The 132,746-nt window shown below is 45.8% G+C and overlaps 1 protein-coding gene, 1 long non-coding RNA gene, 17 other non-coding genes and 1 pseudogene across 19 annotated transcripts; 10 read left to right on the top strand and 10 right to left on the bottom strand.

Moving 5' to 3' along the window:
- Nucleotides 1–14,129: 14,129 nt before the first annotated feature.
- trnal-aag (transfer RNA leucine (anticodon AAG)) lies at nucleotides 14,130–14,211 on the bottom strand. Its single transcript has one exon. It is a non-coding gene; the product is annotated as a tRNA-Leu (tRNA).
- Nucleotides 14,212–25,445: 11,234 nt separating this feature from the next.
- trnat-agu (transfer RNA threonine (anticodon AGU)) lies at nucleotides 25,446–25,519 on the top strand. The gene has a single exon. It is a non-coding gene; the product is annotated as a tRNA-Thr (tRNA).
- A 15,744-nt stretch (nucleotides 25,520–41,263) lies between these two features.
- Nucleotides 41,264–41,335, bottom strand: trnat-cgu (transfer RNA threonine (anticodon CGU)). Its single transcript has one exon. It is a non-coding gene; the product is annotated as a tRNA-Thr (tRNA).
- A 1,724-nt stretch (nucleotides 41,336–43,059) lies between these two features.
- On the top strand, nucleotides 43,060–43,131 carry trnaa-cgc (transfer RNA alanine (anticodon CGC)). Its single transcript has one exon. It is a non-coding gene; the product is annotated as a tRNA-Ala (tRNA).
- A 2,012-nt stretch (nucleotides 43,132–45,143) lies between these two features.
- On the bottom strand, nucleotides 45,144–45,215 carry trnaa-cgc (transfer RNA alanine (anticodon CGC)). Its single transcript has one exon. It is a non-coding gene; the product is annotated as a tRNA-Ala (tRNA).
- Nucleotides 45,216–61,455: 16,240 nt separating this feature from the next.
- On the top strand, nucleotides 61,456–61,537 carry trnal-aag (transfer RNA leucine (anticodon AAG)). Its single transcript has one exon. It is a non-coding gene; the product is annotated as a tRNA-Leu (tRNA).
- Nucleotides 61,538–64,301: 2,764 nt separating this feature from the next.
- Nucleotides 64,302–64,383, top strand: trnal-aag (transfer RNA leucine (anticodon AAG)). Its single transcript has one exon. It is a non-coding gene; the product is annotated as a tRNA-Leu (tRNA).
- A 1,906-nt stretch (nucleotides 64,384–66,289) lies between these two features.
- On the top strand, nucleotides 66,290–66,371 carry trnal-aag (transfer RNA leucine (anticodon AAG)). The gene has a single exon. It is a non-coding gene; the product is annotated as a tRNA-Leu (tRNA).
- An 8,236-nt stretch (nucleotides 66,372–74,607) lies between these two features.
- On the bottom strand, nucleotides 74,608–74,679 carry trnah-gug (transfer RNA histidin (anticodon GUG)). The gene has a single exon. It is a non-coding gene; the product is annotated as a tRNA-His (tRNA).
- A 694-nt stretch (nucleotides 74,680–75,373) lies between these two features.
- On the top strand, nucleotides 75,374–75,446 carry trnav-cac (transfer RNA valine (anticodon CAC)). The gene has a single exon. It is a non-coding gene; the product is annotated as a tRNA-Val (tRNA).
- A 621-nt stretch (nucleotides 75,447–76,067) lies between these two features.
- Nucleotides 76,068–76,139, bottom strand: trnad-guc (transfer RNA aspartic acid (anticodon GUC)). The gene has a single exon. It is a non-coding gene; the product is annotated as a tRNA-Asp (tRNA).
- A 1,032-nt stretch (nucleotides 76,140–77,171) lies between these two features.
- On the top strand, nucleotides 77,172–77,244 carry trnaf-gaa (transfer RNA phenylalanine (anticodon GAA)). Its single transcript has one exon. It is a non-coding gene; the product is annotated as a tRNA-Phe (tRNA).
- Nucleotides 77,245–78,766: 1,522 nt separating this feature from the next.
- On the top strand, nucleotides 78,767–78,839 carry trnav-cac (transfer RNA valine (anticodon CAC)). The gene has a single exon. It is a non-coding gene; the product is annotated as a tRNA-Val (tRNA).
- A 621-nt stretch (nucleotides 78,840–79,460) lies between these two features.
- Nucleotides 79,461–79,532, bottom strand: trnad-guc (transfer RNA aspartic acid (anticodon GUC)). Its single transcript has one exon. It is a non-coding gene; the product is annotated as a tRNA-Asp (tRNA).
- An 876-nt stretch (nucleotides 79,533–80,408) lies between these two features.
- trnaf-gaa (transfer RNA phenylalanine (anticodon GAA)) lies at nucleotides 80,409–80,481 on the top strand. The gene has a single exon. It is a non-coding gene; the product is annotated as a tRNA-Phe (tRNA).
- A 2,831-nt stretch (nucleotides 80,482–83,312) lies between these two features.
- Nucleotides 83,313–84,069, bottom strand: LOC148665108 (uncharacterized). Its single transcript, XR_015937159.1, has 3 exons — nucleotides 83,984–84,069; nucleotides 83,830–83,903; nucleotides 83,313–83,662 (listed from the first exon to the last, which is right to left on the bottom strand). It is a non-coding gene; the product is annotated as an uncharacterized LOC148665108 (long non-coding RNA).
- A 628-nt stretch (nucleotides 84,070–84,697) lies between these two features.
- Nucleotides 84,698–85,668, bottom strand: LOC148665107 (zona pellucida sperm-binding protein 3-like). The gene is made up of 3 exons (XM_088630926.1): nucleotides 85,111–85,668; nucleotides 84,894–85,009; nucleotides 84,698–84,821 (listed from the first exon to the last, which is right to left on the bottom strand). Exons 1-3 carry the CDS (start codon nucleotides 85,666–85,668, stop codon nucleotides 84,698–84,700), a joined length of 798 nt encoding a protein of 265 aa, XP_088487052.1.
- A 5,550-nt stretch (nucleotides 85,669–91,218) lies between these two features.
- trnaw-cca (transfer RNA tryptophan (anticodon CCA)) lies at nucleotides 91,219–91,290 on the bottom strand. The gene has a single exon. It is a non-coding gene; the product is annotated as a tRNA-Trp (tRNA).
- A 14,959-nt stretch (nucleotides 91,291–106,249) lies between these two features.
- LOC148665105 (U1 spliceosomal RNA) lies at nucleotides 106,250–106,414 on the top strand. Its single transcript, XR_015938606.1, has one exon. It is a non-coding gene; the product is annotated as a U1 spliceosomal RNA (small nuclear RNA).
- Nucleotides 106,415–107,000: 586 nt separating this feature from the next.
- LOC148665104 (5S ribosomal RNA) lies at nucleotides 107,001–107,119 on the bottom strand (annotated as a pseudogene).
- Nucleotides 107,120–132,746: the final 25,627 nt, after the last annotated feature.

The following is a 132,746-nucleotide window of genomic DNA, read 5'->3' as shown; positions in this document are numbered from 1 at the left end:
TTTCTGGGCTCCTCGGACCTGATTGAGTTTGCGGAGCCTCTCTTTCAGGTCCCGTGCCCGGGCTGAATTGAAGGCTCCTCCCCCGTTAGCTGAGCTGTACTCCTCCTCTAGTTGTCTCTGGAGTCGTGCAGCTTCCTTCCTCTCCCTGGCCGCCTTCCGTCTGCAGTACGTCTGCGCCAGGGTTCAGGTCCTGTCTTTCACCGACTCCCACCATTCCACCATGGAGCTGTAGCCGTCTCTCAGATCGACCCAGCTTGCGTAGTCTTTACGGAACAGTGCCTTGAAGTCGTCTTCCTCCAGTATCTCCCGGTTCAGCTTCCAGTACCCACGACCGAATGCCGGCAGGTTGGTGTTAGCCACCACCGTCAAGCGCTCGTGGCTGGAATACCACTCCGGGGACACCGTCGCCGACTCCAGGGAGCAGGTCGTGTGCAGAAAGATGTAGTCCAGGCGGCTGCACACTCCCCGGGAGTTTTTCCATGTCGTTCCGGCGTCGTTAGGGCGGCACCGTCTGAAACCGTCTACCAGGGAGAACTGCTTGAGTAGGGACTCCAGCTCTGCCGAGCTAGCGTCGCTCCCCTTCTCCCAGTCGACGTTGAAGTCCCCGCCAAGCACCACCTGTCTGTTGGTGGTGCAGCAGCTGGCCAGGTCAGCAAACACTTCCTTCCAGATAGAGGGTTCCGTCGGAGCATAGACGTTAATTGCTCTCAACTTCTGCCCCCTCCAGTCGATGTCTGCGACCAGGATCCGGCCCTGCACCACCGAGAAGGAGGAAACCAGCGTCATCTCTGGATTTCCGAGGAGGATTCCCACTCCGGAAGAGTGGACCCCTCCTACGCTCCAGCATGATTCTCCCTTCGTCCATTCCCTGGTAAATGTCAGCTTGTCGCTTTCATCCTTCAGGTGGACCTCCTGTAAGAAACAAACTGAGAAAGACTTTGAGGCCAGATCATGAAAAACTCCCTGTCTTTTCACCGGGTCTCTTAGCCCTCTCACGTTAGTTGTTAGAAAGGTAAGTTTCACAATCATGATTAAACAAGTGAAAGTTGAACCTCTTCTCTTTGTGCTTACAGTGGAAAACTTGGGAGTCTACATCTGGGGACTGTTTAGCCTAGATGTAACTCCTCTCATTCGGGTCCTGGGGGGAATATGCTGGGCTCCCTCCAGGTCTCGCTGGGGACTGAAAGGTAAACATGCTGGATAGGTCCAGCCCTATCATCAGTCCCGGCTCCAGGGCGGCTTCAAAGTAATCCTCGTCTTCCTCGAGGATACTCTCCGCCACCGCTTCGGGAAGGCTTTTTTCTTCCCTTTCTCCAGGAGTTTCGGGGACCTCCAGTTGCTCCTGGGCCTTGGGGGAGGGGGGCTCCACTTCCTGGGCTGCCTCTTCCTGTTGTTCCTGGGCCTCGGGGGAGGGGGTTCCGACTTCCTGGGCTGCCTCAACCTGTTGTTCCTGGGCCTCGGGGGAGGGGGTTACCTCTTCCTGGGCTGCCTCCTCCGGTTGTTCCTGGGCCTCGGGGGAAGAAAGTTCCGTTTCCTCTAGGACGAGGAAACGGTTCTCCCTTACCACTCTTTTCTTTTGTCCTTCCGAAGGTGGATCCGCCCTGCATCTCTTCTCCCGCTTTCTCTTTCCCTTCTTGCTGGGAGTTATTAGGGCCCTTCCTCCGGTCAGCCATTTTGTCCGTCGTCCTGGCGGCCATCTTGTGGCACTGGTGCGGCTGGGGGTGTGGCCTCGGCAGTTTCGGTTCTCTGCTGGGGGGGTGCGGGTTCTTTGTTCTCACCCTCTCCCTTTGTCTTGAGACCGGTTTCTGCCGGCCGGCTTCCACCACCTGCGCAAACGAAGGTTTGTTTACCTTGCATTGGTGAAGGAGGTGTCCCTCGGCGCCGCATCCGTCGCACTTTTTGGCTGCCCGGCAGGTTTTTGCCAGGTGCCCCTCTTTGTTACAGTTGTGACATCTGACGATGTCACACGTGTTCTCCTTGTGGCCGGACTGTCTGCACTTCTTGCAGAAATCCGGCATCCTGGGGTAGTAAAGGTACCCCTGTCGGCTCCGATGTTGAAGCGGGCCGGGGGGTGCTGGAAACCGTCGACGCCCTCTAGGTCCTCTTTCAGGAGGACTCGGTACTGGCGTTTGCCGTACCAGACGCCGCAACTGTCTCTGATCTCAGTCGGTTTGCCCACCACAGTTACATACCTCCCTAGGTACGCTGTTATCAGTGCCATTGGTACGTAGGGGTTGTACGTGAGGATTGTGATGGTCCTCTGGTTTGACTTCCTCATAGGCTCCGGCCTGAAATCAGAGAAACGGGGGTGCTTACCTTTTTCTCTGATCATTTTCGTTGTCTTTTCATATGAGGCGTCCGTGGCTATGTAGGCCTCCATGTATCTCTCTGCCTTGTTGTCTTGCAGGCAGTAGAGATCTCCGGCCACCAACTGCAGGATCCCTCTCAGGAAGGTATTGAAAAAGGATTTCGCAGTTGGCATCGTCTCTGTTTTCTAGGTCCAGTGGAACCGGATCAGTGTCTTCTTGTCTGCCATCTGGAAAGGAGAAAAAAGAAAAAAGGAGAGAAAGAGAGAGAGCAAGGTCCTGTGGAGAGGAGGGTTTAGCTGCTAAAGGAGCAGCGAGTGAGCCCTGGACTTTGTCCTTGTGGGCAAAGCCCAGCTAGGTGCAGGCGCAGGAGGAGAGAGAGAGAAGGAGCGGATAGCGCTTCTGAGTCTCGAGGAAGAAAGCAAGCACCGCGGGCAGGACACGAGTACCTACTCCCAGCCAAGAGGCCAAGGAGGTGGAGCAAGAGAAAGAGGGAGGGGAGAGGAGAGAGCAGAGAGAGAGAACGTTGCTGCTGGATCCCACCCAGCTCAGCTGCTGCTTGGCCTTAACCCCCTAGGCTCAACCTAGGGCGATACCAGCTCAAGCACTCTTCAGGATCTTCGATCGCCTTCTAGAACTTTGGAAAGACAGGAACTACGGGCATGCCAGTTGAACTTGATCTTAGCCAAAAGGCCGATAAAATTGGATTCCAGCTCACTGGCCCTGCAAAACTTAGTTCAAGACTTTAAACTCTCAGACACATATAGATGTATATATCCCACAACAGCAGGATATACTGTACATGGTCAGAGGGGAATAGCAGCTCCAGAATTGACTATTGCTTTGTCTCAGAGAGAGTGAGAGTTGTTGGGGTCACTCTTTAGCCTGTCTTCTTCTCAGATCATCAGGCTTTAGGGTGTAGAGTGGAACTCCAGGGCGGGACTGTCTTTGGCCCAGGCCTCTGGAAACTCAACACAAAGCTGCTAGAGAACGAGGGGGTAGTTTCCCGCTACAAGGAGAAACTATCGCAGTGGCTGTCCTTGCAGTGTCTGTACGGGTCAGTAAGAGAGTGGTGGGAGGAGGTGAAGGTGAGGACAAAGGCCTTTTCATGGCTGAGGGAAGGAAGGCTGCTGCCAGACGGAGAGGAGTGCTAGCCAGGAAACAGAGGCAGCTGCAGCTTCTCTACACGATGCTGCACAGTAGCTTCGATGTGCTTGAGGATATCACCCTTTTAAAAAAGGACATCCGGAGCATAGCCGAAGAAAGCAGTCGAGGAGTGCTGTTAAGAAGCAGAGTGCAGTTCTTGGAAGAAAATGAGAAGTGTACTCGCTTCTTTTTCAGGAAAGTGGTAGGCTCCAAGTCTGTCATGGAAAGTGTAGTTGATGAGGAGGGAAGAGAGAGTACAGAGCTGAGTGCTATCCTCTCCTGCATCGAGGCCTTCTTGTCACGGACGTCCAAAGGGACTAACTGTGGGGAGCAGGAGTGCGGAAAAAGACCCATATGCGTAGCGGCGAGACGGGAAAAAGGCCCGGGCTCATTAGTGCAAAGAGTTCAGGAATGCCGTATAGAAACCTGTGCCCTCAGGGAGCGGACGTGGGGCGCCCTGGTGCTAGGAGGGTCTCAGGACATCCGAACGTCAGTGCTGAGTGAGGACAGATTGCAAGACCCGGAAATATATAGCCCAAGGGAAAGAGAGGGACAGGAAGGACAGCAGACCAGGAACTAGGGACAGGACAGAGAAGGACCGCCCTCTGGCTGCAGAGGGTGTGACACTTCTACTCAAGACTGTACAGCTCTACAGAGGTAAAGGATGAAGAAATTCATTTTTTTACCTCAAAGCTAGAAAACGTTTTGAGTGAAGAAGATAGGGAAGTTCTTGAGGGGGATTTGACAGTAAAAGAGCTGAGAGGCTATGGAGAGCTTACAGAAGGGGAAAACTCAGGGTGCTGACAGGCTCCCTAAAGGGGCGTCTGCTTTTACTACTTGCACGAATGAATGCAAAAAAAAGCCAATCCATGTGAACGAACGGCGCTTTACAGAGGAGTACTGCCTGACTGGATCGTTGATGAACGACAGAGGTCACTCCGACCTCTTCTCGGTTTTCTTCAATGACTTACTAAGGATCTTCTTCACATTCGCCCATGCAGGGGAAGCCAGTTACACCAAAGCAAACGCAGGAAAGTGCAATTCAAGCAGAGACCAGGAGAGACTTGTTTACACCGAGAGTGGGCGGAGTATGGAACAATGCGCCCAGCCCTGTTGCTGGAGCCGATTCTTGATGAGATCTTGGGCTCACTAAGAAGCCCCCGCTGGATGCTAATCTTTCTGTTGTTCTTGCAGGTCCTGCACTGCATTTGAGCCAACAGAGCTCGTCCTGGTCTGTCGGCAGAGCCCAATTGCGAATGATCTGCTCCGTGTACAGAAGGAACGTGCGTTTGGTACAAGAGTGCACGAAGGCACCGGAAATACATTGGCAACAAATGACCGGTCGCTCAAGACCTCTGTGAAGTACAGGAGCGTGCAAAACGATGCTGTTTCTGCCCAGTCTCGAACCGGGGACTTTTCAGGTGTTAGGCTGACGTGACAGCCTCTACACTACGGAAACCAGCAGGGACTGCTGCTGGTGTCTCGCTTGCATTTCAGGCTGAGAAAGGGAAGCGTCACTTTAGGAAGGGGGTGCTGCAGAGAGGAACAGAGGGCTCCGTGAAACAAAACGCTGAAACCCGGGATCGAACCAGGGACCTTTAAATCTTCAGTCTAACACTCTCCACACCCACCTGCTCCAGCCTTCCTGTGTTGCAGCATGAGCGCACCAAGAGGAGCGGGAGAGTGTTGCAGGAACGTCACTCAGAAGGAAAGCCACCCAGGTGCGCCCTCTGAGCTCTGTCCAGCGCATCTTCCTCGCATGGACTCCTGCCTGCGACGGGCAGGAAACAATTAGCAAGAACAGAACGACACCCCATGGGTGTCTCATGACCACACCTTAGGTTGTGACACGTGCAGGTGTGAGGGGTTGCCGGGCTACTTTGGAGCAGAGCTTGGGCGGAGGGGGGGCGGGAAAGCAGACAAAGAGGTGACAACTCAAGGTCTGCACGATCACAGCTCTCCGCCGACCCAGGCTTCCGCTCGATAAGCTACTAGACACACCCGCCCCTCCTCACACAGACCGTGGAAAAGCCCCCGAGTGGGAGGGCTCTCTCTTCCTCCCAGGAGCCCTTGGACACGACGCACAGAAAGGGCGGGGGGAGCTGCCGCCTGCAAACACGGCTCCAGGCAGGACTCCACTCCGCAGGAGCCGCAGAGGAGATGGGGGCAGCTTAGCTCCTGTGCAGAGACCTGAGCTGTTGTTGCTGCGGACGCTGTCTTTTCTGTTCTCGGGGTAGGACATCAGGAAGCACATTGAAGCGCTGCGACATGCACTGTACAGATCCCACCACTACTGGGCCCGATTTCCCCGGATTGAAACCGGGCTGAAACAGGTCTGTTTCGTTTGTTGCCACGCACACTGTTTGGGGATTCGCCTAGCGCTGTGATCGAAAAGACCCACTCACCTCTTAGTGTGGCGGGATCTGCACAGTGTATGTCGCAGCGCATCCTGCTTTCACTTCAATGCACGTCCTGATGTACCCCGGTCTCCCGCGTGACAGGTGGGGATACTCGCCACTATACTAACAAGGAAGACATCGCTCTCTGCTTAGTGTGCAAAACACTTACTTGCAGCATTGTGGGTGCTGTGGTTTAAATGCTATTGGTTTGTGAACAGAATACCCCTATCCCAGTGCATTGTGCCACATTAAATAAACGCACGAGAAAAAGAGATTCAGAACGCAAAGCTGTGTCAGTGTTCTGTGTAAAAAATCGGTTTGAACATCATGGGAGCTGTTTTTAATAAGCTGCTGAGTAAAGAATATTTTAATCTTCCTGCTGTCAGTAGTATTGTGCATATAGTTGACTCTTACCTGAATGAAAACAGGACGTAAAGAAAGGGTTTCAGAATTCAGACAAAGCTTTATTCGCGTGCTTACAGTCTGAGTAATTGGAGACTGTACTATTCTGTTGCCTGTAGTCATATACGGGTTTTTCGCATGAAGCCGTATTGAACAGCATTTCTCGCGTTGTGATCTTGTGTATACAGCGGTCCCCTAGGTTCCAGTTAGTGCGTAATTACGCATCGATGAAAAACCGGAGGTTTAAAAAAAGATAATTAGCTCACTGATACTTTGATGTAGAGGCTGTGGAAATATCCACATGTCGTGGTCTTTAAAATGTATTTGGTTTGAAGGCGTTCTGTGCTTCCGTTGCGAAGATATGGACAAAAGAATATTCGTGATTGGTCAAAAAAATGTCATATAAACGAAAAAGTAAAGGCTGAGAAAGCATTCACAATGTATTTTATACACAAAGCAAGTATTCTCGCGATTCTAAGAGGTTTCGTGTAAACGCTACAGGCGTGCCAAAATCGTTTTCGAACTTCAAGCTAACTTTACTCCGGTCTGGTACCGTAGGTCACGTAGGTTAAAATCCCAGTCATGTTTTTTTTCCTATCTTGTGGTACATAACGTACCATTTCAGACTATCACAAAGGGCTTGATTTCGTTGAATGCATGTATTCATTTCCTTTCTGGAAAACTTGTATTTCAAGAAATTCACACAGCTTGCGAGAAATGAAATTCAATTCTTGATTATCAGTGCAGAAGAAATATTACCAGCTGGCAAAAAAAGTTTTTTTTTAACCGGAAAGTTGTGATGCAAGACACGGACCCACCATTCCCTCTGTGTGGCGTGTTTGGTTGTTAACTGAAAGGTTGGTGGTTCCAGTCCACCCAGGGACAGGTTTCTTTTGCGATGTAAACATTGTCTTCGCAAAGGTCGATTGGATTTCTCAGCGGAACCTTTACCATTTTAATATTTGCAGGAAATGCGAGTGCTTAACACATGTCAGAATCACCGGGAAATGTCCAGTTACTGTATGCCCAACGTCGCAACTCCCCAGAAAACCATATTCACCCAAGAAAAAGTCGAGTCGTCATTTATACCCCCGTTGCATCCTCTGCTGAAATATTTTAAAAATACAATGCAGATTTGTTTAGGAACTTGCAAGCATTGTTACATTAGCACGTCCATTTGGACTTCGATATTTTGACACATTTACTTTAATTTTAAACATAAATACTGTACAATCTATTGTAATTTTGTTGTACTATTAAAATATGTTAGCTGAGGATGCAAAGGGGTGAAAGGGAAAGGTCAGAGGGTGTAGTAACACCAAGGTTGGGATTGGTGGAGGTGATAAGGGTGTTGATGGTTTTTCTCTGTAGAGGATTTTGAGTTTTTTATCCTTCTCTGAAGTGAGAAACTGGAAGACTTGGGAGTTGAAGGATCTGATGAGGTTAGTTATGAAAGGAAGTTGATGTGGAGCTGTTAGCCGTAAAAACTCCTTAATGTCTTTGATGTTGTCATCAGCGATAAACTCCACTCAGCAAAGATAAAATGAAAATTGTCTTTGCTTACTGCCCTGTCTTTCTCACACCTGAAGAAGGCTCCACAGCCGAAACATTGTGATTCTTTTCTTCTCTTTTCAGCTGGAATAGTCCTTTACTTGTTCCTTTGCAGCCTACGCATGCTGACGCAGCTACCCACCCGATATCTAACATTCTATAATCACAACTATGAATGTCCACTTTGGGTATTTTTCTGATCCAGATTTTCTATATACTTTAACATGGCATGTTCACAATGTCACAACTCATAAATGAAACAGTGAAGTGTTGTAATACAAATGTACGTAACAAACAAATGAGATGTTTTGGTAATGAGGAAGGAGGGACATGCAATGTTCATAGGGGCAAATTTATAAAACGCTACAGTAAAATTTCTTGTATTTCGGGATTATGAGAGCCTGTTACATTGTGTCTCACACCTCAGTGTCAGAATTTTGAGACATTTTTATAACCAGGGGTAGGTTCATAGCAATAAGCAGAAAGTGCGATCATCCTTTGCTCATCCTCGGTTAACCATATAATCTCATATGTCATGTTCTGAATGTCCCATTTAAAACTGTTATATTAAAATTAAGACTTTTTATGATCAGAAGGCAAGGTTGTGGTAAATATGCATAAAGTGAAAGTGAACTTGTGAGTTTTGAAAATTGGTTTTCGATTTTCTGAAATGTGTTTCACACAAAAATGCAATTTGGTTGGTCACTACTTATATATTCCCCTTAACTGAGGATATGTACAGTAATCCATCCCGATTAGTACTTTTAAAAATTACTGTAGAGAGAGCCATCAGAAAGGGAATGAAAACTTGCATTAAACAAAATCAAGCTGCATGTAATCATCCATAGTGAAACATTTTGTAAGACAAGACAGGAAGAAAGACACTGGTGGGATTTGAACGCAGAATCTCCTGTTTAATAGGAAAACACTTTAACCAAATCAGCCAAGATGCTGTCAGAGTATTAACATCAGGTCTGCGTCAGTGATTACAGCTGAGTATCGCTGGAGGACAGTTCACTGTGAACAAGTCAGCCTGCATAAAGAGGGGGAAGAGACTGACCTCTGTGATGCACTATAGAGTTACACTAACCTTCTATCCAACTGTTCTATGCTGCATTCTACCCTAGTGGTAAATATTGGTTTCCGTGCGTGTAATATTCCTTTTTTTGTCAAATATTTTCAAGCACAAATTTTGCTGTTGAAAATAAGCGTTGTGGTTTTCAATGTTGTGATCCTTTCCCCCCAGTGTCACCCAAATTGATACATTGTGCTTTTGCAATTCTTCAGGCTATATAGTTTAGAGGAGCTCAGTTGAATTAGTTTGCGTATATAAAGTATTTCTTTTCCCTTTAATCCTTTAAAACATATTACATTTTCAAAACATTGTATCTTTCTTCCTACTAATTGTAGCGGCAATGCTTGTTAATAAGACAGAATTAAGTGTTGCTGTGCTTTCCCAAATGAGGCCCTATCTCTCTCTTCATCTCTGTGGTGCAGCCACAGAGAAGCTATTCATGCAGGCTGATTTAAATATGTTTTCTTTTGATAAGGGACAGCTCCCAAATGGGGATGCATTTAGCTAAGCCTGGCTATCATGATCAATGGGCATCCATTGGCGCCTATCTGTCTAGGGAGTGCCAGATGGACATCTGGACTGCATTCCTAAGTGTCAGGAGTAAGTGACTCATATCTCACCTTGATCAACCAATCAGGGACTGGTAGGGCCCAGTAACCCACGTGGGTCTCTGATGCCCATGAAACTTTCATCCAATGAACGAGCTGAAGTTCCTCCAGGTAAAAACAGGCAACAAAGAGCTCCAAGACTATTCTAAAGGGAATTCAAAGGAGAATTCCAGGAGTGTGAGACAATTCCAGGGCAGGACGGCCCAGGAGCAGAAAGGCTCCCAAGGGCAGGACATTCTCGCAGTGCGCCTCCTGACCATCCTGAGACTCAGCCTGGACCACCACGGAACGGCCAGTGTGTCCAAGTGCCAGAACTTTCCTTTGTTCTAAGAGTCGAGAGCGGAGGTTGCCAGAGAGTAACCAGAGGATACACCCGAGGTTAGCACCAGCAGCAGGCCTCGTGAAAAGGTCAGAACTGTGGACAGCTGAATCACTATTCAGAACTAGCGCTTCATCAGGAACGAACTGGTCTTCTTCCTGACCTGCTGGGACTCACAGTCATCTTTTCTCCTGTGCACAAACTTCGCTAGTTTCAGCCAAAACTAACTAGCCAGTATTCAGAGAGCATCAGCAGCGCACCGTCACAAGCCGCACAGCACAGCCTGGCACGGAGCCAGAGAGTGCGGATTGGACAGCAACAAGCCTGCATTTGCTTGTGCCCGCAGGAGATCTGAATCCCCAGAGATCGGATGAGTATTCAACTTCACTGCATTACTGCTCCAGAATTCTATTGTTATCCCAACCAGTTGATATCAATTTAATTCCTAAGAGTTATGTACTTGTTTTGAGTATCTAATGCAGAAGTTGTAACCAAGTTAAATTACGAAACGGTCTAAATGAATGATATACCGAACGTATGTCCTCTTGATATGTGTAACTCTTTGTAACTGAATGAATATATATCTTTTGTATTCTGATAACCCTTACGATAAGATCTGTTTGGTTTACATGCATATTATATATATTAATGAATGTATCCTCGTGTATTAGTACCTGTGTGTGCGTTGTTTGAGTTATCTCGCATGGTTGGATTCTGAGACCATTAAAAGAATCAATTCTGTGATTTACTGCCACAATTAATAATTGTCCCAGTAAATGCCCAAATCCCTACAGAACTGGTGCCTCGTGAGAGCACACTACAACAGTGTGTGATCTCCTGTCCCAGCCTGAGGAGCAGACACCGAACCTGTCTCTCAATTATAATAATACAGTGCGTGATCTCCTATCCCAGCCTGAAGAACAGACAGTGACCCTGTCTCTCAATAATAATAATACAGTGTGTGATCTCCTGTCCCAGCCTGAGGAGCAGACAGTGAGCCTGTTTCTCAATAATAATAGAACAGTGTGTGATCTCCAGTCCCAGCCTGAGGAACAAACAGTGAGCCTGTCTCTCAATAATAATAATAAAGTGTGTGATCTCCTGTCCCAGCCTGGGGAACACTGAGCCTGTCTCTCAATAATAATAATAATACAGTGTGTGACCTCCTGTCCCAGCTTGGGGAACAGGGAGCCAGACTCTCAATAATAATTACAGTGATGAACTAGAGGATTCTAGTTGAAAGTTTTTGCTTAGAACTCATTAGGACCTGTGATAAGCCCTGTATTCCAAACATTGTTTAGTTAATCTGGATTGCATTCCTAAGTGTCAGGAGTAAGTGACTCATATCTCACCTTGATCAACCAATCAGGGACTGGTAGGGCCGAGTAACCCACGTGGGACTCTGATGCCCATGGAACTTTCAGCCAATCAACGAGCTGAAGTTCCTCCAGGTAAAAACAGGCAACACAGAGAGCCTTTAGTGTAGAATTCTGTGGACTTTTCTAAAGGGAATTCAAAGGAGAATTCAAGGGCAGGACGGCCCAGGAGCAGAAGGCTCCCAAGGGCAAGACATTCTTGCAGCGCGCCTCCTGACCATCCTGAGACTCAGCCCGGACAACCACGGAACGGCCAGTGTGTCCGAGTGCCAGAACTTTCCTTTGTTCTAAGAGTCTAGAGCGGAGGTTGCCAGAGAGTAACCAGAGGATCCACCTGAGGTTAGCACCAGCAGCAGGCCTCGTGAACAGGTCGGAACTGTGGACAGCTGAATCACTATTCAGAACTAGCTTTTCATCAGGAACGAACCGGTCCTCTTCCTGACTTGCTGGGACTCACAGTCATCTTTTCTCCTGTGTGCAAACTTTGCTAGTTAAAGCCAACACTAACTAGCCGGTCAGTGAGCATCAGCAGCGCACCGTCGCAAGCCGCACAGCACAGCCTGGCACCGAGCCAGAGAGTGCGGATTTGACAGCAACAGCCTGCAACTGTTTCTTTGTGCCCGCAGGAGATCTGAATCCCCAGAGATTGGATGAGTATTCAACTTCACTGCATTACTGCTCGAGAATTCAATTGTTATCCCAACCAGAGTTATGTACTTGTTTTGAGTATCTAATGTAGAAGTTATAACCAAGTTCAATTACGAAACGGTCTAAATGAATGATATACTGAATGTATGTCCTCTTGATATATGTAACTCTTTGTAACTGACTGAATATATACCTTTTGTATTCTGATAACCCTCTCGATAAAATCTGTTTATATGCATATTCTATGTATTAATAAATGTATCCTCGTGTATTAGTACCTGTGTGTGTGCGTTGTTTGAGTTATATTGCATGGTTGGATTCTAAAGCCATCAAAAGAATCAATTTTGTGATTTACTGCTACAATTAATAATTGTCCAAGTAAATGCCCAAACCCTACAGAAGCATGCAAGAAAATGTGATCATTACCTATGGAATTTCCCACCAGCGTGGAGTTTGAATTCACAACCATGAGACTCAGTGTTCAAGAGTCACAGAAGAGGTCAGCCTGGTCTTCAGTTTGCCAACGATAAGCTTTGGCAGTGCTCCTCTGTAAAGCAGATTGTTCGGATCGGTTATGTGGGACGGCACTTCGATACTAAGATCGTTTGCAGCACACGCATGGTTTCCCTCTTCACGAAAAAAACATAGACGGAGGAAACTCTCTTGTCTTGGGCTGCTGACTCCCGGATTTAAAGCGCTCTGGGTGCCAGCTATGTCTCTAACAAGCACACTATAAAGACAGGAATTACACTTTGCTCACGTCACGCATGGAATGGCGAGGCTACTTGTTCCAATATTATCTAGTCTCACCTCATATGGTGCCGATTCCTGGTTTTCATTTAAGAAAGAGCACTGCAAACACTGTAAACAGTGCAAAACGTGTGATGAAAGAAGTCTTTTCCCCCCTTTGTCTAAAGCAGAACACAGCGGAGTCATGCCGAGGGTTGTGAGATCAAGATTTCAGTGGAGCACTGTCGTCTACGTCTTTAGCTACATGAGTTGGACATCCTCTTGTACACGGAAAGCAGATTGAGATCCTCTGACATGAAAAGTGCCAGATAAAAGCCATTTCTCATCCTTTCTCTTAGTGGTGGAGCTATCGCATGTAAATGAGGCAACTTGCAAGGCGAGCAGGTTCGGTGCACACTGAACGCAGATGTCTCAGAGCAGTTGAGACGTGTCCAAGTGGCTGTCAAAGGACAGCACTTTGCCGGCGCCGTGGCTTAGTTGGCTAAAGCGCCTGTCTAGTAAACAGGAGATCCTGGGTCTGATTCCCAGCGGTGCCTTTCTTCCTGTCTTACTGTACAGAATTTATCCTTATTGGCAAATCCCATGCCTTTTAATTCAGGTGAATGCAAGTGTTCGTTTCCTTTCTGGAACAACTTGTTTTGAAAGAAATCTATACAGCTTGCGAAAGATGAAACACAAATCTTGCTTATCAGTGAAGAAGAGGTACTCCCAGCAGGCCAGCTAATACCAGCAAAGTTTTTTTTTCACCCTAACCCAGAGAATGGAGAAAAGCGAGACGCCTGTGGCTCTGCAGTGTAATCAGTTCGCGAGTTTGGCGGTTAGCTGAAAGAGTGGTAAATGGAGCTCGCCCCCGCCCGTACTTATTCTTTTAAAGAGGATAAAAAATTAACTTCGCCGCCATTACTACCAGCTTTAAAAGACTGCCATGGGCACGGAAAAAAACACACTACAGATGACTTTTCTGGAACCGAAGCAGAGATTCCTTTACGAACCAACTGATAAAGCTCAGCCAGTGAATACTGTTAACAGAACGTGAAAGCACGATCAACTTTGTAACTGCAACCACAGGAAAAACAGCAAGAAGCAGGCTCCATTCCCCATTTAAATCTGTCGTGCGAGGCATGCTTTTTGCACGCATGAAGTAAATCCCACGATCGCTTTTGAACTTGGACAATGTACTTCCAAAGGAGCGCTATGCGCAAAGATTTAACAAGCTCAACCCCCGCCGACGATTCGGTGTGAAGAAGCAGAACATTCAAGTTTCACAGACAGAAGCAGCACGCCAGCACAGCCAACATTAAAACGGAGGGCACACTACGAATTGCATTGACACAAAAGGGATCTGGGCAGACGTCGTTCCCTGCATAACGCAAAAAGTGGCAAAGCGCTTTTGGGTTGAGAGGACGCAAGAAGGTTTTTGTTTTGTGCCTTGATGTCAAGCTGAGAAAGTATCTTTAAACACTCTGCTTAGTTTCTCGAGAGACAGCCAAAAAGCAGTTCCCTCCCTTTTGACTGAAGCCAGCTGAAAGGGGGTCTTGACAGAAGCACCTGGCAGCGGTGGGATTCGAACCCACGCCCCCAAAGAGACTGGAGCCTTAATCCAGTGCCTTAGACCGCTCGGCCACATTACCCGCTGTGTGTTGTTTCTTTGTCTCATTTCTTGCCCGGAGGAAGCCGGGTGGGTTTTGCTCTTGTCGCCCGACTTAGTGGCGTTATGACCGTGGAACCGACTGCACCTGCTTTTTCTGAGATGCTTCCCCTCTCATGGCGAGATCTCGACTTCTTTAACACCTCTGGATAAAGATCTTCTGTGGAGCAGGTTTCAGACCTCTGCGTACAGCACCCTTGATGTCATTTTATTTTTACAGCAGCCGCATCCGGAAAGTTGTGTCTTTTACATTTTATTTAAACAACAAAACTACATACAATACAAACAAGAGCACATATTACGTATCAAGAAAATCGTCAGGGGCACGTGCTATAATACAATTACACTTTATGAAAAACGATTACACAAGGTAAATAAAGATAAGGTCCGCACAGCTTGTTCTTACATTTCAAAAGAGTCCGTAAATACCCCTTTACATCTATTTTGAACTGTTCAAACGTAGGACTCTTCCCAGACCATTTCACTTTATATCACATTCCTAAACGAGGATGCATCTCCTGTTTTAGAACTATTTTGGGCGGTATGGCTTATACAACACACCCACAGTATTCTAATGGTGGACTGCAGATCTGTGCTATAGTTCAGTTGAATTCAAAGGATCCAGCAATCGTACTGGATTTGACTGGGATTCTGAAATGTCTCTTGCAAAAGTATTCGGGTTTGCTTGAACCTTTGATAAAAAAAGTGATCTGATCTGAAACTACCCAGCTTAAAAACTCTGAGGTAGTTGTCACTAAACTCGGACGTGATGTGGCACACATGTGCCATGTGCCTTTACTTTTGTAAAAAACTGGTATCGGGAAAAGTTTCTTAATATTTCTTTTGATTAGCATGCAAGAAAATGTGTTCATTACCTATGGAATTTCCCGCCAGCGTGGAGTTTGAATTCACAACTTTGAGACTCAGTGTTCAAGAGTCACAGAAGAGGTCGGCCTGGTCTTCAGTTTGCCAACGATAAGCTCCGGCAGTGCTCCTCTGTAAAGCAGACTGTTCGGATCGGTTATTTGGGATGGCACTTCGATACTAAGATCATTTGCAGTACACTCAAAAAACATAGACGAAGAAGGTGTCACAGTAAGGTGAACCCTATGGGCGAGGGATGTTCCTGCCTCGTGTACGACTACACCACCTAGCAATACAAACGGGGTGCTAGGGCCCCTCTACATTACCACAGGTTCTGTTTATCTCCTAGAATCACCAATGCACACACAGACCAGCGACAAGCATTTGTATTGTATAAGTGCCCTTTTTATTTTCCAACTACATTCACATGCACTATCACCCAAAAACACAACGAAAACAGAATTCACAGCAGCAAGAGGTCCTTCCCAGGGTCAAAATGAATAGAGAGGGGCAGCAGTCTTTCCTGTAAAATACTAAAGAGAGGTCACTCGAACGTCTCTACTTAGTACCTGTAGTCTCTGATGGCCCACTTTGAGGAGAGGGGTATCGCCCAGTCCTATTTCCCCAGTCTCTGTTCAGGTAACAATAGAAATCCTCTGCGACTGTATTACATTCCTCTCACTTTGAATCGTCTAACTGTGCCAGTTTCCTTGTTCCTCACCTTCAGGTGTTAAAAGTCTCTGTACAGTACCTCTGTTTCAATGCCAATGTCTCTCATTGTCGTCAGTTACTGAACCAGTAGATCCTTGCCTCCAGGTATTAGAAGTCTCTGCAGAGTACCTCCGGGGTCTTGCACTCTGCAGCTTCCCTTGTGCTGCCTGTGTCGTCTCCAGGGTCCAGTGGGAATCGGGAGCCCCCTCTGTTCTGTCTCAGGTCTTTTTATCCCTCTCCTTAGCCAATCCCTTTCAGGGGGGTTTCCACCGTCCCTGTCAGAATCGGGTTTGCCCAGTATTTTTCTAGGAGGAAGCTTGTGTTGTTTGAGGGGTGTGGGAGTGCTGAGCTAGGTGTCATGGAACCTTATCAGTTCACCCCTTGGTCTGGCTAAAACTGGCTCAGCAACTCCTCACACCTCCAAGTCTCGATACCTAATTGCTCCCTGAACGACTTGGGTTTGACTGTTTTTACTGACTGTTCCTGTATTAATTGGGACAACTGCAGTCACCCCCTTGAGTGAGAGGCAACATTGACACCATCCTGGAAATCAACATAACCTAATCAATCACAGCCTGTTACTGCCTCAATGACCCACACCCTGTAACACAAATCAACATAACCCAATCAATCCCAGACCGTGACTGCCTCAATGACACAGATCCTGCGACACAAGCTTCACCTGGAGCACAATGGCTGTGTTTTCAGCTACGGAAACTTCCTGTTGACAAGTCGGTGTTTGTGTTGCTTTTTCTGCTCAATGGAGCTGTATTAATGCAGGCACACGTACTTCCACGGCAAGTTATTTTATTAGTGCTCACAAACCAACACACTGCAGACACCTCTGATACTGTCACTGCTTGTGGACCCCGTGTTCCTGCCGTCAGCCTACTATACCATGTTCATGCACATCTAGAAATATTACTGCTGTAGTACAGGAGCGAAAGATGAAACGAAAGCACACCCAGTTTAAAAAGGCACATTTGTCAACTGCTGAACTTCACAAGGATGGGATTCACACCCACATGTGCAGAGCACAATGGATTAGTAGTCCATCGCCTTACCACTCCACCACCTCATCCCAGAAGTTAGCTTCCTGACATGAGTTAGTGCTCAAGATGGTCGTCTTTCCTCTACTCAAGGATCATTTTCCTCTTCCACCTGCGATTTCACCATTTTCCTTGAAGATGTCAAACATAAAAAGCATATTGAGCTCCTTGGACTTGAAATTACCAGATAAAAGCCATTTCTCATCACTTGCTCAGCGAGCAGGCTCAGCGCACACAGAACACAGGTATCTCAGAGCGGTGTGTCTAAGAGGCTGTAAAAGGAGAGTGCTCCATTGGTGCTGTGGCTTAGCTGGTTAACGTGCATGTCTAGTAAATAAGCTTCTGGGTTCAAATCACCACAGTGCTTTTCTTCCTCTCTTGCCATGCAGAGTTGGTCATTGTGGACAGCAACAGGTGTCTGCCTTAACTTTAATGGAAGTGTTCATTTCTGGAACAACTTTTTTAAAAACAAATTCCACACATATTGCGATAGATAAAATACTAATCTTCCCTGTTGGTGCAGAATAATTAGTGCCAGCTGGCATGAAAACGACAACAATTTTTTTTTTGTCTTTAGCGTAAAACCTGTGAATGTAGAAGAAAAGATGACGAGTGTCAATTTTTATGGCACCGTGAGCTTGTCCTTCAGTCAAACACGTAGGTAATTCAAACACACCCAGAGATGCACTTCGAATTAGCTTTGACCTAAATACTATCTACTCCAGATGTGATTGGGCCTCTTTCCACATCCTGATATATGCAGAGAACACAAGCTTTTGGCACGAGTGAATATAAATGTAAACATAAATGCTATTCAATATATCGGAATTTTGTTGTATTTAAAAAATATTTTAGCTGGGGATCCTCAAATCAGGAGTGTAGAAAAGAGCACCGTTAAACACCATCGGGAGTGCAGAACGTGATAAAAGTGTTCTTTAAACTAATGTGAAAATAGTGAATTTGTCTTTCACTTAGATGTTCATTGAAAGCTCAGTAAACGATAAAGCAGTGGCTCGTTTTGTGAATTCTCCTCGCATCAGATTGTCTTGCTTCGACCTTTAAATTGTACACTGTGTAGACCCTTCACTCTCCCTAACTCAATTAAAGAGCCACAGGCAAAAGTACCTGTCAGTTGAGTTCAGTGGTAGAGCACTTGCATCTCGTGTATAAGGCTTTGTTTTCTACTGCCACTCTGGATTTCTTTTTAAACGCAACATCTTATCTGTGATTGTCTTTCATGTGACATCCCCCGTGTGTGAATTTCAGCATGACACATAACATCGTTTGAGATGCTATTTTTAAAACAGACCAAATGAAAGACCTAGTAGCTAAATACAAGTAGAAAACACAGGAATCTAATTGAGAAAATTTGGACCGGAGCGATGTATAGTATTGTAATGGTTGGGGATTCAGGTGGGCACCCTTGCCATTGCCACTTAAGTCAGCCCCCCACCATCGGGGACTCAAACCTGTGACTGCTACCATAGCTCAACCGCCACCATAGCTGGGTCCCTGTTGAGTGATGCCAGAGGCCTGGGTTTGAGTCCTTGACGTTGGGGGACTGACCTGATGTGGCAGTGCCGAGGATGCCCATGTGAACCCTGGAGCGTTACATTGGTGTCAGCAGTGGGATGGGATAGCCCTTTGCTGAGGTTGGTGAGTTAAGCGGGGGAGAGTGTAACGCATACGGCCACCATTGAGTGTGTAAGAGCCGGCTTACCAGAGCGGTGATGTCACTACCCTTCCCTGTAATAGCAGGGCCACAGCCGCAGGACTGAAGGGAGATTGCTCTTTAGCTCAACAGGCTAGGTCTCTGTTGAGTGATGCCAGAGGCCTGGGTTTGAGTCCTTGACGTTGGGGGACTGACCTGATGTGGCAGTGCCGAGGATGCCCATGTGAACCCTGGAGCGTTACATTGGTGTCAGCAGTGGGATGGGATAGCCCTTTGCTGAGGTTGGTGAGTTAAGCGGGGGAGAGTGTAACGCATACGGCCACCATTGAGTGTGTAAGAGCCGGCTTACCAGAGCGGTGATGTCACTACCCTTCCCTGTAATAGCAGGGCCACAGCCGCAGGACTGAAGGGAGATTGCTCTTTAGCTCAACAGGCTAGGTCTCTGTTGAGTGATGCAGGAGGCCTGGGTTTGAGTCTCTGGTGGTGGGGTGCTCTTGTGAACACCAGAGTGATACAGTATTACTAATAGCAGCACAAAACTCACAGTGGTGGCTTCAGGGTATCAGAGCCAGTAGCGCAATGGATAATGCGTTTGACTTCAGATCAGAAGATTGTAGGTTTGACTCCTCCCTGGCTCGTTAAGTTTTTAAACTACACTTCTCAGCGTACACAACCCTTCTATCGACTGGATGAGTCTCCCGTTACGTCTCCAATTCTTTCCACACATTCTGCTTGTTTCACCACCGTTACTGTTGGACCACAGCCACAGAATCGAGGAGAGATACGGTTCTGATAAACTGTCTTAAATAATCATGTTGAAAAAGGTGACAAAGTTTTTTTTTCTTCAACAGAACCTTACATTTGCCTGTTCACTTCAAGTTATTTTCTGTACCTGAAAATTCCCCAATTTTTCTGCTGTCTCCTGAGAAAGACATGTGTCAAATCACAATAAGTAATACAATCTATTCAGTTAACACCCAGATGTAACAGAACACATTTAAGACTTACACCCCCTTAAATATGTAATTCCTTCATTTCAGTTTTCTTACCTCCACAGGATACCTGAAAGTTCACTATCCCATATTAAGGACTGTACATGCATTGCCGGTAATACAGCTACTAATAAAGATATACATTAATCTTAATTATTAATAAATTACACTTTTATTAATAAAGACATGTATTGATCAAATTCATTGTGAATAGTTGCGGTGTCTAGAAAACAATTTTAGCTACAGTAAATATTTCAAGCGAGTGGTGCGTTTGTTCGTTACTTTGTGACCATATTATTTCCACTACATTCAGAACAGTTCAAATGCGATTGACTGTTCCTGTACTGAGCTACATAAACCCTGTGAAGAGGTGGTTTAAGTTAGTCTCCTACATCGGTAACATCTAATGGGCAGCATATGTTATTTTATTATTTGAGAACAGGTTTAGTATGGAGCTGCTGACAAATTTCAGCAGCCACATTCGTTGCAATGACCCATTGTAGGGTCATTGCCAATTAGCAGCAAGAAAAAAAAACATAATTTGTGCCTTTATTAAAAAAAGAAAAGAAAAACAGAGTAGTAGTTTATGTGGTAATTTCAGGTACAATGTAAGAACTTAAGTTAACTAGTCCCACAGTAATGCGTGGGGTCCTATCAATAGAAAAAAAATACTTGTAACCCAAAAACACAACAACCACGATGCGAGAAGCCTTCCGGGAACCTAGGTAAATCACTGCAGTAGTCTAACGACTACAGAAAATAAAATAAAAAAATACTTAAAGGAACAACTTCAAAACAAAAAGAACATTAAAAACAAATCTGGGAAACAACAAAAACAGAATCTAATGCGAGAGCTTTTTCAAGTCTTCGGTACCCCATCGTGCTCCCTTAGTCCCAGTAGACCTCTCGTCTAAGAAGATATCTCTCATCTATCTGTGTAGAGATCAGCTGGGGGTCCACAGCTGATGGGCATTTAAGTAGTGACCTGCGTCAGCTGCAAAGGAAAAAGTATAGGTTTATTCCATGCTGAAAGGAGAAGGAAACACAACGTGGAACCTTCTTCGGGTGTGACGTGGAATAAACCTTTACCTGTTCCTTAGATGTTAATTTAGACCAGATCTCCAGCAGATACCTAACAGGCTACAATCCCGTTAGATAAGGTGTTAAGGACGACCTATAAGTAGCAGTATCTAAAGTGGACAGTTGCTTTCAGTAGCTAAGGACAGGCCACACTGCTCCAGGTGAGGCTTGAACTCACGACCTCAGCATGACTCCGCTGTGCACTGCTGTATAAGTACCACGCGCGGAGCAATTGTGCCACTGAAGCTGCATAAAATATTTTTCCTTCACACACTGACGTTGCACAAACACAGGGTGAAAACGATTTCGGCATGTTTCCCGTCTCTCCGTGGGGGAAAGGGACAGTAAAAAGCAAGGAAACTACAAGGGAAGAAAATGAAAAAATAGTGCTCACTGCAGAAGAGGGAGGAGAGAGATTGTCAGACACGTAAATCAGCCTGGTGGATTTACACTACAAATTTGTCATTTGTAGTGACATTTATGAGTCTTCACGTGTCTGAAACTGTCCAGTTTGTATTTTCATTTAAAAAATCCAGTAAACTTGAATAAGAAAGAAGGCACACTGCACATCTGCGGAACATCACGTCCGAGTTTACAGTGACATCAGAGATTGAAAGCAAAGTCGTTTTTTATTAAAAGTTCAAGGAAACCTGAATATGTTTGCTAGAAGTATTTCAGAATCACAGTGAAATGTAGTACGATTGCTGCACAGATCTGCAGTCTGCAATTAGAATACTGTTTGTGCGCTGTATAAAATACGCCATTCAAAACTTTTCTAAAACTGCAGAGATTCATTTCAGAATGCGTCTTCCTGTAAAAATAAAATATCTGTTTTATTTAACGGGCGCTATAAGCAGAGTCTGAAGCCAGCTTCACAGAAGAGCTATATTCAGAGGGCCAAAAAAGTGAATATTTCACCAAGTGGACAATTACTGTACATCATAATCATATTTGTTTTACTCCTCCTGCCATTGCAATTTGTGCACAAAGATTTTTTTTATTTTCAAAATGTATTAGCCTTGATTGGGAAAAAAAAACCGGGGGCATGGTGGCTAAGTGGTAAGACGTTGGTCTCATAAACCGAAGAGTACGGGTTCAAACCCTATCCGTGCCTGGTTTACTTACCACAACATACCTTTATCTAAATCGTCAGTTGCCTTGCATTGTAGAAATCTCTGTAATAATAATAAAAGAACTGTCAGTAGTAGTTAATAATCCTTTGACAAAGCAACAGGCATCCTCCACTGCTTGTCAGGATGGCTGAGCAGTCTTAGGTGCCAGCCTCAAGAACTCAATTATGTGAAGTGACAGTTTTATGTTATTCACAACCCGGATTTCCCTTCATGTTCATTAAGATGTGTAATTTGTATGTTGCTTATATGAGAACAGTTTCTTCAAAAGTTCTGTCAATTAACAGTGGAGAGCTAGCCGATGTACGTCTTCATGAAAACTCTCTTTAAGGCGATTACAAGTATCTTGAGCAAATCTGCGTCATATTTAAAAAAAAAAGTTTAGCTCAAGATGCAACAGGAGTATAAATGAATTCTCCCGCCCTACATTCCAAGATATGGAATCTTATTTTTCTTGAAGTTTCTGATGTTGATATTGGAAATTGCCAATGATATCGACTCAGGTAGTCAGTTGTTACGTGCTGTAATTCGATACATGCAAAGCATTTGTATTCCCACAAAATATCAATAAGGTCAATAATGTATTAAACAGTACATGCCACTTTTTCTCTAGATGATGTTCACGATGGAACAGTGAGAAAGGCGGGCCTAGATATGCTTGAACCAGCACCTTACTATCGTTTTAGTCCCGACCTGACCGCACTGACCAATGCTACCGGGGTAAAGTTAGCTTGAAGTTCTTAAACGATTTTGGCACGCCTGTAGCGCTTTCGCGAAATCTCTTACAAAAACACATGCTTTGTGTATAAAATACATTGTGAATGCTTTCTCAGCCTTCACTTTGTCGTTTTTATGACGTTTTTTTGACCACAATTGAATATTCTTTTGTCCATATCTTCGCAATGGAAGCACAGAACGCCTTCAAACCAAATGCATTTTAAAGACGCTGGACACGCTGGACAAACGCACAGTGCTTGATCCACCCACCCACGCCCTGGTACGCCTTGCAGAATTGGTCCTCACACTGAACGCATTCTCTTTCAATAATCTTTTTTACCAACAGGTCAGTGGAGTTGCCATGGGCACCAGAATGGGACCCAGCTATGCCAACATTTTTGTCGGCTGGGTAGAAGAACGCTTCTTCGCCTCCTACACTGGCTATGTCCCTGACCTCTACAAACGATATATTGATGACTGCGTCGGTGCCGCCACATGCTCCAACGATCAGCTTGAGTTCTTCCTGCACCATTTCACCAACTTCCACCCGTCCCTCAAATATACGGTTAACATATCTTCCACCACTCTTCCGTTTCTAGACATCCACTTGTCTATCAACTACCCCCGACTGTCCACCTCAGTTTATTACAAACCCATGGATTCACACAGCTACCTCCTGTACAGCTCATTTCACCCCAACCACACTAAAAACTCTCTTCCTTTTTCACAGTTCCTTAGGTTACGACGACTATGCAGCGACGACATCGACTTCGAGAACCAAGCCCTCGAAATGTACTCATTTTTTATCAACAGAGGATATCCCAGCAGTGTGATTGACAGGGCCCTTGCCCAAGCCAAAAACACCCCCCAGACCATCAACCCGATCAGGAACTCCCGCCGTAACAACCACATTCCTTTTGTGCTTCCTTACCACCCTAACACACTTCCTATCCCCAGGACCATTAACCAGAACTTTTCCATCCTACAGGATGATCCCTCCATTGGGACCCTCTTTTCTGATCGCCCTATCATCTCATATCGCCGACCACCTAATCTGCGTCACCTCCTTGTTCACAGCTCCCTTGACCGCCCTCAACAACCATCCACACCAGGCACTTTCCCTTGCAAAAGAGCTCGCTGTATCACCTGCAAGTACACACAACCACACTCATTCAAGGCCCCTCAGGACAATTCCGGATCACCCAGACAGCATCTTGTACCTCCAGCAACCTTATTTACTGTATATCTTGCAGTAAATGTCCAGCCATCTACATTGGAGAAACAGGAAGGAGACTCGGAGACCGCTTCAGAGAACACATCAGGGCTGTGAAGATTAAAGATCTCTCCAAGCCCATTGTTTCTCATTTCACCTCTGACGGCCACGACCACTCTAATCTCTCCGTCTGTGCTCTCAAAGACGGTTTTCTGAACTCATACATCAGAAAGACCACCGAAACTAAAATTATTCTGCAGCTAGGATCACACATTCTCCCTTCCCTTAACGACAGACTACTGTTCTTTTAAATTTTCTCCATTCATTGGAAGTTTCATTTCACACCTCTCTGCACCCATTCTGACTTCACACCTCTTGATTGGCCTCTCTTTCTGTCCCCTGCTCCCGCCTCTCACTCCTCCTCCCTCCCAACCTTTGTTCTCCCGCTATTTTACCTTTGCCTACTGCCCTGTCTCTCTCACACCTGAAGAAGGCTCCACGGCCGAAACGTTGTGTTCTCTTTCTTCTTTTTTTCAGCATGAAATAAACCTATTACTTGTTCCTTTGCAGCCTACGCATGCTGACGCAGCTACCCACCTGAACTACATTTCACTTTATACCACATTCCTAAACGAGGATGCATCTCCTGTTTTAGAACTATTTTGGGCGGTATGGCTTATACAACACACCCACAGTATTCTAATGGTGGACTGCAGATCTGTGCTATAGTTCAGTCGAATTCGAAGGATCCAGCAATCGTACTGGATTTGACTGGGATTCTGAAATGTCTCTTGCAAAAGTATTCGGGTTTGCTTGAACCTTTGATAAAAAAAGTGATCTGATCTGAAACTACCCAGCTTACAATCTCTGAGGTAGTTGTCACTAAACTCGGACGTGATGTGGCACACATGTGCCGTGTGCCTTTACTATTGTAAAAAACTGGTATCGGGAAAAGTTTCTTAATATTTCTTTTGATTAGCATGCAAGAAAATGTGATCATTACCTATGGAATTTCCCGCCAGCGTGGAGCTTGAATTCACAACCTTGAGACTCAGTGTTCAAGAGTCACAGAAGAGGTCAGCCTGGTCTTCAGTTTGCCAACGATAAGCTCCGGCAGTGCTCCTCTGTAAAGCAGATTGTTCGGATCGGTTATGTGGGACGGCACTTCGATACTAAGATCGTTTGCAGCACACGCATGGTTTCCCCCTTCACGCAAAAAACATAGACGAAGGAAACTCTCTTGTCTTGGGCTGCTGACTCCCGGATTTAAAGCGCTCTGGGTGCCAGCTATGTCTCTAACAAGCACACTATAAAGACAGGAATTACACTTTGCTCACGTCACGCATGGAATGGCGAGGCTACTTGTTCCAATATTATCTAGTCTCACCTCATATGGTGCCGATTCCTGGTTTTCATTTAAGAAAGAGCACTGCAAACACCGTAAACAGTGCAAAACGTGTGATGAAAGAAGTCTTTTCCCCCCTTTGTCTAAAGCAGAACACAGCGGAGTCATGCCGAGGGTTGTGAGATCAAGATTTCAGTGGAGCACTGTCGTCTACGTCTTTAGCTACATGAGTTGGACATCCTCTTGTACAGGGAAAGCAGACTGAGATCCTCTGACATGAAAAGTTACAGATAAAAGCCATTTCTCATCCTTTCTCTTAGTGGTGGAACTATCGCATGTAAATGAGGCAACTTGCAAGGCGAGCAGGCTCGGTGCACACCGAACGCAGATGTCTCAGAGCAGTTGAGACGTGTTCAAGTGGCTGTCAAAGGACAGCACTTTGCCGGCGCCGTGGCTTAGTTGGCTAAAGCGCCTGTCTAGTAAACAGGAGATCCTGGGTCCGATTCCCAGCGGTGCCTTTCTTCCTGTCTTACTGTACAGAATTTATCCTTATGGGCAAATCCCATGCCTTTTAATTCAGGTGAATGCAAGTGTTCGTTTCCTTTCTGGAACAACTTGTTTTGAAAGAAATCTATACAGCTTGCGAAAGATGAAACACAAATCTTGTTTATCAGTGAAGAAGAGGTACTCCCAGCAGGCCAGCTAATACCAGCAAAGTTTTTTTTTCACCCTAACCCAGAGAATGGAGAAAAGCGAGGCGCCTGTGGCTCTGCAGTGTAATCAGTTCGCGAGTTCGGCGGTTAGCTGAAAGAGTGGTAAATGGAGCTCGCCCCAGCCCGTCCTTATTCTTTTAAAGAGGATAAAAAATTAACTTCGCCGCCATTACTACCAGCTTTAAAAGACTGCCATGGGCACGGAAAAAAACACACTACAGATGACTTTTCTGGAACCGAAGCAGAGATTCCTTTACGAACCAACTGATAAAGCTCAGCCAGTGAATACTGTTAACAGAATGTGAAAGCACGATCAACTTTGTAACTGCAACCACAGGAAAAACAGCAAGAAGCAGGCTCCATTCCCCATTTAAATCTGTCGTGCGAGGCATGCTTTTTGCACGCATGAAGTAAATCCCACGATTGCTTTTGAACTTGGACAAAGTACTTCCAAAGGAGCGCTATGCGCAAAGATTTAACAAGTTCAACCCCCGCCGACGATTTGGTGTGAAGAAGCAGAACATTCAAGTTTCACAGACAGAAGCAGCACGCCAGCACAGCCAAAATTAAAACGCAGGGCACACTACGATTTGCATTGACACAAAAGTGATCTGGGCAGACGTCGTTCCCTGCATAACTCAAAAAGTGGCAAAGCGCTTTTGGGTTGAGAGGACGCAAGAAGGTTTTTGTTTTGTGCCTTGATGTCAAGCTGAGAAAGTATCTTTAAACACTTTGCTTAGTTTCTCGAGAGACTGCCAAAAAGCAGTTCCCTTCGTCTGAAGCCAGCTGAAAGGGGGTCTCGACAGAAGCACCTGGCAGCGGTAGGATTTGAACCCACACCCCCGAAGAGACTGGAGTGTTAATCCAGCGCCTTAGACCGCTCGGCCACGCTACCCGCTATACACTGTCTCTTTGTCTCATTACTTGCCCGGAGGAAGCCAGGTGGGTTTTGCTCTTGTCGCCCGAATTAGTGGCGTTATGACCGTGGAACCGACTGCACCTGCTTTTTCTGAGATGCTTCCCCTCTCATGGCGAGATCTCGACTTCTTTAACACCTCTGGATAAAGATCTTCTGTGGAGCAGGTTTCAGACCTCTGCGTACAGCACCCTTGATGTCATTTTATTTTTACAGCAGCCGCATCCGGAAAGTTGTGTCTTTTACGTTTTATTTGAACAACAAAACTACATACAATACAAACAAGAGCACATATAACGTATCAAGAAAATCGTCAGGGGCACATGCTATAATACAATTACACTTTATGAAAAACGATTACACAAGGTAAATAAAGATAAGGTCCGCACAGCTCGTTCTTACATTTCGAAAGAGTCCGTAAATACCCCTTTACGTCTATTTTGAACTGTTCAAACGTAGGACTCTTCCCAGACCATTTCACTTTATACCACATTCCTAAACGAGGATGCTTCTCCTGTTTTAGAACTATTTTGGGCGGTATGGCTTATACAACACACCCACAGTATTCTAATGGTGGACTGCAGATCTGTGCTATAGTTCAGTCGAATTCAAAGGATCCAGCAATCTTACTGGATTTGACTGGGATTCTGAAATGTCTCTTGCAAAAGTATTCGGGTTTGCTTGAACCTTTGATAAAAAAAGTGATCTGATCTGAAACTACCCAGCTTACAATCTCTGAGGTAGTTGTCACTAAACTCGGACGTGATGTGCCACACATGTGCCATGTGCCTTTACTTTTGTAAAAAACTGGTATCGGGAAAATTAAAGTCGAAACCCAAAACAGTAACATATTTAAGAGTAAATGCCTCCTAATAGCTAGCAAGCGCTCCTAGTTAGTAAGGTTGTTTGTGTCCCAGCCTGTCACGCGGGAAACCGGGGTTTGATTACCGACGGGGAGACAGCTAGTTTTTTTTATGATCAGATTCCAGTCTTTAATGCTGTGTGTGAGAGTTTACGTAACTTTCCTTTTCTCACATTTTCTGACGACTATTCCGAAGGAGCGCCCTATCAACTCCTAATACTTTTTAAAAATCTGCCTGCATGTTTGATTAGTTTTGTTTTACTTAGAAAAAGTTCAATATTGATCATAACTAAAGAAAATTATGATCAGAAACAAAAACAAAATGTTGAAGATGCAACTCGATCTTGAATCAGAGCTGGGTGACATGGGCTTCTGTTCTGATATGGTTGTACGAGAAACAGGAGGAATCTCTTCTCTCCTATGGAACATGAGCTGCATCAGGTATGAGACATGTCATATATCAACGCATGACCTACATCGTAAAACTAAAATAAAAACTAACATTAAGTTATCAGAGACATCCATTTATATACAAACAAGAGACAGACAAAGCAATAATTCTACATTAACTTGTCCTGCACTGATCAGACTAATTGAAATGGTCTGATTCAGAGCCTGTGCAGCTCGTGCTAATACAACAACGACAGTATTGAACCCTCAGCACCATACTGACTACTGAGCACAAGTTCAGCTGCTCTCCAGCTTTGTTACGCACGTTTTTTTATTGCAAATGGAGCTGATCTCCAGACAGTACAGTGTTAGTCAGCAGCCTCTACTAGTAATACATCGCCCCTGTCCAAAATCTCTAGGTAAAAAAAACACATTTTATACATTTGTCTGTTTAAAGATATAATCTCTTTAAAAAAGACAAAGGGTTTGTGTGTCAATTGTTTCGAATTAATTTCGAACGCAAAGAAAAGTAGTTTTCTTCCAAGAAATCACACATTTGTCGCATCCTCCATACTATACTTCTCTCTTGTAGTAGTAAAGCATTTTGATTTAAACTGAACAATATATTAAATGTTTCATCTATACACTTACGATTAACATAGGCAGCCTTGAACGGATTGCGGAAATCAAATATACAGATGGATTCAGAGTGTGCTTTCCAACTTTTGTGTAACATTTTCCTTTGATAGGTCGGAGTTGTTTTTAAAATCTGGATTAAATAAAAAGGAGTGACGTCAGTGTAAAACAGCTTTCCTTCATGGGGAACAACGGTTGTGTTCCATATTTCTAATTATTTTGGTTTCAAGATAGCAATTTAGTATGAAACATAAAAGCCAGCTGGATAAATCTGTTACACGTCATTTACAATGGTCTTTCAACTAATAGCCCGTGCAGGGATCAAACCCCAACTGTTGGTATGAGTTGCGTAAGGCTCTGCAACGTGCAGATGAGAAACTAACCTCCGCTTCTTCATTATATACACAGTGAGCTATATATGCGGTCTTACTGCCCCCTACGGGCTCTGTATTTGATTGCGGTACAAGACCGGCCATGGAGAAATGAAGTGAAGAGGGTGTGTTCATTAAAAGGCTCATAGCGTCCCAGGGAGGTCTCAAACCACCACTCTTTTGGTTAATAACCGAACCACAAAGACTCATGTACAGCTTAACACTTCTCGGTCTCAGTGAAAGTGATACACTCCATCTTAAAGGAAAATCGCCAACAGTGGCCGATATCTATTGGAATTTTTTTCATTCTATACTGCAAAGGGATGGACATATAAGGTCAGCAGGCTTGGGGAATTGGACCTTATGGTGAAGGCTGCGGGCTCAGCATCAGCAGAACCTGATCAGTATCGGTTGACTCCGATATACTTTGACAACTTAACTTCTGGATTTAGAGACATTTACCTTAGTGTCGGTATACTAAGATGTTTTGGTAACGAGGAAGGAGGGACAAAGCAAATTCGCAGAATGTGTGCTATTTTTAGTCCTCACATGCCAGAGGGTCAATATTAAAAAAAAATGTAACAGTATAATCACTTCACAATTTAATAGTGTCTGTTACATTGTGTCTCACACCTCAGTGTCAGACCTGTGAGACGAGCTTGTAATCAGGAGGGAGGGCCATAGCAATTCAGCAGAAATTGCATTCATCTTTTCCCAATGCATTCTTACATGCCATTTTCTCACATGCCATGCTCAGAGGGTCATATTTTTAAAATGGTATCATAAAATGTCCTGAAGTTCAGGATTTTGACAGTCTGTTATATTGTGTCTCACACCTTGATGTCAGAAATATGAGACGATTTTAAAATCAGGAGGGAGGGCCCTAGAAATATAGCAAACATTGCATTTACCATTTGACAATGTATTCTCTCATGCCATGTTCAGAGGGTTGTATTTAAAAAACGGTACAGTACAATGTCCTGAAGTTCAGGATTTTGATAGTCTTTTCCATTGTCTCTCACACATCTGTGTCAGAATTTTTAGACATTTTTATAACCAGGAGGTAGGTTCGATCACCCTCTGCTCATCCTCAGTTAACCATATAGTCTCATATACCATGTTCTAAATGTCCCATTTAAAACTGCTATATTAAAATTTCTTGTAAAATGCAAGAGTTTGAGTCTTTTTATGAACAGAAGGCAAGGTCTTGGAAAATATGCAGAAAGTGCCAGTGAATTTACGTTTTGCCTTTGTCTTATTTACTCGTGGTATAACATGCCAGTTTGTTTTATTGTGAGTTGTGTTTCTGAAATGTGTTTCATACAAAAATGCAATTTGGACAGTCTCTACTTACATATTCCCCTTTACTGAGGAAATATACAGTAATACATCCGGATAAGTATTTTAAAAAATGACTGTAGAGAGCCATCTACAGGCGAAAGACGACATAACATCACAGCAGCAGCATTTAATATGAAACGAAAAACGCAAAGCAGCAGCTGGCGAATAAGAAGCCAACTTCAGCCTCGTTAATGCAATAGCATTAGGTGAGGTGGAAAAATATTTCTTGCTCTGAATCTTAACATTTTTATAGGAGGTGTTCTAGGACTTCTTGCCTCAGAAAAAAAAACTGCCAGATATTTCTACTCCATCAATAGCAGCAGTGTTATCAGTACTGAGCCCTAAATGTAGGTCCTATCATCATATAAAAAGTCGAAAGTATCGACTGCATTCAACTGATAAAATGTATCTTCTATGAGAGTTATATCTTTATCCAAAATACATCGGAAACAAATTTGCACGTTTTTTGGGGGGGATCCTGAAGACTGAGACTCAAAACTTTTTTTTCCTTCTTTCCAGGAGGAAGGATTATTCAGATGCAAACATTGTCCCAAAATCGATATACTCTTCAATGATATTCAAATCCTCCATCTGAATGTCGATATTGAAATATGATATCGTACAAATTGTGGTTTTCTTTTTAAAGCAAATTTTATGCTTTAAATTAAATAAATTGTATTTATTATGAATGTGCCGGAATTTTTTCAGTACTTTAGAGGGTTCTGCCATTTTAGATGTTATGCTGTTCCTGTCTGATTTATCAAATGTGTCATTTAAATCTCCCGTCATTTCTATATCAGCATGAAGGCCTTGAAGTAAAGATTGCAATTCATCCAAAAATGCAATTCATCCAAAAAAAGTTTCCCACTGATGATACATACAAGGAAATGAATGTACATTTTCCCCCCAAATCAACAAATTTAAAATCAAATACCTCCCTCATCTGCAGGTGGAGAGAATAATGTCAGAATAAATACAGGTTTAAAAGTCAGAAGCATTGATAGTGCTATTTTAAAATGACACTAAAATGCTCACAATATATTAAAAAGCTCTGTAAAATAATAAAAAAAATAAAACAAGGTAAAAAGAAATAATACACAGTTATAAAGCTCAGGAATTATCAATGGGAAGTTACAATGGGTTGATATGATTTAAAAAATAAAATGTTTGAAAAAATCCACTTACAATATGCTAAAAATGGCAAGAATGCTTAAAACAGGTGTGTAAAATTTTAAAAAAATAAATAAAACAAGTTAAAAATAAATACTAAATGGGTTTAAAATTCAGGAATGTGATTGGTCAGATGCTTACAATGAGTGTTGCTGGTGTTTCGTGTGATTTACCGAAATGAAAAAAATATTCAATTTAAAAACATCAAGAGCTCGTATGAAAAAAAAGTTCTTAAGTATCTTTGTTGTAACAGCTGCGCCAGAACTGGTGTATTCATATACATCAGAAAAGTAGCTGAACTTGACTGGTTTATATTCAGTTATATGCACTGGGGACGAAAAGGAGACTTACATGGATTTTATTAGGTTTGAGGAATCAGAAAATTAATTTTTACATGTTTATGCCTACGAGCAGAAATAACTTCCTGCTTTCAGCACTTTTATTGTTTTTGCTTGTAACCTCGAACAGAGAAACCCAGTACTGACTCATAGAAACGCCCCGGAGTTTCTGTGTTTCTGGGATTTAAGAGGGATGTACTGTATGAAGACAGTAAAGGGAGTTTTTTTTTTCCCGCTGTAGAGTATGAAGGCGGTTTGATGAGTCTGAAGGGAGGAGACACGCATTCCGCACGGGGAGCGCAGAACAACGAGTTTCACCTGCAGCTCGCCGAGTCCTGTCCTATATAACCCCTGAGCCTGGGACACACTGAGTCTCTAACCAGTGTTCGAGATGTAAAGGGTTGAACCCAGAAGTCGAGAGTGGAGTTTTTGTATAAGTGTAAGATTAAGGGAATAGGGTTTTGGTGGGTTTGGTGCACAGATGAGGTTTCGGTTTAGGTTTAGTTTGCTTTTGACACATTTGTAACGGCCATGGCGGCCTGTAGAGTTGGCATGTGCTGTTACTTTTGCGCACGTTTGGTGTATAAGGGTGGTGAGGTTTCGGCTCACTCGGGTGATATTTCATGGTTGGACTTTTCAAGGAAGGTGTTACAGAAAGTCAAATGATGTCAAATGCTTAATCACTTTGCTGAAGGGAATTGGTTTTGACATTAGTTTCAATCGGTGAAGTTACTGGAAGAATTCTGGATGAAAATAGAGGAGGAAAAAAAGATGTGGGCCTGATTAGAATGTTTGAATGGCAGAAGCTGATGGATCTTTCTAATGTGGTGTGAGCCTGGTCAGTACCTGGATGGGAGACCTCCTGGGAAAAACCAAGGTTGCTGCTGGAAGAGGTGTTAGTGGGGCCAGCAGGGGGTGCTCACCCTGTGGTCTGTGTGGGTCCTAATGCCCCAGTATAGTGACGGGGAAACTATACTGTAAACAGGCGCCGTCCTTCGGATGAGACTTAAAACCGAGGTCCTGACTCGCTGTGATCATTAAAAATCCCAGGGCGTTTCTCGAAAAGAGTAGGGGTGTAACCCCGGCGTCCTGGCCAAATTTCCCATTAGCCCTTACCAATCACGGCCTCCTAATAATCCACCTCTATGAATTGGCTACATTACTCTGCTCTCCTCCCCACTGAAAGCTGATGTGTGGTGAGCGTTCTGGCGCAGTATGGCTGCCATCACATCATCCAGGTGGATGCTGCACACTGGTGGTGGTGGAGGGGAGTCCCCATTACCTGTAAAGCGCTTTGAGTGGAGTGTCCAGAAAAGCGCTATATAAGTGTAAGCAATTATTATTAATTAATAGGACTGTGATTGTTCGCATGTTTAATGAGATGGTGATGAAGGAAGATGTTGTGACATGGTTGTCTAAGTATTGTTTAGTGAAAGGTGAGCTTCAGAAAGTCTTAGATGATAATGGCATCTGGAACTGTGCATGGAGAGTACCTGTTTCATTGCATGAAGACAAAAAATGGTTATGGTGGATTTAAACACATTCCTTTGATTGGATTAGGTGAAAATAGAGGCCTTGTGTTCTGCCAAGGGCAGCCAAAACCGTGCAGGAGATGTGGGGAGCTGGGTTACTTTGTGGATGCCTGTACAAAGGTGGTGTGTGGTATGTGCAAGGAAATTGGACATGCATATACTGAATATACAAGCGTGAGGAAATGTAATCTCTGTGAGTGTGAAGGTCATGTGTTTAAAGACTGTCCAAATTCCTTTGCAAATAAAACAAAACTGGGAAGACCAATGCAAAAACAGGAAGAGTTTGAAGAGGCTTTTAGGGCTGGAGCAGTGGTTATGGATCAGGAACTGGATGTGGTTGATGTTGAAGAAAGTGGTGAAAAAGAGAGCGAGGGTTCAGAATGGAGTGAAGGGGATGAGGGGGAGGTAAAAGAGAATGATGATGTTGCAAAAAGTGAGGTGGAATCTGAATTGATTGGTAGCATCTCTTCCAATAGCCTGCCACCTGTGGAGACTGAAAGTGCTCAAATGAAATGTACAGAACAGAGGGTGCAGTCTAAAAGAGACATTGGATTTAGAAAATGATTTAACTCCAAGCAGTAGAGTGAGGGAAGATCATTTTCCGAGTCCTCAGGTAGGTTCTCCCATGGGTTTAGATGTCTCCAATATATGTGATCTTACTGACCAAGCTTTAGAACCAGAGACTCAAGGAGGGCAGGTGGAGAAATATCCTATGGAGACAATTAAAGCAAAAGGAGGGGGGGGGCTTTATAGTAGGTGTCACCTACTGAATGAAAGTAGCCAGAGCTTTTAGTCTCCCCTGGTCCTACTTAAGTATGGCTCTTAATATTGTGTCACTAAATGTGAGAAGCATTCGCTCCAAGTTAAGGGCAAGGAATATCCTATCATTTGTGAGGAAGGTAAATGCTGATATTGTGTTGTTACAGGAGTGTGGGTTACCCTTTAAAAACTGCCATAAGGATATGGAAGAACTGGGGACATTGGGCCCATCAATCTGGAGTGGGTCCAAAGAAAATAAATCTGATGGTATAGCTGTTCTAATTAAAAATAAGATGGTAGAGGTACGTCAGCACCTTGTAGTGAAACCAGGGAGAGCACTGGTGGTGTATCTGGGTTTCATGAATGTCTAATTTAAACTCTTAAAGATATATTGTCTGAGTTGCTCACATGACAGATATGTCCTAATTCAGGAACTGAGTATATTTATTGGGATGGGAACCAGTGGTTTTAGCTGGGGATTTTAATTCTCTTTTAGAAAGAGAAGGCAGAATGAGGGGCAAGAGACGGGTCCAATTTGATAAATCATCAATATTATTGCAAACATTATGTAAAGATTTTAAACTGAAAGATGGCTTCAAACTTCATAGTCAGGGGAGGGCAGGTTTCACATGGGACTAGTCTAATGGGACCCAAGCCTCACGCATTTTGTTTGATACGTGATTTTACTTGCACGACCGCAGGCCTAACCCCTGTTTTTTTTTCTCTGACCATTGTCTGCTGTCATGTACAATTTCTATTCCAACAGCTGTTACTGTGGGGAAGGATGTGTGGAAGCTCGATATTTTGCTTCTGGAAGGTGAGGAAGTGACGCACAGATTCAGGGAAAGATATAAGGAATGGCGGTCTTTGTATGACCTGTTTGACACAAGAGCACAGTGGCCGACCCTGCGCTCTGACCCCCAGCTTCTCTCCATGTCTGTGTGTCTCATGGAGTTAGAAAGACTACAAGCTGTGCAAACTTCCAAATCTTTAACATCATTTCAAGGGTGTATGATAGATCATTCACAAGATCAAATGGCTGTTTATTATTGTAAGAACTGTAGTTCACTACTGTTCTTTTTACTCTTTTGCTTGCATTATACAGCCGTTAAGTGCATTTAGAACCTAAGAGATATCCAACTGATTAACCTGTCTGATGAATGTTAAATGGGTTGTGACATTTGGCAAAGTTTTTTGCAACATTATTTGTTTCATGAATACCATTCATCTATATAACAACTTTCCTGTACCCTGAACATATGTTTTAAATTGCTTGATCCCATTTGGTGCAACCTTTCCGTTGTACTCGTAATGTGTTGTTTGCATTAGGAGTGTGTTAAATAAGCAGAAAAGAAGCCCGTTTCTTCTACTGCTTCTGATCTTATACAGTGGTCAGAATCTCTCATCCAAAAGCTGATGAGTGGGAGGGGGGGAAATTAGTGCGTAAAAAAACATTAAAGAGCATAAGGGTTTTCATCACATGGACTTGTTTGACTGTTTAGGATTAATGTTTCGGTGCCAGATCAATTAAAGGACAACAACCAGAAACACTGGTTCTCAGAATGAACGCATTCTCCTTCAATAATCTTTTTTACCAACAGGTGAGTGGAGTTGCCATGGGCACCAGAATGGGACCCAGCTATGCCAATATCTTTGTTGGCTGGGTAGAAGAACGCTTCTTCGCTTCCTACACTGGCTATGTCCCTGACCTCTACAAGCGATATATTGATGACTGCGTCAGTGCCGCCACATGCTCCAACGATCAGCTTAAGTGCTTCCTGCACCATTTCACCAACTTCCACCTGTCCCTCAAATATATGGTTAACATATCTTCCACTACTCTTCCGTTTCTGGACATCAACTTCTCCATCAACTACCCCAGACTCTCCACTTCTGTTTATTACAAACCCACGGATTCACACAGCTATCTCTTGTTTTCACCCCAAACATACTAAAAATTCTCTCCCTTTTTCACAGTTCCTTCGGCTACAACAAATATGCAGCAACGACATCGACTTCCAGAATCAAACCCTCAAAATCTACTCCTTTTTCATCAACAGAGGATACCCCAGCAGTGTTATTGACAGGGCCTTTGCCCGAGCCAAAAACACCCCTCGGACCATCAACCCAATCAGGAACTCCCACCATAACAACCGCATTCCTTTGGTGCTTCCCTAACACACTTCCTATCCCCAGGACTGTTAACGACAACTTTTCCATCCTACAGGATGATTCCTCCATTGGGGCCCTCTTTTCTGACCGCCCAATCATCTCATATCGCCAATCACCTAATCTGCGCAACCTTCGTTTTCACAGCTCCCTTGACCGCTCTCAGCAACCATCCACACCAGGTACTTTCCCCTGCAACAGAGCTCGCTGTATCGCCTGCAAGTACACATCCAACACCACACTCATTCAAGGCCCCTCAGGACAATTCTGTATCACCCAGATGGCATCTTGTACCTCCAGCAACCTTATTTACTGTATCTCTTGCAGTAAATGCCCAGTTTCTCTCTATATTGGAGAAACAGGAAGGAGACTTGGAGACCGCTTCAGAGAACATGTCAGGGCTGTGAAGATTGAAGATCTCTCCAAAAACCATTGTTTCTCATTTCACCTCTGATGGCCATGACCACTCTAATCTCTCCGTCTGTGTTCTCAAAGATGGTTTTCTGAACTCATACATTAGAAAGACTACCAAAACCAAACTTATCCTGCAGCTAGGATCACACCTTCCCCCTTCTCTAAACAACAGACTACTATTCTACTAAATTTTCTCCATTCATTGGAAGTTGTATTTCACACCTCTCAACACCTATTCTGACTTCACACCTCTTGATTGCCCTCTCTTTCTGTCCCCTGCTCCCATCTCTCACTCCTCCTCCCTCCCAGCCTTTGTTCTCCCACTACATTACCTTTGCCTACTGCCTTCTCTCTCTCACAACTGAAGAAGGCTCCACAGCCGAAACATTGTTTTCTCTCTTCTTTTTTTTTCAGCATGGAATAAACCTATTACTTGTTCCTAAACAACCAGAAACAATATCTTCGGACTTTCCAGAGCTGTAAGTAGTCATTCCAAGTTTATTAACTTGTCTCTGTGCTTGTATGTACTCTTCAATAGCCACCGATGTTATTTACAGCAACTATTTTTAAAAATAAATTAGCATTTTTTTGGACTTCCTTTAAAGAATTGGCACATTTGGCAGAGCGGTGGCTCTGTGGCTAAGGATCTGCACCTGTGGCTGGAAGGTTGCTGGTTTACATCCCACAGTCGGCAGAGGAATCCTACTGTCACGGACGTCCAAAGGGACTCACCGTGGGGAGCAGGAGAGCGGAAAAAGACCCATATGCGTAGTGGCAAGACGGGAAAAAGGCCCGGGCTCATTAGTGCAAAGAGTTCAGGAATGCCGTATAGAAACCTATGCCCTCAGGGAGCGGACGTGGGGCGCCCTGGTGCTAGGCGGGTCTCAGGACATCCGAACGTCAATGCTGAGTGAGGACAGAGTGCAAGACCCAGAATATATAGCCCAAGGGAAAGAGAAAGACCAGAAGGACAGCAGACCGGAAACTAAGGACGGGACAGGGCTGACACCTACTCCATTGGGCTCCTGAACAAGGCCCTTAACCCCAACTGCTCCAGGGGTGCCGTATAAATGGCTGACCCTGTGCTCTGACCCCCAGCTTCTCTCCCTGTATGTGTGATTCAAGGAGAGCAAGCTGGGGTACGCAAAATAGGAATTCCTAATGCAAGAAATTGTATATGGTCAATACAGTGATCATATCTTATTGGCACATGGTAATCTCCAAGGAACAAGTAATAGGTTTATTCCATGCTGAAAAGAGAAGAAGAAAACACAATGTTTTGACCATGGAGCCTTCTTCAGTTATGATTTGATTTTTTACAATCATACCCACACAAACTTTGCAATTTTTAAAAATCTTGCAAACACAACCCAGATATGTTGACTTAAAAAAACAAAACAATCTGGGGGGTATTTTTTTTTAAGAAACACATACTTCTTTTCTAGTTTTTTATGTGGCTGTGACTGTCAGAAATCCTCAGTGAAAAGGTATGCAGATCCTGTGCAGATGTAAGTAGTTATTGAGACAGGCGAACAACCCAGAACGTCAGGCGAGGTCCAAGGTCGAGAGGCAAAAGAGAGTCCATAACCAGTAAGCGAGATTCAGAGTAAACGCGAGGTAGAGCTCTCAAAGAGAAGACTCAATACCGAGTAGCGGGAAGCGGGTTTGAATGGTTAAAACAGTGCTGCTTGCCGCACAGTAGAGCATGTGCTGGTGGATTAACACATGTTGATCTCCACCAGTTGGCTGGTGGTCGTGACATTGACAGAATGCTGTTTTGTGATTGATGCTATATCAAAATATAGGGTCCCTCAAAAATTAAACACAGAAATAAAAACATTGAATGGATTTGTACATCTGTTGCACTCCTACACTATTAACATCCATTGGGAGTTGAATTTCAATTATGTTTCCACTTCATTCAGATGTGTTCCCTATTTTTCAGATTGTTGGCAATGCCACATGTTAAAGGAGGACAGAGAAGTAGGAGGCCAGACCTGTGGCTGGTGGAGTAGGGAATTAGATCAAAGAATTTCTGAAGTTTTTTAAGCTAGAAAAAAAAATTAGGTGGCATGACAATATGTGGTCAACACTGTCAAACAGAGTCCTTGGAGAGGATTGCTCCAGCAACAAGAAATGGTTATCAGTGATTTGGCATGAAGATAGAAAAAAAGTAAGAACCCAAGTGCTTAGGGCGCAGAAGGAGGTGAGTATTGGTAAGGATTCAAAACCAGATGACAGTATACAATCTATAGTCCATATTTCAAGTCAAAGTGAGAGACATAGTTTGGAAGGCAACACAGAGCTCAGAAGTTCATCAGGAGATACAGAAGATGCATGGGCTGCACACGGCAGCACAGACAGTGGTGACATGTTTGAAGGAGAAAAAATCTGTGTAGAATCAGAAAAAAAGCCTGAAGAGCACAGTGAATATTCCCAGGGGGAAAGCTTACCTGGGACATCACCTCAGGATAAAAGGGGATTAAGAAAGATTATGTCTGTGCCTAAAACTTTCCAAGTATGTCTGAAGGCTGAACAATGGAGAATAATACCACCTTTAAAAGGTACATCTAAACTAAGATGATCATGGACCCATATCTTATATAGAGAGTTCAGGAAGATAAATCCTTGCTGCCCAATAGCCTTAAAATACCAATACATCAGGAAAGAGAACAGCAGAAAAAAAACTTTCTTATAATTAAAGCAGTCTGTACTTTCAGTTCCTACCTTCAGTACCTTCAGTTCAGTACTTTCAGTTCCTGTAATGTAAAATACACAATGACAACAAGACAAACCAATGGGCAATGATGACATCACAATTGATGTTGTACTAGTAGGGCAAATACAACACAGTGAAAGGGAAACACAATTTCGACAGGCACGTCAGCCTTATCGTTGAAAGATTGCCCGTGCCCTCACAAAAGGAATCAGCAATGTGTACTACAGGCAGCTGAGCAGAACTCCGCTTGCTGAAATTGCAGCAGCCAATTTATCTAGGGCTCACAAGCAAGTATTAAACTTGCTTGGCAAGTTCGGCATTTCATTTATTCTGCGGAAACATCGTATCGGAATGAACTGCCCGAGATAAAAGAGTAATTGCGGCTTCAGGTTGTTTTTACAGAGCATTGCGTTGTTCTGTTCATGCTGACTACACGCTTAAAAGTAGTCATTTACTGCAAGCGTTGCTTTTCCAGGTTTTTCTGAAATTCCTCGCATTTGAGCCAGCACTAAAATATTTCATTCCCGTCGGTGAATACATCGTGGAAACGGTATTTGCAACGGAATGCTGTCACATACAGTATGAAACCTTTTTGTTATTCGGTTCTGAAGTTTGAAAATGAAAATAAAACGGGGGTCACTTCATAGGCTTGTAAGAAGTCCAAGCAGCATAAAAAATCGCGAATTCTCACAAATTGCATTGTGCTGCACCTTTCTTTTGCTGCTTTTATAAATCTGCCTTAAACATTTGAATGCATACCTTACTGCTGCTAATCACATTCACGTGTTTACGAAGCTTTTTTTCTGTCCGTTATGTTTTTGCTAAGCAGTTTCTCCGTTTTCATCGTACTGTGATTGTCAGCGAGCACAACAAGACTGAAACAGTGTAAAGACAGGTAAAAAAGACAGGGTAAAACGGCTGATTGTCGGGAGTGGGATTTGAACCCATGCCTCTATTTGGAGAGCGAAACACAAAGCTTATAAGACACGAAGTTGTGAATTTGCTGTTTTAAACTGCTCGACTATCCTGAAAAATGTGTGCTGATTGCACCAGTCACATGCAATTTTCCACAACTTTAGGACGATTGATACGACTGGACTAACACAATTTGTGGCGTTCAGCATGACATGGAAAACGGTAGCGGAGCATTCGGGTCCGGACTACCAGACTCAGAAACAGTTTTTACCCCCGCACTATCAAACTATTAAACTCCCAGCCTCTCTCACTCTCTCCTCACCTCTCACCTATGATCTGAACCTCACAGTGCCTTCTTTCTTACCAAAAACCCAAACACACATTGAAAATCTACCTCTACCATACATGTCAAAAGCTCACTCCCCATCATTTCTATCCCTTTATTTCATTCTTTTGATGCATGTTTTTGCACATAACCTGTTACCTTTTTGTTGTTTTGCACACTGCCTGTTGTTTTTTGCACATTGGCTGTTGTCTTTCTTTTGTTATACAATTGTATTGTTGTTGTGTTTTTTTCTTTGTACTACTTATGTCCGAGAGCTAGCTAAATAGCATTTCGTTATACCATATACCTGTGTATGAGTATAATGACAATAAACTTGGACTTGAACTTGAATTTGACATAGTCTTGCAGGCAGTATATTATTTTATCGTTTACTCGTTTAAAAAAACATGGTCTTCTTGTTCCTAAGTCAGATTTTTAGTGCTTTCGAACGTTACTTCCAACCTGGACTGACAGCTCACCCGATCTGTTTGTGATCAGACCATGGAGTCGGGGGCTGTACCAAGCGCACGTTCCTTCCCAATGCTGAGGCGATCATTCGGAAGATGGGTGTGAAGAGAGACAAGTTTTGTTGACTAAAAATCAAGGCAGGATATGCACTAATCACTGGCAACAGTCATGTTTTCGTACGATTGAGACTCCCACATTGCTAGTTTTTTTGAAGACTTTGAAACAGGCACAGGTGGGGTTTGAAACCACAGCCTTCGGTTTACGAGACCGACACCTTACCACTTGGCCACGGCACCTTCAAGCAAATCTAGGAATAATGTTGTTCAAATTATTTTTTTTCTGAATCTGGTTTACATCGCCTGGAGGTAGCAACAACAATAAAAGGGATACTTAACAAGGAGATACGCTGTAGCAGTGTGACTCCAACAGATGCTCCTGAAGAGGCTCAAGGTTTAAGCCAGCTCCTTAGAGCGCTCGGCCGTGTTACTTTCAACAGCGGCTCTTCAGCTCTTGTTTGACCTAGTGGTTTTATAACGTGTGGAAACGACCGCAGCTTCGTTTTCTGAGATGCTTTCTCTCACGTGGTGAAATCTCGACCTTTTTGGCATCTCTGGCTTTTGTTCTTCTGTAGAGCAGGCTTTCACACCTCTGCTTATAGTGCCCTTGAAGTCATTTTATTTTTACAGGAAGACGCATTCCCTAACGATCTCTCCTGTTTTAGAAATGTTTCATAAGGCGTGTTTGATTCAACGGACAAACAGTATACTAATTGTACAATGCAGATCTATGCGGCATTCGTACTGTCTTTGACTGGGATTCTGAAATACTTCTTGAAAAGGTATTCAGATTTTCTTGAACCTATAATAAAAACACAGACCTGAAACTCCCTAGCTTCCAATCTCTGATGTTGCTGTCCTTAAACTCGGACGTGATGTTCTGCAGACGTGCAGTGTGCCTTTACTCTCGTTGTTTTCAAAACGACCTCCGTTGTCGGGCGCAGTTAAAGTGGAACTGGCCTGACTGCACAGGAAAGTACGGAATGATAAAATGTTTCTACGGCTCAAAATGTCCCCTTAGACCCTCGTCATGTCTCTGTGAGGAACGGGCAGGTAGAGAGGTTTAACAGATGCTCATGATGTTTCACACGGGTGTTACCTGTTGTAGTGTTTCAAAAGATGTGTTAGCGGACCACAGATTATCTTGAAAAGATTTGGGTTTGCACTGGCTGGGATTCAAACCTGACTCAATTATTTGGAAGGCGCCTGTACCACCAACGCACTTCCGAGAAGCACCTGCAAATTATCACACTCCTCTCTCTCACCTACAAAGTTATGGAGACACAGACGTCCAATGAAAGCTCAAGGCTCCACTCAAGGCTTTATTCACTCAAGGCTCCACTCTTTTGTTGTGATGTCATTTTAATTAATATTAGCTTTGATAAGGTGTCATTTTTGCCTCTTAAAGGTAAAGTCTGCTCCTTTCTTCCTGGTATAGAAAGAACGTGTTCCATCTTTGTTTAAAAACACCACTAAAAGTAAATTATTCAGCTCTACCGCCTGTGTGCATTGACAAGACACCTCAAAAGGACATATTAAATAAGAACACGATCCTTCCTGTTACCATTCCTGTGGTTGGGGCGTCGTTTCACCCTTTTACATTAAATCATCAGCACTGCTGTTTTTCTATGCATAGTTTAATCAAGAGCACTTAAAAGATGCAAAAAGCTTACAAATAAAATAGAATTGAAAGACAGTCGAGTAAGGAGGTAGAAAAAAAGCACTCCCCCGTCTGGGAATCAACCACCGTCGCCCATGTAACTGGATGCAAAAATAACAGATTAATTTGTGCACAGTCTCTTGAAGCTTCGATGCCATTATTTTTCCTTCCTTATTTTTTCATTCCTATGAATTTACTCTGTAGTAGAAGAAACGCGAAAGTGGGAAACTGCAGACATTCTTCATGAGTGGTGTGATCAGTGAGCCTTTGCACATCTCTAAGTAATTCCGTAAACTTTTTCATCGGGGATGTAGCTCAGTGGTAGCGCGCATGCTTCGCATGTATGAGGTCCCGGGTTCAATCCCTGGCATCTCCAGGTGCTTTATATTACAGTACTCACATCGCAATCTTCTGGTGAGTGAGAACTCTTTGCTTGTGTTCAGAGAGAGCCAGGTTTACACAATTAAATGCAGGCACACTCGACGTGCTGCAGAGTTGCGCTGCTGTCTTAAATGTACCTCTTTTAGTTCTGTTAAATCCTAAATTATTTGAACTAATAATTTAGTTCAAATTCAGGAAATCCTGAGATTGCTTCACACTTGTCATGGCTGTTGCAGAAAACACCTGTTGAATCTCACCCGGGATTTCCTGAGAGATCATTCAGCGAGCGAATCCTCCTTCTGAACTCCGCATTAAACTGAAAGCTTCACGAACTCCTCACTGCGTGTCCTGTACTGTTACAAGTGCTGTCGTGTAGATGTGTAGATGTGTACCAAGCGCACGTTCCTTCCCAATGCTGAGGCGATCATTCAGAAGATGGTTGTGAAGAGAGACAAGCTTTGTCGACTAAAAAACAAGGCAGGATATGCTAGAATACTAATCACTGGCGACAGTTATGCTCTCTTACTATTGAGACTCCTACATTGCGAGTTTTTTTGAAGACTTTGAAACTAAAGGAAAGTGGAGACAAATGAAACAGGCACGGGTGGGGTGAACCCACGATCTTCGGTTTACAAAACCGACGCCTTACCACTTGGCCACCGCACCTTCGAGAAAATATGGGAATAATGTTGTTCAAATTATTTTTTTCTGAATCTGGTTTACATCGCCTGGAGGCAGCAACAACAATAAAAGGGATACTTAACAAGGAGATACGCTGTAGCAGTGCGACTCCAACAGATGCTCCTGAAGAGGCTAGAGGTTTAAGCCAGCTCCTTAGAGCACTCGGCCACGTTACTCTCAACAGCGGCTCTTCAGCTCTTGTTGTTTGACCTAGTGTTTTTATAACGCGTGGAATTGACCGCAGCTTCGTTTTCTGAGATGCTTTCTCTCACGTGGTGAAATCTCGACCTCTTTGGCATCTCTGGCTGTAGTTCTTCTGTAGAGCAGGCTTTCACACCTCTGCTTTTAGTGCCCTTGAAGTCATTTTATTTTTACAGGAAGACGCATTCCCTAACGATCTCTCCTGTTTTAGAAATGCTTCATAAGAGAAAACAGCCTTGATGTTCAGCTTAGGGAGCTTGACTTTTCGAAATTCTATTTCTTAACACCTTGCACAGCCTCCCGACAGACTAACAAATATTTTTTGGAGAAATTGGCTCACACACCGGAAGACACTAACGTTTATTTACGTTAGAGTAAGTGAATAACAGTTTAACCGAAAAAGTTTGTAATTGTGATTTTGTTAAAATTCAATAAATCGTCTATCAACAGTTAGAATTTATTAAGAAATTGTTTTATTTCATAAACTATAAGACAATTCAGAGAGTTTATAGGTCATATCCGTCGCTTATGTTCTTTTAACTCAAGCGTTCAGGATCCAAACCCAGGTGCGGACGGTTGTGTTTCTTGAATCTCTTGTAATGATCAAAAGTCGATGTGTAGTCCTTCAGTACTTTCTCCAGTTGTGCCATGGATATTTTATACGTTCAATACTTGTCATGCTCTTTTGCATTTTCCTTAATAAACGGAAAAAGTTCAAAGTGTGTTTATGGCTGTGCTTCACATCTACACGACAGCACTTGTAACAGTACAGGACACGCAGTGAGGAGTTCGTGAAGCTTTCAGTTTAATGCGGAGTTCAGAAGGAGGATTCGCTCGCTGAATGATCTCTCAGGAAATCCCGGGTGAGATTCAACAGGTGTTTTCTGCAACAGCCATGACAAGTGTGAAGCAATCTCAGGATTTCCTGAATTTGAACTAAATTATTAGTTCAAATAATTTAGGATTTAACAGAACTAAAAGAGGTACATTTAAGACAGCAGCGCAACTCTGCAGCACGTCGAGTGTGCCTGCATTTAATTGTGTAAACCTGGCTCTCTCTGAACACAAGCAAAGAGTTCTCACTCACCAGAAGATTGCGATGTGAGTACTGTAATATAAAGCACCTGGAGATGCCAGGGATTGAACCCGGGACCTCATACATGCGAAGCATGCGCGCTACCACTGAGCTACATCCCCGATGAAAAAGTTTACGGAATTACTTAGAGATGTGCAAAGGCTCACTGATCACACCACTCATGAAGAATGTCTGCAGTTTCCCACTTTCGCGTTTCTTCTACTACAGAGTAAATTCATAGGAATGAAAAAATAAGGAAGGAAAAATAATGGCATCGAAGCTTCAAGAGACTGTGCACAAATTAATCTGTTATTTTTGCATCCAGTTACATGGGCGACGGTGGTTGATTCCCAGACGGGGGTGTGCTTTTTTTCTACCTCCTTACTCGACTGTCTTTCAATTCTATTTTATTTGTAAGCTTTTTGCATCTTTTAAGTGCTCTTGATTAAACTATGCATAGAAAAACAGCAGTGCTGATGATTTAATGTAAAAGGGTGAAACGACGCCCCAACCACAGGAATGGTAACAGGAAGGATCGTGTTCTTATTTAATATGTCCTTTTGAGGTGTCTTGTCAATGCACACAGGCGGTAGAGCTGAATAATTTACTTTTAGTGGTGTTTTTAAACAAAGATGGAACACGTTCTTTCTATACCAGGAAGAAAGGAGCAGACTTTACCTTTAAGAGGCAAAAATGACACCTTATCAAAGCTAATATTAATTAAAATGACATCACAACAAAAGAGTGGAGCCTTGAGTGAATAAAGCCTTGAGTGGAGCCTTGAGCTTTCATTGGACGTCTGTGTCTCCATAACTTTGTAGGTGAGAGAGAGGAGTGTGATAATTTGCAGGTGCTTCTCGGAAGTGCGTTGGTGGTACAGGCGCCTTCCAAATAATTGAGTCAGGTTTGAATCCCAGCCAGTGCAAACCCAAATCTTTTCAAGATAATCTGTGGTCCGCTAACACATCTTTTGAAACACTACAACAGGTAACACCCGTGTGAAACATCATGAGCATCTGTTAAACCTCTCTACCTGCCCGTTCCTCACAGAGACATGACGAGGGTCTAAGGGGACATTTTGAGCCGTAGAAACATTTTATCATTCCGTACTTTCCTGTGCAGTCAGGCCAGTTCCACTTTAACTGCGCCCGACAACGGAGGTCGTTTTGAAAACAACGAGAGTAAAGGCACACTGCACGTCTGCAGAACATCACGTCCGAGTTTAAGGACAGCAACATCAGAGATTGGAAGCTAGGGAGTTTCAGGTCTGTGTTTTTATTATAGGTTCAAGAAAATCTGAATACCTTTTCAAGAAGTATTTCAGAATCCCAGTCAAAGACAGTACGAATGCCGCATAGATCTGCATTGTACAATTAGTATACTGTTTGTCCGTTGAATCAAACACGCCTTATGAAACATTTCTAAAACAGGAGAGATCGTTAGGGAATGCGTCTTCCTGTAAAAATAAAATGACTTCAAGGGCACTATAAGCAGAGGTGTGAAAGCCTGCTCTACAGAAGAACAAAAGCCAGAGATGCCAAAAAGGTCGAGATTTCACCACGTGAGAGAAAGCATCTCAGAAAACGAAGCTGCGGTCGTTTCCACACGTTATAAAACCACTAGGTCAAACAAGAGCTGAAGAGCCGCTGTTGAAAGTAACACGGCCGAGCGCTCTAAGGAGCTGGCTTAAACCTTGAGCCTCTTCAGGAGCATCTGTTGGAGTCACACTGCTACAGCGTATCTCCTTGTTAAGTATCCCTTTTATTGTTGTTGCTACCTCCAGGCGATGTAAACCAGATTCAGAAAAAAAATAATTTGAACAACATTATTCCTAGATTTGCTTGAAGGTGCCGTGGCCAAGTGGTAAGGTGTCAGTCTCGTAAACCGAAGGCTGTGGTTTCAAACCCCACCTGTGCCTGTTTCAAAGTCTTCAAAAAAACTAGCAATGTGGGAGTCTCAATCGTACGAAAACATGACTGTTGCCAGTGATTAGTGCATATCCTGCCTTGATTTTTAGTCAACAAAACTTGTCTCTCTTCACACCCATCTTCCGAATGATCGCCTCAGCATTGGGAAGGAACGTGCGCTTGGTACAGCCCCCGACTCCATGGTCTGATCACAAACAGATCGGGTGAGCTGTCAGTCCAGGTTGGAAGTAACGTTCGAAAGCACTAAAAATCTGACTTAGGAACAAGAAGACCATGTTTTTTTAAACGAGTAAACGATAAAATAATATACTGCCTGCAAGACTATGTCAAATTCAAGTTCAAGTCCAAGTTTATTGTCATTATACTCATACACAGGTATATGGTATAACGAAATGCTATTTAGCTAGCTCTCGGACATAAGTAGTACAAAGAAAAAAACACAACAACACAACAACAATACAATTGTATAACAAAAGAAAGACAACAGCCAATGTGCAAAAAACAACAGGCAGTGTGCAAAACAACAAAAAGGTAACAGGTTATGTGCAAAAACATGCATCAAAAGAATGAAATAAAGGGATAGAAATGATGGGGAGTGAGCTTTTGACATGTATGGTAGAGGTAGATTTTCAATGTGTGTTTGGGTTTTTGGTAAGAAAGAAGGCACTGTGAGGTTCAGATCATAGGTGAGAGGTGAGGAGAGAGTGAGAGAGGCTGGGAGTTTAATAGTTTGATAGTGCGGGGGTAAAAACTGTTTCTGAGTCTGGTAGTCCGGACCCGAATGCTCCGCTACCGTTTTCCATGTCATGCTGAACGCCACAAATTGTGTTAGTCCAGTCGTATCAATCGTCCTAAAGTTGTGGAAAATTGCATGTGACTGGTGCAATCAGCACACATTTTTCAGGATAGTCGAGCAGTTTAAAACAGCAAATTCACAACTTCGTGTCTTATAAGCTTTGTGTTTCGCTCTCCAAATAGAGGCATGGGTTCAAATCCCACTCCCGACAATCAGCCGTTTTACCCTGTCTTTTTTACCTGCCTTTACACTGTTTCAGTCTTGTTGTGCTCGCTGACAATCACAGTACGATGAAAACGGAGAAACTGCTTAGCAAAAACATAACGGACAGAAAAAAAGCTTCGTAAACACGTGAATGTGATTAGCAGCAGTAAGGTATGCATTCAAATGTTTAAGGCAGATTTATAAAAGCAGCAAAAGAAAGGTGCAGCACAATGCAATTTGTGAGAATTCGCGATTTTTTATGCTGCTTGGACTTCTTACAAGCCTATGAAGTGACCCCCGTTTTATTTTCATTTTCAAACTTCAGAACCGAATAACAAAAAGGTTTCATACTGTATGTGACAGCATTCCGTTGCAAATACCGTTTCCACGATGTATTCACCGACGGGAATGAAATATTTTAGTGCTGGCTCAAATGCGAGGAATTTCAGAAAAACCTGGAAAAGCAACGCTTGCAGTAAATGACTACTTTTAAGCGTGTAGTCAGCATGAACAGAACAACGCAATGCTCTGTAAAAACAACCTGAAGCCGCAATTACTCTTTTATCTCGGGCAGTTCATTCCGATACGATGTTTCCGCAGAATAAATGAAATGCCGAACTTGCCAAGCAAGTTTAATACTTGCTTGTGAGCCCTAGATAAATTGGCTGCTGCAATTTCAGCAAGCGGAGTTCTGCTCAGCTGCCTGTAGTACACATTGCTGATTCCTTTTGTGAGGGCACGGGCAATCTTTCAACGATAAGGCTGACGTGCCTGTCGAAATTGTGTTTCCCTTTCACTGTGTTGTATTTGCCCTACTAGTACAACATCAATTGTGATGTCATCATTGCCCATTGGTTTGTCTTGTTGTCATTGTGTATTTTACATTACAGGAACTGAAAGTACTGAACTGAAGGTACTGAAGGTAGGAACTGAAAGTACAGACTGCTTTAATTATAAGAAAGTTTTTTTTCTGCTGTTCTCTTTCCTGATGTATTGGTATTTTAAGGCTATTGGGCAGCAAGGATTTATCTTCCTGAACTCTCTATATAAGATATGGGTCCATGATCATCTTAGTTTAGATGTACCTTTTAAAGGTGGTATTATTCTCCATTGTTCAGCCTTCAGACATACTTGGAAAGTTTTAGGCACAGACATAATCTTTCTTAATCCCCTTTTATCCTGAGGTGATGTCCCAGGTAAGCTTTCCCCCTGGGAATATTCACTGTGCTCTTCAGGCTTTTTTTCTGATTCTACACAGATTTTTTCTCCTTCAAACATGTCACCACTGTCTGTGCTGCCGTGTGCAGCCCATGCATCTTCTGTATCTCCTGATGAACTTCTGAGCTCTGTGTTGCCTTCCAAACTATGTCTCTCACTTTGACTTGAAATATGGACTATAGATTGTATACTGTCATCTGGTTTTGAATCCTTACCAATACTCACCTCCTTCTGCGCCCTAAGCACTTGGGTTCTTACTTTTTTTCTATCTTCATGCCAAATCACTGATAACCATTTCTTGTTGCTGGAGCAATCCTCTCCAAGGACTCTGTTTGACAGTGTTGACCACATATTGTCATGCCACCTAATTTTTTTTTCTAGCTTAAAAAACTTCAGAAATTCTTTGATCTAATTCCCTACTCCACCAGCCACAGGTCTGGCCTCCTACTTCTCTGTCCTCCTTTAACATGTGGCATTGCCAACAATCTGAAAAATAGGGAACACATCTGAATGAAGTGGAAACATAATTGAAATTCAACTCCCAATGGATGTTAATAGTGTAGGAGTGCAACAGATGTACAAATCCATTCAATGTTTTTATTTCTGTGTTTAATTTTTGAGGGACCCTATATTTTGATATAGCATCAATCACAAAACAGCATTCTGTCAATGTCACGACCACCAGCCAACTGGTGGAGATCAACATGTGTTAATCCACCAGCACATGCTCTACTGTGCGGCAAGCAGCACTGTTTTAACCATTCAAACCCGCTTCCCGCTACTCGGTATTGAGTCTTCTCTTTGAGAGCTCTACCTCGCGTTTACTCTGAATCTCGCTTACTGGTTATGGACTCTCTTTTGCCTCTCGACCTTGGACCTCGCCTGACGTTCTGGGTTGTTCGCCTGTCTCAATAACTACTTACATCTGCACAGGATCTGCATACCTTTTCACTGAGGATTTCTGACAGTCACAGCCACATAAAAAACTAGAAAAGAAGTATGTGTTTCTTAAAAAAAAATACCCCCCAGATTGTTTTGTTTTTTTAAGTCAACATATCTGGGTTGTGTTTGCAAGATTTTTAAAAATTGCAAAGTTTGTGTGGGTATGATTGTAAAAAATCAAATCATAACTGAAGAAGGCTCCATGGTCAAAACATTGTGTTTTCTTCTTCTCTTTTCAGCATGGAATAAACCTATTACTTGTTCCTTGGAGATTACCATGTGCCAATAAGATATGATCACTGTATTGACCATATACAATTTCTTGCATTAGGAATTCCTATTTTGCGTACCCCAGCTTGCTCTCCTTGAATCACACATACAGGGAGAGAAGCTGGGGGTCAGAGCACAGGGTCAGCCATTTATACGGCACCCCTGGAGCAGTTGGGGTTAAGGGCCTTGTTCAGGAGCCCAATGGAGTAGGTGTCACGCCCTCCTAGGAACTAGGGCGCTCCTTCTCTGTCCCGTCCCTAGTTTCCGGTCTGCTGTCCTTCCGGTCTTTCTCTTTCCCTTGGGCTATATATTTCCGGGTCTTGCACTCTGTCCTCGCTCAGCATTGACGTTCGGATGTCCTGAGACCCGCCTAGCACCAGGGCGCCCCACGTCCGCTCCCTGAGGGCATAGGTTTCTATACGGCATTCCTGAACTCTTTGCACTAATGAGCCCGGGCCTTTTTCCCGTCTTGCCGCTACGCATATGGGTCTTTTTCCGCTCTCCTGCTCCCCACAGTGAGTCCCTTTGGACGTCCGTGACAGTAGGATTCCTCTGCCGACCGTGAGATGTAAACCAGCAACCTTCCAGCCACAGGTGCAGCCAACAGCCACAGACCCACCGCTCTGCCAAATGTGCCAATTCTTTAAAGGAAGTCCAAAAAAATGCTAATTTATTTTTAAAAATAGTTGCTGTAAATAACATCAGTGGCTATTGAAGAGTACATACAAGCACAGAGACAAGTTAATAAACTTGGAATGACTACTTACAGCTCTGGAAAGACCGATATTGTTTCCGGTTGTTAAGGAACAAGTAATAGGTTTATTCCATGCTGAAAAAAAAAGAAGAGAGAAAACAATGTTTCTGCTGTGGAGCCTTATTCAGGTGTGAGAAAGAAAAGGCAGTAGGCAAAGGTAATGTAGTGGGAGAACAAAGGCTGGGAGGGAGGAGGAGTGAGAGATGGGAGCAGGGGACAGAAAGAGAGGGCAATCAAGAGGTGTGAAGTCAGAATAGGTGTTGAGAGGTGTGAAATACAACTTCCAATGAATGGAGAAAATTTAGTAGAATAGTAGTCTGTTGTTTAGAGAAGGGGGAAGGTGTGATCCTAGCTGCAGGATAAGTTTGGTTTCGGTAGTCTTTCTAATGTATGAGTTCAGAAAACCATCTTTGAGAACACAGACGGAGAGATTAGAGTGGTCATGGCCATCAGAGGTGAAATGAGAAACAATGGTTTTTGGAGAGATCTTCAATCTTCACAGCCCTGACATGTTCTCTGAAGTGGTCTCCAAGTCTCCTTCCTGTTTCTCCAATATAGAGAGAAACTGGGCATTAACTGCAAGAGATACAGTAAATAAGGTTGCTGGAGGTACAAGATGCCATCTGGGTGATCCTGAATTGTCCTGAGGGGCCTAGAATGAGTGTGGTGTTGGATGTGTACTTGCAGGCGATACAGCGAGCTCTGTTGCAGGGGAAAGTACCTGGTGTGGATGGTTGCTGAGAGCGGTCAAGGGAGCTGTGAACACGAAGGTTGCGCAGATTAGGTGATTGGCGATATGAGATGATGGGGCGGTCAGAAAAGAGGGCCCCAATGGAGGGATCATCCTGTAGGATGGAAAAGTTGTCATTAACAGTCCTGGGGATAGGAAGTGTGTTAGGGAAGCACCAAAGGAATGCGGTTGTTATGGTGGGAGTTCCTGATTGGGTTGATGGTCCGAGGGGTTTTTTTGGCTCGGGCAAGGGCCCTGTCAATAACACTGCTGGGGTATCCTCTGTTGATGAAAAAGGAGTAGATTTTGAGGGTTTGATTCTGGAAGTCGATGTCGTTGCTGCATATTTGTTGTAGCCGAAGGAACTGTGAAAAAGGGAGAGAATTTTTAGTATGTTTGGGGTGAAAACAAGAGATAGCTGTGTGAATCCGTGGGTTTGTAATAAACAGAAGTGGAGAGTCTGGGGTAGTTGATGGAGAAGTTGATGTCCAGAAACGGAAGAGTAGTGGAAGATATGTTAACCATATATTTGAGGGACAGGTGGAAGTTGGTGAAATGGTGCAGGAAGCACTTAAGCTGATCGTTGGAGCATGTGGCGGCACTGACGCAGTCATCAATATATCGCTTGTAGAGGTCAGGGACATAGCCAGTGTAGGAAGCGAAGAAGCGTTCTTCTACCCAGCCAACAAAGATATTGGCATAGCTGGGTCCCATTCTGGTGCCCATGGCAACTCCACTCACCTGTTGGTAAAAAAGATTATTGAAGGAGAATGCGTTCAGTCTGAGAACCAGTGTTTCTGGTTGTTGTCCTTTAATTGATCTGGCACCAAAACATTAATCCTAAACAGTCAAACAAGTCCATGTGATGAAAACCCTTATGCTCTTTAATGTTTTTTTATGCACTAATTTCCCCCCCTCCCACTCATCAGCTTTTGGATGAGAGATTCTGACCACTGTATAAGGTCAGAAGCATTAGAAGAAACGGGCTTCTTTTCTGCTTATTTAACACACTCCTAATGCAAACAACACATTACGAGTACAACGGAAAGGTTGCACCAAATGGGATCAAGCAATTTAAAACATATGTTCAGGGTACAGGAAAGTTGTTATAGAGATGAATGGTATTCATGAAACAAATAATGTTGCAAAAAACTTTGCCAAAAGTCACAACCCATTTAACATTCATCAGACAGGTTAATCAGTTGGATATCTCTTAGGTTCTAAATGCACTTAACGGCTGTATAATGCAAGCTCAAGAGTCAAAAGAACAGTAGTGAACTACAGTTCTTACAATAATAAACAGCCATTTGATCTTGTGAATGATCTATCATACACCCTTGAAATGATGTTAAAGATTTGGAAGTTTGCACAGCTTGTAGTCTTTCTACCTCCATGAGACACACAGACAGGGAGAGAAGCTGGGGGTCAGAGCGCAGGGTCGGCCACTGTGCTCTTGTGTCAAACAGGTCATACAAAGACCGCCATTCCTTAGATCTTTCCCTAAACCTGTGCGTCACTTCCTCACCTTCCAGAAGCAAAATATCAAGCTTCCACACACCCTTCCCCACAGTAACAGCTGTTGGAATAGAAATTGTACATGACAGCAGACAATGGTCAGAGAAAAAAAAACAGGGGTTAGGCCTGCGGTCGTGCAAGTAAAATCACGTATCAAACAAAATGCGTGAGGCTTGGGTCCCATTAGACTAGTCCCATGTGAAACCTGCCCTCCCCTGACTATGAAGTTTGAAGCCATCTTTCAGTTTAAAATCTTTACATAATGTTTGCAATAATATTGATGATTTATCAAATTGGACCCGCCTCTCGCCCCTCATTCTGCCTTCTCTTTCTAAAAGAGAATTAAAATCCCATCCCAATCAATATACTCAGTTCCTGAATTAGGACATATCTGTCATGTGAGCAACTCAGACAATATATATTTAAGAGTTTAAATTAGACATTCATGAAACCCAGATACACCACCAGTGCTCTTCCTGGTTTCATTACAAGGTGCTGACGTACCTCTACCATCTTATTTTTAATTAGAACAGCTATACCATCAGATTGATTTTCTTTGGACCCACTCCAGATTGATGGGCCCAATGTCCACAGTTCTTCCATATCCTTATAGCCGTTTTTAAAAGGTAACCCACACTCCTGTAACAACACAATATCAGCATTTACCTTCCTCACAAATGATAGTATATTCCTTGCCCTTAACTTGGAGCGAATGCTTCTCACATTTATTGACACAATATTAAGAGCCATACTTAAGTAGGACCAGGGGAGACTAAAAGCTCTGGCTACAATCATTCAGTAGGTGACACCTACTATACAGCCCCCCCCTTTTGCTTTAATTGTCTCCATAGGATATTTCTCCACCTGCCCTCCTTGAGTCTTTGGTTCTAAAGCTTGGTAAGTAAGATCACATATATTAGAGACATCTAAACCCATGGGAGAACCTACCTGAGGACTCGGAAAATGATCTTCCCTCACTCTACTGCTTGGAGTTAAATCATTTTCTAAATCCAATGTCTCTTTTAGACTGCACCCTCTGTTCTGTACATTTCATTTGAGCACTTTCAGTCTCCACAGGTGGCAGGCTATTGGAAGAGATGCTACCAATCAATTCAGATTCCACCTCAATTTTTGCAACATCATCATTCTCTTTTACCTCCCCCTCATCCCCTTCACTCCATTCTGAACCCTCGCTCTCTTTTTCACCACTTTCTTCAACATCAACCACATCCAGTTCCTGATCCATAACCACTGCTCCAGCCCTAAATGCCTCTTCAAACTCTTCCCGTTTTTGCATTGGTCTTCCCAGTTTTGTTTTATTTGCAAAGGAATTTGGACAGTCTTTAAACATTTACATTTGGATTACATTTCCTCACGCTTGTACATTCAGTATATGCATGTCCAATTTCCTTGCAGATACCACACACCACCTTTGTACAGGCATCCACAAAGTAACCCAGCTCCCCACATCTCCTGCACGGTTTTGGCTGCCCTTGGTAGAACACAAGGCCTCTATTTTCACCTAATCCAATCAAAGAAGGAATGTGTTTAAATCCACCATAACCATTTTTTGTCTTCATGCAATGAAACAGGTACTCTCCATGCACAGTTCCAGATGCCATTATCATCCAAGACTTTCTGAAGCTCACCTTTCACTAAACAATACTTAGACAACCATGTCACAACATCTTCCTTCATCACCATCTCATTAAACATGCGAACAATCACAGTCCTATTAGTTAATAATAATTGCTTACACTTATATAGCGCTTTTCTGGACACTCCACTCAAAGCGCTTTACAGGTAATGGGGACTCCCCTCCACCACCACCAGTGTGCAGCATCCACCTGGATGATGTGATGGCAGCCATACTGCACCAAAACGCTCACCACACATCAGCTTTCAGTGGGGAGGAGAGCAGAGTAATGTAGCCAATTCATAGAGGGGGATTATTAGGAGGCCGTGATTGGTAAAGGCTAATGGGAAATTTGGCCAGGACGCCGGGGTTACACCCCTACTCTTTTCGAGAAACGCCCTGGGATTTTTAATGACCACAGCGAGTCAGGACCTCGGTTTTAAGTCTCATCCGAAGGACGGCGCCTGTTTACAGTATAGTTTCCCCGTCACTATACTGGGGCATTAGGACCCACACAGACCACAGGGTGAGCACCCCCTGCTGGCACCACTAACACCTCTTCCAGCAGCAACCTTGGTTTTTCCCAGGAGGTCTCCCATCCAGGTACTGACCAGGCTCACACCACATTAGAAAGATCCATCAGCTTTTGCCATTCAAACATTCTAATCAGGCCCACATCTTTTTTTCCTCCTCTATTTTCATCCAAAATTCTTCCAGTAACTTCACCGATTGAAACTAATGTCAAAACCAATTCCCTTCAGCAAAGTGATTAAGCATTTGACATCATTTGACTTTCTGTAACACCTTCCTTGAAAAGGCCAACCATGAAATATCACCCGAGTGAGCCGAAACCTCACCACCCTTATACACCAAACGTGCGCAAAAGTAACAGCACATGCCGACTCTACAGGCCGCCATGGCCGTTACAAATGTGTCAAAAGCAAACTAAACCTAAACCGAAACCTCATCTGTGCACCAAACCCACCAAAACCCTATTCCCTTAATCTTACACTTATACAAAAACTCCACTCTCGACTTCTGGGTTCAACCCTTTACATCTCGAACACTGGTTAGAGACTCAGTGTGTCCCAGGCTCAGCGGTTATATAGGACAGGACTCGGCGAGCTGCAGGTGAAACTCGTTGTTCTGCGCTCCCCGTGCGGAATGCGTGCCTCCTCCCTCCAGACTCATCAAACCGCCTTCATACTCTACAGTGGGAAAAAAAAACTCCCTTTACTGTCTTCATACAGTACATCCCTCTTAAATCCCAGAAACACAGAAACTCCGGGGCGTTTCTATGAGTCAGTACTGGGTTTCTCTGTTCGAGGTTACAACCAAAAACAATAAAAGTGCTGAAAGCAGGAAGTTATTTCTGCTCCTAGCCATAAACATGTAAAAATTAATTTTCTGATTCCTCAAACCTAATAAAATCCATGTAAGTCTCCTTTTCGTCCCCAATGCATATAACTGAATATAAACCAGTCAAGTTCAGCTGCTTTTCTGATGTATATGAATACACTAGTTCTGGCGCAGCTGTTACAACAAAGATACTTAAGAACTTTTTTTTCATACGAGCTCTTGCCGTTTTTAAATTGAATATTTATTTCATTTCGGTAAATCACACGAAACACCAGCAACACTCATTGTAAGCATCTGACCAATCACATTCCTGAATTTTAAACCCATTTAGTATTTATTTTTAACTTGTTTTATTTATTTTTTTAAATTTTACACACCTGTTTTAAGTATTCTTGCCATTTTTAGCATATTGTAAGTGGATTTTTTCAAACATTTTATTTTTTAAATCATATCAACCCATTGTAACTTCCCATTGATAATTCCTGAGCTTTATAACTGTGTATTATTTCTTTTTACCTTGTTTTAATTTTTTTATTATTTTACAGAGCTTTTTAATATATTGTGAGCATTTTAGTGTCATTTTAAAATAGGACTATCAATGCTCCTGACTTTTAAACCTGTACTTATTCTGACATTATTCTCTCCACCTGCAGATGAGGGAGGTATTTGATTTTAAATTTGTTGATTTGGGGGGAAAATGTACATTCATTTCCTTGTATGTATCACCAGTGGGAAACTTTTTTTGGATGAATTGCATTTTTGGATGAATTGCAATCTTTACTTCAAGGCCTTCAGGCTGATATAGAAATGACGGGAGATTTAAATGACACATTTGATAAATCAGACAGGAACAGCATAACATCTAAAATGGCAGAACCCTCTAAAGTATTGAAAAAATTCCGGCACATTCATAATAAATACAATTTATTTAATTTAAAGCATAAAATTTGCTTTAAAAAGAAAACCACAATTTGTACGATATCATATTTCAATATCGACATTCAGATGAAGAATTTGAGGATTTGAATATCATTGAAGAGTACATCGATTTTGGGACAACGTTTGCATCTGAATAATCCTTCCTCCTGGAAAGAAGGAAAAAAAAGTTTTGAGTCTCAGTCTTCAGGACCCCCCCCAAAAAACGTGCAAATTTGTTTCCGATGTATTTTGGATAAAGATATAACTCTCATAGAAGATACATTTTATCAGTTGAATGCAGTCGATACTTTCGACTTTTTATATGATGATAGGACCTACATTTAGGGCTCAGTACTGATAACACTGCTGCTATTGATGGAGTAGAAATAAGTGATGTACTGGCAGTTTTTTTCTGAGGCAAGAGGTCCTAGAACACCTCCTATAAAAATGTTAAGATTCAGAGCAAGAAATATTTTTCCACCTCACCTAATGCTATTGCATTAACGAGGCTGAAGTTGGCTTCTTATTCGCTAGCTGCTGCTTTGTGTTTTTCGTTCCATCTTAAATGCTACTGCTGTGATGTTATGTCGTCTTTCGCCTGTAGATGGCTCTCTACAGTCATTTTTAAAAATACTTATCCGGATGTATTATTGTACATTTCCTCAGTAAAGGGGAATATGTAAATAGAGACTGTCCAAATTGCATTTTTGTATGAAACACATTTCAGAAACACAACTCACAATAAAACAAACTGGCATGTTATACCACGAGTAAATAAGACAAAGGCAAAACGTAAATTCACTGGCACTTCCTGCATATTTTCCACGACCTTGCCTTCTGATCATAAAAAGTCTCAAACTCTTGCATTTTACAAGAAATTTTAATATAGCCGTTTTAAATGGGACATTTAGAACATGGCATATGAGACTAAATGGTTAACTGAGGATGAGCAGAGGGTGATCGAACCTACCTCCTGGTTATAAAAATGTCTAAAAATTCTGACACAGATGTGTGATAGACAATGGAAAAGACTATCAAAATCCTGAACTTCAGGACATTGTACTGTACCGTTTTTTTAAATACGACCCTCTGAACATGGCACGAGAGAATACATTGTCAAATGGTAAATGCAATGTTTGCTATATTTCTAGGGCCCTCCCTCCTGATTTTAAAATCATCTCATATTTCTGACATCAAGGTGTGAGACACAATATAACAGACTGTCAAAATCCTGAACTTCAGGACATTTTACGGTACCATTTTAAAAATATGACCCTCTGAGCATGGCATATGAGAAAATGGCATGTGAGAATGCATTGGGAAAAGGTGAATGCAATTTCTGCTGAATTGCTATTGCCCTCCCTCCTGATTACATACTCGTCTCACAATTCTGACACTGAGGTGTGAGACACAAGGTAACAGACACTATTAAATTGTGAAGTACAAGAGATTATACTGTTACGTTTTTTTTAATATTGACCCTCTGGCATGTGAGGACTTGTAGTCAACAAAATAGCACACATTCTGCCAATTTGCTTTGTCCCTCCTTCCTCGTTACCAAAACATCTTAGTATACCGACACTAAGGTAAATGTCTCTAAATCCAGAAGTTAAGTTGTCAAAGTATATCGGAGTCAACCGATACTGATCAGGTTCTGCTGCTGCTGAGCCCGCAGCCTTCACCATAAGGTCCAATTCCCCAAGCCTGTACCCTTCAGAAATTGCAGTATAGAATGAAAAAAACTCCAATAGATATCGGCCACTGTTGGCGATTTTTCTTTAAGAGAGATAGATAATACTTTATTAGTCCCGTAGGGAAACTGACAAATGATTCTCCAGAAATTTATCACTTTCACTTTCACTCCAGTGTATCACTTTCACTGAGACCGAGGAGTGTTAAGCTGTACATGAGTCTTTGTGGCTCGGTTGTTAACAAAAAGGGTGGTGGTTTGAGCCTTCCCAGGGACGCTATGAGCCTTTTAATGTACACACCCGTCTCACTTTACCTCCACGGCCGGTCTTGTACCGCAATCAAATACAGAGCCCGCAGGGGGCAGTAGGCTCGCAAATATAGCTCACTGTGTATATAATGAAGAAGCGGAGGTTAGTTTCTCATCTGCATGTTGCAGAGCCTTATGCAACTCACAACAACAGTTGGGGTTTGATCCCTGCACGGGCTATTAGTTGAAAGACCATTGTAAATGACGTGTAACAGATTTATCCAGCTGGCTTTTATGTTTCATACTTAATTGCTATCTTGAAACCAAAATAATTAGAAATATGGAACACAACTGTTGTTCCCCATGAAGGAAAGCTGTTTTACACTGACGTCACTCCTTTTTATTTAATCCAGATTTTAAAAACAACTCCGCCCTATCAAAGGAAAATGTTACACAAAAGTTGGAAAGCACACTCTGAATCCATCTGTATATTTGATTTCCGCAATCCGTTCAAGGCTGCCTATGTTAATCGTAAGTGTATAGATGAAACATTTAATATATTGTTCAGTTTAAATCAAAATGCTTTAATACTACAAGAGAGAAGTATAGTATGGAGGTTGCGACAAATGTGTGATTTCTTGGAAGAAAACTACTTTTCTTTGCGTTAAAAATTAATTCGAAACAATTGACACACAAACCCTTTGTCTTTTTTAAAGAGATTATATCTTTAAACAGACAAATGTATAAAATGTGTTTTTTTTTACCTAGAGATTTTGGACAGGGGCGATGTATTACTAGTAGAGGCTGCTGACTAACACTGTACTGTCTGGAGATCAGCTCCATTTGCAATAAAAAAACATGCGTAACAAAGCTGGAGAGCAGCTGAACTTGTGCTCAGTAGTCAGTATGGTGCTGAGGGTTCAATACTGGCGTTGTTGTATTAGCACAAGCTGCACAGGCTCTGAATCAGACCATTTCAATTAGTCTGATCAGTGCAGGACAAGTTAATGTAGAATTATTGCTTTGTCTGTCTCTTGTTTGTATATAAATGGATGTCTCTGATAACTTAATGTTAGTTTTTATTTTAGTTTTAGTTTTACGATGTAGGTCATGCGTTGATATATGACATGTCTCATTCCTGATTCAGCTCATGCTCCATAGGAGAGAAGAGATTCCTCCTGTTTCTCGTACAACAATATCAGAACAGAAGCCCATGTCACCCATCTCTGATTCAAGATCGAGTTGCATCTTCAACATTTTGTTTTTGTTTCTGATCATAATTTTCTTTAGTTATGATCGATATTGAACTTTTTCTAAGTAAAACAAAACTAATCAAACATGCAGGCAGATTTTTGAAAAGTATTAGGAGTTGACAGGGCTCTCCTTCGGAATAGTCGTCAGAAAATGTGAGAAAAGGAAAGTTACATAAACTCTCACACACAGCATTAAAGACTGGAATCTGATCATAAAAAAACTAGCTGTCTCCCCGTCGGTAATCAAACCCCGGTTTCCCGCATGACAGGCAGGAACACAAACAACTTTACTAACTAGGAGCGCTTGCTAGCTATTAGGAGGCATTTACTCTTAAATATGTTACTGTTTTGGGTTTCGACTTTAATTTTCCCGATACCAGTTTTTTACAAAAGTAAAGGCACACGGTACATGTGTGGCACATCATGTCCGAGTTTAGTGACAACTACCTCAGAGATTGTAAGCTGGGTAGTTCAGATCACTTTTTTTTAAAGGTTCAAGCAAACCCGAATACCTTTGTGTAATCGTTTTTCATAAAGTGTAATTGTATTATAGCATGTGCCCCTGACGATTTTCTTGATACGTTATATGTGCTCTTGTTTGTATTGTATGTAGTTTTGTTGTTCAAATAAAACGTAAAAGACACAACTTTTCGGATGCGGCTGCTGTAAAAATAAAATGACATCAAGGGTGCTGTACGCAGAGGTCTGAAACTTGCTCCACAGAAGATCTTTATCCAGAGGTGTTAAAGAAGTCGAGATCTCGCCATGAGAGGGGAAGCATCTCAGAAAAAGCAGGTGCAGTCGGTTCCACGGTCATAACGCCACTAAGTCGGGCGACAAGAGCAAAACCCACCCGGCTTCCTCCGGGCAAGTAATGAGACAAAGAAACAACACACAGCGGGTAGCGTGGCCGAGCGGTCTAAGGCGCTGGATTAAGGCTCCAGTCTCTTCGGGGGCGTGGGTTCGAATCCCACCGCTGCCAGGTGCTTCTGTCAAGACCCCCTTTCAGCTGGCTTCAGACGAAAGGGAGGGAACTGCTTTTTGGCAGTCTCTCGAGAAACTAAGCAAAGTGTTTAAAGATACTTTCTCAGCTTGACATCAAGGCACAAAACCAAAACCTTCTTGCGTCCTCTCAACCCAAAAGCGCTTTGCCACTTTTTGCGTTATGCAGGGAACGACGTCTGCCCAGATCACTTTTGTGTCAATGCAAATCGTAGTGTGCCCTCCGTTTTAATGTTGGCTGTGCTGGCGTGCTGCTTCTGTCTGTGAAACTTGAATGTTCTGCTTCTTCACACCAAATCATCGGCGGGGGTTGAGCTTGTTAAATCTTTGCGCATAGCGCTCCTTTGGAAGTACTTTGTCCAAGTTCAAAAGCGATCGTGGGATTTACTTCATGCGTGCCAAAAAGCATGCCTCGCACGACAGATTTAATTGGGGAATGGAGCCTGCTTCTTGCTGTTTTTCCTGTGGTTGCAGTTACAAAGTTGATCGTGCTTTCACATTCTGTTAACAGTATTCACTGGCTGAGCTTTATCAGTTGGTTCGTAAAGGAATCTCTGCTTCGGTTCCAGAAAAGTCATCTGTGGTGTGTTTTTTTCCGTGCCCATGGCAGTCTTTTAAAGCTGGTAGTAGTGGCGGCGAAGTTAATTTTTTATCCTCTTTAAAAGAATAAGGACGGGCTGGGGCGAGCTCCATTTACCACTCTTTCAGCTAACCGCCGAACTCCCGAACTGATTACACTGCAGAGCCACAGGCGCCTCGCTTTTCTCCATTCTCTGGGTCAGGGTGAAAAAAAACTTGCTGGTATTAGCTGGCCTGCTGGGAGCACCTCTTCTTCACTGATAAGCAAGATTTGTGTTTCATCTTTCTCAAGCTGTATAGATTTCTTTCAAAACAAGTTGTTCCAGAAAGGAAACGAACATTTGCATTCACCTGAATTAAAAGGCATGGGATTTGCCCGTAAGGATAAATTCTGTACAGTAAGACAGGAAGAAAGGCACCACTGGGAATCGGACCCAGGATCTCCTGTTTACTAGACAGGCGCTTTAGCCAACTAAGCCACGGCGCCGGCAAAGTGCTGTCCTTTGACAGCCACATGGACACGTCTCAACTGCTCTGAGACATCTGCATTCGGTGTGCACCGAGCCTGCTCGCCTTGCAAGTTTCCTCATTTACATGCGATAGCTCCACCACTAAGAGAAAGGATGAGAAATGGCTTTTATCTGGCACTTTTCATGTCAGAGGATCTCAATCTGCTTTCCGTGTACAAGAGGATGTCCAACTCATGTAGCTAAAGACGTAGACGACAGTGCTCCACTGAAATCTTGATCTCACAACCCTCGGCATGACTCTGCTGTGTTCTGCTTTAGACAAAGGGGGGAAAAGACTTCTTTCATCACACGTTTTGCACTGTTTACGGTGTTTGCAGTGCTCTTTCTTAAATGAAAACCAGGAATCGGCACCATATGAGGTGAGACTAGATAATATTGGATCAAGTAGCCTCGCCATTCCATGCGTGACGTGCGCAAAGTGTAATTCCTGTCTTTATAGTGTGCTTGTTAGAGACTAAGCTGGCACCCAGAGCGCTTTAAATCCGGGAGTCAGCAGCCCAAGACAATAGAGCTTCCTTCGTCTATGTTTTTTGCGTGAAGGGGGAAACCATGCGTGTGCTGCAAACGATCTTAGTATCGAAGTGCCGTCCCACATAACCGATCCGAACAATCTGCTTTACAGAGGAGCACTGCCGGAGCTTATCGTTGGCAAACTGAAGACCAGGCTGACCTCTTCTGTGACTCTTGAACACTGTGTCTCAAGGTTGTGAATTCTAGCTCCGAGCTGGCGGGAAATTCCATAGGTAATGATCACATTTTCTTGCATGCTAATCAAAAGAAATATTAAGAAACTTTTCCCGATACCAGTTTTTTACAAAAGTAAAGGCACACAGCACATGTGTGCCACATCACATCCGAGTTTAGTGACAACTACCTCAGAGATTGTAAGCTGGGTAGTTTCAGATCAGATCACTTTTTGTATCAAAGGTTCAAGCAAACCCGAATACTTTTGCAAGAGACATTTCAGAATCCCAGTCAAATCCAGTACGATTGCTGGATCCTTTGAATTCGACTGAACTATAGCACAGATCTGCAGTCCACCATTGGAATACTGTGGGTGTGCTGTATAAGCCATACCGCCCAAAATAGTTCTAAAACAGGAGAAGCATCCTCGTTTAGGAATGTGGTATAAAGTGAAATGGTCTGGGAAGAGTCCTACGTTTGAACAGTTCAAAATAGACGTCAAGGGGTATTTACGGACTCTTTCGAAATGTAAGAACAAGCTGTGCGGACCTTATCTTTATTTACCTTGTGTAATCGTTTTTCATAAAGTGTAATTGTATTATAGCATGTGCCCCTGACGATTTTCTTGATACGTTATATGTGCTCTTATTTGTATTGTATGTAGTTTTGTTGTTCAAATAAAACGTAAAAGACACAACTTTCCGGATGCGGCTGCTGTAAAAATAAAATGACATCAAGGGTGCTGTACGCAGAGGTCTGAAACCTGCTCCACAGAAGATCTTTATCCAGAGGTGTTAAAGAAGTCGAGATCTCGCCATGAGAGGGGAAGCATCTCAGAAAAAGCAGGTGCAGTCGGTTCCACGGTCATAACGCCACTAAGTCGGGCGACAAGAGCAAAACCCACCCGGCTTCCTCCGGGCAAGTAATGAGACAAAGAAACAACACACAGCGGGTAGCGTGGCCGAGCGGTCTAAGGCGCTGGATTAAGGCTCCAGTCTCTTCGGGGGCGTGGGTTCGAATCCCACTGCTGCCAGGTGCTTCTGTCATGACCCCCTTTCAGCTGGCTTCAGACGAAAGGGAGGGAACTGCTTTTTGGCAGTCTCTCGAGAAATTAAGCAAAGTGTTTAAAGATACTTTCTCAGCTTGACATCAAGGCACAAAACAAAAACCTTCTTGCGTCCTCTCAACCCAAAAGCGCTTTGCCACTTTTTGCGTTATGCAGGGAACGACGTCTGCCCAGATCACTTTTGTGTCAATGCAAATCGTAGTGTGCCCTCCGTTTTAATGTTGGCTGTGCTGGCGTGCTGCTTCTGTCTGTGAAACTTGAATGTTCTGCTTCTTCACACCAAATCATCGGCGGGGGTTGAGCTTGTTAAATCTTTGCGCATAGCGCTCCTTTGGAAGTACTTTGTCCAAGTTCAAAAGCATGCCTCGCACGACAGATTTAAATGGGGAATGGAGCCTGCTTCTTGCTGTTTTTCCTGTGGTTGCAGTTACAAAGTTGATTGTGCTTTCACATTCTGTTAACAGTATTCACTGGCTGAGCTTTATCAGTTGGTTCGTAAAGGAATCTCTGCTTCGGTTCCAGAAAAGTCATCTGTGGTGTGTTTTTTTCCGTGCCCATGGCAGTCTTTTAAAGCTGGTAGTAGTGGCGGCGAAGTTAATTTTTTATAGATAATATTGGATCAAGTAGCCTCGCCATTCCATGCGTGACGTGCGCAAAGTGTAATTCCTGTCTTTATAGTGTGCTTGTTAGAGACTAAGCTGGCACCCAGAGCGCTTTAAATCCGGGAGTCAGCAGCCCAAGACAATAGAGCTTCCTTCGTCTATGTTTTTTGCGTGAAGGGGGAAACCATGCGTGTGCTGCAAACGATCTTAGTATCGAAGTGCCGTCCCACATAACCGATCCGAACAATCTGCTTTACAGAGGAGCACTGCCGGAGCTTATCGTTGGCAAACTGAAGACCAGGCTGACCTCTTCTGTGACTCTTGAACACTGAGTCTCAAGGTTGTGAATTCAAGCTCCACGCTGGCGGGAAATTCCATAGGTAATGATCACATTTTCTTGCATGCTAATCAAAAGAAATATTAAGAAACTTTTCCCGATACCAGTTTTTTACAAAAGTAAAGGCACACGGCACATGTGTGCCACATCACGTCCGAGTTTAGTGACAACTACCTCAGAGATTGTAAGCTGGGTAGTTTCAGATCAGATCACTTTTTGTATCAAAGGTTCAAGCAAACCCGAATACTTTTGCAAGAGACATTTCAGAATCCCAGTCAAATCCAGTACGATTGCTGGATCCTTTGAATTCGACTGAACTATAGCACAGATCTGCAGTCCACCATTAGAATACTGTGGGTGTGCTGTATAAGGCATACCGCCCAAAATAGTTCTAAAACAGGAGAAGCATCCTCGTTTAGGAATGTGGTATAAAGTGAAATGGTCTGGGAAGAGTCCTACGTTTGAACAGTTCAAAATAGACGTCAAGGGGTATTTACGGACTCTTTCGAAATGTAAGAACAAGCTGTGCGGACCTTATCTTTATTTACTTTGTGTAATCGTTTTTCATAAAGTGTAATTGTATTATAGCATGTGCCCCTGACGATTTTCTTGATACGTTATATGTGCTCTTGTTTGTATTGTATGTAGTTTTGTTGTTCAAATAAAACGTAAAAGACACAACTTTCCGGATGCGGCTGCTGTAAAAATAAAATGACATCAAGGGTGCTGTACGCAGAGGTCTGAAACCTGCTCCACAGAAGATCTTTATCCAGAGGTGTTAAAGAAGTCGAGATCTCGCCATGGGAGGGGAAGCATCTCAGAAAAAGCAGGTGCAGTCGGTTCCACGGTCATAACGCCACTAAGTCGGCGACAAGAGCAAAACCCACCCGGCTTCCTCCGGGCAAGTAATGAGACAAAGAGACAAAGCACAGCGGGTAGCGTGGCCGAGCGGTCTAAGGCGCTGGATTAAGGCTCCAGTCTCTTCGGGGGCGTGGGTTCGAATCCCACCGCTGCCAGGTGCTTCTGTCGAGACCCCCTTTCAGCTGGCTTCAGACGAAAGGGAGGGAACTGCTTTTTGGCAGTCTCTCGAGAAACTAAGCAAAGTGTTTAAAGATACTTTCTCAGCTTGACATCAAGGCACAAAACAAAAACCTTCTTGCGTCCTCTCAACCCAAAAGCGCTTTGCCACTTTTTGCGTTATGCAGGGAACGACGTCTGCCCAGATCACTTTTGTGTCAATGCAAATCGTAGTGTGCCCTCCGTTTTAATGTTGGCTGTGCTGGCGTGCTGCTTCTGTCTGTGAAACTTGAATGTTCTGCTTCTTCACACCAAATCATCGGCGGGGGTTGAGCTTGTTAAATCTTTGCGCATAGCGCTCCTTTGGAAGTACTTTGTCCAAGTTCAAAAGCGATCGTGGGATTTACTTCATGCGTGCCAAAAAGCATGCCTCGCACGACAGATTTAAATGGGGAATGGAGCCTGCTTCTTGCTGTTTTTCCTGTGGTTGCAGTTACAAAGTTGATCGTGCTTTCACATTCTGTTAACAGTATTCACTGGCTGAGCTTTATCAGTTGGTTCGTAAAGGAATCTCTGCTTCGGTTCCAGAAAAGTCATCTGTGGTGTGTTTTTTTCCGTGCCCATGGCAGTCTTTTAAAGCTGGTAGTAGTGGCGGCGAAGTTAATTTTTTATCCTCTTTAAAAGAATAAGGACGGGCTGGGGCGAGCTCCATTTACCACTCTTTCAGCTAACCGCCGAACTCCCGAACTGATTACACTGCAGAGCCACAGGCGCCTCGCTTTTCTCCATTCTCTGGGTCAGGGTGAAAAAAAACTTGCTGGTATTAGCTGGCCTGCTGGGAGCACCTCTTCTTCACTGATAAGCAAGATTTGTGTGTCATCTTTCTCAAGCTGTATAGATTTCTTTCAAAACAAGTTGTTCCAGAAAGGAAACGAACACTTGCATTCACCTGAATTAAAAGGCATGGGATTTGCCCGTAAGGATAAATTCTGTACAGTAAGACAGGAAGAAAGGCACCACTGGGAATCGGACCCAGGATCTCCTGTTTACTAGACAGGCGCTTTAGCCAACTAAGCCACGGCGCCGGCAAAGTGCTGTCCTTTGACAGCCACATGGACACGTCTCAACTGCTCTGAGACATCTGCATTCGGTGTGGACCGAGCCTGCTCGCCTTGCAAGTTTCCTCATTTACATGCGATAGCTCCACCACTAAGAGAAAGGATGAGAAATGGCTTTTATCTGGCACTTTTCATGTCAGAGGATCTCAATCTGCTTTCCGTGTACAAGAGGATGTCCAACTCATGTAGCTAAAGACGTAGACGACAGTGCTCCACTGAAATCTTGATCTCACAACCCTCGGCATGACTCCGCTGTTTAGACAAAGGGGGGAAAAAACTTCTTTCATCACACGTTTTGCACTGTTTACGGTGTTTGCAGTGCTCTTTCTTAAATGAAAACCAGGAATCGGCACCATATGAGGTGAGACTAGATAATATTGGATCAAGTAGCCTCGCCATTCCATGCGTGACGTGCGCAAAGTGTAATTCCTGTCTTTATAGTGTGCTTGTTAGAGACTAAGCTGGCACCCAGAGCGCTTTAAATCCGGGAGTCAGCAGCCCAAGACAATAGAGCTTCCTTCGTCTATGTTTTTTGCGTGAAGGGGGAAACCATGCGTGTGCTGCAAACGATCTTAGTATCGAAGTGCCGTCCCACATAACCGATCCGAACAATCTGCTTTACAGAGGAGCACTGCCGGAGCTTATCGTTGGCAAACTGAAGACCAGGCTGACCTCTTCTGTGACTCTTGAACACTGAGTCTCAAGGTTGTGAATTCAAGCTCCACGCTGGCGGGAAATTCCACCTCTACATACCAGACCACCACTGCATCACACAGCTGCCAGCGCACCTCACCGTGCCAGACCACCACTGCGTCACATAGCTGCAAGCGCACCTCACCGTGCCAAGCCACCACTGCATCATACAGCTGCCAGGGCACCTCACCGTGTCAGGCCACCACTGCGTCACACATATTTCAGCGCCATATATTTCATGGATATTATGGAATATAATGGATGGATATCTTAGTTATCTTTCTAGTTCACAGGTTTGCATGCATAATTTAATTTTGAAAGCCACTGAGACATCAAGTACTACTGTTGTATTTATGAAAAAGAAACAAAACAAAAAACATACTAACAACTGTGCCATCCTACTCCTTAGTTAATACATTTTATTATTCATAAACAGTTAACATTGTTAGCAAAATATTTTGAATTATATTTAACCCTATTTTTTCTTTAGTTTTGTATTTAACTTATTATATGATAGTCAGACTTAATGTATATTGGAACAATGAAAATATATTTTTACAAGATTTTACATTAAGCACTTAAAATTAATATGGTTAATAATAGTAAACTGTAACATGCTGTAACAAGATCGGTTAAACTGCGAAGAAAATGCTTTCAGAGAAAATGTTTCAGGTGTGAAGAACATAGATTTCCAATGCAATTTCAACCAAACCTGTTCCCACACACCCTGCCCCCACTACCATTAGAATTTACACAAACATTTTAGCGTTTCATTCTGAGCAGAAGACCCTCACACCTGAAGAGTGCTGGCTGTGACGAATTAAACCGGTTTTACAGGTTTCAATCACAGACCATGTGACATGGGAGTCAGTAAACTAACACACAGCGCCACCGGATTTGATAACACTATAAAAACGCTATAAAATAATGTGACTTGGCACAGAACAAGTTTACAGCACAGTACAAAAATAAATGCTGACCATGACTTTAGAAGCATAAATTGCCTTACACTCAATTTAAACACAAGCTGTCTTTAGCCCTCTAAACTAGTTCATACAGAAATGTAGAGATCCAGGCTCAGAACACACAGCTTCATTAGCGAATACATATGCAGGACAACTAGAGAAGACGTTTTACAGAGAATGGATTTTTAGAAACATCCCATCAGTGACATCACTGAAGTCAACTCCTAGGTACTGTAACTGTCGTGTGGATAGTTTCACAAGAATCAGACAAAGGTTTAAGCATCGCTTGTTCTAGATAAAACTGCAAAAAAAAAACCAACAACCAATAATTAACTTCTTTGCGGCTCTGTTTGCCCAAAACATATATTCACAACGTGAAATCTAGAAAATAATATTACGTAACCAAAATCCGCAATATGGAAACAGAACCTGTGTAATTGTTGATAGATGATGTACTCGTAACATTTTTTTCAAGACGAACTACAACATTTAAAAAATGACTTGTATGTACTTGATATCTCTAATCAATCCACGGGTCCCAGCACAAAATGAAACTAAAACACATACCGTTTCGCGCTTCTTATTAGTTGCTCAAAAGTAATTTGACCGTATGGAATGCATAATATAAACCTAGAAACATGAGCAGTGTTTGTGAGCAGTATTTAAGCAGTATTTGAGCAGTATTTAAGCACTGTAGTATCGGTGTTAAGACATACCGTTCAAATACTGTAAATCAAGTTAAAAATATCTCAAGACCGATTTTTGTCATAATGAAACCATGTTTCGTGTATGTTTTCTTTTTCATCTTGAAATAACTCATTTCTAAATACCTTTTTCACTGTTAACATCTTGCAGCAACTCTGCAACAAAATATACACTCTGACAGTTCATCCTGCTACCAACATTAAATAAGATTTAAATAAGATTTCTATATTTATGTCTTTATTTAGTGGTTTCATTAGTGACAAAGGCTAAACTTTCTTCGAAAAATGTATTTTATGTGTTGCGGAAAAAACTGACTTGCTTTAACAAAATATGTTTACAAATCCTTTCACCTGGCATTTTCGTAGTTAGAAATTATGCAACGCTCTGTGAAAAGCAAGGGAGTTTTTATGTCCATTGCAGTTCTTTTGCAACATGAATTTAATTATATCGTTATTAATTTCTTGAGATACGCGATTCCATATTATATTCCCTTTTAATCAAATTCTAAAAGTATGCTTGTTGTCTCCGGTATCACGTTAGTTAAAGACTTCGAAGCTTACAATGTTTAGGGAGAAATGGAATACTGGTGTGTATTTTTCTCTTTAAAGTACCGAGACCAGCCATATACTGTATGTTTATGTTCCAAAATTAATATAGTTTATGGCCTTCACACGCGTTACAGTATGCTCCTATTCTTTTTATGCTCAGCTACTAAGATTTCCCTTCAGTGGTAAAATTAGATATGAATATTCAATACTTAACCGGGCACAGTTAAGACATTAAATATACATATACATACTGTATACAGTACAGTTTGCATACGGTAATATGTTTATGTTACGTGATTAAAAAATAAATAAATACAAATGAAAAGTCCAGCACCAGCTGGATTTGAACACACAACTTGCCAGTTGGTAGTCACGCACCTAGACCAGTAGGTTACAAGACAGCTCGCATGAACAGGCAGGCGAAACAGCCCTACAGAGCCCTGTCGCAGTACATGGATATAATCATACCGTTATTAAATTCTTGAGATACGCGATTCCATATTATATTCCCTTTTAATCAAATTCTAAAAGTATGCTTGTTGACTCCGGTATCACGTTAGTTAAAGACTTCGAAGCTTACAATGTTTAGGGAGGAATGGAATACTGGTGTGTATTTTTTTCTTTAAAGTACCAAGACCAGCTATATACTGTATGTTTATGTTCCAAAATTAATATCGTTTATGGCCTTCACACGCGTTACAGTATGCTCCTATTCTTTTTATGCTCAGCTACTAAGATTTCCCTTCAGTGGTAAAATTCAATATCTACAACGGGCACAGTAAAGACGTTTACAGTAAGTCTTTCTACGACAGACCAACGGACCACGAGTGCCCCTGTCGGTCAACCAATCACGCACCGCGGTATTTTGCGTCATCGCGTGTCACGATGCACGAAGCCGTAGCCAATTACCTCCGGTACATGTCTGTACCGCGCACTTTGAATGGCTGCATCTGTAAGGAGATTGGAAAACATAAGAGTGTCTGAAACGTATAAGTACAGTACAGGTGGACGTAAAAGTAGTTAGATAAACAGTTTTTGTATTTTTATACAATTAGTTGCAATAGTGGAAACAATTTGGATTTTTTCGAATGTCTCGAAACCAGACATGCTGAAACGCTGTAGGTTTAGAATCGAGACTGGGGAGAATAACGTCTTGTGAGAAGATCTGTTTACCTAACGATTAGATCCTGTAAATCCCTTGTAGCCTCCCTAAGTCTGTCCCAGTCCAGTGGATAAAAATGTACTGTTAATGGAGTGTTGGTTTCTCTGTTAGGGGATACTGGAGCACTACTGTCATGCTTGTTTCACTCCTCTGTTCAACAGTGTGCTATAGAGTAATGTATATGGGGAGACGGCAGGAGGCCACAGGAGTATTGGGGCAGCAAGTTTTACTTGCCGAGTACCAGATTTTAATGGGTGGTTTTATCCCAGATCTATTGGGTTGGAATATTATGCATTACAAAGAATGACTATCCAGAACAGGGTATCACGTGGCTTCAACTGACTGTGATCACTCAGTATGTTGATGGTATTCTGAGTTCTTCCCCTGACGAGGAAACCCACAAGTCTGAGTTGCTTCAGCTTTAGAGTGTCTAATATTAAGCAGTTATAATAAGGCCCTTTTGTGTCGAGCATTGTGGAATTTTAACAGGGCCAGGGTGCAATGTTTTTACGGGGTGAGCACAACTTTTAACAGATCTGCTTAAGGGGGGAGTGCAGTACAAGGACAAGATTGCCTTGGTTCCAGCAGCAAAAGCCGCCTGTAATCATTTGACACAAGCTCTCTTACAGGTGCTGAGACTGGGGTTTCCTCAGATGGATCAACCATTCCTTTATATGTAAGTGTGGACAAAGGGTTACTGTATATGTATATAATGTATGTATTTGTTGCATGTAGGCCACAATTCTGGATGGCTATGGAGAAATAGGATTCTCTCACAACGGCAGGGACTCCAGTTAAGAATACTGGGCTTGTCTCTGAACTGATTTGTAGTTTTACAGCTGCCGACAGAAGCAGCTTGAGTAAGGTGTAAATAACACAATAAATAAAGAATTCCAGTAACTCAAGGTAACAACCATGCAGATGCAGATGCCAGACGAGCGGCACTGGGAGAGCGGGAGTCTGAGACCCCTGTGAAACCTCTATTGGGGAAAGGGGAGAATTCAGGTTGAGGGCTTTAATAGATGTTTAATAGTGGTTAGAACAAATGTGTAAAAATGTGGGGTTGTATAATGATGGGATGTGGGCTGGCACATACCCAAGTGTATGACAAAGATGATCCCGTGGTACGGACTGCCCTTCCCCTTGGATACTGATCTAGGGGCATACTACACTGGGAAGGTGTGCCAGGCTGTAATTGCCTCACTAGGGGTAAGTTAGAAGTCACATTGCCCCCATCACCCACAGTCTGAAAGACCAACTAAGGAAATATCAACTGAAGGAACACCATGGGTAGATGCTCTACCTGCAGTCCTGTGCAGTTTGCGGGCTGGAGCAAACAGAACTGTGAGACTGAGCCCATTTGAGATCATCACGGGCAGCCAAAGAAACTCCCTGGAGGCCAAGTTTGGCTAACGCACTGATGAATTAACTAACTCTCTATTAAAGTATTGTAGGTTTGTTAACTGAAGCAGTGCACAGGGCTCGTGAACAGGTGCCGGACGCTTGGGGACCTCCAGTAGAGGTGAGACACGACCGGATACCTGGCGAGTGGGTGTAGGTGAAGAAGAGATACCCTGCCAGACGTTGCAATCCTGCTGGGAGGGACCATATCAAGTGCCACCAACTACTGACTGTGCCATCTGAGTGACAGGATGAGATCGCTGGATCCGCGTATCGCACTTTCACCGACCCACGGCACCAGAGACTGAGTGAACAGAAAGAAGGATGTTGTTACCGTTTCTGTGTCTGATGTTTCCTAAGACCAACAGTGTGCTTGTTAGGCCTGAGGAGCATTTCTGGGGATATGGTATCAATACATTCCGGGTGATGGCATATCTATAAGCCAAAAAATTATAATCGGAGTTGGGTCAGTATTGCTGTTCCAAGATCCTGACGATAGATCTCCACATGGCTGAGGTCTGCGTTTGGGTCCTGGAGTAGGACTTTATGTATTTGTAGGATTAGGGTTGTTTTATATGTATAATTGTAACTATCACTTGTACAAAAACATCAATAACATATTGTTGTAACTGTGGAACACACAATGTCATGGTAATGCATGCCTGTACATCTAAAAAGGAAAGATCTGCCCTGACATTGTATGTGTAAAAATAGGCAGTCCTGACGTATGCCATATTTTATAAGGGGGGAATGAAGTAAGAGATAAGATGTAAAAAGGGTTAACTTAAGTCAGTTCTGCCTGAAAATTAGACTTCTAAGCAACAGGGGTTTATGGCAGGAAAGGGGGTTAACTGATAAGGATTCCAGATGCGAACAAGGAACCCCCTGGGGGCATAATCTTAGACTGACCATTTGGCCAGGGCCTCTTAACTGGCCAAATACCATGACCCCCCCCCCTTACCATAACATTGAATGACGTCTGAAGCAGCAAGCAAGGACTAAATAACCTAAAAGTTTGTACCGGCACATCGAACAATACTTCGGTTTTGTTGTTTCTTGCGGGAAACAAGACTTCGGCTTTATTGTTCCTTGCATGCAATAAACTCATCTGTTTTACTTCATCTTGGGATCAAGAACCTTATTCCTTCTGTTACAACAGTACCAAACGCACGTTTCTTCTGTAACCGGAGCCGATCATTTGCAATTCGGCTGTGCCGACAGACCAGGACGAGCTCTGTCGGCTCAAAAGCAGCGCAGGACCTGCAAGTACAACAGAAAGATTAGCATCCAGCGGGGGCCTCTTAGTGAGCCCAAGATCTCATCAAGAATCGGCTCCAGCAACAGGGCCGGGCGCATTGTTCCATTCTCCGACCACTCTCGGTGTAAACAAGTCCCTCCTGGTCTCTGCTTGAATTGCACTTTCCTGCGTTTGCTTTGGTGTAAGTGGCTTCCCCTGCATGGGCGAATGTGAAGAAGATCCTTAGTAAGTCATTAAAGAAAACCGAGAAGAGGTCGGAGTGGCCTCTGTCGTTCATCAACGATCCAGTCAGGCAGTACTCCTCTGTAAAGCGCCGTTCGTTCACATCGATTGGCTTTTTTTTTGCCTTCATTCGTGCGAGTAGTAAAAGCGGACGCCCCTATTCTGCCGTGACCCGGATTCGAACCGGGGTTGTTGCGGCCACAACGCAAAGTACTGACCACTATACGATCACAGCGAGTTACCGAGACACACGCGGCAGGGCGGAAAGGGCTGTGCTCTCTTCGTGTGACATAATTCGGAAAAGTCCTGACGTTGCATTTCAACTGAGCCCCAGTATACATCGACCCTTCGACACTCTGAGTGACAACTCTCTTGCGTGTTTTCTCATATTTATGTAGTTTGCTTGCATGATGCCGGGAACAGCATGGTTGTTCGCTGCCATATAGTCTAGCGGTTAGGGTTCTTGGTTTTCACCCAGGCGGTTCGACTCGGTTTTGCCTCCTGCTTTCCAAAAGATCAGCACCGTGTACGAAAGAGCCGCATTAAAACTACTCGAACGTGCAAAACGTGCGAGAAGAGGGGGCGCTTGTGTCCAACCGAAACTTCTCGCGTGTGAGACGAGCTGATCATCGCTGTGGGAGGGTTACTCTGGTAGACAGGGCTGACCTTCGGCAATAGGATTTATAGTCTCCAAGATGATATTTGCACTTTCTGGAGAGGCGATTTTCTCCACTTCAGTAGCCCGATTTCGTCGATTGCGTGGAGAGGGCTGTAGAATGTGGCGCCGCCTTTCCTGCTCCGTCCATGACAGGCGTGCTGGTCTCTGGAGAGAGAGCACGGTCCATCAGCGCACTCCAATAAAGGCACTGGAAGCAGCTAAATCGCATTGGCGAAGCTCAGCGCTGGGCCGCTGGGCACGTCTTACCACCGTTTCCGTAGTGTAGTGGTTATCACGTTCGCCTCACACGCGAAAGGTCCCCGGTTCGAAACCGGGCGGAAACAGACATCTTTTGTCGCCAGGCACAAAAGGGGATTGGGGATTCGCCTAGCGCTGTGATCGAACAGACCCACTGGACCCACCTCTTAGTGTGGCGGGATCTGCACAGTGCATGTCACAGCGCATCCTGCTTTCACTTCAAGGCGCGTCCTGATGCACCCCAGTCTCCCGCGTGACAGGTGGGGACAGGTGACAGGTCCTATACTAACGAGGAAGACATCGCTCTCTCCGACCCCCGGCATCGTGTCCCGACCCACCGTGCTGGAAGCCGACGCGTGCTGTGATTCCTTTACGGAGCAGAAATGACAACCGAGGAGCCGAGAGATCATTTCAGCATTTCGCGTCTGAACGGAAAACACAAACGACCAACTCGGAATGACTTGCCTTTGACGCTTCTCAAAGCGTTCTTTGTGCATCGAACAGACCCACTCACCTCTTAGTGTGGCGGGATCTGCACAGTGCATGTCGCAGCGCTTCCTGCTTTCACTTCAATGTGCTTCCTGATGTCGAGTCGACTGCCGTGCGGAGGCTCTGAAAGCGAGAGCAATGAAAAGGTGCACGACGCTGTGAAAGAAAACAGAGAAGTGAAAGGCAGTCATTTCTCTAAGGAGGTGAAAGAAAAGCTACTCCCCGTCGGGGAATCGAACCCCGGTCTCCCGCGTGACAGGCGGGGATACTTGCCACTATACTAACGAGGAAGACATCGCTCTCTCCAATCCCCGGCATCGTGTCCCGACCCAGCATGCTGGAAGCCGACGCGTGCTGTGATCCCTTTACGGAGCAGAAATGACAACCGAGGAGCCGAGAGATCATGTCAGCATTTCGCGTCTGAACGGAAAACACAAACGACCAACTCGGAATGACTTGCCTTTGACGCTTTTCAAAGTGTTCTTTGTGCACGACGACTGCGCCGCCTAGCAGATACAAAGGGGTTGTACAACTTTGAACTAGCAAATGGAAGAGGGCTTAGCCCCCTCTCTTTTAGCCCAGGTTCGATCTGTCTCCCAGAATCACCAGGGCGCACACACACACACACCCGTGCCGTTGAAGTGCTCTGCTTCATTTCTAAGGGCAACTCAACATTCACTCCTACCCCGAGTGCAGAAAAGACAGCATCCACAGCAACAACAGCTCAGGTCTCTGCACAGGAGCTAAGCTGCCCTCATCTCCTCATCTCCTCTGCTCTGCGGCTCCTGCGGAGTGGAGTCCTGCCTGGAGCCGTGTTTGCAGGCGGCGGCTCCCCGCGCCCTGTCTGGGCGTCGTGTCCAAGAGCTCCTGGGAGGAAGAGCGAGCCCTCCCACTCGGGGGCTTTTCCACGGTCTGTGTGAGGAGGGGCGGGTGTGTCCAGTAGCTTATCGAGCGGAAGCCTGGGGCGGCGGAGAGCTGTGATCGTGCAGACCTTGAGGTGTCACCTCTTTGTCTGCTTTCCCGCCCCCCCTCCGCCCAAGCTCTGCTCCAAAGTAGCCCGGCAACCCCTCACACCTGCACGTGTCACAACCTAAGGTGCGGTCATGAGACACCCATGGGGTGTCGTTCTGTTCTTGCTAATTGTTTCCTGCCCGTCGCAGGCAGGAGTCCATGCGAGGAAGATGCGCTGGACAGAGCTCAGAGGGCGCAGCTGGGTGGCTTTCCTTCTGAGTGACGTTCCTGCAACACTCTCCCGCTACTCTTGGTGCGCTCATGCCACAACACAGGAAGGCTGGAGCAGGTGGCTGTGGGCTTTGCGCACTGCCGAAATAGCTCAGTTGGGAGAGCGTTAGACTGAAGATCTAAAGGTCCCTGGTTCGATCCCGGGTTTCGGCATTTTGTTTCATCGCGCCCTTTGTTCCTCTCTCCAGCGCCCCCTGCCTAAAGTGACGCGTCCCTTTCTCAGCCCGAAACGCAAGCGAGACACCAGCAGCAGTCCTTACAGGTTTCCGTAGTGTAGCGGCTATCACGTTCGCCTAACACGCGAAAGGTCCCCGGTTCGAGACCAGGCGGAAACAGCCTCGTTTTGCACGCTCCTGTACTTCACAGAGGTCTTGAGCGACCGGTCATTTGTTCCCAATGTATTTCCGGTGCCTTCGTGCACTCTTGTACCAAACGCACGTTCCTTCTGTACGCGGAGCCGATCATTTGCAATTGGGCTGTGCCGACAGACCAGGTCGAGCTCTGTCGGCTCAAAAGCAGCGCAGGACCTGCAAGAACAACAGAAAGATTAGCATCCAGCGGGGGCCTCTTAGTGAGCCCAAGAGCTCATCAAGAATCGGCTCCAGCAACAGGGCTGGGCGCATTGTTCCATTCTCCGCCCACTCTCGGTGTAAACAAGTCCCTCCTGGTCTCTGCTTGAAATGCACTTTCCTGCGTTTGGTTTGGTGTAACTGGCTTCCCCTGCATGGGCGAATGTGAAGAAGATCCTTAGTAAGTCATTGAAGAAAACCGAGAAGAGGTCGGAGTGGCCTCTGTCGTTCATCAACGATCCAGTCAGGCAGTACTCCTCTGTAAAGCGCCGTTCGTTCACGTCGATTGGCTTTTTTTTGCCTTCTTTCGTGCGAGTAGTAAAAGCAGACACCCCTATTCTGCCGTGACCCGGATTCGAACTGGGGCTGTTGCGGCCACAACGCAAAGTATTGACCACTATACGATCACAGCGAGTTACCGAGACACACGCGGCAGGGCGGAAAGGGCTGTGCTCTCTTCGTGTGACATAATTCGGAAAAGTCCTGACGTTGCATTTCAACTGAGCCCCAGTATACATCGACCCTTCGACACTCTGAGTGACAACTCTCTTGCGTGTTTTCTCATATTTATGTAGTTTGCTTGCATGATGCCGGGAACAGCATGGTTGTTCGCTGCCATATAGTCTAGCGGTTAGGGTTCTTGGTTTTCACCCAGGCGGTTCGACTCGGTTTTGCCTCCTGCTTTCCAAAAGATCAGCACCGTGTACGAAAGAGCCGCATTAAAACTACTCGAACGTGCAAAACGTGCGAGAAGAGGGGGCGCTTGTGTCCAACCGAAACTTCTCGCGTGTGAGACGAGCTGATCATCGCTGTGGGAGGGTTACTCTGGTAGACAGGGCTGACCTTCGGCAATAGAATTTATAGTCTCCAAGATGATATTTGCACTTTCTGGAGAGGCGATTTTCTCCACTTCAGTAGCCCGATTTCGTCGATTGCGTGGAGAGGGCTGTAGAATGTGGCGCCGCCTTTCCTGCTCCGTCCATGACAGGCGTGCTGGTCTCTGGAGAGAGAGCACGGTCCATCAGCGCACTCCAATAAAGGCACTGGAAGCAGCTAAATCGCATTGGCGAAGCTCAGCGCTGGGCCGCTGGGCACGTCTTACCACCGTTTCCGTAGTGTAGTGGTTATCACGTTCGCCTCACATGCGAAAGGTCCCCGGTTCGAAACCGGGCGGAAACAGACATCTTTTGTCGCCAGGCACAAAAGGGGATTGGGGATTCGCCTAGCGCTGTGATCGAACAGACCCACTGGACCCACCTCTTAGTGTGGCGGGATCTGCACAGTGCATGTCACAGCGCATCCTGCTTTCACTTCAAGGCGCGTCCTGATGCACCCCAGTCTCCCGCGTGACAGGTGGGGACAGGTGACAGGTCCTATACTAACGAGGAAGACATCGCTCTCTCCGACCCCCGGCATCGTGTCCCGACCCACCGTGCTGGAAGCCGACGCGTGCTGTGATTCCTTTACGGAGCAGAAATGACAACCGAGGAGCCGAGAGATCATTTCAGCATTTCGCGTCTGAACGGAAAACACAAACGACCAACTCGGAATGACTTGCCTTTGACGCTTCTCAAAGCGTTCTTTGTGCATCGAACAGACCCACTCACCTCTTAGTGTGGCGGGATCTGCACAGTGCATGTCGCAGCGCTTCCTGCTTTCACTTCAATGTGCTTCCTGATGTCGAGTCGACTGCCGTGCGGAGGCTCTGAAAGCGAGAGCAATGAAAAGGTGCACGACGCTGTGAAAGAAAACAGAGAAGTGAAAGGCAGTCATTTCTCTAAGGAGGTGAAAGAAAAGCTACTCCCCGTCGGGGAATCGAACCCCGGTCTCCCGCGTGACAGGCGGGGATACTTGCCACTATACTAACGAGGAAGACATCGCTCTCTTCAATCCCCGGCATCGTGTCCCGACCCAGCATGCTGGAAGCCGACGCGTGCTGTGAACCCTTTACGGAGCAGAAATGACAACCGAGGAGCCGAGAGATCATTTCAGCATTTCGCGTCTGAACGGAAAACACAAACGACCAACTCGGAATGACTTGCCTTTGACGCTTCTCAAAGCGTTCTTTGTGAACGACGACTGCGCCGCCTAGCAGATACAAATGGGTTGTACAACTTTGAACTAGCAAATGGAAGAGGGCTAAGCCCCCTCTCTTTTAGCCCAGGTTCGATCTGTCTCTCAGAATCACCAGGGCGCACACACACACACACACACCCGTGCCGTTGAAGTGCTCTGCTTCATTTCTAAGGGCAACTCAACATTCACTCCTACCCCGAGTGCAGAAAAGACAGCATCCACAGCAACAACAGCTCAGGTCTCTGCACAGGAGCTAAGCTGCCCTCATCTCCTCTGCTCTGCGGCTCCTGCGGAGTGGAGTCCTGCCTGGAGCCGTGTTTGCAGGCGGCGGCTCCCCGCGCCCTGTCTGGGCGTCGTGTCCAAGAGCTCCTGGGAGGAAGAGCGAGCCCTCCCACTCGGGGGCTTTTCCACGGTCTGTGTGAGGAGGGGCGGGTGTGTCCAGTAGCTTATCGAGCGGAAGCCTGGGGCGGCGGAGAGCTGTGATCGTGCAGACCTTGAGGTGTCACCTCTTTGTCTGCTTTCCCGCCCCCCCCCCGCTGGACAGAGCTCAGAGGGCGCATCTGGGTGGCTTTCCTTCTGAGTGACGTTCCTGCAACACTCTCCCGCTACTCTTGGTGCGCTCATGCCACAACACAGGAAGGCTGGAGCAGGTGGCTGTGGGATTTGCACACCGCCGAAATAGCTCAGTTGGGAGAGCGTTAGACTGAAGATCTAAAGGTCCCTGGTTTGATCCCGGGTTTCGGCATCTTGTTTCATCGTGCCCTTTGTTCCTCTCTCCAGCGCCCCCTTCCTAAAGTGACGCGTCCCTTTCTCAGCCTGAAACGCAAGCGAGACACCAGCAGCGGTCCCTGCAGGTTTCCGTAGTGTAGCGGCTATCACGTTCGCCTAACATGCGAAAGGTCCCCGGTTTGAGACCGGGTGGAAACAGCCTCGTTTTGCATGCTCCTGTACTTCACAGAGGTCTTGAGCGACCGGTCATTTGTTCCCAATGTATTTCCGGAGCCTTCGTGCACTCTTGTACCAAACGCACGTTCCTTCTGTACGCGGAGCCGATCATTTGCAATTGGGCTGTGCCGACAGACCAGGTCGAGCTCTGTCGGCTCAAAAGCAGCGCAGGACCTGCAAGAACAACAGAAAGATTAGCATCCAGCGGGGGCCTCTTAGTGAGCCCAAGAGCTCATCAAGAATCGGCTCCAGCAACAGGGCTGGGCGCATTGTTCCATTCTCCGCCCACTCTCGGTGTAAACAAGTCCCTCCTGGTCTCTGCTTGAAATGCACTTTCCTGCGTTTGCTTTGGTGTAACTGGCTTCCCCTGCATGGGCGAATGTGAAGAAGATCCTTAGTAAGTCATTGAAGAAAACCGAGAAGAGGTCGGAGTGGCCTCTGTCGTTCATCAACGATCCAGTCAGGCAGTACTCCTCTGTAAAGCGCCGTTCGTTCACATCGATTGGCTTTTTTTTGCCTTCATTCGTGCGAGTAGTAAAAGCAGACGCCCCTATTCTGCCGTGACCCGGATTCGAACTGGGGTTGTTGCGGCCACAACGCAAAGTACTGACCACTATACGATCACAGCGAGTTACCGAGACACACGCGGCAGGGCGGAAAGGGCTGTGCTCTCTTCGTGTGACATAATTCGGAAAAGTCCTGACGTTGCATTTCAACTGAGCCCCAGTATACATCGACCCTTCGACACTCTGAGTGACAACTCTCTTGCGTGTTTTCTCATATTTATGTAGTTTGCTTGGTGGCGCAGTCGTCGTGCACAAAGAACGCTTTGAAAAGCGTCAAAAGCAAGTCATTCCAAGTTAGTCGTTTGTGTTTTCCGTTCTGACGCGAAATGCTGAAATAATCTCTCGGCTCCTCGGTTGTCATTTCTGCTACATAGAGGAATCACAGCACGCGTGTTAAAAGAAGACTGTGATATTCGGTGCGTCTTGGATTAGACGAGATTAAAGAGTGAGTAGTTTTGTTTTTCTGTGATGTAATGGGACCAATGAAGAATGTGGCATTCAGACTAATGTGGAGTATTTGTTTCCTTAGGGAAATTGGCACTACCATATACTGGGGCATTAGGACCCATATGGACCGCAGGGTGAGCGCCCAGCGACAGAAACCAGACGGTACCGTGTGTCGGGCTCGGCCGCGAGCAGGACAATGACTTCACTTAAATGTTTAACTGATAAAACCCAAATGAACCAAACCTGTATAAATTAGTGGTGGAAAGGAGTCTTTTTATATAGCAAAAGGTCTCTGATCCTTTGGTAAGAACGATGGGTATATAACCCATTGTCCTCAATATTAGAAATGAATCCTTGAGCACTGCTGTTGTACCAACGGTCCATAAAAGCTTAACATTACCCTTTCTTGCATAAATTGTAGAACATGCCGTCACATTTCAGTTGCACCTCAGTAGCAGTTTGATCTATTATCACCCTACTCCCCACCTCAGAACCTTCGCTCTTCTTATTCTGGTCTCCTAACTGTCCCCCACGCCCATCTACACTGTATGAGTGACAAGGCCTTCTCCTGTTATGCCCCCAAGCTCTGGAACTCTCTCCCCAAGGATACCAGAGTCACCTTCCCTAAACTCCTTCAAATTCAGACTCAACACCTTCTTCTGTAGAAGAGCCTTTACTGAACTGGTTCCATTCTTTACCCCTCTGCTTCTACTTTCCTTAGTACCACCATCCATGGTCTCCTCTGTCTATTGGAATTGTGTTATCCTGTGTATTCTTATTGTAATTGTTTCAAGTGCTTTGCGAAGCCACCTTTGGAACCATTATACTAAATAGTTTATCCTAAATCTTTGAAACTTTAATAGGGCATGGCAGTAGGGCTAACAATTAACAGTGGGCCAGCAGGATTTGTGCAAATTATAGGTAGTCACAATGGGAGACTAGGATTCGCTTGAAATTCATGACATGGGACACTGAAACAGTGGAGAGTCTTTGTGTAGTAAGCGTTCAGTCTCAATCTACACAGTCTGTACTGCTGGCAGAGGTAGTTGTGAACACCCGCCTTCCCAGTCAAGTACTGGGATCTCCAGTCTCAATCCTAATACTTCCCATAACTGTCCAATACTGTGAAACCAACACCCATAAGACAAGACCTCCAAGATTCTAACTGTACCTTTATTCACTGATGTTTGGGCACCAGAATTGTTCCTCTGCTAAGGAAGGGAAGGCCTACTTTACACCAAGCCCCTGTTGACAATCCCTTCCTTGTGTTTCTTTTAGTCAGTTTGTGCAGCCTAGAATAGGACACCAGATCTCACTCTTACTGGGCACTACAGTAGCAACTCACACTCCATAAGCACTACCCCTCTCGGAAACAGGAGGACTGCCAGTATATTGAACACCTGTCTCTCCCCCAGTAAAAAAAGTTACAATGACCTGCCCAAGGAATAGTGCGGCTATCTTCCCCCACTACAACGCTTTATTACTCCAGCCATTTTCAGTCCTCATTGGCAGCAATACGGGAAGCATTCTTGAAAGGGGAACCCCCACAAATACTTCCCTTGAATTCCCCCACCCCAATCAAACCTATAAACCACAAAGAAACAAGGGCAGGCAGAAGGGTCTTTCACAGCTTTATTGAGATGTTGCCATTACAAGGCAAGTGGAGGCAGGAGAGTCACAAGGGCCAGGCTGGAGCCTTCATTCAGGCACCTGGGGAGGAAGGAGAACAATCCAGCTACACTGCAGGACACCACCCCTACAGGAGCTCCTCCTGCCAGACCCTACCTGTCCACTGGCCAACATCTCCAAAGTCATCTGCTCCCTCCATATCCTCACTGGTGCTCTCAGCATCTTCACTGGAGCTCCGAGGGTCTCCTTCCTCATCCTCAGTCCAGTCAGCTCCCACATCCAGAGGAGCTTCTACTGGTGCCACAGCCACCCGACTGCTGGTCACCAGGCTCCTGGTACCTGTGGACAAGCAGCACCCAGGAGTGAGGGATCCGCTATACCCAGAGACCCACAGTCTACTCATCTAAACAGTCCCTTTGTCCAGCACGGGATCATTCCTCAGTTGTCCAAGCATGGTTGTCTCTTGGGCAGAGATGCATCCACAAGGGATAGAGAACCAGACCCACCTTCATTCCGACTGCCAGCACACCTGGACTCACAGCAGGCACAGACCTCATGGTCACCATACAGCTCCTCCCACCTGGAGGAGAGGAGGAGGACAGGTGAGGCCTAAACCTGGCTTGTCCCAGAGCACCCTCAGCAGGCTCCTTGCAGAAGTACCTCTTAGCCTCCCTGTTGTAGGTGCAGGACTTGGTCCCTGGTGTTGCTTTAGCAGGAGCCACAGTGCATGTACAGCTCAGTCACTTCATGCTGCAAGAGGGAAGGTCACAGCATTAAGGGATCAAGGCCAATAGAGGGACAGAGAAAGACCTTCTGCCATCAGTGAAGGCAAGCTGGCAGCTCTAGGCACTACAGCTGCCACAGTCTGGTTCACATCTAGATCATGGATGTGAAAGCAGACCATGGATCAGTAGAGCAAGAAGGCCGAGCAGCCTTTGAGAGCAGTACCTTCCTGGACAGCTGGAAGAGGAAGGCATCAATTGTGAAGCGGAGCACATCCTTCTGCTTGGAGGGGACAAACCTGGACAGGCAGCCATCTGCCTTGCTGTCCACCATGCACCTGGGGACAAGGACAAGGATGAACCCCTGCAGGCTCTCAGGGCTCCTGCCCACCTCCCCTCCCAGAAGTGGCTGTACCCCAAGTTGTCGATCACAGGGAAACGGGGCTGGGAGTGCTGGTCTGGTTTCTCCGTTACATAACACGAGTGGATGTACAGCCTCTGCTCTGCTGTGGCAAAGTAGGCAGTGGCCTGGAAGTACATGGGCTGACCCAGGAAGTACTCATCCTTAGGAGAGAGCCGGACCCAGCGGGCTGGAGAGAGAGAGGCAGCATTACACCTGCACACAGCACCCCCTGCAGGCAGGAGGAGCCACTCACTCAAGGAGCTTACAGTTGGTGCTGAGTAGCACAAAGCTGTGTTTGTTCTTCAGGTCCTTGAAGAAGGTCCTTCTCCTGGCCCACGTGGGGACATAACCAACCTTGTAGGAGTAGTGGAACCTGCAGAACAGAGGGGATGAGGGGCATCTGGACACTTTCCTAGTGGCTTCTCAGCAGCAGAGCCCTGCCTACCTGTTGTAGGAGCACTTGACCGGCACAGAGAAGGGAATGAAGCGATGCACAGGTGCACTGGAGGAGGGCGGGGCATAGCGGAGAGTGTTGGAGTACACCAGGCGGCCCTGGACAACCTGCAGGGTCACAGAGGAAGGGATATTCCCAGGAAAGGCAACCCCGACACTGGCCCTACAGCTCACGTCGATACACTGCCTGTAGATGAAGACCCGCTTACCGATCGCTCGGTGCCGCACTCGTGAAGCCCGTAGATGATGTAGAAGTAACTGCGTGTGGTTCGGCTGACGCTGCAGTTGCCCAAGGTCACCTCCGATGGCCGACAGCTGAAGCCGAACAGGAGCCGACTGACCCTCACGTACATCCTGCTGGAGTCACACCACACAGCCACTCCTCGGGTGCCCCCGATGGCCGGGCGAGCCGGCTGCCGCCCTCGCTGGGGAGGAAACAGGACGCTCTTGATGTAGGCGGGTAAGGGGCGGCTGCCGGCTTCGGGCTTCATCTTCTCCTTGTCGAAGTAGGGCGAGTACGCGTCTCTGGACACGGGAAGGCGGCGAAAGTCGGGAGCCAAGGACTGCGAGTCGTTCTCGCTTGCAGACAGGTCTTCGGAGGGCGCATCTGCCAGGTTCAAATCCTCCAACTGGGCTGCGTCTTCAGGAGCCGGGAAGTCGGCCTGGAGTGCTAATTCCCGAGAGTCCCAGCCAGCTGGCCCGGCGGAGAATAGTGCGGGGAGCCCGGCCCCTGCGCACAGGCACAGCACAAAGAGAAACGAGCGCATCGTCAAATTGACGTCCCGCTAAACTGCTATAGAAGTAAGACAAGTAAACCACCAAACTGTGTTGAAGCAAGAGAGCATAAAGTGTGAACGCGGTGACTAGGTTTTTATACTGGCAGGACTATGCTACCACACACATGGTCACACTACCGCTCAATCAACACAATCAATTACACACAGAGACCCGAATTGTTCTCAGCGTCTAATTTCCAATTGGCCCTTACTAATCATGGCCTCCTAATAATCCCCCTCTATGAATTGGCTACATTACTCTGCTCTCCTCCCCACTGATAGCTGATGTGTGGTGAGCGTTCTGGCGCACTATGGCTGCCGTCGCATCATCCAGGTGGATGCTGCACATTGGTGGTGGTGGAGGGGAGTCCCCATTACCTGTAAAGCGCTTTGAGTGGAGTGTCCAGAAAAGCGCTATATAAGTGTAAGCAATTATTATTATTATTATTATTATTATTAGAACCTGCTTCCAGTCTGAGGCGGGACTCCGTGAAGCAGCCTGCACACTTTCCCGTGTGTATCTGAGCTCAGCGGAGGAGTTCCACGCAATTTCGACAGAATTAAATCACCCACACGTGTAAAATTTGCTCAGATTAATTCATTGTTCAATTAGTTTCTAATTTCCAAGGACAGTGTGTTAAACTCGCTGTCAGACAGAGTACGGAACATGCGACACGTCCGTCCACACTTTCCTTTATCGAGGGGGCTGTTCTATCAATACGTACCGCAATGAAAATAATTTTACTATTTTTATGTGTAATTGCATGTCATATTAAAATGTGTAATACAAGCATTTCTTTGCTTCCCAGTAAAGAAATACTGATCAGCTTTTGACATGATCTGATAATAATTTGTCTGATTTTCCAGAGATTGCTTTTGCTTCGCAGCACTGAGAACCAATGGAAGCCCGTTTCCGCCAGGGAGTAAAAAAAATGCACTATGGTATCTCAGAATTGTGACTTAATATCTCAGAATTGCGACCTAAAAACTCTAAAAACTTTGACTTTAGATCTCACATTTGCGACTTCGAAATAGCCCATATTTCATTGTCGAAGTTCTGAGTTACCAAGTCGCAATTTTGAGTTACTTAGTCGGAATTCTGCGATACCATAGCGCGTTTTTTAACTCCCTGGCAGAAACGGGCTTTCATACATTTCAATTAGTCTGATCAGTGTAGGACAAGTTAATGTAGAACCATTGCTATGTCTGTCTCTTGTTTGTATATAAATGAATGTCTTTGACAACTTAATGTTAGTTTTACGATGTAGGTCAGGCGTTAACATATGCACGAGCATACGAAATGTCTCCCTCCTGATTCAGCTCATGCTCCATAGGAGAGAGGCGATTCCTCCTGTTTCTCATACAACCATATCAGAACAGAAGCCCGTGTCACCCAGCTCTGATTCAAGAGCGACTCGCATCTTTATCCCTTTTTTTATTCGTGATCATAATTTTCTTAAGTTATGATGAATATTGAACTTTTTCTAAATAAAACATGCAGGCAGACTTTTGAAAAGTATTAGGAGTTGACAGGGTGCCCCTTTCGAAGAGTCGTCAGAAAATGTGAGAAAAGGAAAGTTACCTAAGCTCTCACACACAGCATTAGAGATTGGAATCTGATTGTAAAAAAAAAAAACTACCTGTCTCCCCTTCATTTAACGGTGCTGTTGTTTTTATTTTACATATTGTTAGCATTTTAATTAATTGTTAAAAGATTGATACACAAATCGCTAAATAAGAAAATGTAAAAACCCAACTGTAAGCAATTGACCATTCATATTCCTGAATTTTAAATCCCTGTGTTTATCTGTGTCCAAGTGCCTGGTGCAGCTATTTTGAAAGCAGAGTCTATGATTTATTGCGGAAGCGCATTGTTGCCACCCAGGAAAAAAATCTTAATTAATAAATACCAAATTATCTCCTAATTACGAGATAGCAACGATGTCATTTGTGTGTATGAACAACCTGTTACATTTGCAATGGCAGTACCTACAGGCTATCGAAAGGTTTGCTGGCACTGTGGGTTTAGTTTTCCTGACAACGTGCATGCTGAGAAATGCGCACGGACTGACTTTCTTCTCGCAATGAAAATGTTACTGCTTGTACCTCATGTAAACACAGTTCTAACCATTAGCACACTCATATATATCCTGAATCAAGAACGAATGTGACCTAGAATCCATTGTACCGCTTCAAACTGAAAGTCAGATATGTAGTCTCAAAACTACATAACTCAGGATTTTTTTTCCCTTGATGGCAGCATTGGCTTGTGTTATTTAGATTCAACCACTGAAGAGGTTGGTTTTGTGTTTTTAGCTATTGAACATAACTGGTAAGTTTAAGTCAGTTCTTGTAACTCTTTCCGCTCGAAAGCGCTGTATTAATACCGGCGCACCTGTCTCCACAGGAAAGTTATTGCTGTTCCCAAACCAATGTACTGCAGCTTGTGGCCACGTGTTCCTGCTGTCAGCCTGTGATACCATGTTCGTCCACCGCTAGAAATATTACTGCTCCAGTACAAGAGTAGAAGAGGAAACAAATGCAAACACCGTTTAGAAAAAACACACACGTCTCAGGCCTTAACCATGACAAGGATGGGATTTGAACCTAGACGAGCAGAGTACAATGGATTAGCAATCCAAAAAGTGACTCCTGTTTAATTTTTTTTCGCTTGCTCGATTTGTAGTACGCTCCTCAATCCTTACAACCGATAAACAAAACGGCTTAATGTGCCACAGCATTCTGCTGCAGGTACGGGTTGCACCGTGTATTAGGCGAACCCGAATGGAATATTTCAAATATGTGAAGAATTTCATGAAACCTGAAAAAAGATGATCACAGCCAATGTCAACAGTTCAGGGCCTGTAGGTAGCTTCAACAGAACAAAACGATCTGAAGCCGCAATAATTTCAGAGTGTATTGTGACACTCTAACCATGCTGTTGCTATTACTGCTACTTCTGCTGCAGTTGCTTTAAACTCTACTCAGCGGGCAAGTAAAGTTGTACAAGAAATAGACTACTTTGAGCCGTCCAAATTCCATTATGTGAATTTAAGCTTTTTTTATTAATAACAGCATGAGTAATACAATGCATGCTCAGAAACGTTACTTATAAGCTTATGAAGCAACAGTGTTTCGACAATTTGCGGTCTTCAAAAAGTAAACGCTGAAGTTTTTATACTTCCTTGTGAGCAGATCACCTTTGATTTAGAAAAGGAAAACTTACTCCCCTGTTGCTTTCATTGCAATATCTGAATCGAGACCCAAGCGCTAAGAAAGCTGAAAAACGCAGAAGTAATAAACCCGATTTTAATTTAGATACACATTTTCTAATGCAGCCTTCATTACAAGACACTCTATTTCTCGAAAGCGTGTTATGTAAAAAAGAGGAAAACGAAAATATATGGATGACAATATTTAAAAGATGAAGATTTTACTTTTGAGAAATTGTCATTTTATGTATCTAGATGCTTTTCAACCGCTGTTTTTAGAACCTTGCTGTGCTTCCTGAATCATTTTCAGTGTTATAAACTGGGTGTGGAGATAGCGATCACTTTGTAGAGCAGTTGATAGGCTGGAGCTGTTCAGACTACTCTTGTTATTTCTTAAACGCTTCCATCATTTTTCTTTCATGCTAGGACGCGAGTGTGTACATGTGTTTGGTTTTCGTTTCACTGATTCTCATTGAAGATTTGGGAATTAACGAAGAAAGAATCAGTAACCAGGAAGGCAGAAGCTTTGGTTCTCAACGATCTTGAAGACGCCCATGTAGAGCAGCGTGTGATGGTTTGTACTACAAAAGACCAAGTGCTCAGTGACGTCTGCGTTTACCGTTGAAACTTTTCATCTCAGGTGCAAAAGCAGTTGTGTTAAACATAGCTGAGTGGTGCAGCAGAAGCGTCCTGGGTCCATAACCCAAAGATCAATGGATCAAAGCCATCCTCTGCTATACATGTTTAATGCACGACTGATAAGCACACCATCAGTTTAATGACGTGCATTGAAACTGATTTCTTCTCTCGTATGTGCAAACTTCACACTTAGGGTGCTCTTTAATCTTTACAAATATGCAGATGCCCAAATGTTTCTTTTGTTGTTCTGACATCTTTTATAGATTCCTCAAATCCTTCAAATGAACATCCATATCAGCACAGTTATGTTTATATCTTTTAAAATTAAAGTACATACAACAAAAATATCAATGTACATTTGTACTGTGCTCATTTAATAATGATTGTCGAGTTCTCCGACAACTCTGTGTTATAATTTTAAAACATTTTTGCTAAGGATACACAACGGGTGTATAAGGCATTCTAACTACAGCCAGCTGAAGATAAAATTCCACACGTGAAAATGGTTTCACGCACATTTCCTGCAAAGTTCAAGAGGGCTTTTAGCGGAGATTATGTTTACATCGAAACAATCCGAAACGCGTCCCTGACCAAAAGATTCACGCACTTTTCCTGCAAAGTTCAAGAGGGCTTTTAGCGGAGATTATGTTTACATCGAAAGAATCCGGAGCGCGTCCCTGACCACCAGCCCTTTGTATAACAGCTGTACAAAGACACTCCCGTGCATAAGGAAATGTTGTGTTTAACAGAAGTGAGTTAACATGATCCGTGACCTAATTTACCAGAACAAATACTCACCCAGCAAGGTCTGCTTTACTACAAGAGAGAAGTAGAGTGAAAGACGTGATCATTTCACGCTGTTGTGGAACAAAACGCTTTTTTCTTGGAATTCTAAATCAATTAGAAATTCAGAGCGACACATAAAGGCTTTGTCTGCTTAAAAGTGATGATTTTTAAAAACTGATAAAAATGTAGAAAACACGTTTCTCACGTAGAAATTTAAGATGGGGGTGGAGTATTACTAGGAGCGGCGAAGAACTCACCATGGTGCAATTCATTTACGTGACGGGCTGGTGGTTTAATGGATAACGCGTCTGATTTCGGTTTATTAGATTGTCGATTCGACTTCTACCGGGGTTGTGTGATTTAAATCAGGCTCCTCAGAAATAGATGTCCGTTATGTAAATGAACCGCACCTGAAAGCAAACGTTGGGTCTGGGTTCCTTTCTTTCCTACATGAAATAGCAAATCGTTACAAAAAAAAAAACACCAACTAATGTCCAATGGCGTTAGTCATTTAAGTAAACATGAATATACTGTAAGGTCTTGGTACATGGGAGTGGATTTCAACCACAATTAAAAAAGGGCAAATTATAATTACAGGCTTCAGACACTTTTTCAAACAAAAGAGACCAAACACTCCCTAACTTTCAGGTTTGCTTGAACCTGTAACAAAAAAGGGGTCTGAAGCTTCCATTCTCTGATGTCACTGTCTCTAAAGCCGGGCGTGATGTTTCGCGGATATGCAATGTGCAATGTGTTCATGATGATTCGCTGCATAAGCTCCTGATTGGGTGTTTTGTACTGCGCTGTTACTTCGTTCAGATTACCTATGTGGTGTACAGATAAAACCCGACTGCGTGGTGTAATTTCCGGGTTCGGGACCAGCAGCGCCTGCAAACTCCTCAGCTGACCTCGACGTGATTTGAACACGCAACCTTCTGATCTGGAGTCAGACGCGCTACCATTGCGCCACGAGGTCACTCACCACAAGTGCTTTTAATTCCCCCAAAGAGAACAATCAGCGTCCCTGAAAAAGATTTTTTTTCATTCTCTCCTGTGAGGAGCGCCGCTCTTCCAACGAGAGACTCTTCTTCCCAGACCACAGAATATTCTTTCCGCCCGGCTCTCTCACAGAGAGCAGACACACCGTCTCCACTGATGTGTTTAGTACATCTATAGATCTGACCCCCTACAGCCCCGATATTCCTGGACAGGATATTTACCACCAGCCTCGTGAACGTCTCATCTTGACCTCTCCCAGGAGGAGCACAATTAACACAGAATCCTCTCTCCATTTAGCAAATAACAAAAAACACTGTTTACCTGTCAAGACAGAAAACCAGGCTGCTGCAGGTGAGGCTTAAACTCACAACCTCGGCATGAGTCCACTGAATATGTCATTTTACATGGCCTGAACCAGGAAAGAGATTGGAAGTCAAGAAGTTATGGTTTTTTTTTAATACTTGCCTACTCTTTTAATTTTTCGGTCAAATATTTTATTTGGGAGTACTTTCAATTGATGTTAATCCTTGTCCCGATGCACGATTCTGGGCCATGGTGCATCTTGAATAATGTTCTTATAGGCTTCAGTTTGGAAAAGTGCGCTCTTCAGAAGCTACAGAAACCGCTAATGGTTACATAACACAATGCAAAAGGAACGTTCGGGTTTGAAAAAGAATATTACTTGCTATGAATACAAACACTGTTACAGCAGGCGTGTTAGGGATATTTTAGCTTAGATCATCAATTCATCTTACATTTCTTCTCCATCTATATCAACAGCGTAATCGCTACTGAGCGCTAAAGGCAGGTCCTGGCAATACAATCTTCTTTAGAAAACATTTTTAAAACTATATCCACTACCATACATAAAGTAAAAGATTCCGATTGCACGCAACTAATAAATTATCTTTTCCAGGGGCGTTGTAGCTAGATGCAAATTACAATCGAAAATATCAGTATCAGCTTTAATTTTTTCTTTTGGATCCACAGGACGATCAGCATGAGCCATCAAAGAGCCTGTAGTGGTAAGAAGTTTAAAAGCACACAAGTGATCTGTCTTTGGTCAAAGGAATTGCTGGAGCAGTAGGACACAGAGCAATATCTAGCAGCTGTAGACGATGTTCGGGGAAGAGATAATTCTGTTTTCAGCACAGGGAGTGAGAATGAGCTCAGTCCGGCTCCCAGCAGAATCCATTCTGGTTTGGTTACTATCAGACTGTGCGTCTGAGGCTCTTTGGATCGCAACGTGAAAAAAAAAGAACAAAAAACATTTGCTCACATCTTGTGATTTCCACGAGAGGAAGAGAAGATATCACTTTTAAAAAAATCAGAACTGAAGATTTGGATCCGGGACCTCATACTTGTCAAATGATTAAAATAATAATTATGAAAATATCAGGTTGTGTTTCTGCAACATATCGTGCACAGTATGCCATTTATTTCTAAAAATACAGTAGATTGTACTTAATAAAAATGTACAATTCACCGCTGGTATAAACAGATGTGTGCTGTGTTTGCCTTTGTAAGCATTTGTTTAAAAAATAAGTTCACAATACGATAAAAAACACAGAAAGCACAAACGTAATAATATAATGATACAAAAACAATACCAAATCATAAAGCCAATTAAGTACCTATCCTTTGAAAACAGTGACATTTGTATCTACTTTTGAATTACAAATCAGACAGCATAGTCCCTTAATTCAAAGATAAGATATTTGCCAAAACAAGACAACCAGATGTTAGCTGAATTCGGAACAAGAGCCTCTGCTTCATCGTTTATTGAGCTTTTGATCAACGTCTGAGTGAAAAAGATTCGCTATTTTAACTATTTAATTAAAGTTCACAAAAGCACCTTTCTTCGAGCTGTAGTCGAAACAGCGACTTAAGGATTCCTAACTGTTTCTAATACAGTCAGCCGCGCTACTAACTGAGCTATCGAAGGGATTTAAAGTGCTCCTCTCTGGCACATATCCTCTACTCAAAGAGGGGGATTATTAGGAGGCCATGATTGGTAAGGGCCAATGGGGAAATTTGGCCAGGACGCCGGGGTTACACCCCTACTCTTTTCAAGAAACGCCATGGGATTTGTAATGACCACAGAGAGTCAGGACCTCAGTTTTACATCTCATTCGAAGGAAGGCGCCTGTTTACAGTATAGTGTCCCCGTCACTATACTGGGGCATTAGGACCCACATGGACCGCAGGGTGAGCGCCCCCTGCTGGCCCCACTAGCACCTCTTCCCGCAGGAACCTTAGTTTTTCCCAGGAGGTCTACCATCCAGGTACTGGATACACACAAACGGATGTAACCAAGACACTCAGAACCTGTCACGCAGGGGCTGACTGCTGAGGATAGGGATCCAATGCGGTGCCCTTGGTAGGGTTGGCACGAGACGCAGGCGTAGTCGGAGTAAACAGGCAGGGGTCCGAGTCCGGGAAGGCGTATGTCGAAAAAAACTCAGTCTTCACTCAGGTTGGGAGATTGTCAACAGGGATCTTTAATACAATCAGCTGAAGGGGAGCATATCACAGAGAAAGGGTTTCCCCTAGCACTCAAGACATGCTCACTGGACTGAAGTTATACTTTCCTTTTTTATACATTAAAAGTAGGCAATACTTTAACATATCAAAGGAACATACAGGGAAAGGGGCAGTGTCAGAAGTCAAACAAACAGGACAGGGGGGTGCCATTTGGCATCCTACAATCTGTATCAATTTTCTCTGGTTGAATGGGTGTGAGGAATCACAGGCTTTAGTTTGCACCTAAGACAGTGGTCTTAGGTGCGAACAGAAAACCTTTCCCACGCATAGTCACTGTCCTGACCTTTTGACTCGGTCTTCCACATGTAGCACAGGCGTAGGCACAGAATCAACAGGCGAAAGTGTAGTCGAGGGACTGGCAGGGGTCGGAGTCCGGGAAGGCGTAGAAGTTGCGTCGGTAGGCAGAGGCGTAAACGAAGAGACAGGCTGGGGTCAGGATCCGATAAAGCGTAAAACAGGCGAAGGTACAAAATCGAGTGGCTAAAGCGGTAGTCGGAAAAGCGGGGTCGAGGTCCAGGGGAGAAGTCGTAGTAAGGAAAAGGTGTAGTTAGTACGTAAGCTCCGGGAGAGAATCTCAATCGTGAGCAATGACCGGGGGGCAGATGAGGGTTTAAGCAGAGGACTGATTGACACGTGCACGTTTGGTACGGGGAGAGCTCGTAGGAATGCGGGAGCGCTTGCCTGCGTGAGGGAGATTCGTGGCAAAACCAACAGAATCAACCTGAACTCACAGAAAAACAAGAATGCCCCCGAGACACCTGCACCCCCCCCGGACCACTCTGGTATCAACATCCCCAAACCCATCCATACCAGCTAACAAGACTCAGAATCTACGCAGCCCACATCCAGACCAGCAGGACAGCCAGACCACAGACAGCACCATCATGTAACCCCCCTGTTCATTCCAACAGAAAAGCCGAACTGACCCCCACCAGCATGGCGACGCTGCAGCTCTGGTCACACCAGCAGGCCCAATGGGCTCAGAGCTGGGGGACATACAGATGCAGCCATTCAAAATGCGTGGGCGATACCGCATTATTTTCCGGTACGCTGTACGCAGTCTACCGCAAGTTACCATTAAATACCGCGAGTTACTGGTAAATACCGCTAGTTACCGTAAATTCTCCTATAATATGACAAGCAAAATAATAGTATCCGGAATTTCGGCAAGGTGGAGCTAATAAACTCAACCTCTCATGTTTGAGCTGTGGCCATCAAAGTCTTTAACGAAGATATTACTAAAAGTATTAATAATGAATGACCTTGGACAAGCTGTAAGTGTAAACTCAAAGTATTGCCCTGGTCAACATTCTTTTTTTCATTGACCGTCTTTGTAAAAGTAACACCACAGCATTTTGCAATCACGCATTTGTTTCCAATCATGCAAAGTACAGTAATTTTTGAGAATCGATTCACCATGCCTTTCACATGCTCATAAAAGAGATTGATTTAGGAACATAAACATATTACTGTATGAAAACTGTACTGTATACAGTATGTATATGTATATTTAATGTCTTAACTGTGCCCGTTTAAGTATTGAATATTCATATCTAATTTTACCACTGAAGGGAAATCTTAGTAGCTGAGCATAAAAAGAATAGGAGCATACTGCAACGCGTGTGAAGGGTATAAACGATATTAATTTTGGAACATAAACATACAGTATATGGCTGGTCTCGGTACTTTAAAGAAAACATACACGAAACATTGGTTTCATTATGACCAGAATCGGTCTTGAGATATTTTTAACTTGATTTACAGTATTTGAGAGGTATGTCTTAACACCGATACTACAGTATGTAAATACTGCTCACGTATATGTTTCTAGGTTTATATTATGCATTTCATACGGTCAAATTACTTTTGAGCAACTAATAAGAAGCGCGAAACGGTATGCCCAGGGCGTTTTAGTTTATTTTTACTGGGACTCTGCTTTAACAATGTCGCCGTGGATTGATTAGAGATATCAAGAACATACAAGTCATTTTTTAAATGTTGTAGTTCGTCTTGTAAAAATGTTACGAGTACATCATCTATCAACAATTACACAGGTTCTGTTTCCATATTGCGGATTTTGGTTACGTAATATGATTTTCTAAATTTCACGTTGTGAATATATGATTTGGGCAAACAGAACCGCAAAGAAGTACATTATGGGTTGTTGTTTTTTTTTTGCAGTTTTATCTAGAACAAGCGATGCTTAAACCTTTGTCTGATTCTTGTGAAACTATCCACACGACAGTTACAGTACCTAGGAGTTGACTTCAGTGATGTCACTGATGGGATGTTTCTAAAAATCCTTCCTCTGTAAAACGTCTTCTCTAGTTGTCCTGCATATGTATTCGGTAATGAAGCTGTGTGTTCTGTCATGGAAATATAACTATCAAGGAAGCCACAAAAGAGAGTTCTCACCTGAGTAAGGTCTTTATTTCAATATTGCAATATTGGGAGCCCTTCTAAAACTTCCCCTTTCTCTAAGAGAAAACAGATTACATCATAGAGCGAGAGAAGAAAAACTAGATTTGTTATTCAAAGCTAATCAGTTACTTTCAGCTAATTCTAATGACCCAGACAGCATATATTGTTTTGGTACATTGTCTTCTAAACTAACCTAAACAGTGTACTTTGTTGACGAACTGTTTTCTAAAATTCTGCACGCACTGTAGCACAGCATTTACATCCTTGAAATACATTATCTAAAAGCACCAATATATTTTTTTCAAAGCTCTCTACATTTTTAAGAATCAATTTACTTATTAGATTTCCACTTCAATTCCCTTCTTTTTATTCTTGAAAATGATTAAAAGTTAGATTCTTCATATGGACTCCCAGGAGGCTCCCATACTTCGGATTCTTGCGTTCTTATCAGAACATACTGATGCGCAAACATATTCATTACCATATTTCAAAGCATTGGAATAATATATTTTGTACAGCAACACAAAAACAGAAAGACAAGTATCACAGCCCCTATAGTCGGTGTTAGTAACTTTCCCCCTGGCCCAAACAGTGATTCTAACCAGGAGAGAAATGGGTGAGGCTGTAGAATGAGGCATTAAAGCACATACATAACAAGATGCATTACATTTCTTTAACTTTACAGTATGATTTATAAATTTGTACCACAAATTACTCATATCCCCCTCATTATCAGTTTCATTCAGCCAGTTTGTATACAAAGAGGCTTCGCGTTTAGATTCCTCCTCTTTCTGGGCTTCTGGGTGACAGGCTTCCACATAAAAAGGAAAAAGGCTGTGCACATCAGTCCCAAGCATGTGATCCCCATCTATCCCTGTGGAGACATCACTCCTGCTCTTTGCTCAGTTCGTTTGTGACCTTTTTACAGTGGGAAGCATGAATTCAGGACACCTGGCACGGCCCCCTCCACCTGAGCGAACACCACCTCTTTTTCCTGTCTTTCACCAGAATCCAGTCTCCTTATTCATGCATTAGTTCCTACAGCACAGGTAAATCCCTGTGGGCTGGAGCCCAGCATTTTTCTTAGGGTTTTTTTTTTACAAGATTGGTCAACAGCTGGGTCACCTAAACAGCTGTCTATCACCCTAATAGAGAATGGCCTAAAACTGTGATTATAGCGAGGAGCATACAGTTATTTCCATTCTAATACATCTGAGTTACACTCAGACTGAAAGCAGGGCTATTTACCCATGCCAATAAACCTAAATAATCACCTCTATCAAAAGGGATTACTCCCATGAGCATCTTTTATAGCAATACAATCCCAACATGAGCTCTGGTTATTATTTGTGGCTGACTGATAAAGTATTGATTCCATATCCCCATTTTATGTAAAGTAAAGCTCCTTACACTTAACAGGTACACTGTCGCCCCCCCTCAGGAAGCTCAACAAACACAGAAACAGTGACAATATAATAATTAATGTTCACTCAGTCTCTGGTGCACTGGTTCGGTGTCGGCGCAATGCGTAGATCCAGCGATCTCATCCTGTCACTCAGATGGCAGAGTCGGTAGTCAGTTGCACTTGATATGGTCCTTCCCAGCAGGGTTGCAACATCTGGCAGGGTATATCTTCCTCACCACACCCACTCGCCAGGTATCAGGTCGTGTCTTCCCTCTACTGGAGGTCTCCAAGTGTCCAGCACCTGTTCACCAGCCCCGTGCACCACTTCAATTAACAACCTACAATACTACAATAGAGAATTAGCAAATTCAACAATCCATTAGCCAAATTCATCCCTCCAGGAAGTTTCGTTGATTGGCCTGTGATGATATCAAACAGGCTCTATTACACAGTTCTGTTTGATCCAGCCCGTATCCCATGGCGCTCCTTCAGTCTGATGTCTAGTCGATCTTTTAGAGTTCTGTTCCTTCATTCCACTGTTCCAGCAGACTGAGGGTGATCTCAGTCCATCTCACCCCGAATAATCCAGCCACAGCCTGTCCCTTGATCATAATACAAGCGGTAGGTCAGTGCCCACCGAGGGCTTATCTCCATCATCAAGTGTTTGGTAGACACAGAGGCAGTGACAGCAACCCACTGGGAAAACAGATTATAAGAGCCAAGGTTTCCCTTTACAAATGTAAATTGTAAACATTTGCTACTGCATGAAAGGTTTCTCAGGAGCAGGCCGTATGAGCTGTAGCACCTGCACCTGAACTGTAGTTGAGTTCCTTTGATAAGCATCACATTGAGATACCACATAAGTGGCTACTGCTTCAAACACGGTCCCCACCCAGGTTTGGGTAACCAGCACACCATTTGACTCGCACCCAGGTGTCCAACAGAGTGCATTTGTCGAGCTACAAAGGGCATTAGGCTGTGAGGGCATGCAGGGCATCCAGTGTGCTGGCAGCACCACACACTTTTCTAACCATGTCCTTTTCTCTGCTTTAGAGGCCTCTAGCTGTAGCTGTCCCCTTTTCACCAACAGAGGTCTCACAGGGGTCTCAGACTCCTGTTCTACCAGGACTGCGCACCTGACAGCTACATCTGCAAAGTTGTTCCCTCGAGTTACTGGAAACATTTCTTTATTATGTGATTTACACTTTACCACAGCTACTTCAGTCAGCAGCTGCAAAGCTTCTAACAGTTCAGAGACAAACCCAGCATTCTTACCTGGAGTCCCTGCCATGTTGGGGAAATCCCTATTCCTTCACTGCCATCCAAAATTGTGGCATACACCAAATGTATATATACAGTCTTTATAAATTGCTACAGTTTTCCATTTAGCATATTTACAAGTTTCAATTAAACTTTTCATTCGGTATGCTAGTTCTACACCAGATTATTCACAGTTTATACAGCCAGGCAGGTAGCCTGCACAACACATAAACACGGCCCCTTGGCCACCGCATCAAGGGGTCCTGAATAATAATAACCCACTAGACGATGCCTATCTCCATGCTCCTGCACCAGCACAACGGCTCACAACCCACTTCTTTCACTTACATACAGATGATCTGTCTGAGGGAATCCAGTCCAGGGCCAGTGCCTGCAAGAAAGCTTGTTTCAAAACATCAAAAACAGTTTCTGCTGCAGGGGTCAAGGCAATTTTGTCTTTAGACTGCACTACCCCCCTTAAACCAATACGTCACTAGACAAGCTCGTTCTGAGAAGGCATTCACCCTGGCTTTATCATGTAGTTGGTTTTATACTCCTTTTTTTTCCTCTCAAGATCCAATACTTGGAGTAGCCCGGCCTTATGGATTCCCTCATTAGGTAAAACAATCACAATATCACATAACTCTATTGAGTTAGTTTACATAAATGCTATTTCATGCAGTAATTCCTTATAAAATGCTGCAGTCTGGGCCTAAAATAGGTCTGGGGTGTCCCCCACCCACATCAGTAGTTGAAACTGTACATCTTTTCCCAAGCAGACTGTGACAGCTTATATTTGCTTTAAACACAACCCTTGCACCCCTTCTCCTGTAGCCTCCTGTTACCCGTTAGAAAACTTTATATCACATCTTTATGCTGTTTTAGTCTAAAAACAGGACAGCTGTGCTCCTGTGTCCCCCAGTTACTGCACACTGTAAGATTATTTCAATCCTGAGATAAATTTAGGAAGGCTACAGAGGTGTTTACTAGATTAAAACTGTTAGTTCACACACGGCTCTCGTTTCAGCTTCTGACATGGTCTTTAATTGTGAAATCAAGCCTTTTTCTTCCAATTTCTCCAAAAAACACATTTTTTTTTAGTAACTGCACACCAGCTTATTAGTAGTTTTGTCTTTGGGGTTTTATATCTCGGTATAACATGAAAGTCGCACAATAATTTCGACAAACTGGCGGCTCCCTTTTCTCCTCCTTGGGAGTCTTTTTACCTCCCATTTGCAGCGCTCGCACTTCTGCATGCATGCTTCGCGAGTTATTAAATCAAATCTGTCTCCGCTGTCCGTAATATCAGGAAAGCATAGTTGTACATTCTTGGCAACATCAGGTTTTAACCCACTCAAGTAAATTTGTTTTATTACTGTGGAAGTATCTTCATTCACTTCCTTCTCATCGGCTAACCCCGAGTATACTATCCATAAAGCTATAAACCTTTCTGTAAAATCTGAAACATCCTCACTTCCTTCTGCTGACATGCTGTTACTTTTCTCTAATCAGTTTTCGGTGGGTAATGCTCTTTCAAAAATCTCCACACTAATTCCCACCCTTCTCCTAGATTCTCTCTTAAGGCGTTCTATTTCTTCTTTTGCTGTTTCTTTTTCTGCATATATATCTTCGTTTCGTTCAGCCATTGCTTTTAGCTTTTCCATCAGAGTTTTTTGCGTCTCATCTATGATATTCTGTTGAATTCTCAAATATTCCTCTAAATATTGTTTATTTTTATCCAAATGTTCATACACTTTTCTACATTCCTGTTCAGCCTAAATTCCGTCTGACATATTTCTTTTAAGTTTCACTTTGGATTAATCAAACTTTTTTTTTTCTTCACACCAAACCATTTTCACGTCTCCCACGCGCCCCGCGGAATCCCCAAGTCGAGACAAACTGACGAACTATCACAATTCGGGAACACGGCCCAGGTTCCAAATCCTGGCTTTAAACACACAGTTGAATCGAGTTACCATTTTCGGCTCTTCTGCGAGTACAGTTCTAGTTACTACCTTCAGCCGTACTGCAGTTGTGTACCAGGATGCAACACCTGGATTGTTTCGCACGGGCAGGGCGAGACGCTATTCCTTCAGCAATCCCTTTTTTTCTACCCCACCTTCACAAAACAGGCATCTAAAAACACATACACCATTAACTCATTTTTCTGTTGTACTTGCTTCAGCACCACAGCAACATGGAGAGGACAAGGGACTTTTTAGAAAAGAGGAGTCCTTACCTCTTTTTAGAAGCGGCCGCCTATCTTTTCCTCTCCATGTCCGTGTGGTTTAATTTAGATGGATACTTCTTCATCATTTGGGTCACGTATCCGCCAATCTGCCTCCTCCTTTTTAGAGGACATTGTAAACCTTTAGGAACAATATAATCTAGCAACAAGGTTATGTCACTGTAATTAGGCTTAAGACAATCAAGAACAAGGCTTGCCTTTCTTCTAAATTCTTTACGGTCATCAGGCAATTTAGGAAAAGACTTAACTAATGCAAATAATTCACTAGGAGACCAATGTCAATGTACATATGCTGGAGTTCCTTCTGGACCTGTAAAAGTGCACATTGGCATTTCACGAACAAGTGAAAAGGCTTTGGCTCTGGACCGCTTTCTAGTTTCGGTGGAGACTTTTTCTTTTTAGAAGGCATGGCCATGGAATTACTTTAGCTGCAGCTTGCTGTTCTTTAGTTTCAAGACTAGTCTTTTTTGAAGCTTCCCATTATTTCTGTGATTCCTCTTTCCATTACATAAGTTTTCCAATTCACTTTCTTTCCTTTCTTCTCCTTCTCTTCTAAGTTTCCCCTTCTTCAGGAAACTTCTTTTTCCTAATTCAACTTTCCTCTGTCCATTCTGATTCACTTACAAAGATCTTTCATACTTATGGGCCCCTAATTATCATATATAAATCAGTGCAAGTTCCCTTACACCTATTACCCTAGCTTTACAGTTCATGAACATAAAACATTTTTTTTACTCTAACCCAGGCTATAATTGTTTCTCTGAATTTGTCGTACATGTACTTTTGCTGGACTGCTCGGTCCCATTTTCATCTTTGAATTTTAATTTCCCATTTTTACCGATCAGTGCCTTACTTAGAACCTTATCACATTAACTACTCCGCAGAGCAAAAACCACACGTCTGTGTTAAGATAAGTTCTTTATATGAGTCCTGGACTCATCAAACCCGCGTGAGAACACCCCTGTGGCTCACTTCTCAAACTATTAATTTTAAAGGATCACTTACTGACATCAGACAGCTGCCAATTCTCCAGACGCGTCTCTGGAAGGATAAACAGTTTATCCTCCGAGGTTCGTCCAATTTGCTAAAATTGTCCGGGTCCGGATGGAGTTTCAGCAGCCGTTCGCGCTCAGGTTTGTGATCCCGGACGAGCCCCCAAATTGCCATGGAAATATAACTATCAAGGAAGCCACAAGAAAGAGTTCTCACCTGGGTAAGGTCTTTATTTCAATATTGCAATATTGGGAGCCCTGCAAAGTGCAACCAGAGACTCAATTTGTTACAAGCAGTACAGGGTTTTTATAAGACGTTGCGCTGTAAAAAAGTTCAGCACTTGGTCCATTCTAAAACTTCCCCTTTCTCTAAGAGAAAACAGATTACATCATAGAGCGAGAGAAGAAAAACTAGATTTGTTATTCAAAGCTTATCAGTTACTTTCAGCTAATTCTAATGACCCAGACAGCATATATTGGTTTGGTACATTGTCTTCTAAACTAACCTAAACAGTGTACTTTGTTGACGAACTGTTTTCTAAAATTCTGCACGTACTGTAGCACAGCAGTTACATCCTTGAAATATATTATCTAAAAGCACCAATATATTTTTTTCAAAGCTCTCTACATTTTTAAGAATCAATTTACTTATTAGATTTCCACTTCAGAGGACAGCTCCGTCACCTCTTTTACGACGCTACTTTTTTTCCCTTACGTTTTTCTCTTCTTCCCACGTTCTCTCTCTTCACTGCCTTCGTCCCCGCTCTATTTCACTTCAGCCTTTCACTCTTGCTTCCTTCCAATGAGGACGGAGCTGCGGGAGAAAGGGCGCTATAGAGGATTGCTGTGGAGAGCTGCTGCTGTGCTTTGACATCTGAGCTCTGTGGAAAACGATCTCAATACAATTCTGAAAAACGCGACTCCCCGAACGCTAGCCGAACAAGTCTTGAAGTGGAAATCTAATAACTAAATTGATTCTTAAAATGTAGAGAGCTTTGCAAAAAAATATATTGGGGCTTTTAGATAATGTATTTCAAGGATGTAAATGCTGTGCTACAGTACGTGCAGAATTTTAGAAAACAGTGCGTCAACAAAGTACACTGTTTAGGTTACTTTAGAAGACAATGTACCAAAACAATATATGCTGTCTGGGTCGTTAGAATTAGCTGAAAGTAACTGATAAGCTTTGAATAACATATCTAGTGCTTCTTCTTTCGCTTTTTGATGTAATCTGTTTTCTCTTAGGGAAAGGGGAAGTTTTAGAAGGGACAAAGCGCTGAGCTTTTTTACAGCGCAACGTCTTATAAAAACCCTGTACTGCTTGTAACAAATTGAGTCTCTGGTTGCACTTTGCGAAGTGGCAGCAGGGCTCCCAATATTGCAATATTGAAATAAAGACCTTACTCAGGTGAGAACTCTCTCTTGTGGCTTCCTTGATAGTTATATTTCCATGACACCGGTTTTAATGTCTGTAGATTGTATCTTATTTTTATTTTTTGTTTTGTTTCATGTTCATATTATGTGTTTTCACCCAGTTGACTCCAGTTAATAACAGTTCACCAAGTTAATAGCCACTTTTTATGCGCGAAAAACGGGGGATCTTTCTATCTCGTGATCAGCCTAGTATCTTTCTGTAAGTTTTTTTCTTCTTAATTAAACGTTTAAAATACATGAATTTCATAAAGACAACACACGTTTCGAATAGAAAAAAATCATATTCTGTTCTCTTCCTGGTATGTATAACAGATCAGCAAGTCTTATTTTCCCAATTGCTTTTTTCCACTGTATTTATCATATTGGCTAGCCAATGTCCTCTCTTAGCTAGGTAATGTTACTTGTGGATGTGCTTCTGCGTTGCGTAGAAGCACATGTATCCATAGAAAGTGTATTATACTACTATTTGAGCTACAGTACATAAAAATAATTATATCGTTATTAATTTCTTTAGGTACGTGATTCCATATTATATTCCCTATTAATCAAATTCTAAAAGTATGCTTTTGTTTACTCCGATAACGAGCACATTCACAGAAAATTTTAATATCTTATGACTTTTCACAAAGTATATAAACTTAAGATGGTCAGAAGGAGCATGTAAAAACGTTTCCGAAACATGGTAAAATCTTACTAAATGTAAGACTTTGATGCTTAAAATGTTTAGGAAGAAAGTGGAATACTGGTGTGTATTTTTTCTTTAAACTACCAATACCAGCCATATACAGTTTACACTATATGTTTATGTTCCTAAATTAATATGGTTTATGGTGGTGTATCGTGGTTGTAGAGGTTTGATGGGTTTACTGAGACAATTATTAATTGTAGCAGTAATCACAAGGTTGTTCGTTGTGGCTTTTAGAAAATCAATCGTCAGAACAACTAACAACGCACACACACGGGTTCAATACACGAGATACATTTATTCATATAAATTGTGCACCAAACATATACTAGTCTGCCTGGATACGAGCGGCAGACCTTACTGTGAGGGTTATCAATATACAAGGTATATAATCTCGAAGAGATGCCAACACAAAGAGATACACAACAGAGAATATATGTCAATATATATCGTTCGGTTACCAAATCGCTAATCAGTGTTATTACCCACTGTTACTCTAAACTCGGAAGTAAATACATTACTCATGAATTAAATTGATAACAACTTGTGTTGAGGTACAATTGAATTCTCGAGACTTAATGTAGAACATGGGGTTTACTTATCCACTGTGTATGGATTTGGAACACAAAACCAGCTGACAGGCTCTGTTGCAGCTCTGTTGCAGCGGTTGTCCAATGGGCGTTGTGTCGGCGTTCTCTGGCTACCGGCCAACCAGTCAAGGTGCAGCTCGGAGTAGGACGGGCGGAGGAATCTGACTGCGGCGCGCAGGGCAGTCGTTGCTCCGAGGGGATCTACCAGCAGTCCGGCTGGCTAGTAGAAAGTCTCTATGCACAGAGTGTGACCGCGAGTCCACACAAGTCACTCTTTTGCCTGGGAAGAAGCTGGTTCGTTCCCGGTCCAGCGCTGCTTCTGAATAAGCTATTCAGGTTGTCGACGAGGGTCCAACTGTGGGCTGCCATTGATCAAGCGGAGCATTCATGTTGGTAGAATTCTGAGTACGTACGGGATCCTTGGCCTTGCGCTTAGAACAAAGTCCAAGTCCCTTTTGCAGACAACAGCAGTTGTCACATGGTTGTCTCTGAGGATGCGCGAAAATGGCCAAGGAGAGCCCAGATCTGAGCTTGCGCTCCCTTTTTGACCAAGACCCAGGTGTGTGCTGATTGGTTGAGAGTTTGGCGGGCATTGGAGACCCACGTGGTATTACCACGCCCTGCCAGTCCCTGATTGGTTGATCAAGGTGAGATATGAGTCACTTACTCTTGACACTTAGGAATGCAGTCCAGATGTCCATTTGGCACTCCCTAAAGGATAGGCGCCAATGGATGACCATTGATCATGATAGCCAGGCTTAGCTAAGTGCATCCCCATCTGGGAGCTGTCCCTTATCAAAAGAAAACATCTTAAATCAGCCTGCATGAATACTTTCTCTGTGGCTGCACCACAGAGATGGAGGGTGAGATGGGGCCTCATTTAGGACAGCATACCACCGCTTAATTCTGTCTTATTAACAAGCATTGCCGCTAAAACGGCATCTCTCCTGTCAAACTTCCTCCTGACGTGTTTGACAGGATCTGGGCCGTGGTGAACAGTGGGAAAGACCCCCTGTGGAGAGTGAGAAACATGGGGCTGTTCAAAGGCATCGAGGTCCCAGTCAAGGCAGCAGGTAGCCTGGCCCTGTTCATCACCCGAGAGAACTATTACCTCAGAGATCTGTGGAGAGAAAGGAGGGAGGAAGCAGAAAATCTGTGGGAAATAGAGAGCATAGGTCAATATCTCAAGAAACTGTGAAAAACATTATCATGTTTAAGTAAAGAATGTGATTTACACCAGAAAAAAAGAAAATTGTTGCTATGTAACTGGTACCGTGTCAAAATGTAATGAGATGTGATCATATATACTGTTTTAAGTATTTATATTAATGTAAAGCTTTCGAATTTGTGATGTCCTGTATTTTTTTGTGAAAAGAAAATAAAGTTCTTAAAAAATCGATTCACCCAAGGCGAGGCTCGGCCATTGCACTCCGGCTGTGCTGACCCCTGCGAATTCCCCAAATGTGGGAATCTCGACTGCATAATTTCTGGTATTGGGGGACTGCGTTCGCGCTCTCCCCTGATGTGCTTGGTCCAATATCAGATACGGAAGAGTTACGACACCACGTGCTGCGATAGGATCCCAGTTCGAAAGCCACTGCTGGTTCCCGGTTTCTTTTAGTTAGAGGTCCGGAGAAGCATTTCAAGCTGGTTACACTACTCCTTCCGGACATTCATTCCCTTTTCAAAGTCAGTCGTTTTGCTGTAGTCTGCATTATTAAGGCCAATTTATTTGGTCATGGGGGCCTCGGTACTGTATGCTAATTCACCCGTTTTCTGATTGCTAGGTTCTGTACCAGTGCAGACATGTCAAACAGTGAATGGCTGTACCTCTATTGGATCTGTGCTCAATGAATGAAATCAGTAATAAATGAATATATGTATAGTTATACGAAAAACAAGTGGTTTATCGACTCATCTTCATTTGCAGATTTAGAGGCAGCTTCGATATTTGTTTTACAAACGGGTTTTTTTTTATATGGGTCACACACATGCCATAGCAACAAAACATCTCTAGAGATGAGGCTATAGATCACCTTTCCATCCTCCAGGTTTTCCTCCCAAAGCCTACGGCACCAACGGCGACCCCTGCTGGCCGAGAGAGCAAAAGCTTGCAGCACCTGGTATTTCCAGGAAGTCTCCCATCCAAGTACTAACCAGGCCCAACCCTGCTTAGCTTCTGAGATCAGATGAGATTGGGCACATTCAGGGTGGTGTGGCCGCAAGCGAAAGCCATGGCGCTTAACTCGCTACTTGAAGCTGTGTGTGGCTGGGGCTCTGTGCCCCCCGAGCGGGACTGAAGGATCGTTCATGTGCAACTCTTTGGAAAGGAGCCTCTTTCCAAATCGCATTGCGTACCTGGATGTTGGCGAATGTGCTCCCTTGTGTTGGCTTGTCCCGCACTGGAGGAGAACAAACAAACTGCACGGAGGAGCACAAGGCAAGTCTTCACAAGACAAAAACCTCCAGTGCACAGCACTCTGAAAACATTTCTGGGCTGTCGCGTTTTTATTTCAGCACATAAAGCGCACCAGTCCAACACGTCGGCCGGGCGCGCGGCGCCTCCGCCCTCTTGTGGCCTTGCGGCGTCAGAGCAAGAGGCTTCTTCTCGCTGCCTTTCCGCTGTGTTGCAGAGCCCCGAGAGGGAACCTGGAGCATACACTTTGTGGGGGGCGGGGGACCGCGTTCGCACTCTGCCCCCAGTCTCTTGCGCGAGTACTAAATCTCACGGCGCTAGCCAGCGGCCAGGAGACAAATACAATATCGCGGGACAGGGGGGCCTCGTCATTGATTGTTACATATGAGACGGGGATTAGGAGGAGACCCCGACTGATTGGTAAAGGGGAACACTAACACCAGAGAGACACCCCCGGAGTCTCTTTTTGAGAGACACCCTGGGATTTCTTAATGGCCAAGGAGGGTCGGGACTTCGGTTTTATGCCTCCCCTGAAGGACGGCGCCTGTTTGTGCAGCAGAGTGTCTCCATCAGGATGCTGGGGCATAAGAAAGCCACACAGACCGCAGGGTGAGCGCTCCCTACTGGTCCCAGTCACACCTCTTGTAGGAGCAGCAGCAACCTGAGCTTTTCCGGGGGGAATCTCCCATCCGGGTGCCAGCTAGGCTCACACCTGCTGGGCTGCCGTGGGTGAGCCCAGTCGAGAGTCGCAGGGTGAGATCTAGTCACCGGGGAGAAACGATACAAGCGAAGGATTACTCGACTCCCAGCACTTGAAAAGACCGACAAATGACTCGTTCCCGCCGGAGCTGAATGTACCTGCATGTGTCGTGTCGTCTTCTTCCCCCGCCCCGCTGTGTTTGCTGTATTGTCTTTGAAGCCGGCCCCCGAGACGAGACGGGCTGTTCCTGTGCCCCAATTAACACTTTACAGGTGCTATTCCCCGGCATTGTGGCCATTGTCGGTGGTCACACGTGATAAGATAAGGTGGAGGAGAGCGGGGCATGCCCAGCGCCAGACATTCAAGGAGGTGGCCGTGCGAGGTGAGGTGAGGTGCGACACGCCGGAGCCCCGACGCTGCTAATGCAGAGCACTTGTTGAACTGGCATTGAAAGGACATGTGCGCACGGAGCGAGCCTTCCCTGCGGCGGAGCGTGGAAACTTTCTCCCCGCGCTGCAGGAGTTGTGTGCGCTGCAGCGGTGCCGAGAGAACAGCACAGAAGGCAGCAAGCTCTGGAGAGCGGGTAAGAGACGGAGCCTTGTGGGCAGGCGAGCAGGCGAGCAGGCCCGTTTTTTGGAAATTGCTGAAAAGGCTCCGGTGTTTGTTCGGTGTGTGGCAGGCACACGACGTGAGCTTGCGTAGCGATCTGCCGGTCTGGTGTTATGCAAATGACACCGAATTGCGTCCCGGGACATGCTGCGAATGCGCATTGGCGACTGCAGATGTGTAGGAAACGGCGCGCTCGTTTTCTCGTTTTGCCCACCCTTTTGAGTGTTAGTGTGGCGTGTGAGTGTGCGAAAGAGTGGGCCCAGCAGGAGGCAGTGGCGTGCGGGGCGAGGAGCTGGGCTAGGCTGCGCGCTTTGTGCTGTGGGTGCTGGCCGCTTGCAGGGCCTTATACAACTTATACTTACCTGGCAGGGGTGATACCTTGATCATCCTGTAGGTGGAGTAGTTGGATTGTTTTCTTGTTTTGTGGAAGCAGTGTTTGTTTTGCAGTTTACGAAATGGCAACTTTTGGATCCCGCAAGAATTCTGTGCGTTTTGAGCTTTTGGATGACCTCTTCATGGATCGTATGCAGTTTAGCAGAAAAGTGTTGCAGAAGGAACTTGGCTTTGAACCTCAGCACTTTGATTTCATCTTCGCTCTCCCAGGTCAGAAAGCATTTGAGGTTGTATTTGCTACCTATCCTCTGTTTGAACAATGTGTGGATGTGTTTGAGGCAAGAGGAGGGAAAGTTCCTGCCCTTGAGAAGATCAACTTGCAGCCTCTGACACAGAGAGAGAGGAAAATGGTGCATGTTGTTATGTTCTCGGAACTGGCAAAGACTGAGGACATTCACACCTGGCTTAACCAGTACTGCACCGTCCACCATGGAACTGAGGTTAGAGATGTTGACGGTATAAAAACAGGAGCAAGGAAATTCGAGGTTCGCTTGCTACCGGACAATGTAAATGGAGGCTTAAGGCACCTGCCCTCTACAATCCGGCAGGGCGCCTGCAATGGCTATGTGTTTTATGTGGGACAACCAAAGGTGTGTTGGCGCTGTGGTGCTGTGGGACACCTGGCATCGTCCTGCACTGTGAAATGCTGCAAGACCTGTGGCAAACAGGGACATTTAGCCTCTGACTGTTCAATGCTGCCAAAGTGCAATTTATGTGGCTCGGAAGGACACGTTTTTAAGAACTGCCCTCACGCCTACGCCAATAAACTCAAAATGAGAAAGGATGAGGCAGTGCTTGTTTCAGCCAAACTGGCCCGTAAATCCAAAGCAAACAACAACTCAAACAAAGAACCCTTGTTGGACAAAGACTCTCAGCCTCCAGCCAGGATCAGTCCTGCTGTGGCTCTGGGGCCGGTGGAAGAGAAATCCACTACGACCCCACAACTGCAGACTGCACCAGACAAGCACGAGGGTTTGAAAACCCCCGAGAACAGCGAGGACCCCTCCCCCACTCCTGCTCCTCAGAACGAGGGCCAGTGTGGGGCCCCCCGGTGGAGCGGGTCCAGCGAGGATACCCAGGATTCAGCGGAGCTGCTTTTCTCAGACTCTGCAAGTGCTAGAGATGTCCACCTCTCCTCCATCCAGTCCATCACGGAGGATCTGCAGCAGCTGGTGGGTGAGAGGGAAGAGGAGACTGGTGCATCGGCTGCACCCCTTTCCCCTCAGTGCTCCCAGGAGGTGGACTTGAGGAAAAGGAAAAATGACTCTGTTTTCTCCCCGAGCGAGGAGGAAGGAGAGCATGGTGATGGGGACAGCTGGAACCCCTCCACCCCTCCCTCTACCCCCTTCCTTGAAATGGACTCCGTGAACACTTTTACTGCTCTCCGATAAAACTGGATTCCAGCTCACTGGCCCTGCAAAACTTAGTTCAAGACTTTAAACTCTCAGACACATATAGATGTATATATCCCACAACAGCAGGATATACATGGTCAGGGAGGAATCAGAATTGACTATTGCTTTGTCTCAGAGAGAGTGAAAGTTGTTGGGGTCACTCTTCAGCCTGTCTTCTTCTCAGATCATCAGGCTTTAGGGTGTAGAGTGGAACTCCAGGGCGGGACTGTCTTTGGCCCAGGCCTCTGGAAACTCAACACAAAGCTGCTAGAGAACGAGGGGGTAGTATCCCGCTGCAAGGAGAAACTATCACAGTGGCTGTCCTTGCAGTGTCTGTACGGGTCAGTAGGAGAGTGGTGGGAGGAGGTGAAGGTGAGGACAAAGGCCTTTTTCATGGCTGAGGGAAGGAAGGCTGCTGCCAGATGGAGAGGAGTGTTAGCCAGGAAACAGAGGCAGCTGCAGCGTCTCTACACGATGCTGCACAGTGGCTTCGATGTGCTCGAGGATATCACCCTTTTAAAAAAGGATGTCCGGAGCATAGCGGAAGAAACTAGTCGAGGAGTTCTGTTAAGAAGCTGAGTGCAGTTCTTGGAAGAAAATGAGAAGTGTACTCGCTTCTTTTTCAGGAAAGTGGTAGGCTCCAAGTCTGTCATGGAAAGTGTAGTTGATGAGGAGGGACTAGAGAGAACAGAGCCGAGTGCTATCCTCTCCTGCATCGAGGCCTTCTTGTCACGGACGTCCAAAGGGACTAACCGTGGGGAGCAGGAGGGCAGAAAAAGACCCATATGCGTAGCGGCGAGACGGGAAAGAGGCCCGAGCTCATTAGTGCAAAGAGTTCAGGAATGCCGTATAGAAACCTGTGCCCTCAGGGAGCGGACGTGGGGCGCCCTGGTGCTAGGCGGGTCTCAGGACATCCGAACGTCTGTGCTGAGCGAGGACAGAGTGCAAGACCCGGAAATATATAGCCCAAGGGAAAGAGAGGGACAGGAAGGACAGCAGACCAGAAACTAGGGACAGGATAGAGAAGGACCGCCCTCTGGCTGCAGAGGGCGTGACACTTCTACTCAAGACTGTACAGCTCTACAGAGGTAAAGGATGAAGAAATTCATTTTTTTACCTCAAAGCTAGAAAACGTTTTGAGTGAAGAAGATAGGGAAGTACTTGAGGGGGATTTGACAGTAGAAGAGTTGAGAGGCTATGGAGAGCTTACAGAAGGGGAAAACTCCGGGTGCTGACAGGCTCCCTAAAGGGGCGTCTGCTTTTACTACTTGCACGAATGAAGGCAAAAAAAAGCCAATCGATGTGAACGAACGGCGCTTTACAGAGGAGTACTGCCTGACTGGATCGTTGATGAACGTCAGAGGCCACTCCGACCTCTTCTCGGTTTTCTTTAATGACTTACTAAGGATCTTCTTCACATTCGCCCATGCAGGGGAAGCCAGTTACACCAAAGCAAACGCAGGAAAGTGCAATTCAAGCAGAGACCAGGAGGGACTTGTTTACACCGAGAGTGGTCGGAGAATGGAACAATGCGCCCAGCCCTGTTGCTTTAGCCGATTTTTGATGAGCTCTTCGGCTCACTAAGAGGCCCCCGCTGGATGCTAATCTTTCTGTTGTTCTTGCGGGTCCTGCGCTGCTTTTGAGCCGACAGAGCTCGTCCTGGTCTGTCGGCACAGCCCAATTGCAAATGATCGGCTCCGCGTACAGAAGGAACGTGCGTTTGGTACAAGAGTGCACGAAGGCACCGGAAATACATTGGGAACAAATGACCGGTCGCTCAAGACCTCTGTGAAGTACAGGAGCGTGCAAAACGAGGCTGTTTCCGCCCGGTCTCGAACCGGGGACCTTTCGCGGGTTAGGCGAACGTGATAGCCTCTACACTACGGAAACCTGCAAGGACCGCTGCTGGTGTCTCGCTTGCGTTTCGGGCTGAGAAAGGGACGCGTCACTTTAGGCAGGGGGTGCTGGAGAGAGGAACAAAGGGCGCGATTAAACAAAATGCCGAAACCTGGGATCAAACTAGGGACCTTTAGATCTTCAGTCTAATGCTCTCCCAGCTGAGCTATTTCGGCGGTGCACAGAGCACACAGCCACCTGCTCCAGCCTTCCTGTGTTGCGGCATGAGCGCACCAAGAGGAGCGGGAGAGTGTTGCAGGAACGTCACTCAGAAGGAAAGGAACGTGTGACCGGTCGCTCAAGACCTCTGTGAAGTACAGGAGCGTACAAAAAGAGGCTGTTCCCGTCCAGTTTCGAACCGGGGATTTTTCGCGTGTGAGGCAAACGTGATAACCGCTGCACTGGCAGTGAGTATTGAACCTTATTGCATTACTGCTCCCAACCAGTTGATATCAATTTAATTCCTAAGGGTTATGTTCTTGTTTTGAGTATCTCATGTAGACGTAAACAAGTTCAATTACGAAACGGTCTAAATGAATGATATACTTATGTCCTCTTGATATGTGTAACTCTTTGTAACTGAATGAATTTATATCTTTTGTATTCTGTTAAGCCTTACGATAAGATCTGTTAGGTTTGCATGCATATTCTATATATTAACAAATGTATCCTCGTGTATTAGTACCTGTGTGTGCGTTGTTTGAGTTATGTCGCATGGTTGGATTCTAAGACCATTAAAATAATCAATTTTGTGATTTACTGCCACAAAAAATAATTGTCCCAGTAAATGCCCAAACCCCTACAGAACTGGTGCCTCGTGAGAGAACACTACAACAGTGTGTGATATCCTGTCCCAGCCTGAGGAGCAGACAGCGAGCCTGTCTCTTAATAATGCTAATAATACAGTGTGTGATTCCCTGCCCCAGCCAGAGGAACAGACAGTGAGCCTGTCTCTCAATAATAATACAGTGTGTGATCTCCTGTCCCAGCCTGAGGAACAGACAGTGAGCCTGTCTCTCAATAATACTAATACAGTGTGTGATTCCCTGCCCCAGCCAGAGGAACAGACAGTGAGCCTGTCTCTCAATAATAATACAGTGTGTGATCCCCTGTCCCAGCTTGGGAAACAGTGAGTCAGCCTCTCAATAATTATAATACAGTGTGATCTACTGTCCCAGCCAGAGGAACACACAGTGAGCCTGTATCTAAATAATAATAATACAGTGTGTGATCTCCTGTACTAGCCTGAGGAACAGACAGCGAGCCTGTCTTTCAATAATGATAACCTAGTATGGAATGTCCTGTCCCAGTCTGAAGGACAAACAGTGAGCATGTCCCTCAGTTATAATAGAACAGTGTGTGTTCTCCAGTCCCAGCAGGAGGAACAGACAGTGAGTCTGTATCTCAATACTAATAATACAGTGTGTGATCTCCTGTCCAAGCCTGGGGAACACTGAGGCTGTCTCTCAATACTCATAATACAGTGTGTGATATCCTGCCCCAGCCTGAGGAACAGACAGTGAGCCTGTCTCTCAATAATAATAATACAGTGTGTGATTTCCTGTCCCAGCCTGGGGAACAGTGAACCAGATACTCAATAATAATAATACAGTGTGTGATCTCCTGTCTCAGCCTGGGGAACACTGAGCCTGTCTCTCAATATTAATTATACAGTGTGTCATTTCCTGCCCCAGTCAGAGGAACAGACAGTGAGCCCGTCTCTCAATAATAATAATACAGTGTGTGATCTCCTTTCCCAACCTGAGGAACAGACAGGAGTGAGCCAGTCTCTCAATAATAATAATAGAGTGTGTGATTTCCTGTCCCAGCCTGAGGAACAGACTGTGAGCCTGTCTCTCAATAATAATAGTGTGTGATTTCCTGTCTCAGCCTGAGGAACAGACAGTGAGCCTGCCTCTCAATAACAAGCCAATGTGTGATCTCCTGCCCCAGTCAGAGGAACAGACAGTGAGCCCGTCTCTCAATAATAATAATACAGTGTGTGATCTCCTTTCCCAACCTGAGGAACAGACAGGAGTGAGCCAGTCTCTCAATAATAATAATACAGTGTGTGATCTCCTGTCCCAGCCTGAGGAACAGACAGTGAGCCTGCCTCTCAATAACAAGCCAATGTGTGATCTCCTGTCCCAGTCAGAGGAACAGACTGTGAGCCTGTCTCTCAAGAATAATAATAGAGTGTGTGATCTCCTGTCCCAGCCTGAGGAACAGACTGTGAGCCTGTCTCTCAGTAATAATAATAGTGTGTGATTTCCTGTCTCAGCCTGAGGAACAGACTGTGAGCCTCTCTCAATAATAATAATCCAGTGTGTGATCTCCTGTTCAAGCCCAAGTGAAGACACAGTGAGCCTATCTGTCAATAATAGTAATACAGTGTGTGATCTCCTGTCCCAGCCTGAGAAACAGACAGTGAGCCTGTCTCTCAATAATAATAATACAGCGTGTGATCTCCTGTCCCAGCCTGAGGAACAGACAGTAAGCCTGCCTCTCAATAACAAGCCAATGTGTGATCTCCTGTCCCAGCCTGAGGAACAGAGAGTGAGCCTGTCTCTCAATAATAATACAGTGTGTGATCCTCTGTCCCAGCCTGAGAAACAGACAGTGAGCCTGTCTCTCAATAATAATACAGTGTGTGATCCTCTGTCCCAGCCTGAGGAACAGACAGTGAGCCTGTCTCTCAATAATAATAATACAGTGTGAATTCCTGTCTCAGCATGTGGAACATACAGTGAGCCTGTCTCTCTATAATAATAATATAATGTATGACCTCCTGTCCCAGCCTGGGGAATATACAGTGAGCCTGTCTCACTATAATAATAATACAGTGTCTGATCTCCTGTCCCAGCCTGAGGAACAATGAGCCTGTCAATCAATAATAATACAGTATGTGATGTCCTGTCTTCGCCTGAGGAACAGAGAGTAAGCCTGTCTCTCAATAATAATAATTCAGTGTGGGATCTCCTGTCCCAGTCTGATGAACAGACAGTGAGCCTCTCTCTCAATAAAAATAATACAGTGTGTGATCTCCTGTCCCAGCCTGAGGAACAAACAGTGAGCCTGTCTCAAAATAATAATAATACAGTGTGGGATCTCCTGTCCCAGCCTGGGAAACAGTGTGCCAGACTCTCAATAATATTAATAATAATAATACAATGTGATCTACTGTCCCAGATTGAGGAACAGACAGTGAGCCTGTCTCAATAATTATACAGTGTGTGACCATCTGTCCCAGACCGAGGAAAAGACAGTGAGTCTGTCTCTAAATAATAATAATACAGTGTGGGATCTCCTGTCCCAGCCTGGGGAACAGTGAGCCAGACTCTCAATAATAATAATACAGTGTGATCTACTGTCCCAGCCTGAGGAACAGACAGTGAGTTTGTCTCTCAATAATAATACAGTGTTATCTCCTGTACCAGCCTGGGGAACAGACAGTGAGCCTGTCTCTCAATAATAATAATACAGTGTGTGATCTCCTGTCCCAGACTGAGGAACAGACAGTGAGACTGTCTCTCTATAATAATAATTCAGTGTGGGATCTCCTGTCCAACTCTGAGGAACAGACAGTGAGCCTGTCTCACTATAATAATAATACAGTGTGTGATCTCCTGTCCCAGCCTGAGGAACAGCGAGCCTGTCAATCAATAATAATACAGTATGTGATGTCCTGTCTGAGCTTGAGGAACAGAGAGTAAGCCTGTCTCTCAATAATAATAATACAGTGTGGGATCTCCTGTCCCAGCCTGGGGAACAGTGAGCCAGACTCTCAATAATATTAATAATAATAATACAGTGTGATCTACTGTCCCAGCCTGAGGTACAGTGAGTCTGTCTCTCAATAATAATATAGTGTGTGACCATCTTCTGTGGTCTGTTTCAAATCCGCCCGCGATGAGACACCGAGGAGAAATGAAGAGCCCCAGTCGCGCTAGAAAATCACCCGGGAAAGAGACTTTCAATGTAGGAAAAAAAAGTCGTTAGTAACAGACATAATATGTTTGTTTTGTTTTTTTAATCGCTGCGATGTGTGACTAAGCTCATACGACTAAGAGTTGCCCCCTTTGTCTAGATCTGGTAACCTGCTCGTCGCTGGTGGGCCAGATCGTGTCCCCCGTCACTACACTGGGGCATTAAGACCCACACAGAGCGCAGGGTGAGTGCCCCCTGCTGGCCCCACTGAGAGGTTGTATCCCACCTCCTCCGCTCTCTGCGAAAAGCAGTATCTTCAGGCCCCGACATCCCACCCCTGCCACTCTCTGCGTAAATAAGTATCGTCAGGCCCTGACATCCCACCCCCGCCACTGTCTACGTAAAGTAGTATCGTCAGGGCCTGACATCCCACTCCCGCCACTCTCTGTGTAAAGTAGTGTCATATGGCCCTGACACCAATCCCTCCACTCTCTGCATAAAGCAGTGTCTTATGGCCCTGAAACCCTCCCCTCCACTCTCTACATAAAGCAGTGTTGTCAAGCCCTGACATCCCTCCCCCACCACTCTCTGCGTAAAGCACTGCCGTATAACCCTGACACCCACCCCTCCACACTCTGCGTTAAGCTGTGTTGTCAGGCCCTGATATCCCACCCCCGCCACTCTCTGTGTAAAGCAGTGTCATATGGCCCTGACATCCCACCCCCACCACTCTCTGTGTAAAGCACTGCTGTATGGCCCTGACATCACACCCCCACCACTCTCTGCGGAAAGCACTGTCATATAGCCCTGACACCCACCCCTCCATTTTTTGCATAAAGCAGAGTCGTCAAGCCCTGCCACTCTCTGCGTAAAGAAGTGTCGTATGGCCCTGAAATCCCACCCCCACCACTAACTGTGTAAAGTAGTATCGTCAGGCCCTGACATCCCACCCCTGCCACTCCCTGCGTAAAGAAGTGTCATATGGCCCTGACATCACACCCCCACCACTCTCTGCCGAAAGCACTGTCGTATAGCCCTGACATCCCACCCCTCCACTCTCTGCATAAAGCAGTGTCGTCAAGCCCTGACATCCCACCCCCACCACTCTCTGTGTAAAGCAGTGTCATATGGCCCTGACATCCTAGCCCCGCCACTCTCTGTGTAAAGCAGTGTCATATGGCCCTGACATCCCACCCCCACCACTCTCTGTGTAAAGCACTGTTGTATGGCCCTGACATCACACCCCCACCACTCTCTGCGGAAAGCACTGTCGTATAGCCTTGACACCCACCTCTCCACTCTCTGTGTAAAGCAGTGTCATCTAGCCCTGACATCCCACCCCCTCCACTCTCTGAATAAAGAAGTGTCGTATGGCCCTGACAGTTCTGTAGCATTCCAGTTTATGTTGTGTTTGTGTGTGTGTGTCCCAGTGTGTGAGATATTGCTGTTTGATCTGTGCTGTGATGTGGTTGAGTCTGGGTTGTGGTGCTCTAGCAGTGCTGTCCTGAGGCTGGTTAGTGTCGGTGTCACTCACTGCGAGTGTGATCTCAGCAGAGTCTCTGTACTCTTGGGACACTTGACTCACCTGTCTCTCTCTTTCTCTCCCTGTGCTGTCCCTCTCCTGCCCCCTCTCTCCCTCCTCGGACTCCAGCTGGAGGAGGTCCAATCACCACCTCCTGTGAGACAGAAGAAAAATAAGGTGGGTAATGCTCTGATCCTCTCTTTACATCTGTCCAGTGTCCAGTCAGTGTCCAGTCAGTGTGTCTGTATGAACCCCTCTCTCTCTCTCAGTGCAGTGTTCATGTACTGGAGTGTCCAGTCAGTGTGTCTGTATGAACCCCTCTCTCTCTCAGTGCAGTGTTCATGTACTGGAGTGTCCAGTCAGTGTGTCTGTATGAACCCCTCTCTCTCTCAGTGCAGTGTTCATGTACTGGAGTGTCCAGTCATGTGTCTGTATGAACTCCTCTCTCTCTCTCAGTGCAGTGTCATGTCCTGGAGTGTCCAGTCCGACTCTTAACGTGACTCTCCTGTCTCTGCTTCAGAAGCACTGGTGCGTCTTTTTAAAGTCCCTGAGCTGCGTGTCAGTGGAGACAGATGATCAGGACGAGCCGATGGAGGCAGCGGAGACCGTGGGTCAGGAGAGGAAGAGCGAGGGAGAGGAGGAGCAGGATGCCGGGAAGGACAAGAAGAGGAAGAGGAGGTGCAGGTGAGCAGACAGGGGGGCGCCGCCCGGTCATGTCTGTGATTCAAGGAGGAGTCTCCTCTTGCTGTTTGATGTCATGGTGACGTCTGTGTCTGTGTCCCTCACACCTGCAATAACAATATTCTTTCCAGGTTCCTTTCCTGGTTCTGTGCCAGCTAAGATCTGGACTGGACTGGACTGGACTGGACTGGAGTGGAGCTGAGGGACGCCAGACTGGACTGCACTGAAGCTGAGGGGCCCCAGACTGAACTGCACAGGAGCTGAGGGACACCAGACTGGACTGGACTGGAGCCTAGGGATACCAGACTGGACTGGACCGGAGCTGAGAGACACCAGACTGGACTGCACCGGAGCTGAGAGACACCAGACTGGACTGGACTGGAGCTGAGGGACCCCAGACTGTGCTGGACCTAAGCTGAGGGACCCCAGTCTGGACTGAAGCTGAGGGACCCCAGACTGTGCTGGACCGAAGCTGAGGGACCCCAGTCTGGACTGCACTGGAGCTGAGGGGCCCCAGACTGGACTGGACTGAAGCTGAGGGGCCCCAAACTGGACTGGACTGAAGCTGAGGGACCCCAGACCCCAGTCTGGACTGAAGCTTGTAATTTTTGTTCTTTTGTTAAGCATCAATAAAATTTTTTTAAAAAAAATCTATTTAGCTTTTGGTTTTTTCCCTCCCCCCCCCCCCAAAGTTGCTGCTGGGAGAGGTGTGAGTGGGGCCAGCAGGGGGCGCTCTCACCCTGCGGTCTGTGTGGGTCCTGATGCCCCAGTATAGTGACGGGGGACACTGGACTGTAAACAGGCCGAGAACTTTGGATGAGAAGTCAAACCAAGGTCCTGACTCTCTGTGCTCATTAACAATCCCGGGGTGTTTCTGGAGAAGAGTAGGGGTGTTACCCCACTATCCTGGCCTGATTCCCCCCCTGGTCTTGACCCATCATGGCCTCCTTCTCACCCCCCTCTCTGAACTGGCTCCATCCCTCTGCTCTCCTCCCCACTGAGAGCTGCTGTGTGCTGAGCGGAATGGAGCATCATCCAGGTGGGGGCTGCACACTGGGGGGGCTGGAGGGGATCCCCCTGACCTGGGAAGAGCTCTGAGTGGAGGGTCCAGACTTATTAATTATTATTATTATTCGTGCTGCACTGGGCTTCAGTCCTGGCAGTGAGAGGGGGACTCTCTGATCAGGACAGATACTTATGACTGTATAATAACACACGATAGAAATGGAAAACAGGGTAGCGCTGTAGTCTCTTCGAAACGTTTTGAACTGTCAGAAGAAGTTTTCACAACCCGGACTCGTGAAGGTACAGGTCTTCTCCCATCGTCCGGAGCAAGGTGTATCGTGTCCTGGTGATTTCTCCCGTTTCGAACGGAGTTTAATGTCGCATTTCTACTTTATTAGAGAGAGGCACTGAACATCCTGTGATGGACTGGTGTCCTGTCCAGGGTGTGTGAGGGTGTGTGTGTCCTGTGATGGACTGGTATCCTGTGAAGGAATGCTGTCCTGTCCAGGGTGTGTGTGTGTCCTGTGATGGACTGGTGGATCACAATATTAATTCTCCTCCTTGATTCCCTCCTTCATCGCCAGAGTGAAAGCGGGACACGGCAGTAAAAGCTCAGCCCTGCGGGTGGTGGTCCTCTCGGCCACACGGGGGCGCTGTGGCTCCACGGGGGGCGTTATGTTCAAGTCCCGCTGGGAATCGCACCGACGCGGCGGAGCTCGTGAACGTCCCAGACACCAAGAAAACGAGAGAGAGAAAAAAGGTCGTTTTCGGGGTTCAAGAAGCAACCCCGAGATTCAGGGAGTTTCCCCGCTGAGCTTACTCTGCCGAAAACACGCAGGTTTTATTTTTTTCCCGTGCCCCCCCTCACACAGGCCGTTTCTGTAGCGTGAAGTTGTGTTTTTTTGCGCGGCGGTCGGTGAAGGGCGAAATTTAATTTATTTTTTTCCCACGGTTTGAAACAGAAACAGCCGGGTGGTGTTGTAGAGAGGTCGACGTGCCCGGTTTTCCTCGTCTGCGAAGCCCGTTTTTTTTTTTGGGGGGGGGGGGGGGGGTCGTGAGGTCCCACGCAGCGCTCGGAAAAGAAAATGACGTTTCTTTTCCCCGCAGGACGGGGGGGAACCCGTGTTTTTTGGACGTGGCGTGGCCCGAAATTTCCGCCCTTGGGCGCTAGAGGGGGGTGGAGTTTGGTCTTTCTTTGATTTGGGGGTCGGCGGGGGGGGTCTAATTTCACTGAACCAAACCCCACGGAAACCCGTGTTGGACGTGGGGGTGCTGAATGCGCCCTCGACGTGATTTTGTCTTTAAATTCAAGTGCAGCTTTTGTAAGCCTTGGGCCGGAAACAGCTGGACCCGTTTCCCCTGCCTGTCCGAGGTGGCGACTACCGGGGTCGTACAGGGACACCCGGCTGGCCGCCGAGAGTTGGGAAAAATAAAATGTCCACCCAAAAAAAACAACAACCGTGAAAAATGACGGCCATTTTTGTTTCGCGGCCGAGCCGTGAGCGCGTCGGGGGGGTGACGTCACGGTGGCGTCACAATGAGCCGCCTGACGTCACAGAGCGGCGGATTCTAGCGGGAGGCGGCGCCGGAGCCCCATGAGCTCAGAGGAGTGAAGAGAGAAGAGGAGGAAAGCGCTATATAGTCCTTTCTAAACACGTGTTTCTTCCAATAAAGTTACTTCGACTTAGATCGTTAGTTTCAGCTTCAGAAACGCTCTTCAGAATCCCCGTGAAATCGGTAAGTCAGTCAAAAGTGAGAAATAACAAAATAAGTGGAGAAATAAGTTGTTTTTTTTACCGTTACTCAACTCTTATGGGTGTGATCGTGCTGTAAAAAGATATTGAGAGGAGGTGCACCTCTACTCAGAGAGTGGTGGGGGTGGGGAACAAGCTGCCCAGCCCTGTGGTTGAAGCCGATACCCTGGCTTCTCTCCAGACACAGCTGGGTGAGCTCCTCCAGTCAGGACAGGAGGCTCTTCTGTACACAGAGGGTGGCGGGGGTGTGGAACAAAGCTGATACCCTGGCTCCTCTCCAGACAGAGCTGGGTGAGCTCCTCCAGTCAGGACAGGAGGCTCTTCTCTACACAGAGGGTGGCGGGGGTGTGGAACAAAGCTGAAAACCTGGCTCCTCTCCAGACACAGCTGGGTGAGCTCCTCCTGTCAGGACAGGAGGCTCTACTGTACACAGAGGGTGGTGGGGGTGGGGAACAAGCCGCCCAGCCCTGTGGTTGAAGCCGATACCCTGGCTTCTCTCCAGCCACAGCTGGGTGAGGTCCTTCAGTCAGGACAGGAGGCTCTTCTATACACAGAGGGGGGCGGGGGTGGGGAACAAGCCGCCCAGCTGTGTGGCTCCGCCCCCTCCCCTCCCCTCTGTGACTCTGCTTGTCTCGGCAGGACGATGGACCGACAGAGATGCCGCACGGCCGTGCGCGGTCGCAGCAGGACCCGGGCCCGGCGAGGCGTCGTAAGTCCACCCCTCCCGCCCGCCGTCCAGCGTCCAGCGTCCAGCCCTCCTCCGACTGGCCTCTCCGCCCCCAGCAGTGCTCGCTGTATTATAATAATAATAATAATAATAAACTTCACTGATAGAGCACCTTTCACACACATAGCAGCGCAAAGCGCTTGACAGACCAGGTCTCACGGTAACACCTCCAGACGAGGAGAGACACTTCCAGTGGTGATCTTGACTGAGGACACGTCTCGGCTCAAGAGACAGGGTCGCGGGTCCGAGGAAAACCAAACTGCAGGTCCATTATGGCCTTCTGAGAGCACAGATTGCCTCTGGACGTCCCACACTCTTCCTGGACACACTGTAGAGACTCACCTGTCCACACTCTCACTGGACACACTGTACACACTCACCTGTCCACACTCTCACTGGACACACTGTACACACTCACCTGTCCACACTTTCACTGGACACACTGTACACACTCACCTGTCCAGACTCTCACTGGACAGACTGTAGAGACTCACCTGTCCAGACTCTTTCTGGACACACTGGACACACTCACCTGTCCAGACTCTCACTGGACACACTGTACACACTCACCTGTCCACACTCTCACTGGACACACTGTACACACTCACCTGTCCACACTCTCACTGGACACACTGTACACACTCACCTGTCCACACTCTCACTGGACACACTGTACACACTCACCTGTCCAGACTCTCACTGGACAGACTGTAGAGACTCACCTGTCCAGACTCTCACTGGACACACTGTACACACTCACCTGTCCACACTCTCACTGGACACACTGTAGAGACTGCCCAAGGCCTCTAGTCTCGACACGACTGGGCTGGGCTATGTGGTCAGAGCTGTCTCGGAGATGGGCTGTTTGGCGTCTTCACAGGTCACACCGGTCAGGCCGAACCCGGACTGGCAGCGGGAGAGGTCCCGGCCCAAATCCCGGTGCTTTTCCGTAAGTCTGACCCGGTCGCCTTCCGCGAGACTGGACCGGCCGCCCTGTGGTGGGCCCGGTGCCCCACATCTACCCTACAGCTCCCCACACTGACCCCTAAACTCCCGATACCCTACAGCTCCCCACACTGACCCCTAAACTCCCGATACCCTACAGCTCCCCACACTGACCCCTAAACTCCCGATACCCTACAGCTCCACACTCTGACCCCTAAACTCCCGATACCCTACAGCTCCCCACACTGACCCCTAAACTCCCGATACCCTACAGCTCCCCACTCTGACCCCTAAACTCCCGATACCCTACAGCTCCACACTCTGACCCCTAAACTCCCGATACCCTACAGCTCCCCACACTGACCCCTAAACTCCCGATACCCTACAGCTCCCCACTCTGACCCCTAAACCCCCGATACCCTACAGCTCCCCACTCTGACCCCTAAACTCCCGATACCCTACAGCTCCCCACACTGACCCCTAAACTCCCGATACCCTACAGCTCCCCACACTGACCCCTAAACTCCCGATACCCTACAGCTCCCCACACTGACCCCTAAACTCCCGATACCCTACAGCTCCCCACACTGACCCCTAAACTCCCGATACCCTACAGCTCCACACTCTGACCCCCACAGTCCTGATGGCCGAGAGGTCTCTGCTTGCTGTAGTGATTGAGTGAGCTCTGTGGACCTGACCTCTGTCTTGTGTCCTCGTTTCCAGCGTCTCCTAGTGGTCCGTCATTTCTCAAGACCTGAAGGTGAGATCTGGGGAGGAGACAGAGCACCCCCTAACACCCCTGAGCTGGGTTACAGGGTAAGACAGCTTCTTACTGTTGGACACACCTGTCCACACTCTTACTGGACACACTGTCCACACTCGCCTGTCCGGACTCTTACTGGACACACTGGACACACTCACCTGTCCAGACTCTTGCTGGACACACTGTACACACTCACCTGTCCAGACTCTTACTGTCCACACTCACCTGTCCACACTCTCACTGGACACACTGTACAGACTCGCCTGTCCACACTCTCACTGGACACACTGTACACACTCACCTGTCCAGACTCTCACTGGACACACTGGACACACTCACCTGTCCAGACTCTCACTGGACACACTGTACACACTCACCTGTCCAGACTCTTTCTGGACACACTGTACACACTCACCTGTCCAGACTCTCACTGGACACACTGGACACACTCACCTGTCCAGACTCTCACTGGACACACTGTAGAGACTCACCTGTCCACACTCTCACTGGACACACTGTACACTCTCACCTGTCCAGACTCTCACTGGACACACTGGACACACTCACCTGTCCAGACTCTCACTGGACACACTGTACACACTCACCTGTCCAGACTCTTTCTGGACACACTGTACACACTCACCTGTCCAGACTCTCACTGGACACACTGGACACACTCACCTGTCCAGACTCTCACTGGACACACTGTAGAGACTCACCTGTCCACACTCTCACTGGACACACTGTACACTCTCACCTGTCCAGACTCTCACTGGACACACTGGACACACTCACCTGTCCAGACTCTTACTGGACACACTCACCTGTCCACACTCTCACTGGACACACTGGACACACTCACCTGTCCAGACTCTTACTGGACACACTGTACACACTCACCTGTCCACACTCTCACTGGACACACTGTCTACACTCACCTGTCCACACTCTCACTGTCCACACTCACCTGTCCAGGCGTAGTCTCATCCCCCCTGCGTTGTGTCTCCCCCTCTCCCCGCTGGACAGAATCCCGAGGTGTCTTCGTGTCTCCCCGAGCTCGTCCAGAAGCTGGAGAGGGCGGCCGAGCTGCATCTGGAGCTCCCAGAGTCGCCCGGCTCGTCCCGCTCGGGCTCGCCCGGCTCGTTCCGCTCGGTGTCCCCCCCGTCCTCGCCCGAGAGCCCCCTCCGCCCCCCGCCCCCGGCCCCCCCCTCCGGCCCCTGACCGCCCCGCCCCGCCGCCCCCCCTTCCTCGCCGCCATGCCCCTCGAGCCCCCCCTGCTGCCCGGGGCGGTGCCCCTGCCCCTGCCCCCACCCGTCCTGCCCCCCATCGCCCGCCCGCCCCCGCCAGGCCCCGCCTGGGGCTCCCCGGTGCGGAGGGCAAGGAGAGAGGCGGAGATGTCTGACGAGGCAAGTGGGGCAGAGTCTGTCCGTCTGTCTGTCTGTCTGTCTGTCTGTCTGTCTGTCTGTCCATCCGTCTGTCCTTCTGTCCTTCTGTCCGTCCGTCTGTCTGTCTGTCCATCTGTCCTTCTGTCCGTCTGTCCGTCTGTCTGTCCATCCGTCTGTCTGTCTGTTTGTCTGTCTGTCCATCTGTCCATCTGTCCGTCTGTCTGTCTGTCTGTCTGTCCATCCGTCTGTCTGTCTGTCCGTCTGTCCGTCTGTCTGTCTGTCTGTCCATCTGTCTGTCTGTCTGTCTGTCTGTCTGTCCGTCTGTCCATCTGTCTGTCTGTCTGTCCATCTGTCCTGCTGTCCTTTTCTCTGTCTATCTTTCCTTCTGTCCATCTGTCCCTTTCACTGTCCTTCTGTCTTTCTGTTCTTTTCTCTTTCCATCTGTCCTTCTGACTTTCTGTTCTTTTCTCTGTCCATCTGTCTGTCCGTCCATCTGTCTGTCTGTCCATCTGTCCGTCTGTCCTTCTGTCCTTTTCTCTGTCCATCTTTCCTTCTGTCCATCTGTCCCTTTCACTGTCCTTCTGTCTTTCTGTTCTTTTCTCTGTCCATCTGTCCTTCTGACTTTCTGTTCTTTTCTCTGTCCATCTGTCCTTCTGTCCATCTCTTTCTGTCCGTCTGTCTTTCTGTCCGTCTGTCCTTCTGTCCTTTTCTCTGTCCATCTTTCCTTCTGTCCATCTGTCCCTTTCACTGTCCTTCTGTCTTTCTGTTCTTTTCTCTGTCCATCTGTCCTTCTGACTTTCTGTTCTTTTCTCTGTCCATCTGTCCTTCAGTCCATCTGTCTTTCTGTCCTTTTCTCTCTTTCTGTCCATCAGTCCATCTGTCCTTTTCTCTGTCTTTTTGTCCGTCTGTACTTCGCTCTTTCTGTCTTTCTGTCCTTCTGTCTGAGTCTCTGTGTTTGTCCCTCTCTCCCTGTCTCTCTCCCTGTGTCTCCCTGCTCTCTGTCTGTCCTGCGTTGTCCCAGCTGGGTCTCTCTCCCTGTGTCTCCCTGCTCTCTGTCTGTCCTGCGTTGTCCCAGCTGGGCCTGTCTCCCCGGCTCTCTGCCTTCAGCTATGTTCGCCGATGTCCCGCCAGCCCGTCTCTCTCTCAGCCTGTCTCTTGACTTGCAGGAGGAAGAGGAGGTGGAGACAGCTCTTCCGGCAGGAGAGAGGAAGGAGGTCAGTGCTGGTCCCACCCTGCCCCCTGTCCTGTCTGTGGTGGAGTTTCGCCGTCTTGTCTGTCCCTGGGTCTCAGTGTCTCTCTCTCTTTCAGCCCTGTCTGTCAGTGTCTCTCTCTCGGCCTGCTGTCTGTCTGTCCCTGCCTCTCTGTCTCTCTCTCTTTCAGCCCTGTCTGTCAGTGTCTCTCTCTCGGCCTGCTGTCTCCCTGTCCCTGGGTCTCAGTGTCTCTCTCTCTTTCAGCCCTGTCTGTCAGTGTCTCTCTCCTCCTCCTCTCTGTCCTCAGTGTGTCTCTCTCCTCCTCCTCTCTGTCCTGTGGTGTCCAGGCAGTGTGTCTCTCTCCTCCTCCTCCTCTCTGTCCTGTGGTGTCCAGGCAGTGTGTCTCTCTCCTCCTCCTCCTCTCTGTCCTGTGGTGTCCAGTGGGTCAGTATTAGTGGGCTACACCCAGGCTCACTCCCTGCGAGTGTGATCTCAGCAGAGTCTCTGTGCTCTTGGGACACTTGACTCACCTGTCTCTCTCTTTCTCTCCCTGTGCTGTCCCTCTCCTGCCCCCTCTCTCCCTCCTCGGACTCCAGCTGGAGGAGGTCCAATCACCACCTCCTGTGAGACAGAAGAAAAAGAAGGTGGGTGATGCTCTGATCCTCTCTTTACTCCTGTCCAGTGTCCAATCAGTGTGTGTGTATGAACCCCTCTCTCTCTCAGTGCAGTGTTCATGTCCTGGAGTGTCCAGTCAGTGTGTCTGTATGAACCCCTCTCTCTCTCAGTGCAGTGTTCATGTCCTGGAGTGTCCAGTCAGTGTGTCTGTATGAACCCCTCTCTCTCTCTCTCAGTGCAGTGTTCATGTCCTGGAGTGTCCAGTCAGTGTGTCTGTATGAACCCCTCTCTCTCTCAGTGCAGTGTTCATGTACTGGAGTGTCCAGTCAGTGTGTCTGTGTGAACCCCTCTCTCTGTCAGTGCAGTGTTCATGTACTGGAGTGTCCAGTCAGTGTGTCTGTATGAACCCCTCTCTCTCTCAGTGCAGTGTTCATGTACTGGAGTGTCCAGTCCGACTCTTAACGTGACTCTCCTGTCTCTGCTTCAGAAGCGCTGGTGCGCCCTTCTTAACTCCCTGAGCTGCGTGTCGGTGGAGCCAGAAGACCAGGACGAGCCGATGGAGACCGTAGCTCAGGAGAGGAAGAGCGAGGGAGAGGAGGAGCTGGCTGCCGGGAAGGACAAGAGGAGGAAGAGGAGGTGCAGGTGAGCAGACAGGGGGGCGCCGCCTGGTCGTGTCTGTGATTCAAGGAGGAGTCTCCTCTTGCTGTTTGATGTCATGGTGACGTCTGTGTCTGTGTCCCTCACACCTGCAATAACAATATTCTTTCCAGGTTCCTTTCCTGGTTCTGTGCCGGCTAAGATCTGGACTGGACTGGACTGGACTGGACTGGACTGGAGCTGAGGGACACCAGACGGAACTGGACAGGAGCCTAGGGACACCAGACTGGACTGGACCGGAGCTGAGAGACACCAGACTGGACTGGACTGGAGCTGAGGGACCCCAGACTGTGCTGGACCGAAGCTGAGGGACCCCAGTCTGGACCGAAGCTGAGGGACCCCAGACTGTGCTGGACCGAAGCTGAGGGACCCCAGTCTGTGCTGGGCCGAAGCTTAGGGACACCAGACTGTGCTGGACCGAAGCTGAGGGACCCCAGTCTGTGCTGGACCGAAGCTGAGGGACCCCAGACTGTGCTGGACCAAAGCTGAGGGACCCCAGTCTGGACCGAAGCTGAGGGACCCCAGTCTGTGCTGGACCGAAGCTGAGGGACCCCAGTCTGGACTGCACTGGAGCTGAGGGACACCAGACTGGACTGGAGCTGAGAGACACCAGACTGGACTGGAGCTGAGGGGCCCCAGACTGGACTGGACCGGAGCTGAGAGACACCAGACTGGACTGGAGCTGAGAGACACCAGACTGGACAGGACCAAAGCTGAGGGACCCCAGACTGTGCTGGACCGAAGCTGAGGGACCCCAGTCTGGACTGCACTGGAGCTGAGGGACCCCAGTCTGGACTGGACTGGAGCTGAGAGACACCAGACTGGACTGGAGCTGAGGGGCCCCAGACTGGACTGGACCGCAGCTGAGAGACACCAGACTGGACTGGACTGAAGCTTGTAATTTTTATTCTTTTGTTAAGGATCAATAAAAAAAAAATAAAAAAAAATCTGTTTAGCTTTTGGTTTTTTCCCTCCCCCCCCCCCCCCCAAGGCTGCTGCTGGGAGAGGTGTTAGTGGGGCCAGCAGGGGGCGCTCTCACCCTGCGGTCTGTGTGGGTCCTGATGCCCCAGTATAGTGACGGGGGACACTGGACTGTAAACAGGCGCCGTCAAACCGAGGTCCTGACTCTCTGTGCTCATTAACAATCCCGGGGTGTCTCTGGAGAAGAGTAGGGGTGTTACCCCAGTGTTCTGGCCTGATTCCCCCCCTGGTCTTGACCCATCATGGCCTCCTAATCAACCCCCCCTCTCTGAACTGGCTCCATCCCTTTGCTCTCCTCCCCACTGAGAGCTGCTGTGTGCTGAGCGGACTGGAGCATCATCCAGGTGGGGGCTGCACACTGGGGGGACTGGAGGGGATCCCCCTGACCTGAGAAGAGCTCTGAGTGGAGGGTCCAGACTTATTCATTATTATTATTATTCGTGCTGCACTGGGCTTCAGTCCTGGCAGTGAGAGGGGGACTCTGTGATCAGTACAGATACTTATGACTGTATAATAACACACGATAGAAATGGAAAACAGGGTAGCGCTGTAGTCTCTTCGAAACGTTTTGAACTGCCAGAAGAAGTTTTCACAACCCGGACTCGTGAAGGTACAGGTCTTCTCCCATCGTCCGGAGCAAGGTGTATCGTGTCCTGGTGATTTCTCCCGTTTCGAACGGAGTCCAATGTCGCGTTTCTACTTTATTAGAGAGAGGCACTGAACATCCTGTGATGGACTGGTGTCCTGTCCAGGTTGTGTGAGTGTGTGTGTGTCCTGTGATGGACTGGTGGCCTGTCCAGGGTGTGTGAGTGTGTGTGTGTCCTGTGATGGACTGGTGTCCTGTCCAGGGTGTGTGAGTGTGTGTGTGTGTCCTGTGATGGACTGGTGTCCTGTCCAGGGTGTGTGAGTGTGTGTGTGTGTCCTGTGATGGACTGCTGCCCTGTCCAGGGTGTGTGAGTGTGTGTGTGTGTCCTGTGATGGACTGGTGTCCTGTCCAGGGTGGGTGAGTGTGTGTGTGTCCTGTGATGGACTGCTGTCCTGTCCAGGGTTTGTATGTGTGTCCTGTGATGGACTGGTGTCCTGTGATGGACTGGTGTTCTATCCAGGGTGTGTGTGTCCTGTGATGTACTGGTGTCCTGTCCAGGGTGTGTGTGTCCTGTGATGGACTGGTGTCCTGTGATGGACTGGTGTTCTATCCAGGGTGTGTGTGTCCTGTGATGGACTGGTGTCCTGTCCAGGATGTGTGAGTGTGTGTGTGTCCTGTGATGGACTGGTGTCCTGTCCAGGGTGTGTGAGTGTGTGTGTCCTGTGATGGACTGCTGTCCTGTCCAGTGTTTGTATGTGTGTCCTTTGATGGACTGGTGTCCTGTCCAGGGTGTGTGTGTCCTGTGATGGACTGGTGTTCTATCCAGGGTGTGTGTGTCCTGTGATGGACTGGTGTCCTGTCCAGGATGTGTGAGTGTGTGTGTCCTGTGATGGACTGGTGTCCTGTCCAGGGTGTGTGAGTGTGTGTGTGTCCTGTGATGGACTGCTGTCCTGTCCAGGGTTTGTATGTGTGTCCTTTGATGGACTGGTGTTCTGTCTAGGGTGTGTGTGTCCTTTGATGGACTGGTGTTCTGTCCAGGGTGTGTGTGTACTGTGATGGACTGGTATCCTGTGAAGGACTGGTGTCCTGTCCAGGGTGTGTGTGTGTGTCCTGTGATGGACTGGTGTCCTGTCCAGGGTGTGTGTGTGTGTCCTGTGATGGACTGGTGTCCTGTCCAGGGTGTGTGTGTGTCCTGTGATGGACTGGTGTCCTGTCCAGGGTGTGTGTGTGTCCTGTGATGGACTAGTATCCTGTGAAAGACTGGTGTCCTGTCCAGGGTGTGTGTGTGTCCTGTGATGGACTGGTGGATCACAATATTAATTCTCCTCCTTGATTCCCTCCTTCATCGCCAGAGTGAAAGCGGGACACGGCAGTAAAAGCTCAGCCCTGCGGGTGGTGGTCCTCTCGGCCACACGGGGGCGCTGTGGCCCCACGGGGGGGGGTTATGTTCACGTCCCGCTGGGAATCGCACTGACGCGGCGGAGTTCGTGAACGTCCCAGACAACAAGAAAACGAGAGAGAGAGAAAAAAGGTCGTTTTCGGGGTTCAAGAAGCAACCCCGAGATTCAGGGAGTTTCCCCGCTGAGCTTACTCTGCCGAAAACACGCAGGTTTTATTTTTTTCCCGTGCCCCCCCCTCACACAGGCCGTTTCTGTAGCGTGAAGTTGTGTTTTTTTGCGCAGCGGTCGGTGAGGGGCGACATTTTATTTATTTATTTTTTTTCCCACGGTCTGAAACAGAAACGGCCGGGTGGTGTTGTAGAGAGGTCGACGTGCCTGGGTTTCCTCGTCTGCGAAGCCCGTTTTTTTTGGGGGGGGGGGGGTCGTGAGGTCCCACGCAGCGCTCGGAAAAGAAAATGGCGTCTCTTTTCCCCGCAGGACGGGGGGGACCCGTGTTTTTTGGACGTGGCGTGGCCCGAAATGTCCGCCCTTGGGCGCTAGAGGGGAGTGGAGGTTGGTCTTTCTTCGACTTGGGGGTCGGGGGGGGTGCTACTTTCACTGAACCCCACCCCACGGAAACCCGTGTTGGACGTGGGGGTGCTGAATGCGCCCTCGACGTGATTTTGTCTTTAAATTCAAGTGCAGCTTTTGTCACCCTTGGGCCGGAAACAGCTGGACCCGTTTCCCCTGCCTGTCCGAGGTGGCGACTACCGGGGTCGTACAGGGACACCCGGCTGGCCGCCGAGAGTTGGAAAAATAAAATGTCCGCCCCCCCAAAAAAAACCAACCGCGAAAAATGGCGGCCATTTTTGTTTCGCGGCCGAGCCGTGAGCGCGTCGGGGGCTGACGTCACGGGGGCGTCACAATGAGCCGCCTGACGTCACAGAGCGGCGGATTCTAGCGGGGGGCGGCGCCGGAGCCCCGTGAGCTCAGAGGAGTGAAGAGAGAGGAGGAGGAAAGAACTATATAGCGCTTAATAAACAGAATCGCTCTTCAGTATCCCCGTGAAATCGGTAAGTCAGTCAAAAGCGCCGCTGGCAAGAACTAACAAAGTAAGTGGAGAAATAAGTTGTTTTTTTTTTACCGTTACTCCACTCTTATGGGTGTGATCGTGCTGTAAAAAGATATTGAGAGGAGGTGCACCTCTACACAGAGGGTGGTGGGGGTGGGGAACAAGCTGCCCAGCCCTGTGGTTGAAGCCGATACCCTGGCTCCTCTCCAGACACAGCTGGGTGAGCTCCTCCAGTCAGGACAGGAGGCTCTACTGTACACAAAGAGTGGCGGGGGTGTGGAACAAAGCTGATACCCCGGCTTCTCTCCAGACACAGCTGGGTGAGGTCCTCCAGTTAGGACAGGAGGCTCTTCTATACACAGAGGGGGGCGGGGGTGGGGAACAAGCCGCCCAGCGGTGTGGCTCCGCCCCCTCCCCTCCGCTCTGTGACTCTGCTTGTCTCGGCAGGACGATGGACCGACAGAGATGCCGCACGGCCGTGCGCGGTCGCAGCAGGACCCGGGCCCGGCGAGGCGTCGTAAGTCCACCCCTCCCGCCCGCCGTCCAGCGTCCAGCGTCCAGCCCTCCTCCGACTGGCCTCTCCGCCCCCAGCAGCGCTCGCTGTATTATAATAATAATAATAATAAACTTCACTGATAGAGCACCTTTCACACACATAGCAGCGCAAAGCGCTTGACAGACCAGGTCTCACGGTAACACCTCCAGACGAGGAGAGACACTTCCAGTGGTGATCTTGACTGAGGACACGCCTCGGCTCAAGAGACAGGGTCGCAGGTCCATTATAGCCTTCTGAGAGCACAGATTGCCTCTAAACGTCCCAGACTCTTACTGGACACACTGTACACACTCACCTGTCCAGACTCTCACTGGACACACTGTACACACTCACCTGTCCACACTCTTACTGGACACACTGGACACACTCACCTGTCCAGACTCTCACTGGACACACTGTACACACTCACCTGTCCACACTCTCACTGGACACACTGTACACACTCACCTGTCCACACTCTCACTGGACACACTGTAGAGACTGCCCAAGGCCTCTAGTCTCGACACGACTGGGCTGGGCTATGTGGTCAGAGCTGTCTCGGAGATGGGCTGTTTGGCGTCTTCACAGGTCACACCGGTCAGGCCGAACCCGGACTGGCAGCGGGAGAGGTCCTGGCCCAAGTCCCGGTGCTTTTCCGTAAGTCTCACCTGGTCGCCTTCCGCGAGACTGGACCGGCCGCCCTGTGGTGGGCCCGGTGCCCC

The sequence above is a fragment of the Lepisosteus platostomus genome, chromosome 5 (assembly GCF_059453375.1).
Source record: "Lepisosteus platostomus isolate fLepPlt1 chromosome 5, fLepPlt1.hap1, whole genome shotgun sequence".
In the NCBI taxonomy this organism is placed as follows: domain Eukaryota; kingdom Metazoa; phylum Chordata; class Actinopteri; order Semionotiformes; family Lepisosteidae; genus Lepisosteus; species Lepisosteus platostomus.
Note: the sequence above shows the minus strand (reverse complement) of the source record. Positions and strands in the feature narration are given on the sequence as shown.

Bases quoted from the DNA above. Each gene is read 5' to 3' on its own strand.
- LOC148665107 (XM_088630926.1), bottom strand. From the start codon at position 85,668: ATGCGCTCGTTTCTCTTTGTGCTGTGCCTGTGCGCAGGGGCCGGGCTC. The intron at 85,010-85,110 runs GTAAGCGGGTCT...GTGACCCTGCAG, and splicing joins AGTGCGGCACCGAGCGATCG to GTTGTCCAGGGCCGCCTGGT. The intron at 84,822-84,893 runs GTAGGCAGGGCT...TCTGTTCTGCAG, and splicing joins GTCAAGTGCTCCTACAACAG to GTTCCACTACTCCTACAAGG.